Here is a 144,179-nt window from a genome sequence, read left to right as displayed (position 1 = left end):
CAACAGCCAGAGTATTGGCAGTACATTGGCTTTCTACCGACTTTTGCGTTGAAGTCCCCCAGGATGATTATGAGGTCATGCGGCACGCATCTATGCTTCTAGCGAGGCGGCCGTAAAACAGATCCTTCTCCCCTTCCTCTTTCTCTACGGTAGGGCCGTGAACGTTTGCGAGGCTTATATTATAGAATTTGCCTCGCATCTTTTTTTTTATAATCAATAATATTATGTTGGGATTGCACTACGGTCTTCAACCGTATTTGCATTCTTCTCGATTTAAAACCAAACACGCATTCTCTTTTCCTAGTCAGATTCGGGATTTTACCGAACTCATCTTTTGCCTTTCTTTCATTAAAAGCTGCGCGCTACGGCTTTTCCAGACTCGCGCTTTTCCGTCATCTCTTATCTGCACGTTTTACGCACCGCCAACAAAAAAATCGTACCGGCTGCGCCAATTGCAGAATTCTTGTTCGGTGTTATATTATTCGCCCTTCTTCGGCGGTGGTTCAATAACAATTGCCAACCTATTCTCCCTACTTGTATATGCTTGTCCCTCTCTGTCACTGCTATTGCACTCTACATGCGAATGTTATAAAAATCCTTCGTGGAAGAATCTGTGTCGAAGAAAAATGAGTACAAATAGTACGAGCCGAGGCCCAAGAAGTCGCGCCAAAGCCGGTCGTAAATCAAGGCGATGCTGACGGATTCATTGATTACCGTGGGGTGGTTCACAAGTAATTTCTTTCGAATGGCCAAACGATGAACAAAGAGTACTATCTAAGCGCAACGCGGCGTTTGCGGTCCTCCATCCGGTGAAAGCGGCCGGATTTGTGGAAAACGACAGCTGGTTTTTGCACAACGATTATGCGCGCTCCCAAACGGTCATCATTTTGAGTTTTTCGCAACAACTGGCACCGATATTGTTCCGCAACCGTCATATTCGCCAGATTTGGCATCAGACAACTTCTGGCTGTTCAACAAACTAAAACGGCCGCTTCGGGGACATTATTTTTACACTAACGAGGAGATAGAAGCCGCAGCGACGGCAGAACTAAAGGACAACCCAGCATCCGCGTTTTCCTCTTGATTCGAGGAGTGGGAGAAGAGGTGGAAGAGGTGCATTGCATCGGAAGGGGATTCCTTCAACCTTCATTTTGCCTTACAAAAAAAAATTAAGTAAAAACGCAAGTCACTTTTTTTCGGACACAGTAGTATATGATACCAATTTAAGCTTGATCGACTCGAAACAGCCGACGGAAAAGTTTTTTTCTACAAGCATGGTTCTCCTTAAACCAATCAATTAATTACTTCTGGAATATTTTTTGAATCAATAACGATGGATTTAACAATTGTCTTTTATCCAAAATAAAGTTAAAAAATATCACTAGACACTAGATAGCTGCACAGCAAATGTTTTTGCTAACCTTACCATCACAGAAAATGTTCGCCACGATTGATCAACTGTCAAATTCATGCGCACGGTTAAGCCGGCGTCCCCGGATAATCGACGTTCTAGTGTACAACCCGTAGCCGGTCTCATGGTACAGTCGTCAACTCGTACGACTTAACAACATGCCCGTCATGGGTTCAAGCCCCAAATAGACCGTGCCGCCATACGTAGGACTGACTATCCTGCTATGGGGGGAAATCAATAAGTCACTGAAAGCCAACCCCACAAGTGTGTTGGCAGGCCTTGACCGGCATCGGTTGTTGAGCCAAAGAAGAAGAAGAAGTGTACAACACTTTAAAAACGTACACTTGGGCTGCGCATCAGCCGCACCGAGCGCCCCTGCCAAGAGCTCCTGCTCGATCGGCCTTCATGCACACTCTGCTCGGCGCTCGGCACATACTAAGCCTTACGTGTTTAGTGTGTTCGACAGATTGCGTGTACTCACTGTCGTCCCCGTGGACGTTTAACCGGAGGCAGCACAACTGCCACGGCAACCCCAGGAGTTGGCACGCACGGCTGCCTACAACACAAATGAAAGCAAAATAAATGTTCGAGTGAATTTTCTTTAATGCCGAACGCAATATGATAGGCCTGACTAGTGATGCGCGTTGCGTTCCGAACCTGACAGGTGCGATCCGTTCCAGCATGCAGGCATCCGGACCGCGATCCTTATTTAAATCAAGCAGGTTCAAACTGAACCTGGTCCTCCCACCGTTCTTTGCGATCCGCATGCGGCCCTCGAACAATCCTTTTGTTGGTATATTTTTCGAAACTAACATAAATGTACCCATAACATCTCATAAACTTATTCTATACAATTGCACAGAACAATCGAGACCCTTAACAAACATTGAATCGAATGCAAAACATAGATTTGTGTCAACTGTCTACAAACGAAAAAGGAATGAAAATAACTTGATACACACACTACCAAACTTTGCAACAACTAGTGATGGATTGTCAGAATTCATCCACGGCTCAAAACCGTTTCCGATCTTAGCTATTCCGACTCCGGCCAAATCAAACCAACAGTTCTGTTCGGTGCCGTCCGAAGCCTATAGAGCCGTTTAAATCCATTCGGAACCGTTGGAGTCTTCGGTTGTCGCACAGAGCGGCTAATCTGCAGTGAGAAATCGATTCATTCGGCTCCGAATTTCTCTGAACGGATTTGCACGGCTCCGACCTTAGAATGTTACATCTTTGATGTTCGATTGGAGCCACATCTGTTTTTTTCATAATCATACCACCATAAATGTTAATAAAAATTATTGTAGCCAAGTTGTAATTAATTGTACCCCACATTCTGCAAGACGAATTAATGTACTTTCCAACCTCCCCGTAAATCAAAACCAAAATGATATGATTACACTGAAGCCTAAAGGATTTAGATTAAGGATTAAAATAACCGAAATGCCGAAGCCTTGCAATACAAAACTTATTAATAGATTAGCTCACAAGGTCCATGCTTCAATTCGCGAATCATCTCCCTTCAAGTGTCAATAAAAGGTTTGCCGATCACACCACGAATCTTCGTCAGACAAAATTATCGTAATTTAAACAAAAATATTCGTAAAATACGGGTTCTTGTTATAAAAAATGCATATACCACCAGAACACTTGGAACTTGGAATAATGTTTAAACACGTTTTATTACAATTTTTCTCTTGATCTGTCAAAAAATTGCGAAAAAATATTTTTGTTATTCATCCAGCGATGGATAGCTCGGATTGCTTGAAAAAGATTCGCAACAGGCTGCTAGATTCCCCCTACCTCAGTGAAACAGTGGGGTTGAGCGATATTTTCTAAGAGAACTGCCGTGTGAGAACGCGACTAATAAAAAATATCCTATTTTAATAATAAGGATAAAAGAAATTGCATGTGATTTTAAAAGTATCTTAAACTTTTTTTAAGATAAAAGAGCACAATGAATCGCAAATAATGTTTTTAAACAATATTTTATAAAAATATTTAGGTATATTTTTTATTCTTAAATTTGCGGCCCGCGAATCATTGAAAATCTGTATATGCGGCTCTATAATGAAATGAGTTTGACACAGCTGCTGTAAACAAATCATCCAGGTTCAATTTAAACTTGTTTCTCTCAGCGTTCTTTTCGATCCGGTCTGGAACGCTCGATGATCTGCTCTCTTTCATACGATGGGCCGATTTGGTACACACAAACGAAGCAAGTGAAATCTGAAACTGTTTCTCTCAGCGTTCTTTCCGTTCCGGTAAAGAACGGCGTTCTCTTCTCTTTTGCTTCTTTCTGGTATGGACACACACACACACACATTCTGTATGTGTGAGTGATAACAGCGCAAGCTATACTCTCTCAATCAAAGAGATAACGGTACAACACCTGAACCATGAAGCCAGGAAAGGATAGAGATTTGTGATTGGTAGGAAGCTAACCGCCAAAATTTAAATAGACAATCCTGCACTAGCGGTAAGCGCTATGAATGAAATGTTTCTCTTTTGCCATATGGATGCTATCAGTATAGGTGCGTTAATTCGACTGGATTGTGGTAGTCAATGAATTGCTATGTGTTGGGTGCTAAGCTGCTTCGTTGCGCATGCATCTCCAATGATTTCGTTTGAATTTTTACCTGCGACCTTCTTTGTGCAACTAAATATTTAGGGTGCACGACACGTTTAGCCTTCCGCAATAATTTATTTAACGCCGTTTATCGCCCCGTGAAACAGCGCTATTCTTATGGACAATTAAAGCCAACGGAAACAACTTAACAGTCTATGTATTTTATATAAACCAATGTTATTCGATGCTAATTGCTTCTATTCACACATACTAACTCAATCAATGTAGTGTAATTTAATCCATACGAAATTTAAAAAGAAGATTAAACTTGTAAGCTTTTTGAATTTATCTGTTCTATTTTATTTATTTTATTTTATTTTTAAAACATCCTGCTCCCGTAACTTCATACCTCTTTACTCATTGTTAGAAATGCATGTGTTGTATTTAATCTTTTCTTTTGATTATTTTATTTATTTCTTTTAATTAATTTAGTATCAGTACCCCTTCATACAACAAAATCAGTAAATAGCACGATCATGAATAATAATAATATAATAATAATAATAATGGCGCAACTGGAACAGTGATTCAAAGTAGAACTAGCGATGTGGTTGGTAACATCAAGGATGAAGCATGAGCATGAATTGGAACATGGGGGGAGGGAGTAAATCCGAATGTTAATTTATATTTTTAGCTCTTTTTTGCATGGGTTCATCCTTCACGTGTGTTCTCTATCGCAGAAAATGGTCTGTATATAGTTATTGAGGCCCTTTCTTACCAACGATCGATGATGATCGATAGTTTGCAATGAAATTAATGATTAAAAATGAACTTCAGTTATATGAAGAACACGACCCAGGAAACAAAAATTTCATGAAATTAATAAAAAAAATGAACCAAAATGAAGTCCTTATACTCTGAAATGAGCAAAAATGAATTTCTACGGTCCCCCAGTGGGCAAAATTTTGGCTAAAAATGAACCAAAAACCTGTTCATCGAAGATATCATTGCACAGAATGAACTATCGGTCGTCATCGATCGGTCGTTGGGAACCGCCTCATTGTTTTCTGGAATAATTCGTTAACGAGCTTGGGGATAGAGCGACAATTTGTCGCGCGCGATGTTGTCGTTCAATGTCTATTTGAACAGTTATTTTTACCCAATTTTCCCAAGAAACAAAGCAAAGATGGATCTTTTTACTTTTTTGTGAATTACAAAGTTTTCCGAAACAGCTAGTAAAATAAAAGTTTTATTAATTGTAAACCAAAATAATTATGAAATAAACTTATAGGTCAACAATGCAGACTAAAATGATATGGTTAACAAAATAAAATACAGTAGAACGTCGATTATCCGGGCAGCTCGGGACCGGACGGCTGCCGGTTGATCGATTGGCACAGATAATGGTACGAGAAATGTCCAATTCATACAAAAATTATAAAATTCACTAGTTTTACGGCCCGTTGAAGATTAATAAATAAATAATAATTCATTATGAATCAATCCATTAATAGTTCTTCTTCTTCTTCATTGGCACAACAACCGCTGTCGGTCAAGGCCTGCCAGTACCTACTAGTGAAGTGAGCTTGGCTTTCAGTGACTTATTGTTACCATAGCAGGATAGTCAATCCTACGTATGGGGGCACGGTCTATTCGGGACTTGAACCCATGACGGGCATGTTGTTACGTCGTACGAGTTGACGACTGTACCACCAGACCGGCCATTAATCGTTATTAGAATATTATTTTAATCATATAGGTTTAACAACTGTTCATGAACAAAACTGAATTTCGAAAATACCACTAGACACTACAGTTGCACAACAAACTGGTTGCCCATTTGACTATCGCTGCAAATGTTCGTCGTACGTTTGAACAGCTGTCAAATTTATGCGCACGGTTAAGCCGCCCGCAAGTTAATCCGCCCCCGGATAATCGACGTTCTACTGTATGATTTATAAGCAAGCGTTATCAGATGTCTTGGTTGTTATCTTACTCAAAAAAATAAACAACGTTTGCTGGGCTAGTTTTACCATGCTTCTAAGCATTAGTGGTATTTAATTGATTATAATTACATACAATTGAAATTCTTATGATGCGTCATACTACATACCATATTGTAGTTATTTCTTGCTATTTCATGACATCCAGATACATCGCTGAATCATACACACAGTTATATTTCTCGTTATTGTCATCAGTTTCATTTCAGCATTCTGTCTGCTTCTAGCATACTCTTCACTTTTCTTAGGAAACAATATGTAGTTGAAGGCTTTGTACGAGACATTAAAACATATGTTAAAATATCAATATTAATGAGAGTACAACCATACATATTTTTATGCAACTCTTTAAAAATTTGCCGTTGTTATAAATTGTAGCCATATTATGTTATTGATCAATGCCTCAGAATACATGCATTCAAAAACTCTATGGTTTACTCAAATGATAGTACTAAATTGATTTAACCAAAGAGGTGTCAAAGTTATTTTTTGTGAGGCTGACGGAAATCGTGCTTCTTTTTACAGTTAGTTTCATGTATCAAATCCTTTAACCATTAAATCATTCATTGGATGTTAGTACTCGTTACTCTGGAATCCGCTAAGATAAGATTTATACAACCACATTATATGTAGAAAATATTATCAATCCGACAAAATGCATGTTTCTAATACTTTTGGTTCATGTAAATGAAAGCAAATACCCACATAAAGAATCCAAATCATGAGATTGTATATTGAACACATTCATAAGCTTTTACGAAACTTTACTGCTCTTTTCTAATATTTGATCCCCTCCTTCTCTCCTCCTGGCTTTCCATAGGCATTGAATTTGCAAATAGTTATCTTACAGCTTTTCTGAATTTGCTTGTTAAGCTGGATATGCACATGTCAAACCCCAACAACAACATTAGTCATTCGTACGAACAACGCTGTCCAAACATATAATATACGTTATTACATAGTTTCTCATGCCCACTGCAAAACAGAAGTCATACGCAAACAATTTTAAGATAAAAAATCTACCAAAGTTAATGCTATACAACAAAATCGAGTAAATAATTATACAATGAAAACAAACTCATTTAAAAACACAATTCAAAATACATGTGGGAATATTGAAACGGACACAGAAACATTATTCGGTATTAATCGGCTTGAGAATAGTGTCGTTGTGAGGCATTCAATGATCTGACTCTGGGATATTAACAAAAACTTTGAGTATTGCATCTAGTTGAAACAAACTGATGCACAGCAAAAAAAAATACACGACGTTAGAAACAGCTTTACTTATTACCAGATTTAACGCCAAGTAAGGCTTCGGCAACACCTAGGAAATATACCATTTGCGCTATACCAAACAGAGGTGCAATGACAATCATACGACACAATCCTCCTTTGAAGAATGCAGTCACACCTTCGTACTTTAGAGTTTTTCTGTAAAAATATAAAAAATTTTAGATGAGAACAACATTTCCGACCTAAAATTAGAATACATTTTCAATCAACTTACCCAATACAATCGGCAACACCATTGAATTGCATTTCGCCTTCAACCTTTTTTAAAGCTTGTAGACGCGTTTTCACAACATCAAATGGATTTACAGCTAGAGCTGCCATCGAACCAGCGGCACAGCCGCTCAAAAATGAACACCTGCAATTAAGAATTTAATTGATCATCATTGATTAAGATTATTACCATGCACCTACCAGAAAACAGCTTCATTACTGCCGTCATCCCGACGCGGACCGAGTGAGTTAAGAGTGGCAAATAATGGAAAATACACAATTGAAAATGAAACGTCGCGTAGCATTGTTGCACCAGTTCCTTTATATAATCCTGTTATTCCTTTCGTACGGATCAGTTCCATCGCTATGGAAGTAGCAGATACCTTCGGAATAGTTTTACCTATAGCTTTGGCCTGGAAAATGTAACCATAGACGAATTAGAATTAACTCCTTTACACATTGTTACAACCACGTCTAAACTCCAAGCAATAAAAGTTACGTTAGTTTAACTAACCTGTGCTGCCACACGACCGGCATCTTGCATTTGAATTTTCAGGAGTTCCATAGGAGTTGTTATTACAATTTGACACAATCCAGCTAACCCACCTGCAGCCATCTGGCGAGTAATTGGCAGGGTGCTAAGGAATATGTATCACAAATAATAATTTCTATCAACAGGGTCTATTACAGGGTTTCCGATAGAACTCAAGACCGCAAGACACTTTGATGAATCTGCTGGAGTCAATCGCAAGACTGCAAAACGATACGTGAAAACGTTGACGATACCGGGATCTGCGGATTTGTATCGTAAGACTGTGGCACACTTTTTCGAGTACATTATCGCCTCGCAGGGACATATTTTTTCAATTTCAAATTTTGGGGCGCCCACACAAGGTGGATTAAAAATATCAGGATATTTGTTAGGGATATTAGAAAAGGATATTTGCGGGGTCGCCATAGTTGAGGGACTTTACGTCATTTTTAACCGTTAACCATTAGTTTCCTCACTCAAAGCATGGCAAATAGAAAAGATTTCTTTGTTACTATGTGCATTTCTGTATGTCTATTGATTTTATCGAAAAAAAAATAGATATATTAACACAAGATTTGATGATTTGTTTAGTTGCGAAATTTAAAATCATGTGTCCATTTGTCTCGTAGATATTTTGTTTTATAAATTTTTAATAATTCAATACTTTTGATCCACCTTGCATCCACACGTTTTGGAAAATCAAACTGCATTGGATTTTTATTCGTTTGCAAGCGAATTAATTAGTGATTTACACTCTGGAAATATTTATTCTCATCGTTGGTCAGAGTAAAAACGCATGTTCGCTCTAAAAAATTTCAAAACATTGGATCATATAATCCGAATCCTAGGTTGCAAACGGAAGGGATTGGTACAGCCATGCCATTTGTTTTCAAAAAATACTTTTTTTACAGGCTTTTATTGTTGGGGTACGATGAATAAAATATATTTCATGTTTTAAGAAGTGGCACAAGTAATTGATTTGCTTAAAAACAAATTAAAAGCCAATACAGGGGCCCTTCACGATTCTAGTCAGTTTTTTGAATGGAGTTTGACAGTTGAAGGCTGAAATCATGTAAACACTCCATACAAAATTTCACATAAAACTAGCCTGCAATTTTCAGTCTAGATTATTCTAGCCTCAAAGCTAGAATTAGATTCGAGTACCTGCTCGAAAACAGGGCAAAACAAGGTAGTGTTTACATTTATCTCCAGGTGCATTAAAGAATTCAGTTTTTTTTTATTATTTCTCGTAAGGACGGCCTGGTTGGCCGTATCATTTAAAGAATTCAGGTTATGGAATCCAGAATCAAAGTGTATGTAGTTCAGGTGGTCTCATAGTTTTTTTTTAAATTAAAAAAATTTTTTTTAAAGATTTGAATATCACTTTTTGACAGGATGGGTTAAAACTTTTATTCAAACAAGCTTTCTGGAGGCTTGACGAATACTCAAAATCTTCATTCAGAAGCAGAAGCGATAAAAATCAGTCTACTAAATTCATACACCTTGGGATAAGTCCACCTGTATATTATACGCACTTAGATAGCTGCCCGAAAACTGCTATACAATGCAAACAACTGACAGGCGTAAATTTCAGCCTACGAACTTAAAACGGAAAGGGCCCCACAGTTTGACTTTCCAAAACTCTAACAGTGGGCCAAAACTTTGAAATTAAAAAATCCTTGCTGTCAGATTATTTGTCCCTGTGAGGCGATAATGAGCCCGAAAAGGTGCCGCCCAAAGCGAAATTTTTAGGGGATAATGAACACAAAATCATGACATCTCTTTCTATTCATCAACCCTACTCTCTCACACGCATCGATAAACGTTTGCATCTATGCACACATCTCTTTGTTCATTGTGCTATATTTTAAGGGTTTAAAACGGAAAGATAACGATTTTTTTGTAACTTCAGACCTCTTTACTCATTGTTAGAAATGCGTGTTTTATAGTCAATCTTTTCTTTTAATTGATTTATTTATTTCTTTTAATTAATTTAGTATCAGTATCATTTCATAGAACAAAACCAGGAAATAGCACGATCATGAATAATAATAATGTGGTGGCACAACTGGCCAAGTGGTTCTAAGTAGAACTAACGATGTGGTTGGATGAAGCATGAGCATGAATTGAAACCTAGGGGGAGGGAGTGAATCAGAATGTTCATTTCTATTTTTAGCTTTTCTTGCATGGGTTCATCCTACACGTATGTTCACTATCCCCGAAAATGGCCTGTATCGCACACCATTTCGATTGCGATCGACATCGATATCCGATGAACAAAAGTTCATTTTGAATGAACAAAATTCACTATGACATCGCATACGGATTGTTAATTCGATCGTAATCGACATCGAAAAGTCAGTTTCGACCAGTAGACAAATCCTATGTAAAACATCGAGCAGTCGACAATTTTGTCGACAATTGGTATCGCATACCCGTTGCGCAAATTCGAGCAGTTTCCAGCGCAGGAAATGTAGCGGAATTTGGGGCAAGTGTGCCATACGGGGCAAGAAAGCCACCAAGCATTTTTCCTTAAAAACTTTAGTTTAATGATCAATTGTGTATACAGTTTGTTGCTTTCCAATGACTAGGTATTCTGAGCCTAATTTCATATAGACCAATCGATATTTCCCATTGTTTTAAACTGATTTATATTGAGTTTCAAAATTGAGCAGAATATTATAATCTTTTAATCCAACCAAATAAACTCTCAAAAATCATGCGAACAATCAACCGAGAAAATATTTACACCACCGTATAGCTGAGAAAACGTGAAATTTTTTGTGGGGTTAGTTGAAAAAAACTTTCTTTATGTCACTGAAAAATTGCATTTCAAAAAAGTTACTACTTTTGGGGCAAAAGAGCCATCTCTATTTGGGGCAAGTGTGCCACTATCTTTCATAGGCACGAGCTGTCAAAAATGTAAACATTGTTGTAGCGTGCTGCGGAATGGTGCGCTATTGTGAGCGGATTCCACGCCAGAAAAACAGAACAGTAACAAACCATATTGTGGTGCAGTTGGTGGTCAAAAAGGGTTCATTGGTGACTAAATACATGTAGGAATACATACACTAGTGGTACAAACGTAATAATTTCCAATTATCTAAAAAATACGGTTATTTTAACCAGGTGGCCGTCTTGCCCCATACGAGTGGCCCTCTTGCCCCATAGCCCAAAAAACAACGTCTTTTTGGACCCTTTTTAAAACGCTTCAAAAACTGTTTTGTTTGCACTTTTTTCAAGCGAAACTCATTTATAAGTGAGGAAATAGATGTAAAATGGTTATGAGATTTAAATCGGCTTTTGAAAAACACGTTTTAGTGAGTTATGACTTGAAATGCTTAAGGTGGCACACTTGCCCCAAGTTCCGCTACCAAAATCTGCGCTGGTCAGCGCAGATTTTAGCTGGTCTCCCGCGCGGGACTTCAGCGATTCCTACGCAGGCCTGCGCAGGGTTAGCGCCATCTGTTGGCGAAATGGACGTACTATTTATGGCGGCGGAGCAAACAAAACGGTCAAAAATTTAAAATTATTGGCGCCCATTTTTTCGTCCGCTTCTTCTCCCTCCCTCACCCTGCCTTGCCTTACTTGCACTTCTGCCCATGCCTTCCGCCGCCAGCTGATTGGGTGTTGTGGTGTATGCGTTGATTCTCATATGTACATTGCGGTTGTGTATTGTTATTGGTGGGTGTTAGCATTTATTAATTTGTGTGTGACCTTGGGACGATGCGGGAGAAGCTGGATTGGGATTCGAAGTGTTATCGCTGTATTTTATTTCGTGCCGCTGCTGATGAGACCATTCGATGCCCCTGTCAATCGAGGGTGAAGAAGCCTATTTAAAACAAGCGTAGAAGAACGTCTAACACTAATCTAATATATTTTTAATTTGAACATGTTAGATGCTTCAACTACCTTCTAAGCATCATGTAGCACAATGTGTGGTAACAATAAAATTTTTTTTTGAAATGTTCCGAAATCTATCTCGAGGTTTCGGGTCGCGACACACACACACACACAGCGCGGGGAAAGTGACCGTTCACTCTATCATGTCGCTTTCCCCCACCCCGCCCGGCGCTTTGGATGAGGATGCTATACAAGAAAGCTGAACCAGCTGTTCTACCGATACGGTAGCCGTAATCGATCATGCGGGGAGGGGGTGGTCTGGTGGGGGGATTCTGGATTTGTTTTTTACGGTGCGCGTATGGTGCTGCACCTGTCCGTCCAGAATCTGGTGGCTTGTTGGTTTGTAGTCGTTACCTTGACGCCGATTGCCGGCAATGCCTTGGAATGAGTTCGGATCGGTAGGTTCATGTGTTGGTCGATTGCATTCCGTTGATTTGTCGCGCCACAGCGGCAGACCCGGCAACAACAAAGTCAAGACAAACTCTTCCCCGGGTGTGGAATGTTATACTAAGTTCTTCGTATTTTGAATATTATTATTATTATTATTATATTATTATTATTATTATTATTATTATTATTATTATTATTATTATTATTATTATTATTATTATTATTATTATTATTATTATTGTTATTGTTATTGTTATTGTTATTATTATTATTATTATTATTATTATTATTATTATTATTATTATTATTGTTATTGTTATTGTTATTGGCTGGTATTATTGAATCCGTTCGTAGCGGCGGCGTACGTCCCGACACTCATTTTCCTAACGCACTAGATGGTTGCTACAGTTTTTCACCGCAGCGTTATAGGACCGGGCTCAATAAATGTGTTGCCATCTCTAGAATTTCATGTGAGCGTCGTACGTTGCCGCTACGAACGGATTCAATAATACCAGCCATTATTAGTATTATTATTATTAGTATTATTATTATTATTTTTATTATTATTATTATTATTATTATTATTATTTTTGTTTTTATTATTATTATTATTATTATTATTATAATTATTCTTTTCATTGTTATTATTATTATTTTTATTATTTTTATTATTATTATTATTATTATTATTATTATTATTATTATTATTATTATTATTATTATTATCATTATTATTATTATGCACTCTACAATAGAAAAAAACACCGGCCTGAACCAGCGGCGGATCTAACGGAAGGCGGACTAGGCGGTCGCCGAAGATCTCTAGTATGTAGTATGGCGTATGTTTACAAGTGGACAGAGTATTAGCGACAAAGGCCCGCGGAAAGGTGGTCGTTGGGGCCCCGTGGCTGGAGAATCATTTGCCCCCCCCCCTTCCCCATCATTCCGGCAATAATTGTAGGGCCTGTGACCGATGGTCGTAGGGGTCCCATGGCCACCCCCCCCCCCCCATCCGCCGGCTCAGCATATCTGTGTAACCTACACCATACGAAAGCAAAAGCTTAGTGTAACAAAGTTATGCTTAATGCTTTACACGTTCAGTTCGATGGCAGGCCCCAGGGACTGCCAGTGGACTTTCCAGTATGCCGGTTTCACAATCAGCTTGCGTTCTAGATGCCGGCGGAACAGAAAATGATGAAAATCAGCACCGGGATGTACGTGTTAATGTAAACTAGGGTTCTGCGCGTTGCACAGCAAAACCACCAGCGTCAGCTATCTATTCTTTAGTCAGTTTTACATTGCAGCGTTTGAACTCATTGCGCTTTTTTTGTTTGATTTGTGAAAATGCAACTTCATCGCCGCAATGTTTGTTAACGGCTTTTTTGAGCGCCACAACAGCTCGCGAGCATTGACCACATGATAAAATGAGGCATGATAAAATTCTCAGAACTCCATGATTTCTTCCGTCGCTTTGCGCAGCGGGTAATTTTAGCTTTGAGGCTAGAATAATCTAGACTGAAAATTGAAGGCTAGTTTTTAGTGTGGTATTGTATGGAGTGTTTACATGATTTCAGCCTCCTACTGTCAAACTCCATATAAAAAGCTGACTAGAATCGTGAAGGGCCCCACTGGTTGCTATTGCGAGATCTCATGCGAGCTCGCAGACTGCTTGAATTAGTTTTGACGGAGTGCTTTCTATCGACTAATAAGTCAATTATTGATGTAACCGTAGTATGAAGGCCTCATTACGAGAATCGAAAGTTTTAAAAGTTTTCTGTCCCAAGGAGGGGGGCTGAGCTTGCCGAAAATTGTACTTCAAAAATATTTCGGCTCCTGGAGCTGAAAGTTTATTCCGAATCTTTTTAACAGGAGCCTGCAAACTGAAAATACTATAATGCGGTGGAATGTGAAAAGGAAAAAGAAGGGCATTTTCACAACCTAACAATTGTTTTCACGCGAATAACCCGGTGGTTGCCGAATAGCCCCCCCCCCCCCCCCCTTGTCGCTCATGAAAAGAGGATTTATTTTCATTTGATGAAATTTATGAATTTGTTAAGTTTTTGCTTGCTTCAAATGACGGCGAATTTGTGCACTTGGTGGTGCCCCAAACGCGGCTACACGAAATCTTTTTTACGTAAATGTTAGAGATTTTTGAGTTTCAGCTTCGAGTTTTTGGGTCGTGTACCAAGTCTTTGATAGTCAGTCTTACGTATGGGGGCACGGTCCATTTGAGGTTTGAACCCATGACGGGCATTTTGGAAATCCATTCCAGTTGAATACTGTATCGTAGATTATGTTACTTAGCCCAATTAATAGCTGGCATCGCGAAAGAAATGGTTTAAAATTAACAGTCTTAAAAATTAACCAGAGTCGTTAAAAATTGCTAGAATTTGGCATCGCGAACGCATTGAGTTCATTTGTTAATTTTAACGACTGGTCCTATGCCGCCGTTAAACAAACGACTGTCAAGAGCGTATGCGATACAAATTAACAGTCGTTTAATTATACTGCTCGATTTTTTCCCCGTGTTTGCCTATATGCGATATCGAGCAGTCGTTAACTGTTTTGACGATCGTTTATTTTAACAGGAATGAACAACAAATGACCTCAGTTAAACCAAAATGAACTTTAAACGACTGTTAAAATGTGTTCATTTATTCGCGATGTAGGCTAATGTTAGAGTTGAGTTTTAGTTTAGAACTCATCGGAGTAACATTTAATCTTTTTGAATAAAAAGCCGCATAATAAATGTACACCGCATAATTATATATAGTCAGTCCTACGTATGGGGGCACGGTATATTTGGGGCTTGAACCCATGACGGGCATGTTGTTAAGTCGTTCGAGTTGACGAATGTACCACCAGACCGACCCAATATATATATACCCACCTGCGATATGCGATATCGAGCAGTCGTTAACTGTTTTGACGATCGTTTATTTTAACAGGAATGAACAACAAATGAACTCAGTTAAACCAAAATGAACTTTAAACGACTGTTAAAAAGAGTTCATTTATTCGCGATGCCGGCTAATGTTTTCGGGGATGATTCGTTAACGTGAGCGCCCCATTTGTGAACGGACGCTCGCTGCTCTTCATTCTATAAAATATGATTCGCTTGCTCGCATTAAATAATCAAGAAAGCTCGTTTGAAACTAGTTACCCCGAGAAAAAAAGTCCAAATCTATAACACTGTCGGGCTTATACGGAATGTAAGCAGCTGCGTGAAAAAACAGCAAATATTTGTATTGTGGTCTAGTAAAACTAAAATAAAATTAACGTTTTTTATAAAAAAAAAATCACTTCCGTCGATACACACTGCCTATTCAAAAAACACGTATAAAATATCGTTAAGCGCGAGCGCAACGTATGTGCAAAACATATACAGTCTGTTCCCGAGTTACACGGTTCACGACTTACGCAAATTCTGAGATACGCGGTTTTCTAAATTTTACAGATTAAGTGTCGAATCAGTACAATTTGCTTCAAGTTCGGTATAAATTGTATTTATGCTAACAAATTGAAACCGCTTAACACCAAGAAATATTAGAATTCTCTGCACAAATCATATCAAATAAATGAGAAAGTGTTTAATAGTACTAAATTAAATCAAAAACTCTGGGTAATCAATAGTATTTTAGTCAAAAAACGTGAAATTCGACATACGCGGATATTCGAGTTACGCGGATTTGTCGGGAACGCAGAAACCGCGTAACTCGGGAACAGACTGTAGAGAAAAACAGCCTTACTTGCAAGCGCATTGCTTGTACAAAATACGTAGCGAGAAGATCAGGGTAGCTCACGAACGACCTGTGGATCCAAAATCCATTCAGAAAAAACAGCCTAGTTTGCGAGCGCCAACATGCATGAGGAGTGCGGATCATGTTGGATCTATGAGACGATCATGCTAGCTCGCGAGCGCGCTGCCTGGACAAAACACGTAGTAAGAAAAAAAGAAGCGCTCGCGAGCTACGTATTTTTGATAGACAGTGCGCTCGCGAGCTAGGTTGTAGAGCCACTGATAAAAATTTAGTTTTTAAAAAGCAAGGTATATTTTTTATCGCTATTTCGATGCAGAAAACCATTTCATCATTTCGTCAAAGAATATCGGCTGTTTTGCAATAGAAAAAAATGTATTTCAATTGCCTCACGCTATGTTTTTTTTTTATATATACAGGAGGACGGCTTTGCCATATTGCTTAAAGACTCATTATTATAATGGTTTGTGAACATTCGTTCACAGAGTGACATTTTATTTTTTTCTTCCTGCGTGATTATTGCTACTGTCTAAAAAAGATCATTATTTCATTAATGAACGGATGCCACGGATGCAAGAAACGGGGAGCACTATTAATGAAATGAAAACTCATTAGTAATTGTTTTGCTACTTATTCCCATCTAAGATGTAAAAAAGAGGGTTTGTGTGAATTAATTTTTCTCACTGTTACCTCTAAACTCTATTATTTGAGAACACTCTTCATTAATTAACCAATACCGCACGAAAGATATCACCTATATATCCTGTCCAAATAAAGGTATGGTTGCGCGAGCGGACAAATCACCGCTCGCTCCTGATTCGCAGTAAGCAAAAGAACCAGCTCGCTCGAATCGGCACAAAGAATCATTTTGACCATGTCTAGTTCCGCAGTCTTGCGATTGACTCCCGCAAATTCGTCAAAGTGTCCTGCGGTTTTGAGTTCTATAGGAAAACCCAGTATCGCATACTACTGGAGAGTAAAGATTAATAAAAATGGTTCTAAAACATTCTTTTGTTGTGAACTGACGACTTTTTTAAAAACACTTATTATTATTCTATTATTATTGTCAGCACAACAACAGCTACTTACCCATTGGATGTAGTTAAATGGTGTCGGAAGAAGTCGTTTGCTGCTAATTTTATTGCTTTTTCAGGAGTAATTAGCAATATATTTACTGCTGAACCACGGTACATACCGAAATATCCCTCAGCACGATAGGTTTTCTTAAAACAGTCAAGCCTATAATTCGACAAACAGTTTAATTCTCGCATTTTAAAACTTTTTTATTTCATGTAAGGTAATTATCACCTAGACTACAAAAAAAAAATCGTGAAACTATACCATCAGTTTCACTGAATCGAACTGAAAGGGTTTCAAATAATGAAAATATTTAAGTATAAAAAAATAAAATACAACGGTTGTTAACATAAGAACATAAAAAACAAAACACAACACAACACAAAAACAAACATGCTACATTGATGCATTATAATATATGATATAATGTTATTCATACGTTCAAACTGTTTACATGTTGAAAACAGTTTCATTATTGTACATCTAATATGAGCATAACAATCATCAATTGTGGCTTATGCACTATATGAATCAATTAGACGAATTGAACAGCTACTTGCGATTGTGCACATCACTAATAAATAATCACTAAATAAATGATCGGATCAGATAACACAAAAAAGACGAAAATAATTCGATATAATTTACATCGCTGATTTACTTTTCCATTGACCTGTTTTCTATGTTGCGATTGAATAATACAAGATAATTGAAAAATAAAGAGAGCAGCAATCATACCCTTTTGTTAAAAATATAAACTGCTTTTTATAAAAATAAGGCGCAGTTTTACTCACATACACCAAAGAAGAGTATAATAAATAATAATACAAACAAATTAACATTACAATCGAATATTTTTCTTCCAAACTTGTTCTTGAAAATTATTAACTTACATAGAATTGTACATTTTCTCTCCATTAGGTCCAACTTGTTGATTTTGTAGGCGAGTCTTCACAAGATCCAAGGGAAAAACGCACGATACACCAATTATGCCGGCAATACCACCATTAATGATTTTTGGTAACAGGCTGAAAAGAAAAAGTGCTGATTATCGTGAAAAATGCTTCTTCTTCTTCTTCTTTGGCTCAACAACCGATGCCGGTCAAGGCCTACCAACCCACTTGTGGGGTTGGCTTTCAGTGACTTATTGATTTCCCCCCATAGCAGGATAGTCAGTCCTACGTATGGCGGCACGGTCAATTTGGGGCTTGAACCCATGACGGGCATGTTATTAAGTCGTACGAGTTGACGACTGTACCATGAGACCGGCTCCGTGAAAAATGCTAAGCGTAGATTAAAACCGTGAAAATTCAGAAACAGTTAACAAAACTGACACTTATTTATCCTAAATGTTTAAAACATCGGTCAAGCGGTATACGAACACGTTATGTGTAAAAAATAATATTCGACGCTTTACAAAAAAAAAGTTTTCAATTAGTTTTCAAAATCTTCTTTTTTTTCTAAACGGCATTTAAAAGTAAATCATATCATATCATAATCATACATGAGAAAAGCACAGCCAACATAACATATTTTATTCAATGAACGTTAAATGAAAATTGTGGTAGCTTGCTGTTGAAAGCAAGTGATTTAAAAAAAAAACACACACACACACACACACACACACACACACACACACACACACACACACACACAGCACCATGGAAGTAGTCCAGATAAACCTAAACCATTGTGAAGAGGCACAGGCACTACTGAGCCAGGTGATGGTGGAAGAGATAGGAGATATTGCCATAGTCTCTGAGCCATACAGCGCTCCAACAGACTCTAGTAGCTGGGTGGCAGATAAGACTGGGAACGCTGCAATATGGGTGACAGGCAGGTACCCAATACAACGGGTAGTATCAAACACCTTCGAGGGTTTCTGCATAGCTGAAGTAAATGGAGTGTTTTTCTGCAGCTGTTATGCTCCCCCAAGTTGGGAGCTAGAGAGGTTCCATGTTATGTTAGACAACCTCATAGCAGAGCTGGATGGGCATAGACCACTTGTAATTGCCGGTGATTTCAATGCCTGGGCTGTTGAATGGGGGAGCAAGCGAACTAATAGCAGAGGTGATGCTGTTCTCGAAAGCTTCGCCCGGCTGGGAGTAACGCTGGGAAATACCGGCACAACCCCCACGTTCAACAGAAACGAGAGGACATCAATCGTTGATATTACGCTCTGCAGTCCCACCTTCTCGGAGAGATTAAACTGGCGAGTTAGTGATGCACTCACACTCAGCGACCATAATGTTGTCAGATACGCCATCATCCAAGGGCATAGGCTAACATCATCATCAGCGCATGGGTCCCGAGTTGGTGGTAGAGGCTGGAAAACCGAATCCTTCAATGAGGATTTATTTAAGGAGCTCTTAGCTTTCGGAGATTTCGGCGAAGCCGTCAGCGCCTCCCAAATTATGATAGCCCTTACCAAAGCCTGTGATGGCGCTATGCCAAGAAGAAAATCTCCTAACGGACGACGACCACCTGTGTACTGGTGGAACGCGTCGATTAAAAGACAACGGGCTGAATGCGTAGCAGCACGGCGCAAAATGCAGCGAGAAAGATGCCCTGAAGTCAAACAGCAACTCAGGATCGTATACATTGCGGCTAGGTCAGATCTTAAAAGAGCGATTAAAGCCAGTAAAAGGCAACACTTCCTCAAGCTATGCGACGAAATCGCTCGGAAGCCCTGGGGACTTGCCTTCAATACACTCATGAACAAGGTAAAGTCTTCGGAACCTGTAGAACAGTGTCCTGTAAAGCTGAAGAGCATTATTGAAATCCTGTTTCCAACACATGCACCACCGAACCTCAGTCCTACGATCAACACGCCAGAGACTGACCCTGTGCCTGTAACGAGACAGGAGATGATTAACCTGGCTAATCGATTAAAATGTGGCAAAGCTCCTGGGATAGATGGCATCCCCAATATGGCGATCAAGGCTGCTATGTTGGCATACCCTGATGTGTTCAGAAACGTGCTAATGAACACCCTGACTACCGGCCAGTTTCCGTCTATGTGGAAAAGACAGAAATTAGTCTTGATACCAAAGCCAGGTAAGCCGCCTGGCCACCCTTCAGCTTTGAGGCCCTTGGGGCTTGTGGATAACCTGGCCAAAGTGCAAGAGATGGTGATTTTGGACCGCCTTACAAAATACACTGAGGGACCACACGGTCTGTCTGACCGTCAATTTGGCTTCCGGAAAAAACGATCTACAGTGGACGCGATACTGGCGGTGCTGGAAAAAGGTAATGCGGCGTTTCAACGGAAGCGATGTGGAGCCCGATACTGTGCGCTCATCACCATCGACGTGAAGAATGCCTTCAACAGTGCTAGTTGGGAGGCAATCGCGGCAGCGGTAGAGCGCATGAAGATTCCCCCGCACTTGTGCAGGCTGTTGAGGAATTATCTTGACGGTCGCGTGTTGCAGTATGATACGGCGGAAGGAGTGAAAACAAAAACCATCACCGCAGGCGTACCCCAGGGATCAGTGCTTGGTCCCACCCTGTGGAACGTCATGTATGATGGAGTACTGACCCTCGCCCTCCCTCCTGGTGTCGAAATCACTGGTTTTGCAGACGACATCGCTATTACTGTCTCAGCCGTGTCTATTGAGGAGGTAGAGATGCTTGCCACCGACGCAGTCGGTCGGATTGACCGGTGGATGCGGGATGCAAAGCTAGAGATTGCGCATGCGAAGACTGAGTTCATCGTCATCAGCAGTCACAAGGTGCCCCAAAAAGCATCGATAATGGCAGGAACTGTACAAGTCGAGTCTACCAGATCGCTGAAGTATCTTGGGGTAGTCATTGATGACCGACTGAAATTTAAGAGCCACCTCGAGGAAGCCTGCAAGAAGGCCATGAAAGCAATAAATGCACTAGCGGCATTCACTCCAAACATTGGCGGACCGAGTAGCAGCATTAGGCGCCTTCATGCTAACTGCGCCATCTCGGTGTTGAGGTACGGAGCGCCGGTTTGGGCGCATATACTACAGGAGAAGCAGCACCAGAACACCGTGAATAAGGTGCACAGGAAGTTGGCCATGCGTGTTGCTAGCGCGTACCGTACCATTTCGTACGAAGCGGTATGCGTTATTGCGAGCATGATGCCTCTTCGCATCACCCTCGAGGAGGACTCGAAGAACTTCCGGAAATCGCGTGCGGGGGAATCTTTCACCGAGACTGCCAAGAAAGCCTCAAGGCAAGCATCGATGCGGCAATGGCAGAACGAGTGGAGTAACTCGTTGAACGGAAGATGGACCTACTTGCTGATCCCCGACGTTGCAGCATGGCTAGACAGGAAACATGGTGATGTGGACTACTTTGTCACCCAGGTTCTTTCCGGCCACGGCTGTTTTAGAAGCTATCTGCACAGGTTCAATCGCGCCTCTTCATCTCGGTGCCCTGTGTGCAAGGATGAGGATGAGACGGTGGACCACGTCATGTTCCACTGCCCCCGATTCGCCGAGGAACGCCTGCAGTTGAACGAGAGTTGCAGAGTAGAGGTGGGCCGTTCTAACCTGGTACAAGCCATGCTGCAGCACACCGACTCATGGGAGGCAGCGGCAACAACAATGCGTCTGATTCTGACCAAGCTGCACCAAAAATGGAAGCAAGACCAGCAGCTCGGCGATATTTAAATTCGTATGTGTTAGTGAACACGTGAGTGCGCGGCGGAAAAAGTGACGTTTAGTGCCTGGTGTTTCGCGTCGTCGTCATGACCGTTTTGTGTTCGCGTGATAACTGTCGAATCTGTCTCGCGAACTTTGGCTCATCGTGCAGTAGCGAGGATGAAATGCTAATGCATAAGCCCTTCCCCAAGAAGCATACCGAAAGGTGAACCCATGGGGAAGGGTATATGGCCCAAGGAGGGGGTTTACTGGGTAAGAATCCCATGTCAACACCCGTGCGACAACGGGAGTCTTTCGAAGATTCCCCCTCCTTGTAAAACAAAAAAAAAAAAACACACACACACACACAAATACCTAACATGATGGAGTTATTCTGCTTTATAATGGAATAAACCATTTTTCAAACCTAAAAAGTAATTTGCTAAAAAGAAGCGAACCCGTGGTACAGTCGTCAATTCGTACAATTGAATAACATGATGGTCATGGATTCAAGCCTCCTGTGGACCGTTCCAAGGATAGATAGCCTATAGATAGGCAGCGTGGTACTGAATAAGCCTCGAAAGCCTGTATATAGGAATGCTGTCCGCGTAGGACGTTATGCCAAGCAAAAGAAGAATTAGAAGGAATTTGTAATAAATTTAGAGATATTCTTAGGCCAGAACAGGCGAGAATAAAAAATCGGGGTTTCTCGCATTAAAGAAGGCAAATAAGAGGATTTTCTATAGTTCAATTACAAGATACAATTATACACATATTAATGAATGACACATGTTAAAAATGTACCAAACACGTATCTACCTGTATTGGTAAATCAACGAGTTGTTGCCAAGGCACTCGTATTTCCAAATAGCTAACTTTAACGAGCTCGTTTATCTGTCGCCTACATTTTATGTTTATGAGATACTGCTTTCTTCAATAGTAATCTACCTCTTGTTATCAGCCTCATTGATGCTACTATCAATTATAGACTACATTGAATAGTACATATCATGCATCCTTTTGTAATACACATTTGATACAGATAATGTAAATCACTTACGCAAACTGTTTTGTTCCATTGACCATAGAAGATTTTGAGTTACTACCACTGCTAGCCATTGTGGAAACTGCTGAAAACAAGAAAAACAACTTCTATAATATGTATTACACTGCTTTTCTGTTCAACATGTGCGACGGATTCATGGCTTTTCATATTTTAACAGAAATACAATGGAGTCCATTAACAATGATGGACTAAATTTCATGGATTGATATTAATGGAATATGTCAATAAGCACATCAATATTGGCTCATTTACGATCGATAACGTAAATGTTTATATGCAATCATTCTGTTGCTAACCACGCACCAGAAAGGCAACAACATACACAATCACTGTACAATTACTGGTCACTTAACATAAACGATAGACTTTCAAATAATTCGAAAGGTTGTGGTTCGACATATTCAACAATGGTACGCGTTTGGGCAGAATCCGGCTTTCTTACATAACACTTATCCAGTTGGCGAATCTATCCAATGAATTTGAAGCATAAACTAAACCACGTTGCTTAAGAGCTTATATGGAAAGAAATCGATTCAATGACGATTTTTTTCGTCTCCTGCAAAATATTTACAGCAATGTTTTTGTATACACGACTAGCTCTAGTTTTTGCATATACAACAAACTAATTTGTCATCTTACTTTGTTTGCAAAGCCTTCACACAACTCTCCCTTATTATCAAACACCACTCAACAGCAATAGTTGCAATCAGGTACGATTAATCCTGTGCTCACTCCACCAAAACTGAGTGCGGATTGAGTTGCTTTATAGCTAAGTATTTATATACACTGCCGCAAGAACCCTAAATGTGTCAGGACCGTCAAACGTATCACATGGACTAGTCAGATCGTGTAGATATTATTTTAATGTTCAATCAATGTTTATATCTGTTTTAACGTACGTATGTTATTGATCAACGATTCTATGAAAAGGATATGCAGTTGGTGAGAGGTTAAATTTGTGAGAAAAATGCACATTTGCTATGAATTTCTCTTTGCTATGAAGATTCCGGATCTTTCATGTTTTGACATTTCTGTGTTTTTAACCAAGAATCATTCCGGTTAGCAAACTTCCAGTTAAAAAAATTCCTGTGCAACTCATATAGTTCGCGGTCACATACTGTAGTTTACTCGCCAACCTTCAAATATTCCTCTATTTGTTTAGTATGAAGCGGTGCTACAACACTGGGCTATCTGATAAAGATCTGTTATTATTTTTCTCTCAGCTGATGTTGTACCAAGGTGGATTAAGAATATCAGGTGGTGGAATCTAGAGCATTTTGACAATTCGTCACTTGACGTAAGGGCGGTGGCAACGCTGATCGGATGAGATTTTAACGGACGAGATCAAGGACCGTAAAAATATCAGGTCAAGTTATAAGCCCGTTTTGACAGCTAGGTGTAAAAAGAATCAAAGAAGAAAACTGACAGTTCGTTTTCCGCGTTTGGCGAACGCTTCTAGTTTTCGAAGAAAAATTTCCATTTTAAATCACGGGCTGTGTTCTAATAAACTAAAATATTCACCCAAATTGATCTCCACCAAATATTGACCATGCAAAACGTAAACAATCCATCAATACATATACAAGCGGAAAACCATCTGTCAAAATCGGAGCCCAGGGGGGGGATCGCCAAAAGCGCTATAACTACACCTCATTATACATTCCACCTTGATACATAGGCAACAATTATTAAGGGCGGTGGCAACGCTCATCGGATGCGATTTTATCGGACGTGATTTATATGGGATTTGACAGATAACGTCGGACGTGCGATTTCGTCGTCCGACGTTATCTGTCAAATCCCATATAAATCTCGTCCGATAAAATCGCATCCGATTAGCGTTGCCACCGCCCTAAATCCTATCTGCCAGCACAAGGTGGATTTAAAAATATCAGGTGGTGGACTATAGTGCATTTTGACAATTCGTCACTTGACGTAAGGTCCCCAGCCCACAGTGCAAGTGACAGCGATTTGCGAGGGCGCGCGAGGGCTCGCACGCCATACAAGTTCACTGCTCCAGAGCCCTCGCAATAAAGAGCTTGCGAGCCTTGGAAGTGTCATATGAGCGAGACAGCTGTATGTCAAGTGTATGGCTATCTCTTTCGGGCAAGAAAAAAGCCCCGAAATGCAACGGTGTTGGTGGACAAAATTTAAATGGCCAAAAATTTTGACCACACACACTCTCTCTCCCGGTGCCTTCCCCTGTCCTCTCTTCCTTCAGGCCCCTTCCTCTTATTTGCACGCGCCGCTCGCTTGTGTGCTATAGCTCATCAGCTGGTACTGGTATATGGTAGGGTTGTAGTTGTATCTTGAATTGGCGATTGGTACATATATATGTAGTGTATTTGGTTTTACCTGTGACCTTGACGATGCGAGAGCTGATCAATTCTGGGGTTGAAGCATTATTTGCGCTTTGCTGCTGGTTGCCGTTCCGTGCCGTTTCTGATGTGGCCATTTGATCGCCATGGCGATCAACGGTTATGAAGCCAATTTCAAACGAGCGAAGATGAAGGATTGGTTGCGTACCGGAAATTTGATTTTTTATCACATGTGATACTCCAATGTTGATTTCGACCCGATGTAAGTTGGGTTTAACGGCCATATGAGATAATGTATTCATGTGTTAAAAAATGTTGCATTTTTTTCTTTACTTATTTTCCCGAAAATTGACCCACAATTCAATACGATTTGACTATTTTAATTGATTCCTCATACAATGCATGGAAAGAGGTAAACTGGCTTCGCTAATTCTTTTATCTCCGCTCCCAACCATTCATCACCCGAACCACCCATAACCTCATCATTCCATACACATGCAACGACATTTCCCTCTTCTTTAGCAGCAAAGTTCTCATCCGAAGCTTCTACTAACTGCTTCTTTTCATTATCCTTTTTTTTTCTTCTTGTATTTGTCGTACCCATCTACCTGGTCATGCCAGCCAATGCAAGCTTTTGCGTCTTTTTAGTACCACACATCCGGCTGACCAGTCCTTACTACGAGGGGACCGTCTAAATGAAGCTTGAACCTATGACGGGCATGATATTATCATCCTCATCCAGTGGCGGATCTAAGGCGGACTAGGCGGTCGCCTGGGGCCCCGCCGATTAAGGGACCCCGTAGATCGCCATTCTATAGTATGCCGTATGGACAGAGTACTAGCGACAAGGGCCCTCGGAAGGATGGACGTTGGGGCCCCGAGGCTGGCGAATCAATTTTAGAGCCTGTGACTGATGATCGTAGGGCACCCCGACGGCGTTCAAACTCCCAACAGCCAGTTTAATGCCGCTAACACCCCCCCCCCCTCCTCCCGGCCCACCATTTACCATTTCAGGGGGCCTCAATTCGTCTTACCGGCTAGGGCCCCCGATACCATTAATCCACCACTGTATGTATCCTTTATTTACAACCCTTACATCTGAAATGCATCCAGTTCATTTTTCTTTCCGTGTCCGCATAAAAATAACACAAAATGTGCGACAAAACAACGCATAAACGTCGTTCAACAGCTCTTTGATTTATTTCTTTTAAAACATGATTATAAAGCCACCTACATAAGGAAGAAGAAGAAGAAAGCCACATACAAAAACACATGCGGGGGGGGGGGGGGTTGGAGGGGGAGAATGGCCACTCTCGGTTCCGTGTCAAGATCCTCATTGAGGACATCACACGCTGACAGCGCCTTTTTCAACGGTGAGCCCTCAGGATCGGGCCATGATCTGCGCACATCCATTTGAACGTGTCACCAACTGATAATAAAACTGATAATAATAAAACTGACCAACTGATAATAAATTAGAAACGGACTCTCTCACCCGCAGGTACCCATATTCTACCATCTGTTACACATTATTTGACACACCATGCACAGCTTCCTTTTGTCTGTCTTTGAGAACGACTATGGGCTGGATCGTTCAGTACCAGGAGTAGGACATGGCCTACCCATCGCGGACAGGCGAGTATGGTGCGCTACAAGCTACCGGATCCACCAGGTTAATCCAATGATAAACTAGCAGCATCCTTGCTATTGGGGTTTGTAAAACACAAGACGAGGCAAAGCGACATGGGCAATCGAAACGCAGTCCGCAAAAATCCAGACAAAATCAACTAGTGAACGTGCATACGAACCTTCTAACAAACTAAATATATGTCATCATGCTTATTCCCTCTTTAAAAATGCGTAGTGATTTATGAGAATATAAACTAGATTTATTTATCTTAAATGTTATGTAAAAACCGCACATACGAGTGGAGGCCCTAAGCAGTCACACAAATTGTTTGGTTGAAGCAGGGAAATGTTTTAAACTAGAGAAGGATTGGGTAGCAATTTTACTTACGAGCGGGGGTGGGTTCCATTTTTTGAAGCCCCTAAAGACCACGGGGCCCCACGCGGCCGCTTAGTTTGGTTAGCGGCTATCCCGCCCCTTCAGACACACGCGCATTTTGCATTTTTTTATGTCGTAAAGCGTACTTAAGTGTTATCTTAATCCACTTGCGCACATCTACACGACATCACCATAATAGTGTTATCTTGTTAATTAAAATTTTTAACACTTTGACGGTCGCGCACACCACTGAACACTAAGAACATCTTAGGCCGCTGGGGATGAATGTTTGTCGCCTTTTCGGGGTCCGTCATTAGCCTGTTCGATACACCTGAGGAAAGATAAAACATTTGGTTTAGAGACAACAGATTTAGATGTAGCGATAGTGCATCTAGAAGGAACTCACTTGTGGGATTTTTTTCTCCTGCCAGGAAATTTGACTGCAATCAGTTGTGCGGTCGGTTCGGTCCTGTTGCTGCTGCAGCTATTGTGAGGCAGAGGATAATGATCCGAAAGGTTGAATTCCTGCCCCGAACGTTGTGAACGAGCGCGCTCGACACCGTCCGGCGGCGCAATCGGGGCACCCGGTGCCAGTTGGGCTTCTAGCGTGTTGTGTTGGTAGAGCTCGCCTCGTCGTCGTACAGCTTCCGGAGGATGTTCTTAGATGGTTTCTCGAAACCCACGTTCCAGGATAGAGGAAAATTGGCTGCAAAAAAAAGGATTAAATACCATGATTAGCACCCTAGTCGCTAGCTTCGCCAAACAATGTTCTTCTTCTTTCACGGTCCGCTTACATACCGAACATACCGAATCATATACAATGCAACGTACAATGGAAAACAGCTGCGGCAGGCCCATATCGTTTCTGCATTACATCTGCAAGTTAAAAGAGGCCATAAGCTATAAAAAATGTGTTTTTTTTATCACGATTGTCGAAGAATAACACTTACCCGCTGCCGTATGCTGTGTTGTTCATCACATCACCTTCCTACGCTGGTACATGCGTGTACCGCTTTTGATGGATCCAGCACGCATTGGGGAGGACTTCTACCACTTACTTTAGCTAAAATGGCACTTACTTACGTAAAATTAAGAACTTAATTATTAAAAAACTTACCAAAATTGATCAGCCAACAGCACTGTTTACGTTTTTTTTTACTAACACACCCTGACCCTGACACACCCTTTTTACTTCTACAGTGACAGCAGCCGCATAGCACCAACACAACGAAAGGTGTCAGGCGAGACGTCGAACGATCTTAGGCGAGGGGTAGGAAGGAGATCGGTGGTGAGGGACGTGAAAGCTCAGCTCGACGGAATCGCTATAGGAGGAAACGAGGCAACTAGACTAGACTAGAGAAATTAGAGCGAGAGGTACCTCACCAACCCTCGCATTGTTTGCCGGGAGGGTTCAAACTTTGTTTACATTTATTAAATATATTCATAAAATTTAACTACCTCATTTTTTCGAATGAATATTCTTAAAAAATATATTTTAAACTCGTAAATTCTTATTAAACATTAAAACACGGATTAAAGTGTATTATTTTGTGTTATTCCATGAATTTATTCAATAATTCATAGTGTTATCGACATTTTTGATCATAAAAACTAAAAAATCATTGTTTTTAATTTTCACATAAATTTCTCATTATCTACGAGTCGCATGGACAATTTACGTGAGATTAGAACTCTTACTCATGTGGTTTTAAATTTCGTTCAAAAACAAATCATCAAATCTTTTGTGAATATATGTCATTTTTTCGATAAAATCAATCGACACACAAAAATACACATAATAACAAATAAATCTGTTCTATATGCTAAGCTTTGTGAGCGGAAACGAATGATTAACGGTTTTAAAATGACGTAAAGTCCCTCAACTATGGCGACCACCCAAAGGCCCTTATCCACCACCTGATATTTTTAATCCACCTTGCTGCCAGCAAGCAAGGAGCAGGGTACCAACCGAACCAAATATGAGTTTATACTAAAAGCGAGGAATTTATCTGAGTACCTGCGCATATATCCTTTAGTCCTGTTCAACAGACCACCGATTGATCTCAGATATCGAATAAAATTGTGAAAATTTTTGATAGAGTTAGGAGTGAGTCCATAGAAAAATCATCAAAGCATCCAGTTTGTTATGAATCTAACTGTCAAACCAGGTATTTTTCCTATTTTCGTTTTTAGACGTCAAATTGCACCGGATAAGCCCACCTGATATATCAACTCACTTTGATTAAAACCAAACCGTATAAGCCTTTAAGTTGGCAACCGGATACCCGGGTATTTTTTTCAACTTCGAACTGCAATAACTTTTGATTCATTGCTTTTATTGACCTGAAATTTTCCGTAGCCTCCCAACTTTTAATTTATGATTTTTTGGTGCATAAGTTGTAATTTTAAACAGCCTGTAAGTATTTTATTTTGATTTTTTTTAAACTTTACCACGTAAGTTGGCAACCAGCATACCCGGGTATTTCATACATTTTGTATGGAGAATGACGTTTCTCTTCTTCCTCTTTTCGTATTGTGCTTATTTTCGAGTCAAAATCAAGCGATTCCAAATTTCAATTTGACCGTTATTTTTATCAAAAAAATGAAAAAACTTAATGGATAAATGAAATAGAAGAGAATATATGGTCGGCATTACTTGCTTACAGCATTAAAATATAGAAAGCATTGTTTACCTATGAAAATCGTGAATTTTTTGCATCAAAACGTGTGGAAAACCCGGCTATACCGGTTGCCAACTTACGTGTGTAACCGTAGCAATAGACGATGCGCAATCTCAGATTGCGCATATATTTATCTGTCAAACGGGTCGGTTTGATATATTTATCTGTCAAAAAAAAATTATATATCTCGGACATATAATCTTGAAAATTTATGCGCAATCTTGGCGCAATCTGAAATTGTATGGAAATGACGTTTATAGCTCAGAGTTGGCTACGCGAAATGACATATATTTTGATAAAACGAATATATGCGCAATCTGAGATTGCGCATCGTGTATTAATACGGTACGGTACGAATTGGCTTACAAATATTTATTTTTCTCTTAAGTTAGTGCATTGTTTGTCTTAAAATTGGTGATATTTGGTACAAGAAAGGTCATATTATGTGTCGATATACGCATTGTAGTGTTCTGATCAATTTTTAAAGAAATATTCAGCCAAATCCAAGGTGTGTTATTGTTCCGAGTTTCGGCAGGAGCCCACAACATTGAACTGTCAAAAAAAAAAAAACATTTACTGTGTACCTATTTTCGGCAGCTTTTAAAGTGAAAAATAACTTGTTTATCGTGATTTTAAAATTCGGAACAAGTTAGAATAAATTAAATAAGCATAAAATCTTTAATATACACCACTTTTTCATTGTTTTACTGTTCTGATTAATCACAAAACCTGCCGAACCATTGGCTGACAGCAAAGCTGCCGAAAAAAAGCACAATTTATTTGATATTTTGAAAAATACGTAATGAAATGGTGTGAAACTTCGTATGTGAATATCAAATAATTACACTTTCACTACAAAATTGTGTTTTGTAAAATTTTTACCACATTTGTGCAGAATTTCACGTTTTTAGCTATCCTGCCGAAAATAGGTACACTGCCGAAAACTGGTACAGTTACCCTATTTGCTTTTATTAAAACACTTTTAACCGTAGAGTTGGCAACCAGATTTACACACGTAAGTTGGCAACCGGCATACCCGGGTATTCCACACGTTTTGATGTGAAAAATTCACGATTTTCATAGGTAAACAATGCTTTCTATATTTTAATGCTGTAAGCAAGTAATGCCGACCATATATTCTCTTCTATTTCATTTATTCATTAAGTTTTTTCATTTTTTTGATAAAAATAACGGTCAAATTGAAATTTGGAATCGCTTGATTTTGACTCGAAAATAAGCACAATACGAAAAGAGGAAGAAGAGAAACGTCATTCTCCATACAAAATGTATGAAATACCCGGGTATGCTGGTTGCCAACTTACGTGGTAAAGTAAAAAAAAAATCAAAATAAAATACTTACAGGCTGTTTAAAATTACAACTTATGCACCAAAAAATTATACATTAAAAGTTGGGAGGCTACGGAAAATTTCAGGTCAATAAAAGCAATGAATCAAAAGTTATTGCAGTTCGAAGCTGAAAAAAATACCCGGGTATCCGGTTGCCAACTTAAAGGTTAAACGAACAATAATAAATAAAAGACACAATGAACAAACAATTAAAACGTATACTGTACGGTGGCCGCGCACCAGCCGCACCGAGCGCCCCTGCCGAGAGCTCCTGCTCAATCGGCTCGCTAACACACTCTGATCGTGCGGCGCTCGGCACACACTAAGTCTTGCGGTGCTTAGTGTGTGCGACAGTGTGCGTGACACACTGTCGTCCTCCTGGACATTGACCGGTGGCAGCGTAACTGCCACGGCAAGTCCAGGGGTCGGCACGGCTGCCCATAACACTATGCATTATGTGCGGAAACCAATGGTTAACCGTTTTAAAAATACGTAAAGTCCCTCAACTATGGCGACCCCCAAAGGCCCTTATCCACCACTTAATATTTTTAATCCACTTTGATACGGACCAGAATTTGGCGGCCGCGGAATTCCGGCTGCTGTCAAACCCATGCACAAACTGTCAACGGAAACTTTTCCGAACAGTCATATTCATATAATTTTCAGCAAGCGGAATTCCGTGGCCGCGACATTCCGCCTGCTGTCAATCCCATATACAAAGTGTCTACGGCAACTTTCCCGAACTGTCATAGCCATACATTTTTCAGCAAGCGTAATTCCGGAGCCGCGAAATTCCAGTACGTGTATTTTCGGCCTAAAATCCCTTTTCAATTAAAATTTTAATTGTGATAAAAATAATAAATCAGTCTGATGATCACAAGAAAATTGTAAATTGGTTATTGAATGTTTCGCCAAATGTATCGATGTCTCTTTTAATAATGGGGCCCGTTGTAAGTTCGTAGGCTGAAATTTCAGCCTGTCAGCTGTTTGCATTGTATAGCAGTTTTCGGGCAGCTATCTAAGTGAGTATAATATACAGGTGGACTTGTCCCAAGGTGTATGAATTAAGTAGACTAATTTTTATCGCTTCTGCTTCTGAATGAAGATTTTAAGAGTATTTTGAGTATTCGTCAAGCCTCCAGAAAGCTTGTTTGAATAAACGTTTTAACCCATCCTGTCAAAAAGTGATATTCAAATTTGGATTTAAAAAAAACTATGAGACCACCTGAACTACATACACTTTGATTCTGGATTCCATAACCTGAATTCTTTAAATGATACGGCCAACCAGGCCTTACGAGAAATAAAAAAAACCTGAATTCTTTAATTTAGCCGGTCTCGTAGTACAGTCGTCAACTCGTACGACTTAACAACATGCCCGTCATGGGTTCAAGCCCCTAATGGACCGTGCCGCCATACGTAGGACTGACTATCCCCTACTAGCAATGAGAATGAAAAAGTGTGTGACTTTCAGGCGAGGGGCATGTAGAAGCATGGGGAGACGGTTGGAAATACGCGGAATTACGCGGAGGCGCGAGCGTGTTTTGGTTTCTACACAGTTTTTGCACTCACACAATTACACATGTGTGAATGTGTGCGTTCACTTTCAGCCAGCGCGCTCAGTTTGGTTTTCTCGCAGCGGCATGCGGCTATCGGAGTCTCGCTCCCACTAGTGCAGCGAGTGTTCCTCTGTGCGCTCCCTTTCTTGCCACCACACGAAATCGTCAGTTCAGCTCAAGCGTTCGCCGTGAAAGGCCGCGCGCGTGTTAGCCTAATTCCCGGGCGATCGAAGATTCGCTAAGTGTTGAAGTGTTGTGCACATTGAAATGAAGCTGCGCTTATTTTTCACCATTTATCTTAAATGTGTGATTTGCGCTGCTTTATTTCAATATTTGTTTACTGCATTGAACAGCAACAACGGTATTCATGCAGTTAGGCGACTATTTGAAATACGACGATTTTTTAAATATAAATAATGTGTGTGGTTTGAAGCAAGATTGTGTGGAGCTATGTATTTAAATGTTCTTTTATTCGCAATAAAAGTAATAAAATATAAACCGAGTTTAATGTGTTCAAGTTTTTGTTTTGATTCGGGTGCACCAAGTCCGTGTGAAGGAAAGCGCACAGCGCGCTACGAAAGAAACGAGCGGGAGGGGATGTCAGTCCAACGCAGCGCAATTCGCTGGAATAGGAGTTCAGCCCTGCGCAAGCCGAAAGAAACGGGAAGGAAGGGGTATGATGAAACAGCGCGAACGAGCGTTCTTTACAGCGAGAGCGCCTCGTGTATTTTAAAGGCAAGCAAGAGAGCGCATTCTCTCCGTGGTAGCGCTCCATCCGCCATTTTTAATTTCGAGCCCAAAACAACGGACTTCGGATCCGATCTTGGGTCGGGCCCCCACCGCGTGTTTCTACCTACCCCTCGCCTGAAAATTTCGTTCTCTTTGTCTGTCGGGTCCTGCTATGGGGGGATCAATAAGTCACTGAAAGCCAAACCCACAAGTAGTGTGGTACAGCCAGGCCTTGAACGGCAACGGTTGTTGAGCCAAAAGAAGAAGAATTCTTTAATGCACCTGGAGATAAATGTAAACACTACATTGTTTTGCCCTGTTTTCGAGCAGGTACTCGAATCTATTTCTAGCTTTGAGGCTAGAATAATCTAGACTGAAAATTGCAGGCTAGTTTTTTGTGTAGTTTTGTATGGAGTGTTTACATGATTTCAGCCTCCAACTGTCAAACTCCATACAAAAAACTGACTAGAATCGTGAAGGGCCCCAATAATGGTTTTAGGGGTTTGATGATTTTTCTTGGGCTCTCTGCTGCCAAAACGCAACCAAGATGGCCAATCCGATTTTGGATAATACTTGACTGTCGTGATCGATGGACATTTTTCTTTCACAATACACTTTATTTCACTTTTATCAAAACTGTTATTTTTATTTATTTCCTCGCTTTCAACCTCCCCACAACCTTACTACGATCGATCAACCACAAGACTGACGTCCGTCTTCTCCAACTTCCTTTACTTTCCGGTTTCGCCGGCCTGTCTTGCGCTTGACGCTCTTTCGCCCTTTCAAGCAAATTGCTTGATTAATTAATTAAATATTTTCTTGCAAGGGTAATTCGATTTTTGTTTTGAATATTATTATTAACCGTTCCTATCAGTATTAATCCTTCTCATTTAACTGATATATTTGTTTATCGCCTGCTTCCTTTTTTTATTATTATTATTTCGCAGTCCTATCTCAATCCTTACATTGACCTCGTTCCTACACAGTCCTTGATTCAAACGTTGTTTACATTTATTTAATTTGTTCATACAGGGTTTTCAATGGTATTATTGACATGTTCAGCGAGTTGTTGATTCGTTCGGGCATATGATTGACACTTTCAGCGAGATATTGAATTGTTCGGAAGCAGGCGTTGACAAGTTCGGCGATACTATAGAGCTATCACTTTCGTACCCCTTGGACTGCAGCTTGGATCATTCTCATCAGAAGGTAAACAAACGGTTTTCGTAAAAATATGTTTGTTTTAACTAATTCATGTATTAAACAGCTTGGGGAATGATTATTAGATACTTTTAGGACTTTTGAGAATGAAAAATTGAACCCTGCGGCACAGTGTGTAAACAAAACAAATGACAGCACTCAGAATCGCTGAACATGTCAACGCCTGCTTCCGTACAATTAAATATCTCGCTGAAAGAGTCAATTATATGCTCGAACGAATCAACAACTCGCAGAACATGTCAATAATATCATTGAAAACCCTGTAATAGCTTTATTCCAACTGACTATTCTATATGGTTATTCATGTATACTACGATCGTACAATAACTATTCTATATGGTTGTACATGTGTACTGTGATATCCAACATCTCCCCCCTTATGGATTCGGCATCCAGTAAGATTTGAACCGTTCTGGTAATTTGATAACTCTTTGACCTCTTTCCAAAATTGATGATTGCTGCTCTTGCTGTTGAACAACTGGTTCTTCTCCCTCGGATTCTACTGCGTTGTCATTTTCGGAACTAATGTTACCCAATTCAGAATGATCTGGAGTTGAACAGAGTGTCTGAGATGCTAGTTAAGTATCGCTTGATTTTGTTACAGGTTCATCACAGGAAACAAACTGTGACGACGTTGATTGTTGGTCTGACGGTAAAGGTGTTTTCAAACCAAAATCATCAAGCAGTACAGATAGTGGTGTTGAAAATTATGCCACGTTTTGCCCGTTTGCCATTCGAGATTTCAGCTGGTTGGTATGTCATCGTACTAACTGCTGTTTTTCTTTAAGGAAAACGTTATAATTAGCCTTGCCGATTTTCTCGATTACGGTTGCTGCTTCCCACTGCCAGCAGTTTCTACGATTTATCTTGACATAAACAGCATCGCCCTGTTGATAACATCGTTTCACTGCCCCGTGCTTTTTGTTGAAAAATTCGGCTTCCTTCATTCTGTTCCTCGGCTCAACATCTCAGTGCTCGCTTGGTTTGAGGAGCGACGATATAGTTCGTAATGGTCTAGAGAACATAATGTCAGCAGGAGCTTTTCCATTCAAATCTCCAGATGGTGTGGTTCAATATACTTGAAGGAAAGTGGTTAGTGCATCTTCGAGAGATTCCCCTCCCTAGCGAATTTTTTGAATACTTCGTTTCAGTGCATCCACAAATCGTTCAGCTAACCCGTTGGATTGCGGATGATATGGAGCAATGCGCAAGTGTTTGATGCCTTGACTAACATAACACTCCTTAAACTCGTGACTGGTAAATTGAGTACCGTTATTAGACGCGAGAACTTCTGGCACTTCGAAAGTTGCGAAAATTTGTTTCAAAATTCTTATTGTTGTTCTCGCAGTTATTGATCTGGTAGCGTAAACTTCCGGCTATTTCGAGTGCGGATCCACGATTACAAGGAAGTAGAATCCATCTACTGAGCCTGCATAGTCAATGTGTACTCTGGACCATGGTTTTGATGGTATGGGCCAAGATTCCAAAGTTGTCTTTGTCGGTGTTTTCGCTGTAGTTGCACACGGACTACAAGATTTAACAAAATCCTCGATTTTTTTTATCAATACCAGGCCAGTAAACAAAGCTTCGAGCGATTGACTTCTGTGATGTATTTAATTCTTTTTACAGGGTTTACCAGCATAATAAACAACTGTTCACTTGTTTATAACAATAGTCGTTTTGAATAGACACCGCTGTGTACCACTTGCTCACACGTCAGATAGTGTAAGCTACTCTGTCCAATTCAATAACACAATTTTCGCCTTCGATAAGCAACTGTTAGATTCGGCACAGTTTGTTTTGTTGGGACAAATTTTTCAAAAACCAAACATTTTCAAACATTGTTCTTTTATTCAAGCAATATGCAGTATAAACCATATATTTCAATAAATCAAAACATTATTTTTGTTAATTATACAATGACCACAAGAAACCGTGCCGAATCCGACCGTTGTGCAATCGAAGGCGAAAATTGTGTTATTGAATTGGACAGAGTAGCTTACACCATCTGACGTGTGAGCAAGTGGTAGACAGCGGTGTCTATTCAAAACGACTCTTGTTATAAACAAGTGGACAGTTGTTTATTATGCTGGTAAACCCTGTATTAGGCAGAAAAGTTCACATGAGGTTTGTTTAAGGAGTTGATGCAAAAAGTAACAAACGAATTCAATAAGGTGCAAAGAAGGAATGACATTTAACAACCAACGAAAGGTAGGGTCAACCTTTCAGGCGTTATGACACAACTTTCAAATACCAGGGTTCATATATAACACTCCTCCCTTCTTAGAAATGGACTACGGCGAGTATCCCAACGGCGGGTTTCGCAGTCTTGTAGAACGGCGGACGAAGGGCGGGATGTCACTTGCTCGGATCGGGCTTCCTGTCGGTCTGTCATACGATGAATCGGACGAAGTAGATGAGTCTGATGACACGGTGACTGTCCGAGATGAAACGGGGACACTCGATGTTTGTGGAGAGTCGGTTGACCCGTAGTAGTGCCTGCGGTGATGGTGTACCTCCGGAGTCTGAGTTGGTACAGGTACACTTCGCGGCTGTTCTGTTCTGTTGTCGTCTAGGGCTGGTCGCATCTGATCCACGTGGCGTTTCATCTGGTTACCATTGCAGTTGATGGAGTAGTGTAGATCGCGTAGTCGGGATACCACTGTACCTCGGATCCACTTATCCATTCTCGAACTTTCCTAGAGACAGTAGACGAGTTGTCCGGGCAAGAATGTTCGGTACGATGGTTCAAAAGCGACTCGTTGTTTCTCTGCTGTTCTTGTCTGGACGGATTGTGGTCGAACCAGGTCGAGACGTGAACGGATGTTTCGCCCTAGGAAAAGCTTTGCTGGTGCTTCACCGGTTTCACTGTGTGGGACTTTGCGGTACTGGAGCAGGAACTCGTTCAGGTTAGCTTGAAGTGTAGTGCTGGACGAATTCATAGCCTTCAAAGCTCGCTTAACTGTCTGAACGTATCTCTCTGCTTGCCCTTTGGTTGCCGGATGATATGGAGCGGAGCGTTTGTGGAACTTGACACCGTTTCGTTGAAGAAATGTGGTGAACTCTGCTGCAGTGAATTGTGTTCCGTTGTCTGGTACAACAGTTAGGGGGGCTCCATAGGATGCAAATAGCTCGTCGAGGTTTTTTATGATTGCCTCGGTAGTGGTTGAGTGAGTCACTTTTACCTCAACCCACTTGCTGTACGCATCCACAATGATCAGTAGCATCGCCCCAGCAACGGGTCCCGCATAGTCAACATGTACACGCTCCCAAGGGTTAGATGGATACTCCCAATGGTGTTGATTGAACTTAGGAGGTGCTGAGACCGTTTGAGCGCATTCGTGGCATGCTTTGGCTAGCTGCTCGATGTCTTTGTCTATGCCCGGCCAGTAGACATATGAACGGGCCAAAGACTTCATTCTCACCACACCAATATGTGCTGCGTGCAAATCTTGCAGAATTGCAGGACGGAAGATGTCGGGAATCACGACATAGTGTTCAAACAGCAAACAATTGGCGACCATGGTGTATTTGGCTTCTGGTGCTTTATAGCCGATTTGTGATAGGTTTCGTCCCATTTCGAGGCCTTTCAAGATTCTACCCAAGTGCTCATCTTTTCGCGTTTCGAGTGCGATTTGATCGGCTTTAATGGGCAGCTGCCGGATTTGGTTAAGCACAAAATCTTCAAAATCGTCTTGATCCTCATTTCCTCCTTTACGAAGAGAAAGGCTGTTGACACTGGATTGTGTCGAGGGACTTGGAATGCGTGAACAATAATCGGTATTCTTATTTTCGTTAGTCGATCGGTACATTACATCGTAATTAAAGAGCGCTAAGTAGTCAGCGTAGTTTGCCATGCGACTTATACAAAGTGTAGGCAGTGACTTCTCGGGATGCAAGATCTGCGTCAACGGTTTGTGGTCCGTGACGAGTGTGAACTTCCGTGCATATAAATAGTTGAAAAACTGCTTGACTGCCCAAACGATAGCGAGAGCTTCTTTGTCGATAACCGGATAGCGATGTTCCGTCGCCGACATTGTACAGCTTGCATAAGCTGGGAGAGCACTGCTCCGAGACCCGTCTTGCTCGCGTCTGTAGCTAATATCAATGGTAGTGTTGGGTCATACTGAGTAAGGACTTGTGGTGAAATTAAAATGTTTTTGATATCGCGGTAGGTTTCTTCGGCTTCAGCCGTACACTCAAAACGATCTGCTGATAATATCTCACGCAATACCTTGGCTCTTGTTGACAAATCTGGTATGAACGCTGAATAGTATGTGGCTTTACCCAAAAATAGCTGTCATTGTTCGGGAGAAGACGGTCATGGTGCGTATCGGAGCGTTTCAATGTGTTTCGTCGACTTGTGAACACCTTCGCGATCGATTCGGTGAGCTAAGCACTCGAGTGATGTTGTGGCAAAGACACATTTAGATCGGTTAAGTTTCAGACCACTTTCCTTGATTCTGCTTAGGATACTTGTTAAGGCTTGTAAAAGCTCTTCCAAATCTTTCGCGAACACGATAATGTCGTCATAGAAGCTAACGACATTTGTAAGGCTTAAGAGAACTTCTTCCATTCGGCGTTGCCAGATTGCGGGTTTGTTGGCGGCACCGTATACTGCTCTGGTTGGTCGAATGAGCCCATGAGTTGTGGTGTTAAGGGTTAGGACATGACGAAACTGTTCGTCTATGGGAAGATGCGTATATGCGTCGGTAACATCCAAATGGCAAAATAGAGTAGCACCTTTCATTCGGTTGAAAATACTCTCAATTCGAGGAATAGGATGTTCGTTTATTATCATTGAAGGGTTTACAGTAGGTTTGTAATTACCTGTTATCCTCAGCTTACCGTTTTTCTTAACGACCACGTGTGTAGGAGATGCCCACTCCGAATATTCGACCTTTTCGTAAAAACCGGAATTTTTTTACTGTCGATTTCTCTGGCATACTGTTATGTATTTAATTCTCATTTATTAGGCAGAAAAGTTCATTGAGGTTTGTTTAAGGAGTTGTAGCAAAAAGTAACCAAACGAATTCAATAATGTGTAAAGAAGGAATGACATTTAACAACAAACGAAAGGTAGGGTCAACCTTTCAGGCGTTATGACACAACTGTCAAATACCAGGGTTCATATATAACACTCCTCCCTTCTTAGAAATGGACTACGGCGAGTATCGCAACGGCGGGTTTCGCAGTCTTGTAGAACGGCGGACGAAGGGCGGGGCGTCACTGGCTCGGATCGGGCTTCCTGTCGGTGTGTCAAACAATGAATCGGACGAAGTAGATGAGTCTGATGACACGGAGACTGTCCGAGATGAAACGGGGACACTCGATGTTTGTGGAGAGTCGGTTGACCCGTAGTAGTGCCTGCGGTGATGGTGTACCTCCGGAGTTTGAGTTGGTACAGGTACACTTGGCGGCTGTTCTGTCCTGTTGTCGTCTAGGGTTGGTCGCATCTGATCCACGTGGCGTTTCATCTGGTTACCATTGCAGTTGATGGAGTAGTGTAGATCACCTAGTCGGGATACCACTGTACCTCGGATCCACTTATCCATTCTCGTACTTCCCGAGAGACAGTAGACGAGTTGTCCGGGCAAGAATGTTCGGTACGATGGTTCAAAAGCGACTCGTTGTTTCTCTGCTGTTCTTGTCTGGACGGATTGTGGTCGAACCAGGTCGAGACGTGAACGGATGTTTCGCCCTAGGAAAAGCTTTGCTGGTGCTTCACCGGTTTCACTGTGCGGGACTTTGCGGTATTGGAGCAGGAACTCGTTCAGGTTAGCTTGAAGTGTAGTGCTGGACGAATTCATAGCCTTCAAAGCTCGCTTAACTGTCTGAACGTATCTCTCTGCTTGCCCATTGGTTGCCGGATGATATGGAGCGGAGCGTTTGTGGAACTTGACACCGCTTCGTTGAAGAAATGTGGTGAACTCTGCTGCAGTGAATTGTGTTCCGTTGTCTGTTACAACAGTTAGGGGGGCTCCATAGGATGCAAATAGCTCGTCGAGGATTTTAATGGTTGCCTCGGTAGTGGTTGAGTGAGTCACTTTTACCTCAACCCACTTGCTGTACGCATCCACGATGATCAGTAGCATCGCGCCAGCAACGGGTCCCGCATAGTCAACATGCACACGCTCCCAAGGGTTAGATGGATACTCCCAATGGTGTTGATTGAACTTAGGAGGTGCTGAGACCGTTTGAGCGCATTCGTAGACATATGAACGGGCCAAAGACTTCATTCTCACCACACCAATATGTGCTGCGTGCAAATCTTGCAGAATTGCAGGACGAAGGATGTCGGGAATCACGACACGGTGCTCAAACAGCAAACAATTGGCAACCATGGTGTATTTGGCTTCTGGTGCTTTATAGCCGATTTGTGATAGGTTTCGTCCCATTTCGAGGACTTTCAACATTTTACCCAAGTGCTCATCTTTTCGCGTTTCGCGTGCGATTTGATCGGCTTTCATGGGCAGCTGCTGGATTTGGTTAAGCACAAATCTTCAAAATCGTCTTGATCCTCATTTCCTCCTCTACGAAGAGAAAGGCTGTTTACACTGGATTGTGTCGAGGGACTTGGAATGCGTGAACAATAATCGGCATTCTTATTTTCGTTAGTCTATCGGTACACTGCATCGAAATTGAAGTGAGCTAAGTAGTCAGCGTAGTTTGCCATGCGACTTATACAAAGTGTAGGCAGTGACTTCTCTGGATGCAGGATTTGCGTCAACGGTTTGTGGTCCGTGACGAGCGTGAACTTCCGTGCATATAAATAGTTGAAAAACTTCTTGACTGCCCAAACGATAGCGAGAGCTTCTTTGTCGATAACCGGATAGCGTTGTTCCGTCGCCGACATTGTACAGCTTGCATAAGCTATGGGTCTTTCTACCCCGTTACTGAGTCGATGGGAGAGCACTGCTCCGAGACCCGTCTTGCTTGCGTCAGTAGCTAATATCAATGGTAGTGTTGCGTCATACTGAGTAAGGACTTGTGGTGAAATTAAAATGTTTTTGATATCGCGGTAGGTTTCTTCGGCTTCAGCCGTCCACTCAAAACGATCTGCTGATAATATCTCACGCAATACCTTTGCTCTTGTTGACAAATCTGGTATGAACGCTGAATAGTATGTGGCTTTACCCAAAAATAGCTGTAATTGTTCGGGAGAAGACGGTCTTGGTGCGTCTCGGATCGCTTCAATGTGTTTCGTCGACTTGTGAAGACCTTCGCGATCAATTCGGTGACCTAAGCACTCGAGTGCTGGTGTGGCAAAGACACATTTAGATCGGTTAAGTTTCAGACCACTTTCCTTGATTCTGCTTAGGATACTTGTTAAGGCTTGTAAAAGCTCTTCAAAATCTTTCGCGAACACGATAATGTCGTCATAGAAGCTAACGACATTTGTAAGGCTTAAGAGAACTTCTTCCATTCGACGTTGCCAGATTGCGGGTATGTTGGCGGCACCGTATACTGCTCTGGTTGGTCGTATGAACCCATGAGTTGTGGTGTTAAGGGTTAAGACATGACGAAACTGTTCGTCTATGGGAAGATGCGTATACGCGTCGGTAACATCCAAATGGCAAAATAGAGTAGCACCTTTCATTCGGTTGAAAATACTCTCAATTCGAGGAATAGGATGTTCGTCTATTATCATTAAAGGGTTTACAGTAGGTTTGTAATTACCAGTTATCCTCAGCTTACCGTTTTTCTTAACGACCACGTGTGTAGGAGATGCCCACTCCGAATATTCGACCTTTTCGTAAAATCCGGAATTTATTTTACTATCAATTTCTTTGGCATACCTTTCTCGCAGCGCGAGGGGAACGTCGCGTGCTCTAGCAAACACTGGTGTTGCATTTTCTTTCAAGTGTACTTTTGCCGGGGGACCTGTCAATTTATCCGGAGACTCACTGAAAACATCAGCATAGCTGTCTAATAATCTTGTTAGCTACGTTTCGCAATTTGGAGATAATGTGCTATTTGATACTGTATGGATGGATGTACGCGAGGAGAACATGCGATTTAAATCGATCTGATCTGCAAAGTGAGAGATCCATTCGCGTCCCAGGAGTGAATCGTGTGCTCCGGACACTACATAGAGTTGCTCCTTTCGCGTTGTGGCTCCAATAGTTACATTGACATTCATCCTACCAATACAGCTGATGCGATGCCCAGTATAACTAGAAAATTGTCTGTCGCTTGTCTGCAAGGTGAAATGTGGTTTAATTGATTTGAGGGTTGCTTCTGATACGATTGCGCAAGGTGCACCGGTATCAAGCTCCATCTTCAACGATTTACCATTGGTCTTAACATCGATCATTTTTTTCTCACTCGACGGTATGTTATGAATACGGTTAAGCCGTTGCACTTGATCAATACTACCGGAGGGCGAAGAGATATCTTGTTGTGAAATGTGATGGTTGGACTTACCCGATTTGCAGACCTTAGCAATATGACCTTTCTTATGGCAATTGTTACATTTGGCGCTACGGAAACGACACTCGCTTCTGAGGTGTGGACCTCCACAGCCATTACAAGCTACTGGCTGGTTACCGTGTGTATTATTGAATGCGGTGTTCTCTGGCGAGTTTGTATGCTGCTTGTTTGTCGTGTTTCGACGCGTGTATGGTTTTTTTACATTTGGTTTTTCGTAACCTAGCTTGTTAGTAGCTTCGGAAGCTGGTTGCGACGTATTAATGTCTCGAGCAATATTGCGAGTTGCTTCTAACGCGAGGGCTGCATCGAGAGCGTCTTGAAATGTGGATGGATTCTTTGCAACTATCTCGTCACAGATGCCGCGCTCTGCCAATCCATGTAACATTTGCTCAATGAGCATTCGGTCTAAAAAATTGTCGTATTCGCAATTTGCTGAACCTTGCTTTAACCGGAGAACGTACTGTGCAATCGATTCGTCTCGTTGTTGCACGATGTTTCGAAATTTAATACTTTCTACGAATTTATTCTTTTTCTGGTCCCAATGAGCTACTAAAATTCTCCGCATTTCCGAATATGGCACTTCTTGTGGTTGTTTTGGTGCGACTAAAAATTTTAGCGACGTGTTTAGCTCGGCTCCCATATGCACACGAGCATAATCCGCGTACTGTATTTCCGGGATTTTACTTAGCTGAAGCGCCCACTCAAAGCGGTTAAAATAATCAGCGACCGATGTTCCCTCGTTGGCTCGGTATTCGTGCATAGCAAATGACGGAGCTTTCGGAAGCGGCGCTGGGATATTTTCACCTGTGTTGCGTAGTTCTGCACTTACTTGTTCAACGGCTGGTCCGATGGATGCCTTAAGTGCCTGCACAAGCATTCCGGAAAGAGCCTCCAGCAACTCACGGTTATCATTTGCCATCGTTTTCTGTTGTATTCAGCGTACAGCGAAAGAAACCTCCTTGTCGTAATGTTGTTCGCACGTGGTGATGCTAACCTCACTTTTCTGCTTGGGATGTGTGTGTGATGTATCGTTTGTTTAGCGGGCAACAAATCGCTTTTCCGCTGGCTCAGATGTATCCGACACGTATCCTGGACTATCCCACTTCTGACACCAAAATGTTATGTATTTAATTCTCATTTATTAGGCAGAAAAGTTCATTGAGGTTTGTTTAAGGAGTTGTAGCAAAAAGTAACCAAACGAATTCAATAATGTGTAAAGAAGGAATGGCATTTAACAAAAAACGAAAGGTAGGGTCAACCTGTCAGGCGTTATGACACAACTGTCAAATACCAGGGTTCATATATAACACATACCTTCCTCGCAGCGCGAGGGGAACGTCGCGTGCTCTAGCAAGCACTGGTGTTGCATTTTCTTTCAAGTGTACTTTTGCCGGGGGACCTGTCAGTTTACCCGGAGACTCACTGAAAACATCAGCATAGCTGTCTAACAATCTTGTTAGCTGCGTTTCGCAATTTGGAGATAATGTGCTACTTGACACTGTATGGATGGATGTACGCGAGGAGAACAAGCGATTTAAATCGATCTGATCTGCAAAGTGAGAGATCCATTCACGTCCCAGGAGTGAATCGTGTGCTCCGGACACTACATAGAGTTGCTCCTTTCGCGTTGTGGCTCCAATAGTTACATTGACATTCATCCTACCAATACAGCTGATGCGATGCTCAGTATAACTAGAAAATTATCTGTCGCTTGTCTGCAGGGTGAAATGTGGTTTAATTGATTTGAGGGTTGCTTCAGATACGATTGCGCAAGGTGCACCTGTATCCCTACCAGCATTAAACGGCTTTGAAGGCATTCAGAAGGCATTTAAGGCCTTAGTCGCCTTAGAAGGCGAATAAAGATTTCAACCGAAACTTTCACGGCTGTAACGGGTTCTCTTCGAAATCTTTCAACTTTTTGATTCAAGGAGAACAGATAGCTTACCGCCATCTTAGCTTGTTTATATACTGAATTTGCACCTGTACCAATGTAACTGCCAAATAGAGCAGTGACAACTCTTTTGGTTCCGAACCGAGAAAGCGTGTGTTCAAATCCAGATTTTTATGATCTTTTTTCTGCGTTTATTTCTTTTTAAATTATTTTTTTCTGACTATAATTACTTTAAACAAAATTTATGTGAAGCGAAATTAAAATAATACCTTTTTAAAAAAACATAATAATTACACTATGTTCACCGTTCATTATCAGGATGGGAGAAATATGTATCTCATTTTTCCTTTTATTTTAGGTATCGAAATGAGTTTGGTATATTATCACCTTTCAATTAGTTGGTCTTTAACAACCGAATAATGTAGACCATCTTTAATAAAGTGAAATAGCTCAGAGCTTAACGCAAGAGATCATAACACGTAAATCGTGCTATCGAATCTCACGCTCATATCTGGGAACACTACAACAGTGCAGTGCTGAAGACGCTTGTAAGGATTTCTTTTGACAGTTGCAATTTCAAATTTCAAATTAAAAGCGAAATTTTTCATTGACATATTTCAAAGGCATTTAATTACTGCTAAATGCACTGCTGATCGCCTTCAATTCGCCGGCGATTACAAGGCGATTAGAAGGCATTTAACGGAAATTTACGGGTAGGGATCAAGCTCCATCTTCAGCAATTCACCATCGATCAAAGCGGTTAAAATAATCAGCGATCGATGTTCCCTCGTTGGCACGGTATTCGGGCATAGCAAATGACGGTGCTTTCGGAAGCGGCGCTGGGATATTTTCACCTGTGTTGCGTAGTTCTGCACTTACTTGTTCGACGGCTGGTCCGATGGAGGCCTTAAGTGCCTGCACAAGCATTCCGGAAATTGCCTCCAGCAACTCACGGTTATCATTTGCCATCGTTTTCAGTTGTTTTCAGCGTACAGCGAAAGAAACCTCCTTGTCGTAGTGTTGTTCGCACGTGGTGATGCTAACCTCACTTTTCTACTTGGGATGTGTGTGTGATGTTTCGTTTGTTTAGCGGCCGACTAATCGCTTTTCCGCTGGTTCCTATGTATCCGACACGTATCCTGGACTATCCCACATCTGACACCAAAATGTTATGTATTTAATTCTTTTTATTAGGCAGAAAAGTTCACATGAGATTTGGTTAAGGAGTTGATGCAAAAAGTAACAAACGAATAAAATAAGGTGCAAAGAAGGAATGACATTTAACAACCAACGAAAGGTAGGGTCAACCTTTCAGGCGTTATGACACAACTGTCAAATATCTTACATTACAACTTCATTCGAACTCAAAGTGGGTAGAAAGGAGGTGTCGTCATACAGAACATTTGGCCATCAAGGCTTTGAAAAAAAAACACAAAACCAGGATCGACGGCAGTTGTCAAATGCGACGAATGTTGCTGGTATACGGGTATGATAAATGAATTGTTTTCGTTTAACAAATATTTATATAGCTTTAAAAACTTGTATTTTGCATCTAAACTTTATAAATCGGCATTTTCAACGTGATATTGCGGCTGCTGCCTGTATACAAATATCGACGGCTGTTGTCAAACTGAATCTCAAAATGGCAACATGCCAAACGCTAAGAAGACACCTCCTCTATATTCCACCTTGATTCGAACTATCCCTAGGTGTCCTCTATGAAATTGTTGTAGAATATTTTTTTGAAATATATTTGGTACAACAATTATGTCACCAAACATCACGCATCCTTGGACTATTGATAATGATTCGCGCCTCGCGTAGTAAGGTTGAATTGCAGTTAGAAGATTAGTGGAACAATTCGGCCAACCTTCACGAATGAATTTGCATACTGCTTGTAGTGTTGAGCTTGAAGCGGTTGCTTTACGGAGTGCTTGAAATGAAATCGGAACCTTCTGTGTTGTATCGGACAGAATGCTCGAAAGGTCATCTTCTAAAGTCAGTGTTGCAATTACGTACTCTTCTTCCGGCTGCTTGTTTCGGTCAACCAATCGTGATCAAAGATCTGCGCATCCGAAATCTTGTGTGGACACGTATTGAATTTCGAAATCGTAATTCAAAATGGTAAGTGCCCACCTTTGCAAACGGTTAGCGGTATGAAGTGGTATTCCTTTTTGTGGGGGATTGGAGGTTAGATGTGATATGCACTTTTAATTGTTCGAACACTGTATATGTTTGTAAGATGTTCCTATTTCACAAGTTTATTTCACTTAAGAACAGATTGATCAGAACGCTACTTTCTGTGTCAGAGGTCAAAACGCGACTTGTTAGTACGGGGATCAGAACGCTACTGTTTTATATGGGGATCAGAACGCTACTGATCGGGTCGGAGTTCAGAACGCGACTGATTAAGCTGATAATAATTCTCTCGGTCAGTGCGTAGCGTTCTCTCGTTGAGCAGCGCACGGCGACAACGATTAAGTTCCCTCTCTCTCTCCTTCTCTCTCTCGCGCGCACGTATGCTAAACGGAACACGGTTTCCTCAACGCTTTTTTTGAACCGAAATTTGAAAGTAATGGCTTGTGATCCGTGAGCAAAGTGAAAAGACGTCCAAGCAAGTATTTGTGAAACTTGCATACTGCGTAAACTAATGCGAGAGCTTCTTTTTCTGGTTGTCCATAGTTCTGTTCAGCGGGTGTAAGTGTTCGTGACGCGTGTTGAATTGCTTTAATTTTTCCATCAGTAAATTGATGAAAAATGACTGCACCAATTCCTGTGTTTGATGCGTCCGCAGCAACGATGATGTTTTGGATCATAGTGCGTTAGGAGCAAGTATGACTGAAGTGCTTCCTTTAACTTGATGAAAGCTTCCTGACACTCTGGTGTCCATTTCCATTTCGATTCCTTCTTAAGCAGCTGATCCATTGGGTAACGTAATTCGTGCAGGTTACGAACGAATCTTCCGTAAAAATTCACTGCTCCAAGATAAGATTGTAGCTCGGACACATTGCTTGGTGGTGGAATCGTAGCAATTGTCTTGATCTTTTCGGAATCTGGACGAATACCATGTTTATCTACAACGTGTCCCAAGTACACAAGTTGCGTCTTGCAAAAATGGCATTTTTCGGCTTTTACGTGAAATTCGTACTCCTTAAGGCTTGCGAACAAGGTGTTGAGTGAATCCTTGTGTGATTTCATATCCTTGCCGAAAACAATAACATCATCAATGAATGATCGCACCCCAGGAATACCAGCTATCATTCCATCAACGAGGCGTTGGAATGCTCCTGGTGCTGATTTTACCCCTGGTTCGAGACGGTTGAATCGGAATATTCCATGTGTATTGATGGTTAGTAAATGCTTTGAATCGTCGTCAACTTCGAGCTGAAGATAGGCATCGGACAGGTCTATGATGCTAAAGATAGTGCTGCCGTTAAGTTGCGAGAAAATTTCTTCTGGTGTTGGCAATGGATAATGGTTTGCCTCCAACGCAGCATTCAATCCTGTTGAATAATCGGCACATATTTGAACACGTCCATTCGGTTTCCTCACCGCCACAATTGGAGCTGCCCACTCGGAGAAATCGACAGTTTCAATTATGCCCAAGTTTTGCAATCGAGTAAGTTCGGCATCAACCAAAGGTATTGTATTAAAAGGTACAGGACGCTTTTGGCAGAAAACAGGCTTTGCGTTTGATTTGAGGTAAAGCTTAACCTTAGTTTTCTTGCAATGCCCCAATGTATCCTTAAAAACATCCGCATGCTTCGCTTGAATTTCTCACATCTGCTGGTCGATCGATTCTGTTGTTAGTTGATTACAAATCGTATCGATTGGAATGGACCAAAGCTCGAATAGTTCAATCCATTCTATCCCTAGCAAGTTTAGGTTAACTGCTGTAGTGACAAAACACCTGCCTTGTTAAGTCTGGCCGTTGATATTGACGGTGCACTGGAATTAGCCCGATAAATGGAGTGGCTTACCAGATGCATTGATGGCTTGAATCGTCACTGGTTGGATGTTCGGTGAGCCCAACTTTTGCCATGTTTGTTGTGAAATCACTGGAATATCACTTGCTATGTCGAGCTGCAGATTGATTGTAACGCCGTTGATGATTGCAGGAACAAATTTTCTTTTGTTGAAGTGTTGAGTGATGTGATTGACAATATAGACATCTCTGGCATTCAGTTTTCCTTGATCACTTGTTAATGGTTTCGTGTTTGTTTTCTCCTCCCCGGCAGGTTTTATTTTGAAATATATCCGCAGTAGCCTTCTTTGTGACCAACACGATTGCATTTTCTACACTGGTGTGTCGAGTATTGGCAATCTCGAACAAAGTGCATTTGACCGCACCGCCAGCATGAGCTGGCATCGCGAAAGAATTGGTTTAAAATTAACAGCCGTTGAAAATTAACCAAAGTCGTTAAAAATTGCTAGAATTTGGCATCGCGAACGCATTGAGTTCATTTGTTAATTTTAACGACTGGTCCTATGCCGCCGTTAAACAAACGACTGTCAAGAGCGTATGCGATACACATTAACAGTCGTTTAATTATACTGCTCGATTTTTTTCCCCGTGTTTGCCTATATGCGATATCGAGCAGTCGTTAACTGTTTTGACGATCGTTTATTTTAACAGGAATGAACAACAAATGAACTCGGTTAAACCAAAATGAACTTTAAACGACTGTTAAAATGTGTTCATTTATTCGCGATGCCGGCTATGGTCTACGAAGTTGCTCTGATATTTTTGATTCTTGATACCGCTGTCGATAGTGTTCGTGATAGTGATGTTCTTGTTGAAAGTAGGCAATTTCCTACTCCTCAAATATAACGCATATGTGAATTGTCGCTTGGGCAGGGAAACATTTCACCAACATTGTAAGGATTCATTGTGTAAGTGATTCATTCCGCCAATGTGTTTCGTACAATAAACACACACTTAAATACGACTGCGCAAGTGTCCTGCTATTCTCCCTTCCAACAGGTTATGGGCCGAGGGAAAGTTCCAAGAAAGTTTAAGTCGTGTGTGTAGAAGTTAATCTTCTGTTTTCTGGCGTGAATCGATAAAGGTCCAGTATGGCAGATGCCGGAAAGTTTTCGTTTGCCAGGTTGAATAATCAAAACTATCAGGGCTGGAAGTTTCGCATGGAAATGCTTATGATTCGCGAAGAGCTGTGGTACGTGATCGACGAACCAAAGGTTGAACCAGTGACGCCGCAATGGATCAAGGATAATAAAAGGGCCCGAGCAACTATTGGACTATGTGTTGAGAAAAACCAATTCAGCATAGTGTGAGGAACATTCCATACCGTCTAGACAGGTCTAATTTCGATACGCACACGCACTGCCCAGTACCGGAATAGCTAACGCCAAAACGGACTGCGGCTGCAGTGTGCAATAAGAGACGCGTGTCCGCGACTTTATCGAATGGTTCCCACATTTTGCCACCTTACAAAATAACAGGGAACCGATGACAATTTTGGTTCCCACAACAAAATGCAACTTTGGCAAAACGGCTCCAGGTATCTCGCCTGACGTGAAACTAATGAAATTAATAAATATAACGCATCGTGTCCGGAACGAGAACAGTGATGTATGAAGAAACAAACTAAAAGGTTCTATTCAGTGTTGACTATCCATAATATCACAATGGTGTTTCTAAGATATTACATGGCGACCGTGACAGGACATAACAAGGAAGTGAACAGTCATATGGAAGAGTGAAAATGTAAAAACAAAAGCAAGAACAATGTGATACGTACAACGGTATCGTAAAGCGTAAGTGTTGTATTATTACAACAGTAATAAAGTATTGCGACCATAACCGGCAATCGACGGAAAGTGAAAAAAGTGTCAAATGTGCGCAAATGACCCATAGGTAAAAAAAAACAATAACGATGAAAGAACATCTACAAGCAAGTTCAGTGCAGTGCAGAATGAAAAATTAAAAACATTTAGTGCAGTGTAAGTGCAAAATGAATGTTTTATTGATGAACAAACATTATCCGTACACAGTGTTGCGAGAACCTATCCCAATGTGTTAAAACGTATGAACGCTCTTGCGATCGATTTACCAACGTTGAAATGAGAAACGATGAAAGCTTAAAAAAAGCTAACTGTTCACAATAATCCACAGTACAGCACAGATTTATAAAATGGGTAACGACGCATCCAACCCTAAAGCTAATGTCAATGGTGATAATGATCTTACCATTATTCAAACACAAAATGTTCACTCAGAGCAGCATGAAACCCATGAGTTAAAACTGAACATCGTGCTGATACTTCTTGCTATCATACTCATGCAAAAAGTAATTAAAACCATTTTCAAAATATGAAAACTCTAGCAAAACGTGATACAATCAATAACATGCAACTGCCTATATAATTTAAATCATTTTGGTAATCTATACGATTCATGGAGCAAGTGATATGAAATAACAAACAGCAGTGCTAAACAAGTTGTGGTCAACGAGATGTGACTAGCATGATTGAATGGAACAACCGTTCCCAACGTGGAAGACTGAAATAAAAGGCGAAAAAAGGCCAATATGGATTGGTAGACGAGAATGGACAAGTGTCTCAACCCCGACAAGACATCGAGTGACGACTGATGACATCGCAAAACTTCACATCTAACATCGAGTATGTACCTAGCACCGATTTAACACCTAGCACCGGTAAAAATGCAGCGTAGCATCATCATCAGCAGCAGCAACAATAAATACAAGTTATGTATTTAAACAAGGTACCGTGATTTCAAAATTTTACTGATGAGGCTGCGTAAATTTGCAAAAGCAGCAAAAAAAAAACAGTTTAAGAATATACTCCCCTTGCATGACAGATACAAATAAGCTATCAAATTAATCCACATCAAACGTAAGACGCAAAAATGACAGAAACAAATTTTAACGTAAATTCGAAGACAAGCCAAGCACTAGAGCTTGCGATTCATAAGATATTCCTAAAAACAAAGAAACAAAAAAATAATAATAATAACAAATTTAAATATCATTACCTTTAAACAATTTACGAAGCGGCAAACGAATCTATTTTCAATACTGATTTTATCTTATATAATCCCACTAGATTGAGAAGAAGGTTTAATAACCCCTCCAGAAAACTATATTTGGCGTATAAATCCAGGACAAAGAGCAATAACATATGAATAAAAAAAATGTAAAACCATGTTAGAAATTAATGGAAAAAACATGTTAAAGTAAAATATCGATCAATTTAAGATTTAAAATCATTTAAATGAACTAAAACTAACAAAAATTACAAAAATGGCAAAATTTGATCTTGAAATAGCCATAGGTCTTGTACCAATGTACGATGGTTCTTCTGATACTTTTGACACATTTGAAGACGCATCAAAGTTTTTGTTTCAACTAAATCCCAACCATGAAGCGATGCTTATAAAATTCCTACGAACCAGACTGATTGGTAAAGCAAGAATAGGGCTACTCAGCAATATTACATCATTTACAGAGTTGATAAACGATATCAAAAGAAGATGCAAAGAAAAACTAACACCCGACAGGATTATAGTGGAACTGAAATCCATTACATCAAAGGATACACAAACAATTTGTAAGAAAGTAGAAATGCTTACAGAAAAACTCTATTTAATTTACCTAGAATTAGAATTCCCAGAAAAAATTGCAAACGATATGGCAATCAAACAAGGTATAGAAACTCTTAAACAAAAGATTTCAAATGAAGAAACTAAAATGATCTTGAAGATTGGTACTTTCTCAACGATAACAGATGCAACTCAAAAGGTATTGGAAAATGAATGCGAGGAAATAAATAAAAATAGTTATCAATTTAACACACATGGCTATAGTCTAAACGAAGAAAACCCGCAAAGAAACAACCAGCTTAATTACCAAATTTTTCCACATTTGAATCAATCAATAACTACTCAAACAACACCCAACAACTACAGTTATAGAAATAATAACTTCAGTTTCTATAAACAACACCATCAGTTAAACAATTGTAGTAGACAGAGTCAAGTTAACCAAGGATATAATAATCACGAATACAATTATAACAATAGTATTCAGAATAGATCCAATAATATGCAATGTTATTACATCAGAACAGAAGAGAACAGAAATTATGAACAGTTCAATAATAATAATCAACTACATAAGAATCATATTTACCACCAAAATGATGAAGATTATAGAAATACCAATCAAATAAAAGATCATGCAAAAAAAAAATATAATAAAAAGATTAACAGCAAGGCAAACTATTATGACAGAAAATATGAAGATAAATCAAAAAGAAGAAATGCATTAAATAACGAAACAATTAATGATATGAAAAGATCAAGAGACGACTTTGAAAGCATAATTAAAGAAAATGAGAACTTAACAAAAGAATATGAAAATGATCCTAACAATGATTATAAACATGAAAACAACCAACGTATACAAATGATTACAACTAGTAATGACAATGAGAAAAATATGGTTGAAGAACAATTAACAGAACGTTCATTACTGCTAGACAACATGGAAATAAATGATGAAATTTATTGCAACAACAATCATGCAACCGAGCTAAAACATATAAAAAGAAGAAAACGTAGCATCAAATCAAAAACGAAATATATAAATGAATCAAACTATGAATTATATTGCCAGGATAAAACGGCTAGAAAAATGAATTATTCCACATTGTGTGATGAAATCGTAAAAGAACCAAGAAGAACTTTTGCTTACGAAAAATATCTAAAAGAGCTCCTAGTAAAATTTCATAATGCTATCTCCATGCTAAAAGTCCTAAAATCTATAAAAGCAGAAAACTCCACAAACGAGCCTAACAAACAATTTATAGGAAGATCCAAATATTTTATAAGAAAATTAAACATTCCCAATTCTTTATCTCTTGATAATAGGTCTATTTATATAAAATATTACCCTCCTTAAGAGATAACAAATTATTTTATTAGTAAACAAAAAAAAACAACAACTCAGTTTAATTAAATGAAAAGAATAATAAAAATAAATGAAATAATAAATGAATAACAATATAATATAATATAATAATAACAATATAATGTACTCATATACTAAAGTATAAATTCCAGAAACAAGGAAAGGTATCTGAAGCCAAATTTTCAAAATTAAAAAAAAATGTCTTTAAAAAGGGGTGAGGTGTGAGGAACATTCCACACCGTCTAGACAGGTCTAATTTCGATACGCACACGCACTGCCCAGTACCGGAATAGCTAACGCCAAAACGGACTGCGGCTGCAGTGTGCAATAAGAGACGCGTGTCTGCGACTTTATCGAATGGTTCCCACATTTTGCCACCTTACAAAATAACAGGGAACCGATGACAATTTTGGTTCCCACAACAAAATGCAACTTTGGCAAAACGGCTCCAGGTATCTCGCCTGACGTAAAACTAATGAAATTAATAAATAGAACGCATCGTGTCCGGAACGAGAACAGTGATGTATGAAGAAACAAACTAAAAGGTTCTATTCAGTGTTGACTATCCATAATATCACAATGGTGTTTCTAAGATATTACAATAGTGAAAAAGGCTGATTCGGCGAAATAATTCTGGGAAAAGCTGCGTGAGTACCATGAAAAGACAACCGTTACCTTTAGGGTGTCGTTACCCGTATCGTTACGCTATTGAAAAAGCTGTGTAACCTGAACCTGAGCGAAAACGGTGATATGGACCGCCATCTTATGTAGGTTGATGAACTCTTCGATCGACTCACAATTGCAGGACAGGCAATGGAAGAATCGCTTAAGATCGCAATGATTCTGCGTAGCTTGCCAGAATTATACGGTGGCTTGGTTACGGCGTTAGAGAGTCGCCCAGATAGTGATTTAACCATGCATTTGGTAATGTCGAAACTACTAGACAAGTACGAGCGAAAAAAAGAGCGGTCATGTGGTACAGTGAGTGAAGAAAAGGCCATGAAAAGTTCCACCAGACAACCACCCTCAAACAAAAGAGTTTGCTTCAGCTGTGGTAAGCCGGGCCATCTTAAAAGAAACTGTCGTTCCCGTTCTGATTCACAACAAAGCGACAGAGTGAGAAGGCCGAGGGAATCGAAACAGAATGGCTACATGTGTTTTATGGTGGAAGAAGCACACCGTGATGTGTGGCTCATCGACAGCGGTGCTAGCTGCCACATGACGAACAACATGCGTTTCTTCAAGGAGCTGTACAACACAAAAGGACCGAGCGTAATTTTGGCGGATGGTAATGTCGCGGAAGCAAGCGGTTACGGTCATGGATTATGTTATTTTATGTCCGGTGTTGGGGTGATATAGGACGGAGGCCGATTAAAAACTCCGGACACAACGTTTAAACTTTACAAACATATATTACAAAACTGCTTAAAGCTAGCACGCTAAAAAGAACTGTCCGCGGCACGTCTGTGTTCCCTCGCTGCTGAACCCCGAAGAAGGCACGATCGGCTTTCGCGCACGATCGCAACCTCCCGATCGCTGACACCGAAACGTCTGACAGTTGTCGCACGGTCACGACAACCCAGAGTACCAATGTCGTGCGGCGCTGCTAGCGCCCGCAACATCTCCCCCTTTAGGATAGTTGATACGAGTCAAACCTTCGTGGAACTCTTCTAGGCCTAGAGGAACGGCGAGGTGGCGGTATCTTTTCTGCTGTACTCTGCTCTCGAGGGATGAAGTTGTCCTGGTGCTGATGACGAATCTCTACTGTCTGTTCTGGCATCGATGATGATGATGATGACTGTGCCGACAGCCAAGAAGCAGGCGAGGATGTAGATGACGAAGACGATGACTTAGGTGACGAAGACGATGACTTAGGTGACGAAGATGATGGTGGTACAGGCGATGATGTGGATAGACCCCAAGTATCCAACAGGACGTTTAATGGCATGCGACTCGCCAACGTGCCTACTGCTTGACGAGCACCAGCTATGACCCTTTTACACATCTGATTTACATGGCTTCTTAATACTCTTTGTTGCGTATTGGTTTTGACTAAATACATAACGTTTCCGCATCGTTTGATAATTACTGCTGTCCAACTCCACGAATTCCGCTTCTACACCTTTACATACACTGGATCGTTAATTGCAAATGCTCTTAGCTCTGTATCGAATGATCTGTACTGGGATTTTGTTGGTGGGCGCAACAGTTCGAAACTTGTTCTTAATCTTCTTCCAAATATTGCTTCTGCTGCGTTTGCATTCTTGTAATTGTGTGTTTGGTGTGGTTCTATAAGCCAGGGGTCTCCAAACTACGGCCCGCGGGCCGCATGCGGCCCGCGAGACCCTCCCGTGCGGCCCGCAAAGTTCAAACGTCGATTTCGATACGCCCAAGTCTGACACTCGGTCTTTCTATTCAGAACGGATGAGCATGAAAGAAAGAACGAGAACGACATGTGCTACGCCGCTCATCGCTTACTTCACTGGACTAAAAGTGAATTCTTAATGCATAAGTTTACTGCGTGAATGTGTGTATGCGCTTCTGCCAAGCCAACCGAGCCGTGTGTCGCCAAGTGTGTGCATGTGTGTATTTGCACCACTGAATTCTGAACGTCCACCGCATCGCATGAAACAACGTGTATCGCCAAGTGAGTGGCTGTATGTAGTATCACCGTGGACTGCAGAAAACTACCTGCACTAGAACAGAGCGCTGGTGTGGCCAAATGTGTCCATGTGTGCACTTGCTCCAGAGCCGGTATCGCACCAGATTTCGTGTGTCGCCAAGTGTGCACGTGTGTGCTATTGCCACAGCACACTCTTTCGTCTTTTTTTCTTCTTTCGCTTCGATTTCGTTCTTCGTCTGATTTTAACATACATGCAATACAGGGTTTGCAGTAGCTGTTTGGTATTTCGGTTTTAGTTTACCCACCATTTATTGTTTGCTCTATGTTTTTTTTCTATGCGTTCTACGATTTTATAGGATGGTGCCAAGAGTTTAGGAACAAATAATATATCAAATAAAGGCAAACACTCATTAAATTGTTAAACGAATCATAAAAAATCAGAGAGCATTTAAAACAGAAACAAATAACGATTGAGAACCCTGTAAATCCAATGATGTGAGCTTCTTCGATAGTTCTGAACTATTGTTTGGCTACGAATGAGAAAAGAGGGAGGGCTAGGAGGAAGATATGATGAGTTGAGGATTTCTTGATATTTTTTGTGATCACCGCAGTTGTCATATCGATTTTGAGGCCGCCACTTTCCAAAATCTTTCGAAGCAATCGACAGTAATCTGCTATCAGTCTTGACTCTTGACCGTACAGAAAATTTACATTTATTTCAATGACCGAGAGCAAGAAAAGAAAGATTGTTGACGAGTGTCGGCAATTTCACGAAGAATGGAACATAAAATATTTTTTTGCAAAACATGGTGACAAAGCGCTGTGCGTGATTTGTAACGAAACTGTGTCAGTAATGAAGGATTATAACCTGCATCGCCATTACCTAAGCAAACACGAGGATAAATATAGTCAGTTGCAGGGAAAAGAACGCAACGGAAAGTTTTCTAAGTTACACAACCAACTTTCATCGCAAAAGGCCCTGTTTTGCAAATTAGCCAATGAAAACGAATCTGTACCTAACGCCAGTTACAAAGTGGCATATATTTTGGCTAAAAGAGGTAAACCATTTACTGATGGTGAATTAGTGAAGGAGTGCATGTTGGAAGTGGTCCAAGAACTGTGCCCAGAAATGATTAAAAAATTTACAAATATATCACAAATACCATGGCTCGTCGTGTCGAAGATATTGGTGAAAATATTATGAATCAAGTTAAAACACATGCAACCAATTTTAGATATTTTTCAATTGCAATGGACGAATCGTTGGACATTTCATCAACATCCCAGCTTCTTGTGTTCATCAGAGGAGTGGATGAAAACATGAAAGTAACACAAGAATTGGCTGCCTTACATAGCATGTATGACACTGTTACCGGGGAAGATATTTTCAACAAACTGCTTAACACTTTTTCAGAGTACAATTTAGAATGGAGTAACCTTAGTTGTGTAACTGTTGATGGAGGAAGAAATATGAGTGGTACTAAGAAAGGTTTGGTAGGCCAAGTGAAAGAAGAGTGCAAAAAAAGAAAAATTCCGCAGCCTATGTTTGTGCATTGTATGATTCATCAAGATGCGTTATGTGCTAAATATTTAGATATTAGCTGCGTTCTTCTACCAGTGGTTAAAATAGTTAATTTTATTCGGTCACATGGTCTGAATCATCGACAATTTAGAAACATGTTGAAAGATAATGATGCAGATTATCAAGATCTACCTTATTACTCAGCAGTGAGATGGTTAAGCTGTGGAAAACTTTTGACCAGAATGCTCGAATTAAGAAAGGATGTAATTGAATTTTTAGATGTCAAGGGCAAACAAGAACCATTGCTACGTGATGAAAACTGGATATGGAAATTGGCATTCGCTGCGGACATTACAAATCATTTAAATGTATTGAATCTAAAACATCAAGGGCAAGATAATCTTATTTCTGACCTATACACGCATATAAAAGCTTTCAGATTAAAGCTCAGATTGTTTATAGAACAACTACAAATAAAGAAATTAACGCATTTTCCGGAGTGTCAGAAATTTCAAGAAGAAACAAACGTAGAGTTTCCAGTTGAATACGCTAGTTATCTTTTACGTGAACTACAAACCCAGTTTAATGATAGGTTTGCTGAAGTAGAAGAAAAAGCTTCAGAAATAAGAATTTTTCAAAATCCATTTGAAGCTGTTGCTGAGGATTGTCCCGATGAGTTGCAAATGGAAATTATAGAAATGCAAGCAAATGACTATTTGAAGGACAAGTTTAAAGAAGGTTTAATTGAATTTTATAATTTTTTACCAAAAACCGATTTCCCAAAGATGAAGGATTTTACCTGTCGATATATTTCGTTGTTTGGAACAACATATTTGTGCGAACAAACATTTTCACGTATGAAATATGTGAAAAATAGCTTAAGATCAAATATGACAGACAAACATATGGAATCAATATTATTAATAGGAACGTCAAATCTGAAACCTGAATTGACAGCGATAACAGGATCCAAGAAGCAATTCCATCGCTCGCATTGATATACTCATTAGTAGAGTGGTATAAACTTACATCAACATATAAAAATGAAAATAATATGAAAGATAAAATATAAAGTGAATTCGGATTTGGATTGCCCATCAAACATAAAAAGATGTGTTATTTTTTTTTCTCATGCCAACACCCCCCCCCCCCCCCCCGACACAATTCATATTTTTTCTAAAGATTAACTACGATTGGCCCTCACCCACGATGTTTGCCCCCTATGTGGCCCGCTCACCAAAAAGTTTGGAGACCCCTGCTATAAGCCAATAAGAATATATCAATTGCTTCTTGCAGAGACGTGTCTCCGTTCCTGATTTTCACTAGTGCTCTCTTGAATGTATCGACAACACGCTTGACCGTTCGATTGCGGATGAAAAGGTGCTGTTCTTATATGATGTACTCCATGCGCTGCGCAAAAATCATGAAATACTTCGCTTGTAAATTGTGTTCCGTTATCTGTGACTAATGTAGTTGGCATTCCAAACCTAGCGAATAAACCTCTTAGTATAGCTACCGTTGCTGCAGTTGTGATACTATTTGTTTTAGCTATCTCAGGCCATTTTGTGTGAGCATCCACAACAATTAGAAAATGATCCCCGTCAATGGGACCTGCGTAGTCCACATGGACTCTCTGTCATGGTACTATTGTTTTCTCCCAAGGCAATGGAACCTCGTGTGGAGGTGACTTGGCTGCAGCTGCACAAGTTGAGCACGTACCCACACATTCAGCAATGTCTTTATCTAAGGCGGGCCAATATACATAAATGCATGCCAACGCCTTCATTCGGTGCACTCCCGGATGCCCTTGGTGAAACTGCTCTAAACATCTCTTTTGCAGATTCTGTGGAATAACAAGCCTTTCACCAAATAAAATACGTCCATCCACTATGGAGTGTGCATCTTTTCTGCTGTAATATCGAGCAAACTCCAACCCAAAAGTATTATTTTCTGGCCAACCGTGCTGAATATACTGATATACTTTTCGTAATAATTTGTCTGTTTGAGTGGCGTTTGCAACATCTCTGAAGTTTAACGGAAGCGTACATGACGAGCTCACGGCAACTGATCGTATATCTTTTTCCAACTCAATACTTGCTACTATATACTCCTCCTCCGGCTGAGTTCGCTTTTTGATTAATCTTGATAATAAATCAGCATCTCCAAAATGATCAGTGCGAACGTAATCAATATCGAAACCATATAGTTGTAATGTAAGGGCAAATCTTTGTAATCTGTTTGCTTTGTACACTGGGATTACCTTCTTTGAACCAAAAATTTTGAGTAATGGTCTATGATCTGTTTGTAGCTTGAAATGACGCCCATATATCATTTTGAGAAACTTTGTCACTGCAAATACTATCGCTAGTCCTTCGCGATCTATCTGACTGTACTTCTTTTCTGTCTCTGTCAGTGCACTTGATGCATGCTGAACGACTTTGACGCTGCCGTCTTGAAACTTGTGGCTTAATGTGGCGCCTAGACCAACTGATGACGCGTCGGCTGAGACTATGATGTCTGCCTTAGGATCATAATGCGTGAGTAATAAGTCTGAAGAGAGAGAGTGCATGAAAACTTTCCTCACATTGTTTTGACCATTGAAAATGCTCACCATGCTTGAGTAGACTGTCTAAAGGGTAGCGGAGGTCTTTCATTTTTGGCACAAATTTACCGTAATAATTAATAGCTCCAATAAACGAACGAAGCCCTGATATATCTGTTGGGGGTGGTAGGTTTAAAATTGCTTCGATCTTTGCCGGGTCTGGACGAATACCTTTTCCATCTATAATGTGCACAGATATCGGATTTGTTTCATGCCAAATACACATTTATCCGCTCGGATTGTGAATCCGTATTCCTTAATGCGGCTTAAAACTTCTTTCACATTCGTGTCGTGTTCTTCTTGTGTCACACCTGCAACTATCAAATCATCCATTTACCCGCATACCTTTACCATGCCTGCTACCATTGTATCTATAAGCTGTTGGAATATTGCAGGGGCTACTTTTATTCCTGGTGGATGGCGGTTGTATTGGTATAAGCCACGATGTGTATTTATGCTCAGTACTGGCCTATATTGTTCTTCTACTGAGACTTGTGCATAAGCATCAGAAAGGTCTATGGTTGTAAAAATATTGCATTGTGCCAGTTTGGTAAAAATTTCCTCTGGAATTGGAAGGGAATACTCGTGTGCTTGAAGTGCCTGATTTAAACCTGTCGAGTAATCACCGCATATACGTATCTTTCCGTTAGATTTGCGCACAACCACAACAGGTTCTGCCCAGTCTGAATAGTTAATGGGAGTAATCACACCGTTTTGCTCAAGTCTATCTAATTACTTTTCGACTACTTCTCTCATAGCATAGGCCACTGGCCTTTTGGGTCGAAAAACAGGGGTAATATCATCTCGAAGCTTTAATTGCACCTGCACTTTTTTACATACTCCTGTTCCATTGAAAACTTCTGGAAACTGCCTTTGGAGACTTATCATCGTCATCTTTGCTGAATTATTACTGATATTGTTGCAAAATACATTCATTGGCACGGACCACAACTCGAAAAGTTCGATAACATCTGCACCTAACAGCTTTACGTCTGCTTTTTCCACCCGAATTACTGCAAAACGTTCAACACCATGAATTATGATATTCGTCGAGAACTCTCCGATTGATTCAAAATTCGTGCCGGCTGCTGTTAGTGCCTTCACTGTTGGCCTATTCAATTGCGGTTCGCCTATCTGTCTCCAGGACTGCTGTCCTATTACCGTTATATCAGAAGCAGTATCCAATTGTAACTGTAACGACCTTCCGTTCACGCACACTGTCACGTATTTTCTTTGCTTCGTTATGCAACACGCATTCACACGCACCACCCTTACGTGTGCATTAGAATAAATTGTTTTCTGAGGGCTCTTTCGATTTCTGCAAAATCCTTCCTTGAGACCTACTGTTCCGCATTGCTTGCACTTGTGATACTTGAATGTACAATCACGCACCCAGTGCTGTATACCACAATACCAGCATGGGGTTTTTGGTTTGATGCCTGATGGACCTCCTCCATTTTGCAAACGTTGCTGACTACCATTTTGAAAACGTTGCTGAGTACCATTTTGGAAACGTTGCTGACTACCATTCTGAAATCGTTGCTGATTGCCATTTACTTTTGGCAGAAATTTCGAGCTTGCTGACGGCCATTTTTTTATCGCGGCTACCTTTCTATTTGCACTATCTTCAATCATTGCGCTATCTGCGTGCAAATTAATTATGCCTTGACATTCGGTAGATAATTGTTCCAGGGAAATTTCTGCGTGCTTTTCGATCATATTGAATAACCGCGTTCGGTACTCCAAATCATTTTCGTTCTTAAGACCACACACGAATACTAATGCCTTTAGTTGATTTTCCGTCATAGCTTTCAATTCAAAATCTTCACACGCACGGTTAACCCTACATGCATACGACATAAAGTCTTCCGCTTGAGTTTTCACTATTTTCAGACATTTGTAACGCTCGCTTAAAATTGTCTCTTTCGTACTAAATAACGCTTTCAGTTTGGTCACTGTTTCCGCAAACGAAAAATCTCCGGGATGCTTGGGTAGCACAAAGTTCATGTAACGCTCGTGTTCACTTGTACTAAGCCTCCTCAGAAGCACCCTAACCTTAGCTGCATCCTCTATGTGTAAAGCATCTTTCTCAAAAAGCTCCTCATAACGTGCGTACCACGCGGTAAACGTTCTGTTTTCTTCGGGTTCATATTTGTACTCACTGATTTGTCGCGCAATGAAATCCAGCGTTGTTTCTACTGGTGATTCACTGCTTAGGCCGGGTGTGGAGCGCTGCGTAAGCCTGGTTAGCAGCTCCTGCTGATGAGCCATTTGCTGCTGCATCAGTTTCATCATCTGCATGATGCTTGCATTTGTGTCGCTTGGGCCGGCCGTGGCACTGTTTGGCTGAAAAACAGTTCCAATGCTGTGATTAGTTAAATTTTGCCTTGGTTGGGAGAGAGGCCTGAGATTCTCTTCCACTTCGAACTCCATTGCGTTCGGCTCCATTTTTGAGATGGATAAACCGCGCTACTGATAGCGGTTTCTGCTGCAAGGCGGTGAGTGTTTTGCGCGATGGCGCTTTACTTCACGATGCTGTGTGAAGCTTCCTTCTGCTGCGATGGCGGTTTCCTTCACGATGCTGTATGGGTCTTCCTTCTGTTGCCTTTTCTCGTCGCCAGTTGTTACGTCCGGTGTTGGGGTGATATAGGACGGAGGCCGATTAAAAACTCTGGACACAATGTTTAAACTTTACAAACATATATTACAAAACTGCTTAAAGCTAACACGCTAAAAAGAACTGTCCGCGGCACGTCTGTGTTCTCTCGCTGCTGAACCCCGAAGAAGGCACGATCGGCTTTCGCGCACGATCGCAACCTTCCGATCGCTGACACCGAAACGTCTGACAGTTGTCGCACGGTCACGACAACCCAGACCCAAGTAGCAGAGCCAAAGTTGTTCAGAGATTTTTCTGTGTGCCAAAGCGAGATGCCCTGTCTTTCTCTCTCTAGATTTTGGACAGCAAACCGCCGCGCGTGTAGAGGTGTGTGCGTGTGACGAAAAACGATGGACGAAAAACGCGAGGAGCGGGGTCTGAAGTCTTTCGTTGGTCACACATACATGCATTTACCAGCGGATTGCGCTACACCGTACCTACCCATCTTTTTCGATCTACCATGATTTTTTCTGCTATCGCACTCATCCGGGTGTTAGGCATTCTCAGTCTGTCCAGAACTTTCGTTGTGGAAGGATGTGCGGGAGTGATGTGCGATTTCTTGTGTCCCCTACTTTCCTTGTTTACGTTTTGCGCAGTGTTGCTTCTTATTCCATTGTGGAATGATTTATCCTAGCTAACTTGTTGAGGTAAGTTTCTAGTTCTCATATGTGCTTCAATGTACTAATTCAACTAATGCTTATCGGCTTCAAAGTTACAGGTGCATGCGCCATTCATCAACGCCTACCTGTTGGCATCATGAACAATCTTCAAAGTTTTGACGGAAAGAAATTGTTTTCCAGTTTTAAAATATTGAGGTAAGTGCTACTCTCATCATATACGAAAAACTATCCAAAGTAATACGTACTACATACATTAATTATTGGTTCATTTTTATTGACAGCGTTCAGCACAACTCAGCCACAAAACAACGCACTGGATTACGCTAAGAACCTGTCAAAACGCGCGCAGCCCCCGGGCGCGGTAGGAGAAAGGAAGAACGAGAGGAGGAAATACTAAAGCCAGCGCGCAGCTCTGATGGTACCCCGGACGCGGTAAGGAGAAAAAAGACCGAGAGGAGGAAGAACGGTAAATTTGGAAGAGGGAGACCGTTCTGCCGTCTACACAGTGTGAGTATGCCAAAGCACGTGTTGGAACGGAGAGAAAATGTGTGGAATAAACTGCATGCGAATGTGTGCATACACCAAATGTAAACATGTGTGCCTCATCATTTCTATAAGCAATCCGAAAAGAGGGTGGAGCAAACGCATTGGTATGCGTGAGGTGCAGAAAAAATCAGAGCGTGATAGTATGTGTGAACGCGATCGTTCGGGTGGAAGGTGTCTATGTGTGCGTGAAACCACATTTCCACTTCTACTGCAAGTGGGTACGTAAGTGGGTACATATGAGTACAGGACGATCCCATACAAAACTTCGGCTTTTTGCGGACTGGGGAGTACCAATGTCGTGCGGCGCTGCTAGCGCCCGCAACAGATTACTGCGCTGTGCAAACGGAAATGGCGGCGTGGTGGAAATAACACTGCAAAATGTGTTATACGTTCCGTCGTTAAAAACGGGACTCATTTCAGTAGACAAAATTACCGCCAACGGATTTTCAGCGGTGTTTAAAGCAGATAGTTGCGATGTTCGCAATGCGGATGGAAAATTGATGACCGTGGGGACGCGTTCCGGTTGTTTATACCAGCTACAATTAGCTGAAGCATCGAGCATGGTTAAGGAAAAGAAACATAACAGCAATTGCTTGCATTCGTGGCATCGGCGACTTGGACATCGAGACCCAAATATGATCCTAAAGATGGTAAACGAGGATTTGGGCACAGGAATGAAGTTCGTCGACTGCGGTATTCACCAATCCTGCGAAACGTGTATGGAGGGTAAGTCAACCCTTTTCCTACACCAACTGAGAAGAGATCGACGAAGATTTTGGACCTGGTTTACACTGATTTATGCGGTCCAATGCGTACGGCTACACCCGGGGAAAGAGATACCTGATGACGATGATAGACGACTTCAGCCGGTATACCTTCGTGTATTTGTTAGAGAGGAAATCTGAAGCAGCTGAAAAGATAAAGGAGTATGTTCGTTACGTGGAGAATCTCTTTGCACGCAAGCCTCGAAAAATAAGATCTGATGGTGGTGGTCAGTACGTTAATGAATACCTACGTATTTTCTTTGGAGAAGAAGGCATTAAGGCACATTACACGACAGCCTACTCACCACAACAAAATGGCGTAGCAGAGAGGAAAAATCGATCTATAGAGGAGATGACACCAACGATGCTCCTGGAAGCCGGATTGGATAAGCGATACTGGGGTGAGGCAGCTCTAACGGCTGTATACCTGCAAAACAGATTACCATCACAATCTGTAAGTACTACTTCCTATGAGCTGTGGTTTGGTCGGAAGCCGGAAATAGGTCACCTTACAGTGTATGGTTGTCCAGCATACGTACACATTCCTAACGTCAATAGAGGAAAGTTTGACAGTAAGGCTTGAAAACTAATTTTCAAAGGGTACTCGCCAGATCATAAAGGTTACCGTTTCGCTATCACTGAGACCAACAAGATCACGATTAGCCGGGACGTAATATTTTTGGAAGATAGTATGATGTCTACCCATTGTAATAGTCCCGTAAAGAAGCAGAGTAAAGTAACAGAACTGTCGCAAGAACAGGAATGGAATGATGATTCCAAAGAAAACGATGTAGAATATTTCATGTCGAGTCCATCAAAGGGTAACAATACGGAAGATAGTCCACTCGTATTTGCTGATGACAAAAGCGAAAATGTCGAGTTTTTCGATGTCGATAATAACGAGGTTCCACTCGTATTTTCACATGAAGACAGAGATGATCAGATGCTGGAAGCTACAGATACAGTTAAACGGACTGGTAGAGTGAATCGTGGTAAACCTCCTAGTAGGTTGGACGACTACGTAGTGGGGGTTGTGATCGAAAGGGCAGGAGAGCCTTCTAGCTACAAGGAAGCGATTTCGAGCGTAGATCGAACATCTTGGAAGCAAGCGATGGAGAGTGAGATGCAGTCTCACATGCAAAACCAGAGTTGGGAATAGGTTCCACTTCCGTAGGGAAAACGTGCATTTGGTAGCAAGTGGGTCTTCAAACAAAAGCGGAAAGAGTCAGACGAGATCGTTAGATATAAAGCACGGATCGTAGCACAAGGCTATAATCAACGATACGGTGAAGACTACGACGAGGTTTATGCTTCGGTCACAAAATACAGTACTCTTCGAACACTGTTGGCCCTGGCGGGAAAGAAGAATTTATTTCTTCAACACTTCGACGTACGTACTGCCTATCTCTACGGTGATATCGATGAGGAGATCTACATGCGTCAGCCACAAGGGTACGAGGTTCCAGGAAAGGAGGAGTTGGTGTGTCGCCTGCGGAAGAGCATTTACGGACTGAAACAATCGACTCGGTGTTGGAACGAGAAGCTGTCGAAGGTGCTTGGAAAGCTGGGGTTCATAGCGAGTTCGGCCGATCCATGCTTGTATACGGCGAACAGGAGTGGTGAGACGGTGTATCTCATCGTCTACGTCGATGACATTCTCGTGGGTTGTAAGAGCGAGAAAATCATAGCTGGCGTTTATTAACATTTACGAAGGCATTTCGAGATAGCTAATCTTTTGTCATGTAAAATTCGTTTTAGGATTGGAAATTCGAAAAGAAGATGGTGTATACAGCATCGGGCTAAACAACTACATTAACAAGCTAGTTAACACCGTGGGGCTTGTTGAGGCGAAGACATCAAAGACACCAATGGACCAGGGTTTCCTGAAGGACACAGCTGACACCAAGCTGTTGGAAGACAACACCAAGTATTGATCCGTTGTTGGAGCAATACTCTACATAGCTGTTTGTGCGCGACCCGACATAATGGCAACGGCTACTGTACTAGGTAGAAAGGTTAGTGCCCCAACGGAAAAGGACTGGACGGCAGCCAAGCGTGCGGTAAGGTATCTCAAGGATACTAAAGATTGGAAGCTGAAGATGGGTGGAGAGCATGGTGTAACCGACTGCGGTGACTTGATCGCGTTTTCCGATGCGGTTTGGGCAGGCGACTCTTCATCACGGAAATCAACAATCGGTTACGTGGTGTACTTCTCAGGAGGAGCAGTGTCCTGGGCTAGCCGTAAGCAGAGCAACGTTACGTTTCTACGATGGAGGCTGAGTACGTTGCGTTGGACGAGACCTGCCAGGAGGTACTGTGGTTGCGTAGACTCCTTAGCGATTTGGGGGAAGTTCAGCATAGCGCAACAATAGTGAATGGAGACAATCAGGCTTGTCTTTCATTTGCTCAGTCGGAGAAATCCAGCAAGCGTTCCAAACATATCGAGACAAAACGTCATTTCATACGGGATCTTTGCCAGCGAGGCGATATTAAGTTGAGATACAGCATGACAGCATTAATTGGCTTTCATTCAAAGTGAGAGTCCCGGCTATCCTTCGAGATGCGGCACTCACACCATCCACTTGGCCCGTCGGTATCGGTGTACGTGAGTTTTTTTCCATCCCGTCAACACGACCACCAAACCTCATCTCCTATAGCCACCCGAAACCGCTTTACAACACGCACACCAGCTACTAGTACTGATCACCGCTACACCACACGCACACCAACAACGACTCACCGTTTAGCAGCACGCACGTCTACTCCACCTGGTCCTGAAACAACATCATCACAACAGTGTCACCCCCCGGTGAATGATACCTTGGAAGCACCCAACTCAACACTTGTTTCTGGACCGCCGCAAAACCACCGCGCTTCATCTCCGCACCTGCACCAGTCTACAATCGATCGCTTTTTTCTCAACTAGACGAAGTTCCGCTCATTGCACGCAACAAACACGCCAAGCCTCATACTCTGACAACGCAGCTCAATTGACTTACCGTATACCCGCTTTATCCAACCACCACAATGACAACGCTACCGCTGAGTATTTAAGCTGCTATTATCAAAATGTTAGAGGTTTGCGTACTAAAACAAAAGAATTTCACCTAGCTGTATCGGAGGCTGACTTCGACCTCATCGCCCTCACGGAAACTTGGCTTGTTGACAACATTCCATCTGCTCTTCTCTTCAACAACAACTTTTTTGTTTACCGCTGTGATCGCTCTCTCAGCGGCTCTAGCTCTCGCGGTGGTGGTGTTTTGCTAGCCGTTTCTAACGCATACGAGTCGATAGAATTACCTTCCCGTGATCGTTCTCTCGAGTATATTTGTGTGCGCGTCACCTGCAATAACGCACATCTGTACGTCATGGTAGTATACATTCCACCGCAGCTTAGCTCCGATATATCGACTCTTCGCTCTCTACATGATTGTATCAGCGGCTTCACTCTCACACTGAAGCCTTCGGATCTGATGTTTGTTATTGGCGATTTCAATCAGCCTAGCATAAGCTGGTCCACGGCTGATCCTTCGTCCTCGCCAGCATACTCATCAATCACGCACTATGAACCAACTGCGCGCACGCTGGCCAACAACACCTTTGTGGATGGATTTAAATTTAACGGATTAGTGCAACTTAATCACATCAATAATTCGCACGGACGCATGCTTGACCTGCTCTACGCTAACAATGCTGCAGCTAAATTGTGTACGCCTGTCTTTCCAAGTGTTGTTCCGCTTGTACCTCTTGACTCCTACCATCCGGCGTTTGACTTCAATATACGTATTAACTCGTCGACCCGACGCAATTCGACGACTCGACACAACTCGACGACAACCGCATTTTATCGTTATAACTTTGCTAAAGCTGACTACGTGAAACTGAACGACATGATATCAATGTTTAACAATAGCTTTCATTGTTCCAATTTTGTTTCACTTGACGAAGCAGTATGTTCATTCTCGTCCTTCATGCTGCAAGCCTTTGTTGTATGCGTCCCAGTTCAGCGTCCTATCCTAACCCCCCCTGGGCGGACCGCACACTCAAACGACTCAAACGTGTAAAAGGAGCTGCTTATCGTCACTACCAAACGCGCCGCTGCCAAAGATCTCGCTCGGTCTACTTTGACACGCACTATTTATACTGCAGCTATAACAGGTTTCGATGTGGCAGATGTTTGAGTAAAATTCAACGTAACCTCTGCAGGTGGCCTGACTCGTTTTGGCGCTTCTACAACAGCAAAACAAAATCCACGCATACACCGAAATCCATTACGTACAAAGGAGCAACAAGTGCCACCACTAATGAAATGCGCAATCTCTTCGCGGATCGCTTCGCAGATTGCTTTTCACCGGCCATGAATGATACCGATACCATTGATGCTGCTCTCGTCAACACTCCGGCTGGCGCAGTTAACATGAGCACTCCTTTCATCGACAGTGAGATCGTTTTATCAGCCCTAATGCAACTAAAGCCTTCCTTCGCTCATGGACCCGACGGAATTCCTTATACCGTGCTGAAACGCTGTCAAACGACAGTAGCACCTATCCTTGCAAAATTGTTCAATGCATCGCTAGCCAATGGCTACTTTCCCAAAACATGGAAGAAATCTTGGATGGTTCCTTTTTACAAAAAGGGCGACAGGACAGATGCCATCAACTACCGGGGTATTACATCTTTGAGTGCCATTGCCAAGGTTTTCGAACTAGTGATATACAAAAATCTGCTACATGCATGCCGCAGCTACCTAAGCCCATATCAACATGAATTCGTGCCAAAAAAGTCGACTACCACGAACCTAGTTGAATTTGTAGCCTATTGCACTAGTCAAATTGATGCCGGAGCTCAAGTCGATGCAATTTATAGAGATCTGAAAGCAGCATTCGACTCTCTTCCGCACGCAATTCTTCTCGCTGAACTCGATAAGCTAGGAGTTTCCAGCTCGCTCGTACAGTGGCTTAAGTCTTACCTAATTAATCGCACATACATCGTGAAAATTGATAAGCACATGTCCAAAGAAATAGTCAGCAGCTCGGGTGTGCCGCAAGGAAGCAATATTGGCCCGCTTCTCTTCATATTGTTTATCAACGATATTACCCTCGCTTTATCTCCCGACAGTATCAGTCTGTTTGCCGACGACGCAAAAAATTTTGCGCCTATTCACAACACAAGTGATTGTACATTCCTGCAAGTCTGCATCGAAATTTTCTGTTCGTGGTGCAAGCGTAATGGACTGACTATCTGCATCGAGAAATGCTACTGTGTGTCTTTTAGTCGATGCAGGAGCCCAGTGACTGGGACCTACTTCATGGACGGCTCTGCAGTTAATCGACAGAATCATGCCAAAGACCTGGGCGTTCTGCTTGACTCTAGTTTGAACTTTAAACAGCATATCATTGACGTTGTAGCCAGAGGAAATCAATTACTTGGCGTGGTTATCCGGACAACTAATGAATTCCGCAACCCCATGTGCATCAAAGCTGTCTACAGCTGTATCGTTCGTTTGGTTCTGGAATATTCGTGCGTAGTCTGGAGCCCAACTACCGCTTCTTCAATTGCTCGACTTGAGGCGATTCAACGTAAGCTCACGCGATATGCCTTACGCCTACTTCCCTGGCAGGATCGCAACAATCTTCCTCCGTATGCTGCGCGGTGCCGTCTTCTAGGCCTTGAACCTTTTTTGGTTAGAAGACGCAATGCACAGTGCTCTTTCATCGCTGGATTGCTAAATGGCTCTATCGACTCATCGCCTTTGTTGCATCGAGTCGATATCTATGCACCCTCCCGAACACTTAGGTCTAGAGAAACTCTACGGCTCGCTCAACCCCTACGGCTGGTCGGTCTAACCCTATGTTCCGCATGTCGACTGTCTTCAACACTGTCTCGGATTGCTTCGACTTCGACATCTCAACTCAGTGCTTCAAGGAACGTCTCCGGCTTTTGCCGTGGCCGCAGTGAATTGCGACGCAAATCTTGTTTTTGCTATGTATTTTTTTATTGGACTGTTACATCTTAATTGGGCCATACGGCCCGTTGAAGATTAAATAAATAATAATAATAATACTGCCCTACTGATAGCATGAATGCGGATGTACTAACTAAGCCATTAGGAACGGTAAAGCACAACATGTTCGCGATTCGTTTAGGATTGATGAGAGGTAATTTGAGGGCTATTAATTGAGGAGGAGTGTTGAAAGTAGGCAATTTCCTACCCCTCAAATATAACGCATATGTGAATTGTCGCTTGGGCAGGGAAACATTTCACCAACATTGTAAATATGTGTAAGTGATTCATTCCGCCAATGTGTTTCGTACAATAAACAAACACTTAAATACGACTGCGCAAGTGTCCTGCTATTCTCCCTTCCAACAGTTCTGTCTTCTCATGTAGAGCGTTTACCGTTGTAGATGAGCTTGGCTGTTGCTCAACTATGGAGGTATATGCTTTCAAATTGACGAGTTTTTGGAAGTCATTAACCAAATTTTGCAGTGTAATGGGCGCATCTGCAGTTTCGGCATCAATGCGAGAGAGTAGTCTGGCTCGTATGTCTGCGTAGGTTTGACCTTTCAATCCACAAATAAATACTAAACACTTGAAATCGTCAGCCTTCATGTTGTGGAATTCTGAATCTTCACAAGCCCGGTTCACTTTCGCCGCGTAACTAATAATGTCATCTGCTTCGGTTTTGACGAACTGAAAATAACGGTAATGTCTGCTAAAAGTGAACTCTGCGAACCGAAAATGTTCGATAATGTTTGCACAGTTTCCTTGAAAGTTAGCTCCTTCGGAAGTTACGGGAGGATGTAATTGGTGTACTGGTTGTGTGCTTGTGCATCCAACTTCCTCAGTAAAAGCCTGACTTTAGCGACATCTTCGAGATCTTTGGCATCCGACTCGAACAAATCTTCATAACGTCGAAACCATCTTTGAAAAGTTCCTCCGTTCTCTGGATCGAAGGTAAACTCGGTCATGTTCATTGCCACGAATCGTTCCGTATTATTTGTACCCATTCATGTTTCTGATAGTGTTGTGGATAGACGTGCCGAGCCCTGGATTCGCCGTAGCAGTTGCGCTGCTGCTGGTCGACATCCAGGAATCGACACTGCGCTCACGCACACTAATACGCCGCACTTAGCGATGCGCGCTAAGTGTGTGCAGAGCGCACCTAACGCAGGAGTGTGTAACAGGCTACCGGTCGAGCAAGGCTCCCGGTAGGGCTCACGGTGCGGCTTGTGCGCGCGGCCCCATACATCATTGTATTGTGTTTTGTATCATTTAATATGTGTAATAAAGGTGTAAATAGTTCAAACATAAAAGTGGCGACGAGGATGGGATCCTCTTGCGCAAGGAGGATCCTACAGAACCCGCGGCAGCCATCGCGTTTCGTCTGGCCTTTCTGCAGCGTCAGTGCAGCGGCCATCGCGATGGCACGGTTCCCTGTGCCTTTGGATACCGCGGAACATCGGGCCGCCGCCACCGCAGACACCGTGGCCCCGGCTGCTGTCCCATCACTGGCGACCACTGCAATGGGCAGCCGGCTACACACCACCCACTGCAGCCGCATATCAAGGGCGACGGCACATTCCGCCCCGGCTCGAGCCCTGCAGCACGTCATCGGCGAAGCAGCTATCCCGCCGCAGCTCGAGCCCAGCAACACCAACAGCAACGCGCAAGTTGCTTCGGCTGCAGCACCGCAGCACGTCATCGGCGAGGTCGCATTCCCGCCGCGGCTCGAGCCCTGCAGCACGTCATCGGTGAAGCAGCAATCCCGCCGCAGCTCGAGCCCCGCATCACCAACAGCAACGCGCAAGTTGCTTCGGCTGCCGCACCTCAGCACATCATCGGCGAGGTCGCAATCCCGCCAAGGCTCGAGTCCGCCTCATCATCGGCAACCCGCAGGTTGCCTTGACTGCAGCACGGCAGCACGTCATCGGCGAGGTCGCATTCCCGCCGCGGCTCGAGCCCCGCATCACCAACGGCGACACGTAAGTCGCCTCGGCTGCAACGCAGCAGCCTCGCATCATAGGCGACGACACATTCCGCCTCACCTGCAGCAAACCCAGCACGTCCAGCCAGAGACGCCATCGCTGTGGCCGGCCATTGCTGTCGCCGGTCATGGCCCTGCCGGTGCAAGGTTTCATCGCGGCACCACCCTCACCTCCCGGCAGGCGTAGCAGCGACGCTACAATCCGAGGACGCGAACGCGGCATCATCGCCGCCGCCCGGGACAACGGTGCACCATAGCAGACGCTCCCGAGGAAAGCGAACGCGGCATCATCGCCGCCGCCCCGGGACAACAGGTCATCATCGCAGACGCGACCCGAGGACAGCGAACGCGGCTTCATCGCCGCCGCTCCAGAACAACAGCCGCAACCCGAGGAACGCGAACGCGGCATCATCGCCGCCGCCCGGGAACATGAGCGCAGCAGCATCACGGGCCCCACTACGTACCATCGGTCGAAGGGTGTCACCACGCTGGTATTCCGTTGTGGAATATCACCCGCGTCGGTTCGACCCTTCGGTTATTAAAAGGGGGAGATGTTGTGGATAGACGTGCCGAGCCCTGGATTCGCCGTAGCAGTTGCGCTGCTGCTGGTCGACATCCAGGAATCGACACTGCGCTCACGCACACTAATACGCCGCACTTAGCGATGCGCGCTAAGTGTGTGCAGAGCGCACCTAACGCAGGAGTGTGTAACAGGCTACCGGTCGAGCAAGGCTCCCGGTAGGGCTCACGGTGCGGCTTGTGCGCGCGGCCCCATACATCATTGTATTGTGTTTTGTATCATTTAATATGTGTAATAAAGGTGTAAATAGTTCAAACATAAAAGATAGCTTCTGCAGAGCCTTTAAAATCTCTAATTGAATGTTCTGATTTTCGAGAGACATTCTTGCTTTTAGTTTCAACTATCCTCGTCGCCAATTGTTATATATTTAGTAACCAGACTGCGATGTGTTCAGATTAATATCTTTATTCCAATAGTCAGTTATAGGCGGTCCCCGAGATACACGGTACCTCTTATACGCGGATTCGGAGATACGCGGTTTCCCAAATTTGATAGTTCTTTGAGCAAATTGTACTGATTTGACACATCCATTGGGAAATACCAAGGTGGATTTAAAGATATCAGGTGGTGGACTCTAGTGCATTTTGACAATTCGCCACTTAACGTAAAGTCCTGAGGATTCAAACTTTGTTTCAATTTATTAAATTTGTTCATATAGTTTATCTACCCCATTTTTTCGATTAAATATTCTTTAAAAAAATATTTTGGACTTTGCAAGTTCTTATTTAACATTAAAACATCGATTAATATGTGTTATTTAGTGTTCTCCGCGAATTTATTCTATAATTCAATGTGTTTTTCGACATTTTTTTATGATAAAAACTAAGAAGTCATTTTTTTTTAATTTTCACATTAATCCCTCATTAACTACGAACCGCATGGACAATTTACGTGAGATTAGAACTCTTACTTACATGATTTTAAATTTCGTGCATAAACAAATCATCAAATCTTTTGTTAATATATCTCATTTTTTCGATAAAATCAATAGACACACAAAAATGCACATAATAACAAAGAAATCTGTTCTATTTGCTAAGCTTTGTGTGCGGAAACCAATGGTTACGGGTTTTAAAATGACGTAAAGTCCCTCAACTATGGCGACCCCCCAAAGACCCTTATCCACTACCTGATATTTTTAATCCACCTTGGTGAAATACCAAATAATTTCCGTATTGAACGAATGTAAAATACTATTTAAAAATGTTTAAAATTGTTCAATTCAGTAGAAACATATCAAATGATTAATTTGGTGGCAAAAACCACTCCCTACTTGCAAAATTGCACGAAAATTAGTGATATTTTGGCTGGAAATCACGAGATTCGACTTACGCGGAAATTCGAGATACGCGGTATTTTGCGGTCGTTTTCGGTCCCCATTTACCGTGTATCTCGGGGACACGGATGTAGGGATTGAGATAGGACAGGGAAGTAATAATAATAAAAAAAAAAATAAAAATAAAAAAAAAATAATAATAAAAAAAAAGGAAGCAGGCGATGAACTAATAAATCAGTTGAATGAGAAGGAGTAATACTGATAGGAACGGTTAATAATAATATTCAAAACAAAAAAATTGAATTACCCTTGCAAGAAAATATTTAATCAAGCAATTTGCTTGAAAGGGCGAAAGAGCTTCAAGCGCAAGACAGGCCGGGCGAAACGGGAAAGTAAAGGAAGTCGGGGAAGACGGACGTCAGTCTTGTGGTTGATCAATTGAAGTAAGGTTGTGGGGAGGTTTAAAGCGAAGAAATAAAGAAAAAGTTGATAAAAGTAAAAAAAAAAATTGATAAAATTTAAGAAAAATGTCCATCGATCACGACAATGGCGCAAGTCGGTGAGTTGTGAGTAAAGAAGGTCTCGACAAGAATGTAGCGCGTTGAATTCAAGTGAAGATCGTCATAAAAAATACGACGCACGCGACACAGAAAATGGCGGTGCCCTGTCAAGCGGATAAAATATTGTACAGTTTTCATCCACAATACTTTTTTTATATAAAGACCCCGTACGATTTTAGTTAACACTTTAAAATTCTTTAATGATCATAAATAAGATATTACGGATTAAAAATATACTCGTGTGTGAGCGTCGATATATACGATATACGACGATATTATATACATATACATGTATGTACAAGTACGTCTTTGCCGAAGTAAAGGCGGAAAGAAAGTGTTACAATATGGCGACGTGTAGTTTCCAGTGCAGAGAAATAATAAGTCGCGATTTTTCTTTTCGAAAATTGCGCAACTGTTTTCTATTATTTTTTAGAGAAGGAACTGTAATTTCGAAGACATACTTATAGAATTATAACATAGTACGAAGCCCGCGCGTGTGTGTCTGTGCGTGTGCACGTGTGTATGTATATGTGTGTCCCGGTAAAAAAAAAAAAAAAAAAAAAAAAACCACACGATCACGTAAATAAAATGGAGGGTTCAAATTTTAAAACAGAAAAAGTTGTACAACGTAACATCTTCTTTATAATAGACGTTTTTTTTCACATTGTCTTACTATTAGTTATTTACATCGGTTTTTTTAAACAAAAATATATTAATTTTAATAGCTTAAAGTAATACATATGATAACTGTGTAATATATACGCGCGTACCTGTGCGCACCGGGCACTTGTGTGCATGTACATACTCATGTGCATATGCAAGCAATAATACGCTTATCAAAAAAAAAAAACAATACCTAGACTAGCAAATCCTGAGTGATTTGGCAATATCGAAATTCAAGAATACAGCCAGCTCCCTGAGAGGACGGTACTTCCCTGAGAGGAATTTCTTGAAAAATTAACCATGTATCCCTGAGAGGACACTGTTTCCCTGAGAGGAATTTCCAGAAAAATCAACCATGTATCCCTGAGAGGACACTGTTTCCCTGAGAGGAATTTTCCGAAAAATATATATTAAAAAAAAAAAACAAACAAAATGCATGACATAGACACATCTTGTTTCCGAGACACGTGAACCCGAGATAAATAGTATAATTTTAAATCAAATTACAAACAACAAATAGTTTTATCTCTTTTCACGGATATGTACCCAAAAATAATTTAAGTTTAAAAAAAATAATAATAATAAAAAATACTTTATGCATCACAAATTACCCCCATTTAAATATCATACTTAATACTCAACCGTACGTCTCGGGAACGCGTAAACTCGCACCTTACGAACAGGCTGTGTACTTCTAGTATTAACTTCTGACGCGAACGATACGGTCTCAGCACCTCTATCAGCATTCCATAATACTTAACAGAACTATATTTTGGTTTGTCTTCATAGTTAATTTATTTATGGCGGTATTATTTTCGCGTTTTGTTAATATTTTATCATAGCATGACACAGGCCAACATTGATGCATTAACGGAGGCTTTATTAGCAGAAAAAAACAAGAATGCCCTCTTGGAGAAAGAACTTAAGGAAACTCGTAAAAAGATCCGGCATAACACCTGGATAGAAGAACCTTCGGAAAATCAACCGTTTGACCCCGAACCATACGGGTCCTCGACAATGATCCAAACACCAGTACAGTCTACTAACGAACTTTCGATGCTTACGTCGATGTCATTCGCCTCGTTACAAGTTTCCACTTGTACTCCCAAGGAAGGAGAGGAAGTGGATAAAAAATCCTTCGAACGATGGAAGGAACAGCTCGAAGCAGCAATGAAATTCGCAGGCATTTTTAACGAAAACATGAAAATGAATGCTTTCAAAATGAAAGCAGGTTATTCCTTATTAGATACTCTGGAAGCTACATCACCGAATGATTCATCGAGCGATGCAAATTTATTCCCGTATACTAATGCAATGGAAAGGTTGCATAAATACTATAGCTCACACGATTACGTTTTCCTACAGCGACAAAAATTACGCTCTATGAATCAGAATGACGGCGAGTCCGATTTAACATACGTAAAGAAAATAATTGACCTAGCAAAGCTCTGCAATTACAAAGAAAACCAATTGATAGAAACAGTAGTCGACGTGATCCAAGCACATGCTACTAATCCAAGAGTCCGTAAGACAGGAATAAAAGTTCTAAGGAAACGTGGATCAATAACAGATCTTTTGGACAAAGTGCGAGAATGCGAAATGGAACAAATGAACGATATAAATTTCGCAAGGACCCACCAGCAAAACTCACAAGTCCAAACATCAGCACTAGTGGCCGCCGTGTCCAACAGCTCTTACCATAACAATGGGCCTCGTATGGGAGGATTCCATCGCGGTAACTCACTGTACCATCAGAAATATGGGGCATGCAAAGCGGAAGAGGAACATCTAGACTAACACCATCGCGGTTTTCATCAAATAGACCTTCCGGAGGTCGTCGCGAACAATGTGGAAGATGCACTAGCAACTATCATTCTTCTGAGAACTGCCACGCCATCAGCAAAAGATGTCGCAACTGCCACACCGTAGGGCACATCGAACGTGCATGCCGTCAGGGGATTCAGGATAAAACCAAACGTCGCGCAGAGGAAGAAGAAGCAGGATCACCAGCAATTAAGACCCGGAAGATCGCGGCAATTATGGACAGCAATAACACGCCCGAAACAACCAGTGATAAAGAGATCGTAAGTGATATACAATCATCTGATCTTATCTGACCGCTCGATCAAATTATATATTCCTATACTGAATTCTATGATTTTTCTATTCACTCACATTCTAAAATTTATTCACGCTTCTAAATTGTTCACAAAAGAGAATTCCAAGAATTAACGCCTTAAAATTTTTTTATGGTTTGCAACTGACGAATTAGGTAAAAAAAAAAAATAAATAAATAAAAATAAAATAAATAATATTAATACAGCGATAGTACTTACAGTTTCTTGTTAAAATATATTCCACAAGCTACAACTATATTTAACATGTTACACCTAACTTACCTATTATTAGTCCGGGACGAGATACCGGAATGGAACGATACTAAATTAGAGTACGGATAGTTATTATATTCTATTTGCAGGAATATTTTATACAGGTACATGCGTATGTACGGACATGGGTATGGGTATACGGCGTACACGTATATATGTGCGGGTGGGCGCTTATATGTACACACGTATATACATAAACCAGACATACTGAATTTTAATGTACTTCCAGGATATGATGAAAGTGGCGAGTAAAGACAGCTATTTACAGTTAACAAAGTCCCCTGAACAGACAACCGCTATAAATAATGACCAGTTGTGCTCAGTCGAGAAGGGAATCGACAACGAAGGCTTTATTGTCGGATATGTCGCAGGCGTCCCTGTGAATTTCATGATTGACTCCGGAGCGGACGTGAACACAGTAGCTGAGGATATTTATGAAGAGTTAAGAGCAAGTGACCCTAGAACGAACCCGATATACAATATAAAAGATGGAACCGATCGGACATTGAAAGCTTACGGGGTACAGAAGGAAATTCCTGTGTTGCTTCCTTCATAGCCGAGCTCTACATATCTGAAGAACGCCCAAGATCTTTAGAAAAATTCTATGTTATTGCAAAAGCAAAGCCTTTACTTAGTAGAAGTACAGCAATTAGATATAGCGTGCTGCAATTGGGCTTGAACGTGCCAGTAAAATGTTGCGCATCAGAAATCTATAATCGGTTGTTACCGGGAGAAATACTGACGATATCAATGTCGGGAGAGTTTCCAAAATTCAACGTTGCTCCTGTAGTTCTCTCATACGATCGAAGTTTACCACCATCTCGAAACGTTTTTACCAATATACCATCGCTTTCAGAAACGAAACAGAAAAGCGTTTAGAGGATCTCTTATCCTCCGGGATTATAGAACGCGTAAATGAACAAATGGACAAGTCTTTTTGCTCGTCACTCCTGGTAGTACCGAAGGGTAAAAACGACATCCGACTAGTCGTTGATCTTCGAGGACCAAATAAATGTATCGTAAGATCGCCGTTCAGAATGCCAACGTTGGAAGCGATACTATCAAAACTAAACGGGCATCATGGTTTTCGACCATAGATTTGACTAGTGCCTTTTTCCACGTTGAGCTCCACGAATCTTGTCGTCATCTAACGAATTTCTTCGCTGGTAACGGTACTTACCGTTTCAAAAGATTGCCGTTTGGATTATGCAACTCACCAGATATCTTCCAGGAACTTTTACAAACCGTCGTCCTGGCTGACTGCCCAGGAGTCCTTAATTACTTAGACGACATTCTAGTGTTTGGCTCTACTAAGAAAGAACACGATCGACACTTAGATTCAGCCCTTTTAAGATTGCGCGAACATAATGTCCGTTTAAACGACAACAAATGTATATTTGGTGCAAGGTCCGTTAAATTTCTGGGATTCAACTTATCTGGTGACGGATGGAGAGTAGAGGACGACAAGAGAAAAGCCATCGAGAACTTTCGTAGACCGGAATGCTTATCCGAAGTCAAAAGTTTCTTAGGGCTAATGAATTTTGCAGAACGTTTCATCCCTAAAAGAGCCGAAAAAACAGAGAGACTAAGAACTCTTGCCAGATCAGAGACTTTTTACTGGACGAGGGAAGAAGAAAATGAATTTCAATTTCTGACTAGGGAAGCTCTTAACGCAATTAATAGACTTGGATATTTTGATGAAAAGGATACCACAGAACTTTATGTTGACGCGTCCCCAACAGGACTCGGCGCAGTACTCGTACAATTTAACGACGCAAAAACACCACGTATAATAGCTTGCGCTTCCAAATCACTCACATCATCAGAAAAAAGATACCCTCATACGCAGAAAGAAGCTTTGGCAATAGTATGGAGTGTAGAAAGGTTTACCTATTACTTGATAAACAAATTCTTCACAATTAGAACAGACTCTGAGGCTAATGAGTTTATATTCGGCAGCTGCCAACGTACGGGTAAAAGAGCGATTACAAGGGCAGAAGCATGGGCTCTTCGTCTTCTTCCATATCAATTTAATGTAGCTAGAATACCCGGAGATTTGAACGTTGCCGACGCACTTTCACGATTGATCGGTAAGTCTCAAACAGACGACGCGTTCGATGAAGATAACGAAAAACATTTGCTATATGCACTGGACGCTGGCGATATGAATATCTCATGGACAGATATACAAACATCATCCGAATCAGACGAAGAACTGCTAGCTGTTAGAACGGCAATTCAAAACGGGAAGTGGATAAAATCCCTCCGGCGATATGAGGCAGAAAGCAAAAACCTCGAAACATTAGGACCTATCGTTTTCAAGGGCGACCTTATAGTACTACCTACAAATCTTCGTGCTAGAGCACTAGAAGCGGCCCATCGAGGTCACGTCGGTTGTGGGGCTACAAAGAAGATACTGCGAGAATTCTTTTGGTGGCCGAATATGTCGAGGGAGCAGCGGATTACGTGAGTAATTGCGAGACCTGTATCGTAGTCTCGAAAAGGAACCCACCTATACCCTTATCATGTAGAGAATTACCTAACGGACCGTGGGAGATTTTACAGATCGATTTCCTATCCCTACAGGGTTTTGGATCGGGGGAGTTTCTGCTGATCGTAGATACGTATTCTCGTTATTTGCACGTGTCAGAAATGAGACTGACAAATGCTAAGAGTACCAACGCAGCCCTATCTAAAGTCTTTTCAATATGGGGGTTGCCTTTAATTGTCCAAAGCGATAATGGGCCTCCTTTTCAGAGTTCGGAATTTATTCAATATTGGGAAGCTAAAGGGGTTAGGGTTAGAAAATCAATACCCCTAAGCGCACAGTCGAACGGAGCGGTAGAACGACAGAACCAAGGTGTCATTAAGGCGGTAGCAGCAGCAAAAGCAGAAGGAAGGAACTGGAGAATAGCATTGGACGAGTACGTCCATACTCATAACACACGAAAACATCACTCGCGTTTGGGAATAACACCCTTTGAACTGCTAGTGGGATGGCGGTATCGAGGCACCTTCCCTTGCTTGTGGAGGTCCAAGTACGAACCGGATAGAGACGAGGTACGGGAAAATGACAACTTATCAAAACTAATAAGTAAACAGTACGCAGACAAACATCGAGGAGCAAAAGAAAATGACATCGCAACCGGCGACATAGTTTTAACAGTTACTTCTCAAGAACAAAAACCGATCCTACCTTATCCAACGAAAGGTACACGGTATTAACGAGAGAAGGCGCCAAGGTTGTTATCGTAGACGGGTCCGGAATAAGCTAACTAGAAATGTCCGAGATGTCAAGCGCGTTCCAAATATTAGTGATAACTCTTCAGTCGAGGATCAGGGAGTAACAGAGGAAGATTGTTTTACAACGCTACCAATGTCTGTTTCACAACAAGTTACCGATAATAGAAACAAGGTAGAATCTAGACCTAAGAGAGACATTCGCATACCGGAAAGATTCAAAAATACACTAATGTACCATATTTGTTGATTAAGAGTAGAGGTGACGTAGGATGTAGGGATTGAGATAGGACAGGGAAGTAATAATAATAAAAAAAAATAAAAATAAAAAAAAAATAATAATAATAAAAAAAGGAAGCAGGCGATGAACTAATAAATCAGTTGAATGAGAAGGAGTAATACTGATAGGAACGGTTAATAATAATATTCAAAACAAAAAAATTGAATTACCCTTGCAAGAAAATATTTAATCAAGCAATTTGCTTGAAAGGGCGAAAGAGCTTCAAGCGCAAGACAGGCCGGGCGAAACGGGAAAGTAAAGGAAGTCGGGGAAGACGGACGTGAGTCTTGTGGTTGATCAATTGAAGTAAGGTTGTGGGGAGGTTTAAAGCGAAGAAATAAAGAAAAAGTTGATAAAAGTAAAAAAAAAAAATTGATAAAATTTAAGAAAAATGTCCATCGATCACGACAACGGACAACGAGCGGAATATTTTATCATGGTGTGTGTAAAAACCTAGAGTTAAGCGGAGAATCGGTGTGAAATACACGGAGGCGAGAGCGCGTTTTGGTTTCGACACAGTTTTGGCACTAACACAGTTACACATGTGGAAATGTGTGCGTTCATTTTCGGCCAGCTCGCTCAGTTTGATCTGCTCAAAGCGCTGTGCTGATGTCGGTGTCTCGCTTGTACTGCTGCACCGAAAGTTCCTCTGTGTGCTCTCGTTCTTGCTACCACACTAAATCGTCAGTACAGCTCAAGGATCGGCAGCGAGCAGCCGCACGTGCGTCAGCCTAAGTCCTGGACGATTGATGTTATGATTTTGTAAAGTGTTCAAGTGTTCAAGTGTTGTGCGAATTGAAATGAAGCTGCGCGAATGATTCGTAATGCATGTTATGTACATCGCGCAGCTTCATTTCGTACCTTTTTTACAGTAATCAACGTGTACAAAAGGATCTACGCAGATATTCGGCCATTTTAACGTTTGCACCGATGGAGCGATCAATTTTATTTTAGTCAAATATTGTGTATCAACTTACGTAAATGTGTGAAATCGTGTAAAGTTAAAATGTAAATGTTTCAATAAAGTGATGAAAAAAAAATCTACGCGTGTTTACGTTTTTGTTTAGCTTTAGATAACAAAAAAATACGCAGCGAGTGTGAGCGATCGCTGAACGAAAGAAACGCACACAGCGCAACACGAAAGAAACTAACACAAGCACACGAAAGGATGCTCGCGAGCATTGAGAGAGCGCACCGTGTATTTTACATGGGAGCGGGAGAGAACCGTGGTACCCGTTCCCGCCCCCTTTTTTAAGCCTAGAAAATCTTCCATCGGCTTAACTCTAGGTTTTTACGCACACCATGATAAAAATTACCCGCTCTTTGTCCGTAGGGTCGCCTCTATTAATTCAGAGAGAGGAATGAAATAAAGGGGGAAGCGAAGAGCAACACATAAAGAGAGCGAGAATGCCATGGCTAGGAGTAACAAAGGATGAGGAAGAAATAGAAGAAAGTAAGAGGTGTTGCCAAAACGCGGATGAGAAGCTATGGAGGAAGCAAACAGCAACACATACGGAGAGCGAGGATGGTATAATGAGCGGTGACAAAGAAAGAGAAAGAGTGATATAACCCAAATAGCCAGAATTGCTTAAGCAGCTCAATTTGGCACGCTAAAGATCGCTGCTCTAATTCGCCTTTTTCAGTAGATAACAGCATCAAAGTTCTATGTGGGTCTTTCAAACAGCGCCTAAGCAGCTTCCTTATGCCACGATGCCAGGGATTATTTTTCTTTGTGTTTTATTTTCAAGCAAGCGTCATCGATGAAATAAACAACAAGATTTGTTTCGTTTAAACACATATGTATATTTTTAAAACTTTTGTATTGATGAATTACACAAAATTTTACACAATTTACAGATAATTCACAATCACTTCACTCAATATTCATTCTTCAATTAACGAATCTAACTTGTGCAGCAGCAATGAGATTATTGCCGGCGTCCGTCTTTGACACTTTGATAAGACCCACTGTAGCATATTACTTTATATATACACCTTTGGCGTTACATTGACCTTATGGAATTGTTAATTGGGTCGTCGAACCCCGAGACACACACACAGACCAGACGCACGAAGACACGACTGACAAGATGATTCATGTACGACGACCGACAGCAGCGGACACGCTACTACAATCTGGCGACGAGGATTTTGGAATTTAACGCAGAAAACAAGGAAAAAGGTGAGGAATATATAATTTTCTCCTAAAGTGAATAAAGTTAAGAGTTTTATACGTGAAATAGTGTATAATGAAGCTGTAATCGTAATGGACAAGTTTGGAACAATAAGCGGGAAAAAAGTGTGGTTATGTGAAGCGTCGTTTTCGCTGACACACAAAATGTCATCGAACCCATCGTGGAAAGGTTGGAATAATATGGATTATTCTATTGTGAAAAGTTAAATGAGCAGCATCATTAGGTAAAGCGTCATTTTTACCACATGAAGTGGCGAAAACTAATAGTTTTCCAGGAAATGTGCGAGAATTGAATTAGAATTCTCCAGGGTTGCTCAAAGGAGGTTGGCGGAAATCAATGGATTTCTCCACAAGTAGTGCGAGAATTGGTTCAGAATTCTCCATGTTTGTGCAAAGGAGGTTAGCGGAAATCATTGGATTTCTCCAGGACAAGAGCGAGAATTGTAAGAGAATTCTCCATGGTTTGAAAACGGAGGTTGGCGGAAATCAATGGATTTCTTTAGAAAAATGCGTGAATTGTAAGAGAATTCTCCATGAAAAAAGGAGGTTGTCAGAAATGAATGCATTTCTCCAGCATAGGTGCGAGAATTGTATAAGAATTCTCCATGTTGATTACAGGCGCAAGGAGCTAAAAAAAAAAAAAAAGCTATTCCCAGTGTTACAAATTGATAGTAAATTTCTCCATGCTACGGTAATTTCGGGAATGTTCGGGAAGTTTTCTCAGGAAATACAGAGACGATGGATAGAATCTTAGGAATATGTGGGTTATAGAATGATTAGAGTTGGTAGCACTCGAGAAGAGGAAAGATATTTGTGGTTGCAGATTAATTTAACAGATGATGTTAAGACTGATCTGGACACCAGTAACTAAGTTTCTGGTTGATGAACACAAGATTTATTTAATTTTGTGTTTTTATTTGTTTTTGTTCTTGTAGATGCAAGAAATGCGACCAGTACCAATGTTCCTGTGCGATAAAATCGAAACTGCTAAACTCGCAACAGAATGAAAAATTTGGAAGGAAGCGTTGGAATGCTACTTTGCAGCGTACAACGTAACGAACCAAACGGAGAAAAAAGCAAAACTACTACATCTCGGAGGACCGGCACTACAGAGAGTGTTTAAGAATTTAAAAGATCATGATCATGTGTCTTTGGTTATGTTGGAACCGCGCTGGTATGACCAGGCAGTTGAAAAACTGGATGAGTTTTTCGGACCGCAGTATCAAGCTACAACGGAGAGACGCAACCTGCGAATGATGAAACAAAAACCAGGTGAACGTTTTGCGGAATATTTGATTCGTTTAAAACAACAGGCATCTCAGTGTGGATTTGACAAGTACAGTAAAAAAGTAGCCTCAACACTGCGGGACATATACTTAACAGATGCAGTAGTTCAAGGATGTTCTTCCAATGAAGTCCGACGGAAAATTTTGCAGAAAAATATGAAGTTTTCGGAAATCGAAGACATGGGAGTTGCGCAAGAGAGCATAGATAATCAAATAGCTGAAATGGCAGCTGGACCATCATCTGAAAAAGTGTTTAAAATCGAGCACGGCGGAAGAAAAGGAAATCTCAGAGCGGAATACAAAGGATCCAGACAAGTTGAAAACAGGCGTAATGAAAAGGCTTGTTTCAATTGCGGACGTGTAGGACACTTTGCGGCATCTTTCAATTGCCCTGCTCGCGGGAAGGAATGTAGAAATTGTAAGAAACTTGGTCATTTTGAACAAATTTGCCGAAAGTTTATGGAGAAGGGTCCGACTAAACGTCAAATAAGAGCAATTGACGAATCATCAGAGACAAAACAACCGAAAACTGAGGAGGAAACACATAGTTCGAAAGTGTATTATGCATTCTATTCAGGGAATGAGTCAAACGTAATATATTGTATGCTTGGAGGAGTTTCTCTTGAAATGATGGTCGATTCAGGCGCTGATGCCAATTTAATTCCTAGTGAAATGTGGGAGGAATTAAAAAATCGGAACATAGCGGTAGTTTCATCAACGAAAGGAAGTTCGAAGATCTTGAGGGCATACGGAAGCAAAAAACCACTCACAATATTAGGCACTTTTGCGGAGGTTGCTGTAGGGGGCCAACGCATTCAAGCGGAGTTTTTTTGTGGTAGAAAAAGGACAACGTTGCTTACTGGGTGACAAGACGGCTAAGCAACTAGGTATTTTGAAAGTCGGGCTAGACATAAACAGAGTGCAAGTAGATCCGTTTCCAAAAATGAAGGGCATAACAGCAAAAATCAAGATGAATCCACAGATCATCTCGGTCTATCAGCCAATGCGACGAATTCCGATACCTTTGGAGGAGTCATTAGATCGGAAGTTAGATGGATTGTTAAAAAGGGATATAATCGAGATAAAGACAGGCCCGACGACATGGGTTTCGCCATTGGTCGTAGTGGGAAAGTCAAACGGAGAGCCTCGTTTGTGTCTTGACCTCAGAAGAGTCAATGAAGCGGTATTAAGGGAACATCATCCAATGCCGGTACCGGTGGACGATTTTTTGGCGAAATTAGGACGCGGACAGCTGAGGAGTAAACTTGATATTAAAGAAGCATTTCTTCAGATCGAATTAGACGAGGATTCGCGAGACAACTTTCATAACCCGACGAGGGTTGTACCGTTTCAAGCGGCTGCCGTTCGGTTTGGGGACTGCTCCAGAGTTATTTCAAAAGGCGATGGATGAGACTCTATCTGGTTGCGAAGGAACAATTTGGTAACTCGATGACGTGCTAATTGAAGGTCAAAATTTGCAGGAGCATGATGAACGGTTGAATAAGGTATTGGAATGTTTGAATTGAATTGAATGTAACAAATTTATTGAATAAATGGGTCTTTTCTATCATATGCAGGTTCTTAGTCGATTAAAAAACCGTGGAATAGAATTGAACTGGGAGAAATGCCAATTGCGAGTATCGGAGATAGAATTTTTAGGACACAGTCTTAATCAAGAGGGAATTATGCCATCAAGAAACAAAATTGAAACTATTCTATTGTTCCGTGAACCGCGATGTGAAACAGAAGTTCGTAGTTTTCTTGGGTTGGCAAATTACATGAATAAGTTCGTACCGATGCTAGCCACCCTCGATGAACCCTTACGGTGATTGCTACATAAGGACACCAGATTTGGATGGACAGAAGAACACGCAAAAGTATTCAATGCCATAAAGAAAGCAATGGGGAATATTGATAACTTGGGATTTTATAAAGTCGAGGACCGAACTGCCATAATGACCGACGCTAGTCCGCATGGATTGGGCGCTATCCTTATTCAGTTCGATAATAGTGACAAACATCGTGTTATCAGCTTCGCTTCCAAAGCATTAACGGACACAGAACATCGTTACTGCCAGACTGAAAAGGAAGCACTAGGTATTGTTTGGGGCGTTGAACGTTTCCAATATTATTTACTAGGAAAAGAATTTGACATATTCACGGATTGTAAGGCATTAAACTACCTCTTCTCGAAAAGATCAAAACCGTGTGCGCGCATAGAAAGATGGGTATTGCGTTTACAAGCATTCGACTATAGGATCGTGTTTATGTCAGGGAAAGATAATGTAGCTGATGCATTATCTCGGCTTCCAGTACAAAATGCGATACCATTCGATCCATCAGAAGAAATATTCGTAAGAGAAGTGGCTACTCATGCGGCAAATTCTTCAGCGTTGAACTGGCGTGATATAGAAACAGAAAGTAGACAAGACGTAGAAATTCAAGAAGTATTAACGTTATTGAACACGGGAAAAACACAAGAGCTACCTATCGAGTACCGTGTGATTGCCAATGAATTATGTGAACTAGGAGGAGTTCTTCTTAGAGGAGATCGGATTGTCGTACCATTAACTTTAAGGGATAATGTGCTGAAAACGGGCCATGAGGGACACGCAGGCATCACTATGATGAAAAATCATCTAAGATCTCATGTTTGGTGGCCAAAGATGGATGGACAGGTGGAACAATTTGTTAAGAATTGCCGAGGCTGTACACTTGTAGGGGCACCAGCACCTCCGGAACCCTTACAACGAAATAAATTATCTGTTTCTCCTTGGCACACAATTGCCTTAGATTTTCTCGGTCCTCTCCCAGAAGGATAACATCTCCTAGTAGTAATCAATTGCTACAGCCGATTCATGGAAGTGTGTGAAATGGAAACCACAACTACCAGCGATGTTATAAAAGAACTTTCAAGAATGTTTAGTCGGTACGGCATTCCAATTGCACTGAAAGCTGACAACGCGCCACAACTTAGCAAAGAATGTACGGAATGGAAGGAGTTTTGTGAGGCGAATGGTATTAAACTCATGAATACCATTCCCTATTGGCCTCAATCGAACGGAGAGGTCGAATGTCAAAATCGATCAATTCTAAAACGGTTGCGTATATCCCAAGAACTTGGACGAGACTGGCGTCGGGAACTATATCAGTACCTACTAACATACCATTCAACCAAGCATCCGACTACGGGAAAATCTCCGGGAGAAATCATGTTTGGTCGACGGATCAAGGGCAAATTACCGTTATTGTCATCTTTTCAGGAGGACCCGGAAGTAAGAGATAGAGACACGTTGATAACATCCTTGGTCCGAGTAGCAATTCGCCTAAGACGCTATCAGAGCCTGGTTCCTCCAAACGGGTGGTCCAACCTCCAGTAAGACATCGTGACTACATATCATATTAGCTTTTTTCACTATGATACATTTACCGTTATAAATGTTACACCTAAAGGACAAATAAAGGGCAATATGGAATTTCCACATTATGATTATACACAAATAAATATTTATAAAAAGGGGGGGATTGTAGCATATTACTTTATATATACACCTTTGGCGTTACATTGACCTTATGGAATTGTGAATTGGGTTGTCGAACCCCGAGACACACACACAGACGAGACGCACGAAGACACGACTGACAAGATGATTCATGTACGACGACCGACAGCAGCGGACACGCTACTACACCCACCTTGTACCGATGTCATGCATTAAAAAGCTATAAAGTTCCACCAAGTTCGATACACACTCTTAACAAGCCTTAAAGTTCTATCATGAACCCTACACATAGTGCTAATCAGCCGCAAAGTTCCAAAGAGTACCATGTGCCTGTTAAAAAGCTCCATAGTTCCGCAAAGTACCGTGTATCTCTTAATCAGCCACAAAGTACGACATCGGAACGATTTTTCGTTAAACAGCCCTAAATCAGCTATAAAGTACGAGCTGGCTATTTGGGAAAACATGGAGCGTGACTACACATGGAGAGAGTGTAGCTTAGGGGATAAGAGAAGAGCCACACATACGAAGAGCAAGAATATTTGCGCTTGCTATAGCTTGCTCAATTTTCATACATGCCGCTCTTATTAAAAAGCCGGTAGGTCTTCGCTGATGATCATTTGAATCAATCAAAAAACTTTTTGCGCAATGGTACCGTTTGTATTTACGGCCGTTTGTACGTAAAATCGGAAAGTTTGAATGACTACCTTAGCCCATCGACGCATTCGCCTGGAACCGTCCGAAGCCATCCGCAGCCGTCACGAGCTGTTTAGAATCGGCTTTGGATAGTTCCGACGAATACGACGGCTCAAGTTACCGACTAACGCAACCGGACAGTCCTGGTCGGCTACAACAGATGACACCAAACATTACCGAGATTGCATCTACCTTTCACAACTTGCGATTATTGTGGAGTAATTCGGCAGCGATTCCGGTGTTTTTCAAATTTATCCATCGCTAGTAGCTTGGCCCTAAACGGCCACACTTATGATTCTCAGATGGAGAAGAAAACAAAGACAAATTGACATGCGAGCGCGCTAGGGTTTTTCTTCTCGAGACCTTCTAGCGAACTCAAAGAATCCTTTCGATCTCCAAGACTCGCTCGGCCACTTATTTTGCGTAGAGCTTGATGGCAACAAACAAGAACGCAGTGAATAGTATTTTGTTCACTCATAGCGTAGGCAGGTACCCCATATAACAATGGGGAATTATTTCTATGGCAAACGGGGTGCGAGGTAGCGAGAAACAGGTTGCGACGAGCGAGAGGCTCTGTTAATTCAGAGAGAGGGGAATGAAATAAAGGGGGAAGCGAAGAGCAACACATAAGGAGAGCGAGAATGCCATGGCGAGAAGTAACAAATGATGAGGAAGAAATAGAAGAAGCTATGGAGGAAGCAAACAGCAACACATACGGAGAGCGAGGATGCTATAATGAGCGGTGACAAAGAAAGAGAAAGAGTGATATAAAACAAGGAGCGTGACAACACATGGAGAGAGTGTAGCTAAGGGGATAAGAGAAGAGCCACACATACGAAGAGCAAGAATATTTGCGCTTGCTATAGCTTGCTCAATTTTCATACATGCCGATCTTATCAAAAAGCCGGTAGGTCTTCGCTGATGATCGTTTGAATCAATCAAAAAACTTTTTGCGCAACGGTACCGTTTGTATTTACGGCAATTTGTACGTAAAATCGGAAAGTTTGAATGACTAGCTTTGCCCATCGACGCATTCGCCTGGAACCGTCCGAAGCCATCCGCAACCGTCACGAGCTGTTTGGAATCGGCTTCGGATGGATCCAACGAATACGACGGCTGAAGTTACCGACTAACGCAACCGGCCAGTCCTGGTCGGCTACAACAGATGACACCAAACATTACCGAGATTGCATCTACCTTTCACAACTTGCGATTATTGTGGAGTAATTCGGTAGCGATTGCGGTGTTTTTTCAAATTTATCCATCGCTAGTAGCTTGGCCCTAAATGGCCACATTCATGATTCTCAGATGGAGAAGAAAACAAAGACAAATTGACTTGCGAGCGCGCTAGGGTTTTTCTTCTCGAGACCTTCTGGCGAACTCAAAGAATCCTTTCGATCTCCAAGACTCGCTCGGCCACTTATTTTGCGTAGAGATTAATGGCAAGAAACAAGAACGCATTGAATAGTATTTTGTTCACTCATAGCGTAGGCAGGTACGTGCAACCAAGATAGCCGAAAACATTGACGATGGATCCAACACAACGCCGGTAAAGTATGAAAACCTAAATGATTACGCTCTTCCTCCAATATTCTCTTCAATCACAGCAAAGAAACGCAGCGAAAAAAAACGTGCGAGAGAAACGAAGATCCGCCCTCAGATTAAAAGCCACAACGCACCAAGAACAACTGTGCACAATACACACATAAAATACAAATACAGAGCGAACAGAGCGGATACAGGTACAAGCCACGCACGGCCGTGGCCCCACCCCCTTTTTTCGCAAACCGCCGTTTGCATATGACGTCATATTCACCAAACCTCTTGTTTTGCTGAAATCAAGAGGTTTTGAGGTGAATTTGTGGTGAAAATTGTTATATGGGACGTGCAACCAAGATAGCCGAAAACATTGACGGTGGATCCAACGCAACGCCGGTAAAGTATGAAAACCTAAATGATTACGCTCTTCCTCAAATTCTCTTCAATCACAGCAAAGAAACGCAGCGACAAAAAAAAGTGCGAGAGAAACGAAGATCCGCCCTCAGATTAAAAGCCACAACGCACCAAGAACAGCTGAGCACAATACACACATATATACAAATACAGAGCGAACAGAGCGGATACAGGTACAAGCCACACACGGCCGTGGCCCCACTCCCTTTTTTCGCAAACCGTTGTTTGCATATGACGTCATATTCACCAAACCTCTTGTTTTGCTGAAATCAAGAGGTTTTGAGGTGAATTTGTGGTGAAAATTGTTATATGGGATATACATGTATACTACCCAAGCGAAATTTTTCGGGGATAATGAACACAAACTCATGCCATCTCTTTCTATTCACCAGCCCTACTCTCTCACACGCATCGATAAACTTTTACACATCTCTTTGTTCATTGTACTATATTTGAAGGGTTTAATAGTGATAGATAACAATTCATGTTCATGAGGTAGTTATGGTCAAATGTTAATGGTGTAATGTTTGTACCATGGTTGATCTGAGTTCAATTCCATTTTTATTGTTTTTATTGATGATTTAAAGTTTTATTTAATTTTTATAGCATCCAGCTCCAATAACTTCAAACCCATTTACTCATAAATGCGTTAGAAATGCGTGTTTAGTAGTTAATCTGTTATTTTTATTGTTTTATTTATTTCTTTTAATTCACTTAGTATCAGTATCCCTTCATTCAACCAAACCAGTAAATAGCACGATAATGAATAATAATATGGTGGCGCAACTGGCAAAGTGATTCGAAGTAGAACTAGCGATGTGGTTGGTAGCATCAAGGATGAAGCATGAGCATGAATTGGAACATGAGCGGAGGGAGTGAATCCGAATGTTCATTTCTATTTTTAGCTTTTTTTTGCATGGGTTCATCTTTCACGTGTGTTCACTATCCCCGAAAATGATCTGTATTTCGTTGGTCTTATTTCGTTGGAAGACCAGCGAAAACCAGCGTGGTCCGGAGGTTGGGTACGATCGTACAATAACTATTCTATTTGGTTGTACATGTGTACTGTGATATCCAACAATAAGATATATTAACAAAAGATTTGATGATTTGTTTATGCACGAAATGTAAAATCATGTAAGTAATAGTACTTATCTCACGTAAATTTTCCATGCGGCTCGTAGATAATGAGGAATTAATGTGAAAATTAAAAAAAATGACTTCTTAGTTTTTATCATAAAAAATGTCGAAAACACAATGAATTATAGAATAAATTCGCGGAGAACACTAAATAACACACATTAATCGATGTTTTAATGTTAAATAAGAACTTGCAAAGTACAAAATATTTTTTTAAAGAATATTTAATCGAAAAAATGGGGTAGATAAACTATATGAACAAATTTAATAAATTGAAACAAAGTTTGAATCCTGGGGACCTAACCGCGAGGCTACATAAGGTGAAATATACAGCGAAATGAACTATTTGACAGGCGAAATATCTGACGAATAAAGCATCACAGCAACCAGCTGATGTGCAATGTAAATAAATAACGTGCACAAAATCGTAGCCAAATTCATTGAATAACTTCAATATCCAGTACTTCGTCAATTTTGAGTTAACAGTTCATAATTTCTTCCAATTAGTGAATGTTCTGCTTAAGAAGATATTATTTTTAAGTGAATTTCGAAAGCGGATGTTGTGTCTCCCCCAACCCTTTAGCTGTACCTGTCAGATATTTCGCCTGTCACCGTATTAATACACGATGCGCAATCTCAGATTGCGCATATATTTATCTGTCAAACGGGTCGGTTTGATATAATTATCTGTCAAAAAAAAATTTATATATCTCGGACATATAATCTTGAAAATTTATGCGCAATCTTGGCGCAATCTGAAATTGTATGGAAATGACGTTTATAGCTCAGGGTTGGCTACGCGAAATGACATATATTTTGATAAAACGAATATATGCGCAATCTGAGATTGCGCATCGTGTATTAATACGGTCATATAGCCGCGCGGTAACGTTAAGTGGCGAATTGTCAAAATGCATTAGAGTGCACCACCTGATATCTTTAAATCCACCTTGCTTGATACAAAGTTTGTATCGTGGAGACCGCACGTCAAGCAAGGTGTATGGATATTAGGAGGTGAAGTGCTTCAGAGCAAATTGACATTTCACGACTTGACATAGCAATACTGGGTGCTCTGGTATTAAAATCGGGTAGGGCTGGAGGGAAGGGTAGAAAATTGTATGTGATTTGACATAACAATACTCAATGATGGCGCCTGTCAAACGTGCTAATAATTTACCTGGTAAATAAACACACCTTGACGTCAAGTGACGAATCGTCAAAATGCTCTAGAATGCGCACCGTGTACGAAAGGCCCTTTTCCACCACCTGGTATTTTTAATTTACCTTGGGCCACACTGCTGATAGTTGCCATAAAAAAACCATCTGTCACTGAATATGACCAAATACATTCCTATGTGCTACACAAAACAACAAAACGCAGCGACGAAGAAGATTGTGAAAAACAAGTGGAAACAAATACGAATGGAACAATATCGCTCACACTTCCATATCATTATGGATCTATTTCGTTTACTTTTAAAGTAGTGTGTTGTTTACATTTTCTTCGGTTTTTCGTGCACAATTTCCTTCTGTCCTAACTGTCATCGTCTGAAGAAAGGCTCTGCTGATATCACAAAATATCTGGGCGTGGGCGACAAAGTTATATTATATCTTTTTGTGTTATGTGATGGCCACAGTTACTGCTGCTTCCAACACGATGGTTGCCGAGTTGTGGCGTGAATGTGCTGCTTGGCTCACGCGCTGCAATATAATTCCAAATGACCACCGTGCCAATCACCTAGACTCGGATATTAAAGTCCTCGCAACCATTCTCCGAGACGGAGTGCTGCTGTGTAATTTAGCAATTTTTTTCGATCCGTCGTCTTTTGATAGAAAAGATTTCAATCGCAAACCTCAAATGGCACACGTATGTATTCTAAAATGCGGTGATATGGCTGACACAATTTCCACTTGTATTTTGTTGAGTTTAAGTTATAAAACACAAACTAATAGTGTTTTTTCTTTAGTTTCTTTGCATACAAAACATTAAACTGTTTCTTGAAGCATGCAAAACCAACTTTGGCTTGAAGGAAGCGGATCTGTTCGAACCGACCATGTTGTACGACCTTACCAACTTTCATCGGGTGCTTCTAACTCTATCCAAATTATCAACATGCAGAAAAGTGCAAGCTGCAAATAATATACCGTAAGTTCACTTAAAATTAGAACCAATTCACCATTCAGCTTTTCTTAAATTCAACAACTAAATGTAAATGTACCAAGAGCAGCTCCACTGCCCTATCAGACAGGGTCTCACAGGACAGGTATATTACTTCAAGCTGTGGAGTGCGTTCAGTGCATCCAGGTATCCGACACAGATCGGCTGCAACGATCCTATACTTGCGTTTCTGAACCTTCCGGGATGAAGCTCGGGCTCTAGCCTCAATCCAACCAGCATTTCTGTTGGCGGGTCCATGCTTGTTGTCTCCATTTCAGGCAAACCGCAGCTATCCTGAATTGAAACATCTTAGAAGAAAAGAAACGATAAAAAGAGGAAAAACATTTAAAGAAAGGAAATGGAAGGGAAGCTGGGAATTGCAAGGAAGAGAAGGGGCTAGTTAAGTTAAAAGAATATGGTAATGTTTGTGGAGCCAGCTGTGGTTGGTCCAAAAAATTTGACGGACCTCCATTATCACCTTGTCGTTGGTGGATGCTCTAAATTCCTACTTTGCTGGGTGGAGATGATTGTCCTGTCAGAGGCGCCTACGGATTCCCAGGTGTCGCGGTTGGTGCACATCTTCGAGACGATGTAGTGGCTACTGCATCTCTTGTCGTGTCCTAGCGAATCGTGGTCAGTGAATCAGCACGTGTTCGATGACGGATGCCCGATGAAATACCACCACTACCTTTCTGTCTTGGCAGCGAATATCCCCCTACATCAAGAGGTCTAGCGGGATGGTAGTGGCGGCAATATAAGCGGCATCATACTAAACAGCGTCGTATTGGACGATACGTTGCTGGGAAGATTCTTACTGCTGCTCATAAAACCATGTATGTTTGGCATCCGGTTGGTCAAGCCGCTCGTATAACCAGGAGGCCACTCAACCGGGAAAACCGGGAAAACAAAAATTAGCAGGGAATTTTATTTTTCGTGGGAAAGCCGGAAAACGGGAATTTATCAATTAAAACCGAGCATTGATCACATTTTCAGAGCTGTTACCGCTAGCTCGGAATATGCGTTTTGGGCGGTTTTTACGCGTTTTTACTTTTTATTGGTGCGGGTTTTGCGACAAGAAAAAAAAAGCCTGTAAAATCGTCAAAATGTTTACTTCTGTGTCAAATATTCCAGAATCGAAATCGATAAACTTCTCGTTATAACAAGTCATTATCAAGTAGAACAAAACATTATCACTATCTGTACGATGGATTCAAATCATCTCCAGCTTTGTATCTGATGCTCTACGTCATACAGGGTGGCAGTCGAAGTATTTTATTTCATTTATTAATTCACAATATGTTTGTACCGCGGGAGTTGTACATAAGTTAAATCTAATAATTAATGAATTTATGGTAAAAATGAGCGAAATGAGAAAGCTGGTTTTGTTTGAATGCAATCCGATACAAAAAGTGATTAAAAAAAGAGTAGGGGAAAGCAGGGCAATATGGGCATGTGGTGCAAAATGGGCACCTTTTACTTATGCATTATTTCACTATAAAGATACTTTCCTATGCTCAAAATGAATTCATTAGAGTGTCCTATGAACACCATGTAAGCTTAATAACCCTTTTATTACAAACAACCAAGAAAAATGCAAATAAATTCTTCAGGATGCTCGGTCCCTGGCTGCAGCCTCCCATCCATGTAGACACCCGATCTCTGTCAGGTCTCGCTTCACCTGGTCTAGCCATCGAGCTCGCTGTGCTCGCCTTATGCCGAACTGGGGATCGTTGTCGAACACCTTCTTGGTGGGGCGTGAGTCCGGCATCCTCATGACATGCCCCAGCCATCGTATCCTGCCAGCCTTCGCCACCGTCAGGATGCTCGGTTCGTCGTACAGCTCAGCAAGCTCGTGGTCGTTTGCATCCTCCGCTCGGATTGTCCAGGACTCGTGTCCATAGAGGACCAGCGGGCGAATCAATGTGCGATATATCTCACATTTCGTGCGGGATCGAAGTCTTCTGGAACTCAACAGTCGGTGAAGCCCATAGTATGCACGATTCCCCTGCACAATGCGTCTCCGGATTTCGCTGCTGTTATCGTTGTCTGAAGTAATGACCGTCCCGAGATAGCAAAATTCCTTTACCCCCTCGAGACTGTCGCCGTCAACTAATACACTGCTTCCCAGATGGTCTGAGTGACCGGTAAGCAGGTACTTTGTCTTCGTCGCATTGATTCTCAATCCAATTCTTGCTGCTTCGCGTTTTAGTCGGGTGTATGCCTCACACACCTTCGCTGTTGTCCTGCCGATGATGTCGATGTCATCCGCAAAGCCAAGAAATTGAAGAGAGCGGTAGAGGATCGTGCCACGGATGTCTAGCCACGCGCTTCGAATGACACCTTCCAGGGCGATGTTAAACAGCAGACAGGAGATTCCGACGTCAAGTTCGATACTCTCACCTTGCACTGCACCCCGTTCATGGTGGTCTTTAACAGCCGGATGAACTTCCCAGGGAAGTGGTACCGTTGCATGATGCTCCATAGCTCCTTCCGGTCTATGGTGTCGTAGGCCGCCTTGAAGTCGATGAACAGGTGGTGCGTTGGGATCTGGTGCTCTTGGCACTTCTGGAGGATCTGCCGTAGAGTAAAAATTTGGTCGGTGGTGGATTTGCCACCAACAATCCCAGCTTGGTATCTGCCGATAAAATTTGTAGCAAGGGGCGCAAGTCTACAGAACAGGATCTGGGACAGGATCTTGTAAGCGGTATTCAGGACTGTGATGGCTCGGAAATTCGAACAATCCAGCCTGTCGCCCTTTTTGTAGTCTGGGTGAATAACACCCAGCTTCCATTCCAACGGTAGTTCCTCCTGTTCCCAGACTTTCACGATCAGCCGATGCATTTCGACGGTAAGCCTTTCCGGCCCCATCTTGAAGAGCTCGGCCGCCAGACCATCGCTGCCGGCAGACTTATTGTTCTTAAGCTGCTTGATGGCGCGGGCAATCTCATCCAGAGATGGCGGTGGCACCTCGTCGTCTGTATCGAAGCTGTCGCTGTTGTTACTGCTGTGCTGCTGCTGTGGATTGTCTTGTTCTGCCACTTGCGCCAGCCTCTCCTGCCTCTGCTCCATTCAGATGTCCTTCGTAGTAGCACTTCCACCTTTCGATCACCTCCCGCTCGTCCGTCAGGAGTTTTCGTTCCGCATCTCGGCACATTGCGGTTTTAGGAGCAAACTCGCTCCGTGTCTTCTTCAATCTCCTGTAGAACAAGCGGTTGTCCCCCGACTGAGAAAGCTGTGCCAGCAGTTCGTCTGACTCTTCAAAACGGCGCTGCTTGTCCTGGAAGAGCAGGGTTTGCTATTTCCTCAGTCGTCTGTAGACCTCTACGTTCTGACGGGTTTCATGCCGTAGCATGCGGGCGCGTGCTGCATTCTTCTCGGATAGTGCTCGCGTGCACTCTTCACCGAACCATTCCTTTTTCTCCCTACGTGGTAAGCGGCGGATCTTGTGTTCGGCTGCAGTGCTGATGGCTCATTCCACCATACGCTTGTGCTCTGCTAGGGGCATCGCGGTTATGTTATTGTCGGCCGCTAGCGCTTCCCCGAGCGCTGTCGGATACCCCTCCGCCACATCGAATGAGTATTTTTACTAATATGACAAAAAAAAAATATAATACAGCCGGTCTCGTAGTACAGTCGTCAACTCGTACGACTTAACAACATGCCCGTCATGGGTTCAATTCCCAAATAGACCGCGCCGCCATACGTAGGACTGACTATCCTGCTATGGGGGGAAATCAATAAGTCACTGAAAGCCAAGCCCACAAGTGGGGGTACAGGCAGGCCTTGACCGACATCGGTTGTTGAGCCAAAGAAGAAGAAGAAGAAGAACAAAAAATACAAAAATGCTTCAGTGGGGCAAAATGGGCAGTTACGCTTCGGGCAAAATAGGCAGGTGCTTTTGACGTATGGCGCTAGGTGAGGCTATGGTGTTGTATTTGTCCCCACAATAATGGTAACAGGCAAGGTGGAATATAGAGGAGGTGTCTTCTTAGCGTTTGGCATGTTTCCATTTTGAGATTCAGTTTAACAACAGCCGTCGATATTTGTTTACAAGCAGCAGCTACATTATAACGTGTAAAATGTCGATTTATGGAGTGTGGATGCAAAATACGAATTTTTAATGCTAAAAAAATGTGTATTAAACGAAAACAATTCATATATCATATCTAAATACCAGCAACATTCGTCGCATTTGACAACTGCCGTCGATCCTGGTTTTGTGCTTTTTTTTTCTAAAGCCTCGATGCCCAATTGTTCTACATGACGACACCTCCTTTCTACCCACTTTGGGTAACAGGTATCCCGCTTGGCAAAATGTCGCGCGACATGCATGCTTTGAAATCGATGCTTGTGAACATTTTACTTCAAGCATCGTGAGTGACCAAGCGGGAGCGCTGAGCGCTCCTCCCTTCATTCTCAATGCTGCGTTTTTGGTTAATCCTCACTCCCAACCTTTATTTCCTTCTCCTCAACGGACACACCATTCCCGCGAGCGTAGCCCGACCAAAAAATTCCAGGAAATTTTGACAGCAAGTGTGCAGTTTTTTATTCACAAAGCTGTTCGGGAATATTTTGATTCTTGATGGTGCGTGCTGGGCGAACAAATCATTAGCTGCTTGAACCACCGATGGCGCGTGCAGTTGGAAGAAAAACACTTGCTGTTTGATGCCTTTGGCTGAGGAATGAAAGATAAATCGAGCATTAGAATGGTGAACAAAACTAGTACTATTTAAAACTTACCGATCACGAAGATATTTTAAGTTAAACGGCGACTCTGTAAGCCCGATTTACCTGCTTTGATCTGTTATCAGGAGCTTTGGTAATGAAATAGCTAGGTGTGATGGAAAATAATAGAAGAATATACCAACATTAAAAGCAGTACGATTGTTAGAACACAAACACCATTTGGAAAATTATTTTTCTTATGCATGCACTTACCCGTAGATCAAGTAACAAAAAAAAAAAAAAAAAAAATACTGCATTTACGCCTGCGTTTACATCTGTCACGATTAACTTGACCACTTTTCTATTAACACTTAATGATTGTTTCTGCATCTTCCGGCACCAATCCTTCCCAAATGAACTTTGCATTCGTTCTGGCAATGAGTTTCGAACGTTCACAACACAGCGCGAAAGCGGAAAACACAAAGTAAATGACACTATGTTACAGTGATGGTCATATGGTCATAATAAAGTATAATGGAATTTATTTTACTTCAAATGAATTGATTTTATTCTGATTTAAATTTCAAATATTGTTATCAGCCTAGTTGTTAACGTTTAAAATTTTGATGATGTGAAAACATCATTACCAGATAAATGAAACGACAATCGACGCATTTTGACCATATCGAATTATGATCGTCTTTACACATACACATCTCTTGCGCTTCAGGGTCTCACCCTTAGAGCACAAATTCTCCCATCTTCGCAACGGTGGAAACGATCGGCTATGGAGGGCTGGAGGAGTGCGAGTGTGTGTCTCATGCACACAGAGAAATTTTGACCAACACCTCGATGGTGGGAGCGTTTGACCATGGGATGGGGTAGTGGAGTGCGAGTGTGTCGCATGATTCCTTTAAAACAAGGCCTGGGGTAGTGAATGGCATCAAAATGAGTTTCTCTTTGCCAAGCGGGATAGATTCAAAAGATTCGATTTTGTAGATTGGAACGTGTAAAAACTCTCTAAATTTTGATAGCATATTTTTGGAAGAATTTTAAGGGCTTTCCTGAACAGCAAAACAAAAGATAGGACGAGAATATATTTTACGAAACTTGCGCAAAAGCATAGATCATTACCTAAGCGCAGTTGTTGTGGTCCATATTGCCCCAGTGTTTTGACGTTTCACGTTTTTTTTACATATGTCCATTTTGCCCGGCGTGTCAAATTAGTATCTTTAAAAAGCAACAACTTTTATTTAACATGTTTTTCATGTGTTTATGTTATTTTCAGGCTAAGTGGCAATTTTTATTCACAGATAAATGGTAGAGGCTTGTAATAATTTAAGAATAATTTGTGTGTTGTGCAATATTCAAAGGAATATTCATTAAACTGCTTAACATACCCTTTTTGCCTCGCTTTCCCTTATTCAAAATCTGACGAAGCTGATGTTCTTACTGAAATCTGAAATCTTGGTTAAACGCGTAAGCTGTCATTGGGGCCCTTCACGATTCTAGTCAGCTTTTTGTATAGAGTTTGACAGTAGGAGGCTGAAATCATGTAAACAATCCATACAAAACCACACATAAAACTAGCCTGTAATTTTCAGTCTAGATTATTCTAGCCTCAAAGCTAGAATTAGATTCGAGTACCTGCTCGAAAAAATGGCAAAACAATGTGCTTTTTTCCTTTTGTCCCAAGGTGTATTAAAGAAATCAGGTGATAGAAACTAGAATCAAAGAGTATGCAGTCCAATATGTCTCATAGCATGTTTTTTTTTATAACCAAATGTGAACGCCACTTTTTGACATCACAGGTGAAAACTTTTGTTTAACCTTTAAGTTGGCAACCGGATACCCGGGTATTTTTTTCAATTTCGATCTTCAATAACTTTTGATTCATTGCTATTATTGACCTGAAATTTTCCGTAGCCTCCCAACTTTTAATTTATGATTTTTTGGTGCATAAGTTGTAATTTTAAGCAGCCTGTAAGTATTTTATTTTGATTTTTTTTAACTTTACCACGTAAGTTGGCAACCAGCATACCCGGGTATTCCATACAATTTGTATGGAGAATGACGTTTCTCTTCTTCCTCTTTTCGTATTGTGCTTATTTTCGAGTCAAATTCAAGCGATTCCAAATTTCAATTTGACCGTTATTTTTATAATAAAATGAAAAAACTTAACGAATAAATGAAATAGAAGAGAATATATGGTCGGCATTACTTGCTTACAGCATTAAAATATAGAAAGCATTGTTTACCTATGAAAATCGTTAATTTTTTGCATCAAAACGTGTGGAATACCCGGGTATGCCGGTTGCCAACTTACGTGTGTAAATCTGGTTGCCAACTCTACGGTTAAACAAGCTTTCTGGAGTCTTGACGAATAAACAAAACACTCTTAAAATCTTCATTCAGAAACAGAAGCGATAAAATTCAGCCTTCTAAATTCATACAACTTGGGATAAGCCCACCTGTATATTACAGGGTTTACCTAGCCAATCGGGCGTCGTCAAAACGTTATCGGTCGCCGTAAATACTTTTTCGGGCGACGTAAACCCTCAATTGGGCACTGTCATTTCTATTCGAGCCTTGTGAAGTATGAATCCGGCAAAGTACAGAATGAATTAGGCCTACTTTATATTTTGTTGCTTTCTAGCTGTAAAACAATACTTTTTTGCGAGTAGTTTAACTGATATGTAAGAAAATTCTCTATTTTTAAGTTTAGTTACATAAAAAATTATTCAAATTCCTTTTTTAAAATTTTTAGTTCAAACCCGTACAATGCAATTTGGTTTTATTTTTTTAAATATGATATATTTGGTGATTTAATTAGGTAAACATTTTAAAATAATACATAATAAGTTAAATAACTTGCAAAATACGTATTTTTAAACAACTTGATGGATCAAACACACTGGAGCGTCCGATTTGACACCTTCAAGAGTAGGACGCTTTCATTCTGTACTTTGCCCGATTCATACTTCACAAGGCTCGAATAAAAATGACAGTGCCCAATTGAGGGTTTACGTCGCCCGAAAAAGTATGTACGGCGACCGATAATGCTTTGACGATACCGCATTGGCTAGGTAAACCCTGTATACCGACTTAGATAGTTGCTCTAAAATTGCTTTACAATGCAAACAGCTGACAGGCTGAAATTTCAGCCTACGATCTTAAAACGGAAAGGGCCCCATATTTACCAGTTTTTTGTCCATAGTTTTTTACCAGGCTATATCACCAAAAAAAAATTTTTTTTAAATAAGAACTAAAATTAAAATAATTATCAGTCTCGTGATACAGTCGTCAACTCATATGACTGAACAACATACCCGTGATGGGTTCAAGCCTCGAATGGACCGTGTTCCCATACGTAGGACTGATGATCCTGCTACTGGCAATCAATAATTCACAAATACCCAAGCCTATCAGTGGTAAAGGAGGGCTTTGAGCGACAATGGTTGTTGCGTCAAAAAAGGAGAAAAAGTTTAAAATAATGCTGGGTAGTAAACGCGTGCTTGATATGACGTTTAATAATGATATTATCGAAAAGGAATTGAAAAAAAGGAATTCCTGATCCGCTGAGACGTGGTACAGTTCACTGGGCACAGTTTAAACCCATCTAAATTTGGTATAGTCTGTTTCCGAGTTGCGCGGTTCTCGACTTACGTGGATTAGGAGATACAGTCTGAACTCATCGGTTGAACTTCGATTCCCTGCCAACTATTGAATAAGTGCTTTTTAGTTGGCACGTATTTCCATACAAAAATTTTCTGAATTTTTTCTCGGCAGGCCATGAGATTTTTGTGAAATTTTCAAAAGCGGGTTTTCCCATACAAACGCATGCTTTTTAATTGAACTATCAGCCAAATATCGAGCGTTCAACTAAAATGCATGCCAACTAAAAAGGGTTCAACTATTGAATTCTGACTGTAAGTGGTTTTCTAAATTAGACAGATAAAAACGTCAAATTCATATAATTTACTTAAAGAACTGTCCAATGGAGTATGAATTTCATTTTTGCTAGAAAATTTAATCCACTTAAAAGCCAAAATTATCAGAATGTTCGACACGAATCTTATCAAATAAGTGATGAAGTGTATAAAAGTACTAAATTAATAAAAATTACCGAGTTATCAATTGTATTTTGGCCGACAACCGCGAAATTCGACTTACGCTGTTATTCGAGTTACGCGGATTTCTCGGGAACGCACAAACCGCGTAACTCGGGAGCAGACTGTATCTGATATGGTGTCACCGTTAACCGTAGAGTTGGCTACCAGATTTACACACGTAAGTTGGCAACCGGCATACCCGGGTATTCCACACGTTTTGATGCAAAAAAATTAACGATTTTTATAGGTGTTGGGATGAATTTTCGCTAACCGCCTTTGAAACGGTTCTGAAACTATATTTCATACATATTATAACTCGATCACATTTGATTTCACCTTTTCACTTACTTTTCTCGTCCCTTCACTAATCTGAGTTTTAACGCTTACTTAATATTAATTAATTAATATCCGTGTTACGCTTATGGCTTGGTATTTGCTCCTTACTCCTCGCTGGTTGGATTGCTTCTCCCGTTTCGCTGCGATTCTCTTGACGTTCGCCCTGTATGACTTTCGTCTCGTCAGGGGTGTTCAAACGCCAAGGGTGTCGAACGGTTTCGTCGCAACATACCCCCTCCCGTGAACTCTCCCTACTGGTGCGAAGGAGCTTTTATTGATTGGGTTCACCTACTGCAAGACGTCCAAAACAGCAAGCCTGCTCGCTGATCGTCGTTGTAGACCGTTCGACGTGCGTACTAAAGCCTCTCTAACTCTCCCATCTTTCCCTGGTGTGACCTTTTCTATTTTCCCCCTGGTCCATTGGTCTTTTGGTGTAGTTCCTATTATGATCACAAGATCTCCTATCTTCAAGTCTTCGACTTCTTTGAACCATTTACTTCTTCTTGTAATGACCGGGAGATATTCTTTAAGCCACCTTTGCCAAAACTGTTCGGTAATATACCTCGCTAGTTTCCAGCTACTCCTGAGTGTTGCTTTCTGCTCTACTTCGGGTGAAAGTATTTGTTTTGTTCCGTTTGAGTTGCCTAACAGGAAGTGATTTGGTGTTAACGCCTCTTCGTCGGCTGATTCAAGCGGAATATACGTTAAGGGTCTGGCGTTTATCATTGCTTCAGCTTCTAACAATATTGTTTCTAACGTTTCATCATCTGGCTTCCGCGGTGAGTCTATTACTGTACTGATTGCCGTTTTGACTGACCTAACTAGTCTTTCCCAAGCGCCACCCATGTGTGGTGTTGCAGGTGGTATAAATTTCCAGTTAGTTATTTGGCTTATAAATGTAACTGCAAGTGCGCTACTGATCTCTTCTTTAATTTCATTGCTAGTTCCTTGAAAGCAAGTCGCGTTGTCAGACCAAAACTCTATGGGCGTGCCTCTTCTAGCAATGAATCGCTTTACTGCCATAATACAAGATTCTGTGCTCAGAGAATAAACTACTTCTAAGTGCACGGCCCTCACTGTTAAGCACGTGAAGAGTGCTATCCAACGTTTTGCATTAGCTCGACCTACACGCACTAGTACTGGACCGAGATAATCCACTCCGGTGTAGGTAAACGGCTTGGTGAAGGCTGCCAGGCGCATTTTTGGGAGGGAAGCCATCGGTGGCGGCCTCGGATACCTTCTCATCACTCGACAGTACGGGCATGCATCGGCCACCTTCTTTACTAATGCTCGTAGATTGGGGATGTCAAAGCATTGGCGTATTTCGTTCACTACTGTCTCTCTGTTTGCATGTCGATACTGGTAGTGGTACCAACCGACAATAAGGAACGTAAGGTGATTATTTTTGGGAAGTAAAACTGGGTACTTAGCTGCAAAGGTAGCGTAGATTGATGCACCGATCCGTCCTCTCATCCTTAGTACACCTTCTTCGTCCATGAAGGGCCACTTTTTATAGATAGGACTGGATTTGCGGACATTCCCGTGCCGTTCGTCCGGGCCTCCAAGTGTCTTGCTCAGTTTCGTCACCTCTTCTGGGAAGGCTTCGTGTTGCGCAAACTTCCATAGCGCCAATTCTGCTTTACGCAGCTCGTTCTGCTTGAGTATTCCAACCTCCAAAGGTGTATCGGACACTTTGCGCCGCAAATTTTCTATGTACCGAATAGCGTAAGCAACAGATCTAAGAAGTTTCCTCCAGTAGTTGAACCGCGCTAGATCGATTGGTGGGTTCACTGGTCGAATATGTAGATGTGTCGCTCGTACTTCTTCATCGGTATCGGAGACTGATTGTTTTGCCGGCCATCGTGCCTCAGATTCGTGTAGGAAGGAGGGGCCACGTAACCACGGATTGTCCATCGTCAACTCGGGCCCGTTATTCCACTTAGTCGCTAAGTCGGCCACATTTTGTTTCGAGGGCACCCACCTCCAGTCTCGTGGTTCGGTTGATGTCAGAATTTCCCCCAGCCGTACCGAAACGAACTGTTGATACCGTCGAGGATTTGCTGATTGTATCCACGCCAAGCACACGCTCGCATCAGTCCAAAGTATATGGCGTTTTATAGGGAAGGAATGATTATCTCTTATAACGTTTAACATTCGAACTCCTAGGACTGCCGCCTTCAGCTCGAGCCTTGGGATAGAGATGGTTTTTATAGGGGCTACTTTAGTTTTTCCACCTATAAGCCCAACATGAATCATTCCATCAATCTCTATCCGAAAATAGGCAACGGAACAGTACGCGGTTTCACTTGCGTCTACGAACACATGCAGTTGCAGATCATGAAGGTTTTCGGGGTATGGGGAACGAAAATAGCATCTCGGTATGCGTAATTTTTCTAAGTGTGGTAGTAGTTTTATCCACTCCCCCCATCGTTGACACAAGTCGGTTGGTATTTGGTCGTCCCATTCAATACCCTTTACCCACATATCCTGAATAAGAGTTTTTCCATGTACGAGGAAAAACGATATTAGTCCCATGGGATCAAACAGACTCATTACCACCCTCAGAACCTCTCGTTTTGTGGGAATGTGATGTTCGCGGAGAATATGTCGTATATTTTCGTTTGAGGAGAAGGAGAATGTGAAGACATCTTCTTTTATCTTCCATTTCATTCCTAGGACCGATCCGGTGTTTTCTCCTCTTTCCAACATCAGATCTTTAGAGGTCTCTTCGGCGGGGTCTCCAATACTGTTCAGCACTTCTGCGGAGTTAGATAGGAATCGCCGAAGCGTAAATCCTCCCTTCGAATGTACGTGCTTTACTTCTTTCGTTACCTCTATAGCTTCTGCTACCGTGGTGAAACTCTGCAGATAATCATCTACGTAGTGGTTATCAATTATCGCCTTTGCGGCTCGGGGAAACTTTTCTATGTATTCTTGTGCGTTCAAATTTTTTACGTATTGTGCCGAGGCAGGCGAACACGTTGAGCCGAATGTCGCTACATCCATAACGTATACTTGCATATGGTCTGACGGTCTGTTTCTGTACACAAAACGTTGCGATTGGCGATCGGGGTGTCGAATTTTTATTTGATGGAACATTTCCATTATGTCGCCTGATACCGCTACGGGAAACTGTCTAAATTGGCTTAGTACTTGTGGCAGCGGGGTCAATAGGTCTGGACCTTTCAGCATTTTTGAGTTAAACGATACTCCTGAGACCTTGGCTGCTGCATCCCATATCAGTCTAATCTTACCCGGCTTCTTCAGGTTCTGTACAATTCCCAACGGTAAGTACCATACTTTTCCTACCTCCACTGCGGAGAGTTCTGTAAGACTGGCTTTGTGTGCGTAGCCTTTTGTTTCGTACTCACTAATAGTCTGTCGTACTTTTTCTTCTAATGCTGGATTTTGAACGAATCTTCTTTCTAACGCTTCCATTCGTCTAACGGCCATAGGATAACTGTCGGGAAAGTTTGGGCAATCGGTGTTCCATAATAAGCCTGTTTCGAAGCAGTTACCTGAATCTACTCGTTTTGTGGTTTCTCTCAACAAGAGGTTTGAACGCTTTTCTTCTTCTGAGTCCAAAATTCCACTTGCCGTTTTCGTGCCATAGTCCTCTATCGTAAAGTAGTCTCGCAGTTGATCGTTTACTTCTCTGTCACTATCTATTGGCGGTGCGGCGTGAAAATTTACAAGCGCTGTCGGTACCCCTTTTGGGACTCTTCCTCCATAGATCGACCAACCTAGTCGACACATGGCAGCAATGGGATCGGACGGTTGTCCTTCACGGAGCTTGATCGGTACCCCGACTCGAATGTTGTCCAACCCGATCAGGAGCTGTGGCTGCACGTGTGTGTAGCTCTGTATCGGCAGCCCTCTAAGGTGTATATGTCTTTGTTGCAGTGCTTCGTAATTTAGTGTCTGTGTTGGGAGCATTAGCCGGCCGACCGTTCTGACGTTCTCTAATCTGTACCTCGTGTTTCTATCTTTTCCGGAAATATGAAGGTTTATTACTTCGGAGTTGGGCTCTTTCCTCGTTACATGTCCTGTCCATTGCAGCGTTATTGGTGTTTTTTGACCGTGTACACCCAACTCTGTTGCTATTGATTCGTCGATTAGTGAGTATGTCGATCCTTCATCTACGAAAGCGTATATTGTTAGAGAGTTGTTGTTATGGTACAGGGTAACGGGTAGGATTCGGAATAAAGGACTAATAGAATTTACCTCATTTGCATGTGTTGCGCACGCACTTACGGCATCTTCGGTTGTCGACGGGGAATGTAACAGCTTGTGGTGGCGTAAGCGGCATCCATCCACCCCACAGCCATGCCATGACTTGCAAGGCCATTTGCCGTGGTTGTTGAGGCATGTTCTACATAGGGATTTCGTGTTCACAAATTTCCAGCGATCACTCACATCTGCAGCTTTAAATTGCTCACACTCGTAGACACGATGCCCCTCACGCTGACATACCGCACAGGTTTTCTTATGTGGCGTACTAGATGGTCGAGATAGAGATGCTGCTCTCTCATTTCTCTGCGACGCTTCGAAATTTGTTGTAGCATGCGTATTCAAGACGGCCGTATTTTTTCTTCTAGTTTCTCCTATTCTGCTTATCTCTCTCAGATCGTTTGTCACCGCACAAGCGCGCCTTGCCAGGTTGTTTACATAGGTACTAAACCCTTCCAACCCGTCCGCTGCTTTCTCTTCCTGAAATGCAGCCCAGTTCAGCCTCATCTCCCCGCTCAGCTTCTCTTCCAACTCTTCTAACAGCATTGGATTGTTCAGGTGCGCGTTCAGTTTAGCTGCCTTCATCTGGTTTGTTAGTGCTTTCACTGCTAACCCGAACTCTATAACGGTTCTCATTTTATCCGGTCTCGGGGGTGGCAAGTTACGAATTTTGTTTAAAAGTGAACGAATCAGTAGGCTCGGTTTTCCGTAAACCATCTTTAACGATTCTATCACATCTGGTACGTTCTCTTTTATCGTCAGTTGACCCTTCACCAGTTCAAGCGCATTGCCCTTAAGGCATCTTTGCAATCTTATTAGATTCTCAGCACTACTAAATCCACACGTTTTGGCCGCTTCCTCGAAAGTACTAAGAAACAGCGGCCACTCTTCCGGATCCCCACTAAATATCGACACTTCTTTGCCAAGGACGTGACGCGCAGCGATTTGCCTTCCAGACAAGCCTTCTTTCCCTTCCCTTTCGCTTTCATCTTTCTTTTCTTCGCTCGCTTGTCCCTCGACACTTGACGTCGCTAGAGGTTTTATATTAGATACTCCGGGTTTGGAGAGAGTGTCTTCACGAGGTGATATTTCTTCATCAGTCGATCCTTGGCCAGTTTTTAGCCAGCACACTATTTTCTCGCTATAACTGACCTCTGAGCCCGCTCGGCTGGCTTGAGATAGTTCTCTCATGATTTCGCGCTTTCTCTCCAGGGACTCACGACGTATACTCTGTTCTTGAGCCTTCATCTCAGCTTCGGCTTTGAGTGATTTCTCCCGAAGAATACTCTCCTCTTCGGCAAGCTTTTTCTTCTCTTCTAACTGACGTATCAGCTCTGCGTTCTCACGACATGCGATCTCTCGCTTTTCTGCGATCTCCCTCTCTCGCATCCGTTGTTCCTCTTCCACTAGCTTAAGCTTCTCTTCCACGTTTAGTGAGAGGATAGTTGATGTAACACTTACTGGTGCAATCTTCTCGCTTCGCTTAGTGGAGGCCGTTGACCCCTTCCTCGATCGCGTAGCGGGTTTCAAGCTGGCTGTGTCCCAATCGTCACGGAATTTGGCAGCCGTGGACTCCTGCTTCATTCTGCACGCGGAGCATACATACCTTGATGCTGGATCTTTGACGGTAACGGTCAGTCCCGCACACGTGGCATGTTCCCATTTTGCGCACAAGCAGCACTTCTCCATCGTGGCTTTCTCATCCTGTGGTTGGCTACACAGCTGGCACTTCGGTGTAGTGTCCATCCTTCTATCTCTTTCTCTTACGTGAGAGAAAATTTCAGAATTTGTTGGGATGAATTTTCGCTAACCGCCTTTGAAATGGTTCTGAAACTATATTTCAAACATATTATAACACGATCACATTTGATTTCACCTTTTCACTTACTTCTCTCGTCCCTTCACTAATCTGAGTTTTAACGCTTACTTAATATTAATTAATTAATATCCGTGTTACGCTTATGGCTTTGTATTTGCTCCTTACTCCTCGCTGGTTGGATTGCTTCTCCCGTTTCGCTGCGATTCTCTTGACGTTCGCCCTGTATGACTTTCGTCTCGTCAGGGGTGTTCAAACGCCAAGGGTGTCGAACGGTTTCGTCGCAACATACTCCCTCCCGTGAACTCTCCCTACTGGTGCGAAGGAGCTTTTATTGATTGGGTTCACCTACTGCAAGACGTCCAAAACAGCAAGCCTGCTCGCTGATCGTCGTTGTAGACCGTTCGACGTGCGTACTAAAGCCTCTCTAACTCTCCCATCTTTCCCTGGTGTGACCTTTTCTATTTTCCCCCTGGTCCATTGGTCTTTTGGTGTAGTTCCTATTATGATCACAAGAATAGGTAAACGATGTTCTCTATATTTTAATGCTGTAAGTAAGTAATGCCGACCATATATTTTCTTCTATTTCATTTATTCAATAAGTTTTTTCATTTTATTATAAAAATAACGGTCAAATTTAAATTTGGAATTGCTTGAATTTGACTCGATAATAAGCACAATACGAAAAGAGGATGAAGAGAAACGTCATTCTCCATACAAAATGTATGGAATACCCGGGTATGCTGGTTGCCAACTTACGTGGTAAAGTTAAAAAAAATCAAATTAAAATACTTACAGGCTGTTGAAAATTACAACTTATGCACCAAAAAATCATAAATTAAATGTTGGGAGGCTACGGAAAATTTCAGGTCAATAAAAGCAATGAATCAAAAGTTATTGCAGTTCGAAGTTGAACAAAATACCCGGGTATCCGGTTGCCAACTTAAAGGTTAAACCAATAACCAATGCGCAATCTCGGTTTGCGCATATATACGTTTTGTCAAAAAAATATCATATCGCATAGCCTACCCTGGCCTATAAATGTCATTTCCATAAATTTTCAGATTGAAATCAAATTTATTATAAAATATTAATTTTTACTCATTTTTCAACATCGCGAGACTGAGAACGGTTATACACCCTCGAATTAATAATGCGTAGCCCCGTAACATGGATAATTTAACTAGTTTGTAACAAATTCTCGTTATCTCAGCAAAAAAAAACAATAACAATAACAAATAACCGACCAGATATACTTTACTTCTGTTGTTATGTTAACTTAAATATTTTTTTTCTGTTTTATAGTGGCTTCATAACTCATTCTGTACAGACAGAGAGGACTAGTTTAGACGATGATATCTACAAAGATCTGCATGCAAGGTGAGTGGAAAATGATAATGTGCCTACAAATTATTGAACATGTTTTCTGATTTCCCAACTTGTAGAATAGAAATAGAAAACAATAAAGCAATATGTATGCCATAGATTTATTCAGCCAATAATTATTCACAGTATAAATTGACGATTTTAGATGAAATCAACTGTTTACAACTGCTAGAGGATTTCGGAAAGGAATTCATTTTCTAAATAAATCAATTCTACTAATTCGTCTTGTATATATTTTCATGCAATCATTTCATAGCCAAAGTTTATTGGATTCGGAATTAAGGTGTGATAACAAAGAAATCGTGTTAATTAATGATTCGCTTCCTTGCCGTCATCAAGGTTAGAATAGCTATGTGTGTGAATAATTTATGTATTTTTTCGGCTATATCAATAATTACGTGTACATTTTCTTTTCTAACAAATACCCATATATGAACTGATGTCCTTAACACTGTAGAAACTTCCTTTTACGGTCAGTGCAACGAACTATCAAGTTTTCCGGACTGTAATGGGCGCGAAGAGGAAAAGATTTATGAAGATCTCTGCTATGTAACATTCTCATCAACTTTGCCTCAGGTTAGCAAAGAAAGAATTAATCTTGTGATAAGCTTTTGCGTGTTTTTCATCGTAATATTAATATGCAGCGATACGGTTAGTCCACAAAAAAATCACAGTCATAATAATGAATGTTTTAATGTTTGGAGAGTCAAATACAGTGGAACCACTCAAACCGAGTTTAATCTGTTCCAATGACTATTTCGTTATACAAAAAACTCTTTATGTTGATGAGGTTTATCCATATAATTTGTGCAGAACAATTATGTAGTCATGTTAAGGTTATCCAAGCGGCAATCAGGTAATTATCAGGGGCAAATCTCGCCTTCGTGAGCAAATAGATCGAGAAAAAACGCGTAGAACACTTGTCAATACATAGGGGAAAGTGAGGCAAAATGGACCTGTTAAAGATATTAGTCTGTATTGGTTAACCGTCATATGTACGACCGCCTATCCGGGTAAGTTTCGCATCTTTATTGCAAAATAACTTTAGATTAGGGAGTCGTATCGACTTCATATTTTTAAAATGCCTCAGAAAAGATGTTTACTTATCATGTGTAAAAAGTATAAAATACCAAAAATGTTTTTTTTTAAATTATTTAAGTTTATATACCCTTCACATGCACAACCGCCTACCTGGACAGGTAGGACATACTTAGACATACTTTTTGTATGGACGAATGACATTTTTCGTGATTAAATCGTATATCTTTTGAATTCCTTGTTAGATTTGAATGAAAAATGTCTTATAATGTTTTATAACACATCGTAGTAAAATAAGAATTTTTAAAATCCTTAAAAATAAAAAAAAATTCTCTAAAAAGTGCTGTAACTCCAACACCCCTACCGGACAGGACGCAAGTTTTGCGTGGATGCCTATGTCTTTTTCTTTTCATTCAATCGTTGTGGTGCAGTTAAATTTTATTGCTCATTGGGTAACAATATACTGAAAATAACACTGAAATCATCTTGTTTAAAATGATAGCAACCATTACAAGTAAACGAAATAGAATTAGCTGGCCGACAATTAACACACATATTTAATCTTTTGTTATAGTGTTACTGCCGAATAGTGATGGGCGTTTCGGAGCGCATCAATGGTTCCGAAGCCGGCTCCGCACCAGGCAACGAAGCCAGATCCGCACCAACGGCTCCGCACCAACAGCTCCGGAACCGGCGACGAATCAACGGCTCCGGACCAACGACTAACGTTTCAAAAGAGACGGCATTGTATGATAGCGTACAAAACGAATCTATCTTCTCGCAAGTGTAGAAACTAACACTCGATGTGATTGTGTGGTTGTTGAACTATGTTCAAAACTTATCGATTTTTTTTATAAATGCTTTTACAACATGATTTACTAAGCTATTTACGGACCTTCCCGATTGAAACTTTATTGAAAAGGCTTTTTTTAGCAATCTGTTAAAACCGGCATCGGAGCCGTGTGTGCGGAATCGTTGGTGCGGAGCCGGCTGCGGAGCCGCTGGAGCGGAGTCAGCTTCGGAGCCGTGGGTGGGGAGCCATGGGTGCGGAGCTGGATCTGTTGGGTTGGAGCAGAGACGACTCCGGAGTCGACTCCGAAATGGCCTGGAGTCGGTCGGAGTCGATTTAAAAAAAAATATAATAAGCATATCTTGTAGATCGTCAGTATATATTTTTATACAACAAACAAAACAACTGAAAAATGTATATAACTTTTGAAAGAAACGTAACTAAAACTTAGAAAAAGGCATAAGAATCCACTCAAAACATGACGCCTGGCCGGTTATGGTGTTGGAGTTACAACATATTTTTGATTGAAAAAAAATCTTGATAAGATTTTTAAAATTCTAATTTTACTACGATATGTTTTAAAACATTATTATGAACCTATAAGACAGTTTTCATCAAATCTAACAAGTAATTCAAAAGATATATGATTTTAACCACGAAAAATATCATTCTTCCTTACAAAATGTATTGCCTACACGGGTAGGCGGTTGTACGGTTACGTAGAGTTTTTTGGTCGTACACAAGAAGGTTAACCGTCATGTGTACAACCGCCTACCCGGGTAAGTTTCGCATCTTTATTCCAAAATAACTTTTAATTCAAGAATCGTATCGACTTCAAATTTTTAAAATGCCCCAGAAAAGATGTTTTCTACCCATGTGCAAAAAATAAAAAATATCAAAAATGTTAAGATATTTTTTTTATTTTTTTAGTTTATCTACCCTTCACATGTACAACCGCCTACACGGGTAGGCCATACATTTTGTATGGAAGTATGATGTTTTTCGTGGTTAAAAGCGTATATCTTTTGAATTACTCGTTAGGCTTGAATAAAAACTGTCTTGTAGGATCATAATAATGTTTTATAACATATCGTAGTAAAATTAGAATTTTAAAAATCCTGTCAATATTTTTTTTAATCAAAAATGTGCTGTAACTCCAACACCCCAACCGGCCTTGCCGCATGTTTAAAGAGGATGCTTACAGGGTTTCGAATCATATAAGGGAATAGTTCAATCACTTAGGGGAATGTTGCAAATCGGTAGGGGAATGTTGCAAGCAAGCTGTGGATGTTTGCAATCACTTAGGGGAGTTTTGCAATCGATTAGGGGAATGTTGCAATCGTACTGTGGAGCTGTCATCAGACTGTGGGTGCCGGTGTAAAAAACTACGAATTGGTACCAATGATGTTTTTTTAAAACATCGTTTGGAGTTGTTTTCGTGTGGGATTCTGCTGTACACATGATAAACTAAATAAATCCTGCTGCGGAGCCATAATTAAACATGATAAGTTAGTAAGATTGACGAAAACATTTTAAGGTATTTACAGCGGCACCCACAGTCTGATGACAGCTCCACAGTACGCTTGCAACATTCCCCTAATCGATTGCAAAACTCCCCTAAGTGATTGTAAACATCCACAGCTTGCATGCAATATTCCCCTACCGATTTGCAACATTCCCCTAAGTGATTGAACTATTCCCTTATATGATTCGAAACCCTGTATGTCTTTTTCTTTTCTTTCAAATGTTGTATTACAGTTGTGTACAGTTAAATTTTATTGCTTGTTGTGTAACAATATACAGACATTAACTCTGAAATCACCTCTTTTAAAATGATACCAACCACTACAAGCAAATGAAATAGAATTGGCTGAAAGTTTACTGTGTTACTGCCGAATAGGGATGGGTGTTTTGGAGCGCACCAATGGCTCCGAAGCCGGCTCTGCTGTTTTTCGGCTCCAGAGCCGGATCCACACCAACAGCTCCGGAGCCGGCTCCGCATCAACAGTCCCGGAGCCGGCGACGAATCAGTGGCTCCGGAGCTGGCGGTGAATCAACGGCTCCGGACCAACGGCTCTGGAATAACGTTTCAAGAGAGACGGCATTCTATGATAGCGTAAAAAACAAATCTATCATCTCGCAAGTGTAGAAGCTAATACCCAATGTGATGGTGTGATTGTTGAACAATGTTTAAAACTTATCGATTTTTTTTATAGATTCCTTTCAACATGATTTACTCAGCTAATTATGGATCTTCCTGATAAAAAATATTGAAAATTAGTTTTTTTAGCAATCTGTAAAAACCGGCTCCGGGTAAGCGTGGAGTCGTTGGTGCGGAGCCGGCTCCAGAGCAGCTGGAGCGGAGTCAGGTTCAGAGTCGTGAGTGCGGAGCCGGCTCCGTTGGGTTGGAGTGGAGGTTCCGAAATTGTCTGGAGCCTGTCGTAGCCGGTTTTTCATAAAGCATGATAAGTATATTTTATAGATCGTCAACATATATTTTTATACAATAATTTTATAAACAATTGAAAAATGTTTATAACTTTTGAAACAAACGTAAGTAAAACTTAGAAAAAACTAATCATCCACTTAAAACATGCGGTCTGGCCAGTACAGGGTTTTCCAATTGAGTTTAGACTAGCAGCATACTTTTTTTGAATAGTCGCAATAGATTCTTGACTAGCATCCTCTATTTTTGATTGCGAGCAATGGATTTTTGACTAGGAGCAATTGATTTCAGCAGGTCCCTGCATGACAGCCTAAGAGCGACGCGTTTATAACATCCGGTGTGACAGATCGACTTGAATAATAATCTGTGGATAATATTTAATTTCATCCGCTCATTTGTTTAAATCATTTGTTTTACTGTTATATATCATTCACAAAGAAAGATATATTTTATCTGATAGGTTTTCGATGCTATTGTTTTGATTTTATGAATGCACAATACAACACAAAAGCACTTAACGGCTGAATTGAAATATGCAGTAGTGGACCCACAGGCATAACCTAACCAAAAGCTAGATTGCAAGTTTTTCAGAGTAACCATATGTAGTTCTATCGATTTTCGATCGAATATCGGTTTACAATTGAGCACACTAAAACTCAATTTTTCGGACCGAAAATCAAATATTTTTCTAAGTATTCACCGTTCAACAATAAAATTGGAATTTAATAAATTTTGTGAGTGAATAAAAAGTTGTTTTTACCGAAAATTACCGAATTTGCTTCAAATTTCCTACCGATAACCTCTAAAAACAATCTGGTCACTCCGCGCCAGCAACCGGCCTGCTGAAATCAATTGCTCCTAGTCAAAAATCCATTGATCGTAATCCAAAATAGAGGATGCTAGTCAAGAATCTATTGCGACTATTCAAAAAAAGTATGCTGCTAGTCTAAACTCAATTGGAAAATCCTGTAATGGTGGTGGAGTAAGAACATATTTTTGATTAAAAAAATATTGACAGGATTTTTAAAATTCTAATTTTACTACGATGTGTTATAAAACATTATTATGAACCTTTAAGACAGTTTTCATTCAAATCTTACAAGAAATTCAAAAGATATACTCTTTTAACCACGAAAAACATCATTGTTCCATACAAAATGTTAGGCCTACCCGGGTAGGCGGTTGTACGATAACGCAAAGTTTTTTGGTCGTACACCAGACGGGTAAACCACTTTACTTTGTTATTTAGACGGCAATCGATACTTCAATGTCTTAGGCGTCGCTCTGGAACCAATCGAAAGAGACAAACAAACACGACTCTGTTCGATAGGTGCTCCGTCAGCCGTTCGATGTCTTACAGACCTGTCATATTGCACTGCAATACGCCTATCTTTTCATCTCGAAAATGAACCATTATCATAGTTTGAATGAATATCCATCTGCAGGGGGGAAGATTCAACAAATAATTTACTAGTTATTCACATCAATAATAACATAAAAATCATTCAAATTTAATATTGAAAAATGTAAACAAACGTCCATGCCAAAACACATACAGTGCATACACATGCATTGTGTACACCAAGGTGGATTAAAAATATCAGGTGGTGGATAAGGGCCTTTGGGGGGTCGCCATAGTTGAGGGACTTTACGTCATTTTAAAACCGTTAACCATTGGTTTCCGCACACAAAGCTTAGCAAATAGAACAGATTTCTTTGTTATTATGTGTATTTTTGTGTGTCGATTGATTTTATCGAAAAAATGAGATATATGAACAAAAGATTTGATGATTTTTTATGCACGAAATTTAAAATCATGTGAGTAAGAGTTCTAATCTCACGTAAATTGTCCATGCGGCTTGTAGATAATGAAGAATTAATGTGAAAATTACAAAAAACATGATTTCTTAGATTTATCATCAAAAATGTTGAAAACACAATGAATTATAAAATAAATTCACGGAATAACACAAAATAACACACTTTAAACCGTGTTTTAATGTTAAATAAGAACTCGCAAAGTCTATAATATATTTTTAAAGAATATTTAATCGAAAAAATGGGTTAGATAAACTATATTAACAAATTTAATAAATGTAAATAAAGTTTGAATTCTGGGGACCTTACGTCAAGTGACGAATTGTCAAAATGCACTAGAGTCCGCCACCTGATATTTGTAAATCCACCTTGGTGTACACTTAATAGTTTTTTACGTTTCAAACTTGTATATTGGATGTTATAATTGATTGTGAAGCATTGCAAATATTATTGCTAGCTATTTTAAATGTTTTGCACGCAATTATAAGATGAAAAAGAGGCAAACCACGTAATTAAACTTGAAAATGTCCCGAATTGAATTCTATCTACTGTAGCTGTGAAGCGTTTGACAGCCAAGGTACTCACAGCACAGGTGGGCATCGAACATCACAGACAGAATAAACTGACCCGGCGCTCTAGCACCAATCGAACACGACATCGAACATGAAAAATGTATGGGATTTGACATGTTTGTCTTGTTTGTTTGTTCGTGTCTGACAGTGCACCTCCATATGATTATCCGTAGAGTTGGCAACCAGATTTACACACGTAAGTTGGCAACCGGCATACCCGGGTATTCCACACGTTTTGATGCAAAAAATTAACGAATTTCATAGGTAAACAATGCTTTCTATATTTTAATGCTGTAAGCAAGTAATGCAGACCATATATTCTCTTCTATTTCATTTATTCATTAAGTTTTTTTTCATTTTATTATAAAAATAACGGTCAAATTTAAATTTGGAATCGCTTGAATTTGACTCAAAAATAAGCAAAATACGAAAAGAGGAAGAAGAGAAACGTCATTCTCCATACAAAATGTATGGAATACCCGGGTATGCTGGTTGCCAACTTACGTGGTAAAGTTAAAAAAAATCAAAATAAAATACTTACAGGCTGTTTAAAATTACAACTTATGCACCAAAAAATCATAAATTAAATGTTGGGAGGCTACGGAAAATTTCAGGTCAATAAAAGCAATGAATCAAAAGTTATTGCAGTTCGAAGCTGAAAAAATACCCGGGTATCCGGTTGCCAACTTAAAGGTTATATGGGTTTGTTCGTGTCGGATGTCGTGTTCGATTGCTGTTAGAGCGCCGCCTTATTCATGAAACAGAAGTTTACTTATTAGTAACAAATGTTAAAAGTTGTGAAAATGTATTGTGCGGGGTAAAATGGTCTTGCTATGGGGTATGTATATTACATATATTACACGACATGTCAAAACACATCAAAATAATGGAGCATAATGGACCACAAATTTGGACTTTAGGCTTTGGTTTAAGCTCTTGCATCTTGGTAGAGAAGTGAGATTATAAATTAAAGTTTTGTATTTATGTATTTCGTTGAATAATTTAGTAAAATGCTGGATTATTTCAATAATTCACGTGTTGTAAGTAATTTTTCTTGTAGATAGAGTATACATACAGCATAGCTTTATTTATGTAAAGCTAATATATTGTGGCGACCTATGCTTACATCACAGCCGCTTCATGCTGCTCCTGTCAAAACATACCGATCATTTTATCCCAATCTGGATCTGGTCCATTTGCCATGAGTGAATCATTTTACTAACTTTTACTTTAAAAACTTTACCTTAAAGTAAAATAGTTGCTGTATTCACGTAAGTCATATATAAATATCATGTGCTCGAATATATATCCATTTCCATTTTAACTCTAATTATGTGTTACGATAGCTTATTTTCGAGACGGTGAAAATTATATCGTTTTGAGCAAACTTTTTATCCTTTTTAACATGTTTTAAAAATTGCCAATAAAGCAGGTCACCATTTCGCCCTACCTAACCATTATTTCCCAGGTTCCCCTACACATAACATACTTGTGCCGCACAAAATTATATGCAACTTTTCCTCGAGGGAATAGTTTTTTGTTAAACGAATGCTTAGTATGAAAGTACTTTTTATATGAACGATAATCAAAATTAAAAAAAAAAAATGATCAACGATTACCGATTGTGATTTTGATTTCCCATAGGCACCGAAAAACGCACCAGGAACACAAATTATGTTATTCGTTGTGCGAGATTTTGCTCTTTACAGAGATGTAATGATTGAGCATTTAGATTTGCTCGTTATGCGAATTATGCTCATTTTATTAAGGATACTCATTATGAGGAGTTCCAGTGTATATGCCGGGTTTCATTGATCGTACTCGCTAGTGTAATTTAGATTTTCACTAGCGCATCTGGCGACGACTGTCCGAAGCATTTTGTCAAACAATTTGGATCCACTTAAGAAAATATTGTAATTTTCCATGTTTTTTACTTAAACTGGACTGGAAAGGCTTTTTTATTGATTTTTGTCGTTTCTCATGCAAACATGGTTGAAATATTTTCAGAACATATTTGTCTACAAATTACAAAGCTTTTGCAGTCCAGTTTAAGTAAAAAACATGGGAAAATAACATTTTCAGAAGCGGCTCCAAATTGTTTGGGAAAATGCTTTGATCATCTGCCGCCAGATGTGCTAGTGAAATTCGAAATTACAATAGCGAGTACGGACAATGTACTCAGGTTTTTATATACATTGTTTTTTTAAATATGATACATGTTCATTCATAAAAATATATTCTAATTATGCCTTGTTTGTTCGTCAGACATTTGGCATGGTGTATCGCTGCATATATTGTTATTTGTTTTTTTTTCTTTTTTTCTTTATGATCATGTGTGTTTTTATCCAACGTCATTTATTATTATATTTGCTAAATACATAATAGTTTAGATTATGGCTAAACAGCTAAGAATACTCTTTTAGCGGGTTAGTTCGTTCAATATTTTAAATTTCAAGTCAATGAAAACGATTTCTACGGCACAATCACTGCTTTCACATTGAATAAATTGAATACATGAATAAATTGAAATAGAGGAAAAAAGCGATTTTAATTAAAAAAACTGAATTTTCGTTATGTGAGTCTTTGAAAAAGCTAGGCTTTTGTAGGCGTGGCTTTTTTTTTTTAGTGTAGTATTAGATTGAAAAACTCGTAAAAATTTGTAAAAGTTTTACACTTTGTCAAAATTGCTTGTCAACTGCAAAAAAGAGCTTTTCTCGTGGCCGCACCAAAAATATACACAAGAACGACAAAAAGCTCCAACATCTGAATATCATCGATATTTTGTTTAAGAAGTACTAAATAGGTGTAAACATCAATTCGAATTATGAATTTTAGCATTTATATCCTAGCAATGGGTCACAACTGCGCCAAATAGCTTTTTGTTAACGCTTTTTCGCGAACGTAAAATGTTGTCACTTTTTGTAAGCTTTTGTCAACTTTATTTCCGTTTTTTGCTCATTTGTTATTCGAAAAAAAACCAACATTTTATTTTGCGTTACTTAACAAAAGTTAAACTCCCCCTCTCCCCCATGTAATAAATCGTAACGTTTGACGACACCCTCCCCCCTCACTCCCCCTATCAGCGTTACATAGTTAATTAATGACGCCTTAGTGCATTTGGCGGCGGCTGACCGAAGCATTTTGTCAAACAGTTTGGAGCCGCTTCAGCAAATATGTTATTTGTCCATGTTTTTAACTTAAACTGGACTGAAAAAGCTTTGTGATAGATAAATATGTTGTGCAAGTATTTCATCCATTTTCGCTTTCAAAAACGGTCAAAAAAGCTTCTTAATGAGGGATCCATTGATTGAAGCATTGATGGTCAGCGCCAGCCACCGCCAGATGCACTAGTGAAAATCAAAATTACACTAGCAAGTACGGACAATACGCACCGGCCTTTGCGTTTTATAACAATTATTTTCAGCCCAAACTTAGTGCTCATAAATAAAACATTTTTGAAGCTTGGAAATTTTGTTTTGTTTTCTTTTTTCCGTATGTTTTTGCCCATTGTACTGTGCGTTGCATTCCGCATCGAAATTCTATAGTACATCAAATCCAGTAGAATATTGCAGTCACGATGAGCATGATATGAAAGTAGAAGAAGTCTATCAGGATTTATGCTCGATACAGAATGCTTCGCGTAACCAGGTATGATTTCTATTATTATTGTTTATTTTAATCGATTATTTAACAGTTTGTTTTAATGTTTAATTCAAAATAGTAATAATAATTTAAACGATTTAATTTTTGACGTTCATAGCAGTGTGCATAATTTTAAACGAAATAATGTTTCTTATATGTGCCTTCTAACCCTTGTTTATCGCCAAACAGTTAGCTTCATCATCCAACAACTTAGAACAGCGAGACTTTGTAATTAAGGAACTGCTCGATACGGAGAAAAACTATCTCGAAGCTTTGAATGCATTGAAATACATCTTTATGCAACCTCTCGAAAAGCTTCTACCCAAAGAAGAGATACGAGCCATTTTCCCTTGCATTAGAGAACTTGTCGAAATTCATAATAAATTTTTGGATCGATTGCATGAGGCCGTTTGTCCAGGATCCAAGCTGAAGCTCAGTACCACCTTTCTGGAATTCAGAGAACCATTTCTAATTTATGGCGAATACTGTTCCAGCATGACAAGCGCAGTTGAAACTTTGAGAGAGGCGTGCAAAAAATCAAACACAGTCGAGCAGACCGTCTTGGTAAGTAGCTATCTTTTATGATAAAATTAAAACATTTGGTTGATAATTCCAAGAACGATGCTGTACAAAATGTTTCATTGCATGATGTGATTGTATTTTTTTTTATAAATTACTAGTTGGCGCGGTAAACCTAGTTATTCTCAAATAACTAAAATAATTCATCTCTGTTTTGTTACTTGGGATATGTGATAGAGCATCGTAAACCGGTGTGAACTTTTTTCTTCTTTGGCACAACAACCGCGGTCGGTCAAGGCCTGCCAGTACCCACTAGTGAAGTGGAGCTTGGCTTTCAGTGACTTATTGTAACCATAGCAGGATATTCAGTCCTACGTATGGGGGCACGGTCTATTCGGGACTTGGACCCATGACGGGCATGTTGTTACGTCGTACGAGTTGATGGCTGTACCACCAGACCGCCCCAAACTTTACATCTACTCCCGGTGGGAACTTTACATCTACTATAAAACGCTAGGCACCTTATACCGAGTGTCAAATTGGTGTATACAACAACAATCTTGCTTCTTGTATGGGAAAAATTACTAATTAGAAGAAAAGGTGTAACATCTGAAAAAGTTGTAGAGTAACTGTACCAGTTTTCGGCCTTGTATCTGTTTTCGGCAGAGTAACTAAAACCGTGAAATCAAGCAAAAACATGTTGAAAATTGACTCAACGTATATTTTTTGAATAGAAATATGGTCATTTGTTATTCATATACAAACTTTCACATCATTTCCTTGTATATCTATCTATCTATCCTATAACAAATTTTACAAAAAAGTTCTCATTTTCAATCTCGCTATAGAGCGTTACTATTTCACTCCATAGTGAGACGATGTTGGCTAGTGAGATGATGTTAGGTGCGGATAGCTTGGATGATTATTGTACCGTTTTGGTTTTTTTGCACACTTTGCACAGACATAGCAATTTATCGATGTAGGCGTTGGACGAAAAACGACAAACCATAAACAAACATACGCATAACGTCTATTCGTATATGAAGTTGTGTATGGCCGCAAATATACGACGCGCGTTTCCGCGGGCACGTTCAAACGCGTATAACAGTTTCGCAGAGATATCCAGCATGAGCATGTCTGCGTTTCGGCGGTAGTGCGTTTGAATGAAATTTCATTTCTATGGCTGGATCGTTACACGCGTTTCTGCGGGCGCGGGCTTCGAAAAAAATTGTCGAAGGGAATGTCCCACAATCCTCTGTTATTGTAGGACGCAAACGTGAACTACTTTTGTCGCCAACAAATCACGATCAGTAAAACATCGAAGAATCCGAACAGAATTGGCTACTGCAAGCTGTTGAGAACCTCAAAGCGCTACAACTCTTTAATCAGTACCTGTGTGAAAAGACGCCACGGAAGGCGCTGACGATATTTCTGAGTATGCCACATTTAGCCAACTGTGTGCAGATACAGCCAGACCTGCTACAATGCGCCGTATCCGCTGCCGAAATATTTTCCCTGGTGGACGTGGAGCACTCTTATGCTTTCGATGTGCTGGACAACATATTAGTAAACATATTAGTAAAGTGAACCGATTGAACAACGAACAACGAACTGTGTACGATGTAATTACCGCAGCAGTGAACAGCTACGGTTTGACAGAACAATCCAGCCGAGAGGAGACACACAATGGACAGATATATTTCCTTGATGGACCTGGTGACACTGGGAAGCCATTTGGGCTCGAAACTATACTAGGTTGTCACCAATCAAAAATGGAAATCGCAGTGGCTTCGAGTGGAATTACTGCTAGTGACCGGGGGACGTGCGCTACACTCTACATTCAAGCTACAGGCATCACTGGTTTTATAGAACGAGAGATCCATAACCAGCCATTATGCTTTAGAACAAGGGTCTCCAAACATTTCAGTTCGCGGGCCGCATTGCCTCACATATAATGGTGTTGAGGGCCATTTTTTCGTTGCATGTATCTAATGCGGACGTTTAAATTTCGTCTTTATGAGAAAATACTAACATAATATACAAAACTTCCATAGCTGTTTATTTTTTATGCTTGGTCTACGTCTCTAAAAAGCAATTATTAAGTTTTCTTTAAAAATAGGCACAATAATTCACTACTTATTTTGACCTTCACAAAGATGCCACGGGCCGCGTTTAGGGTATTGCGTTTGCGGGAAGAAATGCGTGTGTAGACAGCCCAGACTATTCAAGATGCTGAAGAGCAGGAAGAGTTCGTAGAATTTCTGCTCTGCATCGGCGAGCATCATAGGACATACGGCATACGACATTTCCCGGATTCGGTAGGGGGTATACCAAGATACCACGTGATTTGATATTGCCTGGAACATCTGATCTAAATGTAAAGTAAATATATCGCAAACAGTGAATTTTAATACATAAATTATTTATTTCAAAAGGTACACCATGCACAATTTAATTTATGAAATATTAAAAGAATAAAATTAAGCAATCATAAATTTATATGCTGCAATGTATGTTATATATAATGTAAGCACACACAAACATATTTTACAAACGATCCAAAAACAAAATGGTTGATTGAAGCGCAATTCTTATATGCCTCTCAATAAACGCTGCTTACCCCCGTAACCGGGCTATTTTAACTAGTCTATAATACACATTATAGCAACGACTAACGGTGCGTTATTGCCGTTAATTTCGCTTGAAAAGTAACGACTGTTGCAGCGTGTGCACACTATAAAACAAAAGAGAGTAGCTCCTAACCAGACTACTTTGATGAGACTACTTTATCTCTCTTTTTTCATTGAACATTTTTGCACACTTTTTCTCTCGCTTTACTTATCCTATTGCTCTCTTACTATTTTATTCATTATTCTTCATCGTTTTCCGTTTTTTATCAAATCAAAGAAACGCCAAAGAAATCAAGCAATAATTCTTTGTGTAATTTTTGGAGTGCAATAATGATCAAAGAAGAGCAGGTTAAAGAAACATAGTCCAATCATGAATAGTTCTTTTTATATAATCTGAGTTAAGGATAATAAGTTGTCGTATGATGTAAATAAGAACTGTAAGGAAGCTTTTTAGTCCAAAGAAGTACGAACAGTGAAAGAGTATGAGTAAATACTCTACACCAAAATCAAATATCATACGCCATGGTTTTTCCAAAACTGCCTTCATAAATTCGATTGCAAAACTCTGTAATCGGGCTAAATTAACTTGTATTTTTCAAAAGATCAAGTAAAATGTGCAGTAATGATGGGGAAAACAAAGATTTCGTCGGAATCGATTCCGGCTAGCTCCGAAATTTTCTGGAATCGATTCCGGATAGTAGGTTTGGAATCAGTTTCCAGAATCGATTCTGGAACCAATTTCAGAATCGGCTCCGGAACCAACTCTGGAATCGGCTCCCGAACTGGTTCCGGAAATGGCTCCGAAATTGGTTCCGGAATTAGTTACGGAATCGGCTCCGGAATCGGCTCCGGAATCAGAATTGGCTCCGGAATCAGAATCAGATCCGGGATCGGAATCGCTTCCGGAATTGGCTCGGGAATCAAAATCGGTTCCGTCATCGGAATTGACTCCGAAATCAGAATTGGCTTCGAAACGGAGTCCGTTTGGGCATCTTCATAGGAATAGGCGTTTGGGTTCAATGATGCTATGTGTTGATAGCGACAAATAATCAAAATTTACTCGTAAATGATCTATTCACATGGAGATTCGCGGACTTTTTTCGCTTCCCACACTTCTTATTTCAATTCAAACCATTCCATTTCTGGAGTCAAGTTCTGATTCCGGAGCCGATTCCGATCCTGGAATCGATTCCGGAGTCAACTCCGAAGCCGATTCCGATCCTGGAATCTATTCGGCAACTCCGGAATCGGCTCCGAAACCAACTCCGGAATCGGCTCCGGAATCGACTCCAGAATCGGAATCGATTCCAGCATCGGAATCGGCCCCGGAATTGATTCCGAACACGGAATCGGAATCGGGTAGGTCCGATTCCGAGCTCCCACCACTAATGTGCAGAGTTAAAAAAATATCGGCAGATTTGCTGTCAGCCAATAGTTTGGCAGGTTTCGTTACTAAGAGAACCAGAGCAGTAAAACTATGAAAGTGTGGTTTTTATGAAAGATTCTTTGGTTACATAATTTATTCTAGCCCGCTTGGAATTTTAAAATCATAGAAATCAAGTAATTATTATCTTCAAACACAGACAAACCGACGTGACACTTCGAACAAAATGAGCTTCAAAAGTTGTCTACTTATTTCAAATGAAAATACGTTACACACTAGCGCCATCTCTATAATGATTCTCTTACTACACTGACACAGACAAGAAACTACTGAACTTCCTTTTTGTTTTTTTCAAATTCTAGTGCGCATTGTTTTATCCACTTCTCGCATCTTTTATTTTGATTTGGAAACTTATAAAATGATTTTTCTAGGTGTTTTGTCCAATAATTCTCACAAAATCTTGCCTCACTCTTCATTTGCAATTTGTGTTTAGAAAAGTGGTTTACATCTAAGATGCCGTGAACAGAGCTTACTTTGGGAGAAGTGATCGCCTCACTAGCAAATGACAAATGACTTTCGTGTGGGACACTTTTGTAACGCAAGTGTCACGTCGGTTTGTCGGTGCTTAAAATGCTGCCGAAAATAGGTACTCGGTAAATGTTGTTTTTTGACAGACCAATGTTGTGGGCTCCTGCCAACATTTGTTGTATCAAATATAATCAATTTCACGATAAATAATCCAATAACTTTACCGCAGGACTCCATACAGCATAACACGGAGCGCAACATAACAACTGACAGCTGCCAAACGCTTCAAAAAACGCTTTATTACTGGTACCATGTTTTGAATATCCTTAGTAGGCCGCTCATTGTTCGTAGAAAAGCTACCCCGCTGCGCAAAGCGATCGAAAACTCAGCGTCTCGCTCAATGTAGCTAGAGAACAAAAACCAATAATGATAAAGCGTGGTGAAAAAGAAAAGAGGCGAGAAAGAGAACGTGGGTGTGAACTATTTTTCGGCCATTATCATTTTTGCGCCAACACGGTCGCGTACCGGAGCTTTTTTGTCAAAAAGAGACATACACATACAGCGCGGTCTCTCGAAATACCGTAAACGCTTCAACCGATCAAGGGCTTCGTTCGGTTCTTCGGACGTTTTTGCTCGCTTTCTCGATCGGTTTCGGCGGAAAGCGAGCTAGAAAGCGAGCTCAAAAACTGCTCGATTTTGTTGTGCGGGTACCAACCTACTCCGATAACCGAAAGTTGATGAAACGCTTTACCTCCTTCCCCAAGCGTTTTCTGAAGCGTTGGGCAGCTGTCAGTTGTTATGTTGCGCTCCGCAGCTGTGTGGAGTCCTGCGGTGAGAAAACGCTTGGGAAAGGAGGTAAAGCGTTTTATTAACTGTTGGTCATCCCCGCTGCGCAAATTCGAGCAGTTTCCAGCGCAGGAAATGTACCAAAATCTGCGCTGGCCAGCGCAGATTCCCGCTGCGCAAAGCAACGGAAGAAATCAAGGCGTTCGGAGAATTTTATGATGCCTTCCTTTTCTCTCCAACGGAAAATTTGTCAAGCAGCCAGTCGAGCTACCCGACCCTGGCTCTACCTCATACCCCTCGCCTGACCACGTTGTCGAAAGTTTGGATGTGTTGGTGCGCCAGACGGCCAATCGCTGTCAGCCGTCGTCCGTGCTTTTTCCCTCCATAGCGCTATCTCTTTCTGGCGTGTGGACAATGCTCATGAGTTGCTGTGGCGCTTAAACAAGCCGTTAACAAACATTGCGGCGAAGAAGTTTTATATTTTCCGCACCGAGTCTGAACTCGTTGGGAAGCGCCAAGACAGGAGGATTTTACCGTCCGACTTGGCTTGGAACAGACAAACAACTTAGTCTTTGAGTTCTTGTGCTTGAAAGTCGATTTATTCATGCTTATTCCTAACTTATATACTAATTTTCTGCTGATCGATCGCGATCAGCAGTTTTTATTTGGTCGATATTGTTTACATTAGATTTGCTTACAATTGTTTTCGTTCGGTCGGTCAGTTCCCAGGCCGTGATGACCTAATTATGCGGCGCTGTCATCAACATCCTGACCCCCGTAATTCCTCGTAGAGGGGTTACTATTTGGTGACGGTTTAAACGGCGGGGGGCGTAAAGTGTACATTTTAGCTCGTACTTGTTTGATAATAAATGCTATGGTTATTCCTAATATTAAAGTGGCGACGCAGGCTATTGTACTTGTAATTATTATGCGGTAGAGCTGATCCCTATTTGTTTCTTCTTTTTGCTCTGCGCTTAAATTCAGTATTTTGGCCAGCGGCTTGAAATACATTTTTGTTTCTACAGCTTCAATTTTCATGGTTGGCTGGATTTCTATGTTCTTGGTCTGTATTTTACAGTCTTGGCTAAGTGTTATTACCCCAGCTTGATACGCGGGATGTGTCAGTGTTTTGTTACATTTGAGGTATATTTCGTTAGGATGAGAAGAGTAGTATAGGATTTTGTTCGGCTGGGAGAGTTTTACAAATTTGGTTATTGAGTTTTTAATTGGTTTTATACCACACAAGCATTCTGATTTTATATGTCTGAAAGATGAGGATATACAATCCAAATCTCTTCTAACGGCTACATCGGAGGACACGTGATGAGTGCTATTGTATCGCGTAATATCTGTAGGGTATATATAGTGCATATCGTTTATAGCTATTACATTTTCATCTAAGTCCAGAGTTGTAAAGTTTTTTAGGTTTGGTATTACAGTGATATGGAATATTTCGAATCTCTCTTGCGAAACGATGACGTTTTCAATATGTAATATTATTTCTCCCCTAAATAACTCTTTGCTTGAAATTCGGGGGTGGTCTAGAATTATATACCCATCGGGTAACCTTGATTGTATCTTCTCGGAAATTTTCGTCGAGTCGAATATGCTAAGGGGCTGGATTTCTAACTCTAGATACCTTGTCGTAATGTATTGTACTATGTCTTCAGCTAGCATGATTGTTTCTGTGACATGCTTTATAAGTACGTTTTTTTGTTTTCATTGAAGCTTTTATTAAGACTCTTAATACCTTCGTTTATGTGGTCTATTTTCATATTGAGTTCGTTTCTAAGTCTGTCACCCTGCTTGATTTTATGAGTCATGTCTTCCGATATATGTTTCAATTTCTGGTCTTCAGAAGCTCTAAAGAGGGCTAACTGTTCGTCAATATCGTCTTCTCCAAAAAGAATACCTTTCAAAAATCCAAATATGCCGCTAGATCGTTTGGTTCGCCTTTTTACTGCAGTCTGTGAGAGTTGAAGTGCGTGTCGAATGTTTTGTTGTAATGTCAATTTCAAATTTAGAAGATTTGTGTCCATGTCGCTCAGTGCCTTGAATACTGTGGTCACCTCTTTCTCCATTGTCAGTAAAGTCTCTGTGTCATTTTCGGGGTGTATTTTCGTGTGGAAGGTTGTTTCCCACACACCCCTTTTCAAGAGAAGCGTTCCTTCGTGGTCGAAGAATATACCAGCTTCTTCAACTGGTTTAACTGAAAGATTGTCTGTTAATTTCCATGCGGCTAACAGGCTTATAATGAATAGATACCGGGCCATTATAAGGTTTTACGAGATGCTTCCTCCTTTTTGCAGGAGGAGTTTTTAATTGTTCAGCTAATTTCTTGACGTAGGCGATGTTGACCGGTCTTTTAACTCCCCACGAAGGTACGTCTGCAATTTTCTTGCCCTTTACTTCTAGTACTGATAAGTTGATAACAGGGCGTTTGTATTCGCCGTTTTCAACTTTAATCTTTGCGGATCTAACTTGCCCGTCTTTAGCGGGATAAACTTCTACTACCCGGCCCTTTAACCACCTACCCACGCGTTGTTCGTCTGGGAAGACGACTATGTCATCAGGTTGTATTGGGTCTGAGCGTTCTATCCACTTTTCTCGTTTGGCTAATGTTGGGAGGTACTCCTTCAACCAACGATCCCAATAGTTTTGGGTGATAACTTGTGCCTTCTTCCAGTTGTTTCTGCTAGCTTCAGCTGCTGAAATCCCGGCTGGCGTAGGTTCGGCCTCTCCGGAACACCCTATCAAGAAGTGAAACGGTGTGAGAGGTTCGTCGTCTTCAGTTTCGAGGGGGATGTGAGTAAGAGGTCTATTATTGAGAATAAATTCGATCTCGATAAAGGCCGATCTTAATACTTCTTCTGGCATATTATCATTATTTGGCAGCAAACTCTTGACCTCTCGGACCATTCTCTCCCATACACCCCCATAGTGAGGCGCGGCCGGGGGATTGAAGTGCCATTTGATACCGTTGGTTGCACATCTTTCGATGAGTTCCGTTATTTGCCTGTTTGCCCCAACGAAGTTTGTACCATTGTCACTGTATATGTGACAAATCTTTCCACGCCTATGCTGCACATTTTTTAGGCACATTATGAAGGAATTTGTACTTAAGTCTTTAGCGATTTCTAAATGTATAGCGCGCGTTGTCATACACGTGAATATCGCTCCCCATCTTTTTTCTACCCTTCTTCCGATTGACACTGTCATGGGTCCAAAGTAATCCACACCTGTATGGGTGAAGGGTTTTTTGAACACAGCGGCTCGGCTTTCTGGAAGGGGGGCCATCATCGGGGCAATGGGACGTGCGCGTTCATTTTTGCAACGCTGGCATTTGCTGATCACGCTTCTTACCACGGCCCTAAGGTCGATTACCCAAAACCTTTGCCGGATTGCCGCAATAACTGTTTCCATCTTTTTATGCATGTAGCGTTCATGATAATGCTGTATGATCAATTCTGTCACGTGATGCCTCTTGGGTAATATTATGGGTTGTTTCACGTCATCGGAGAGGTAGCATATATTTGCTAATCGTCCCCTTGCTCGTAGTAGTCCTTCTATTACTTGTGGATTGAGATTCTTTATTGTGCTGTTTTTAGAGACTTGTCCATTGAGTGAAAGCTGAACTAAATCATCTTCGTATATCTCCCATTGTGCCTTTTGCAATAGGAGGTTTTCTGCTTTATCCAGGTTTTCCTTTTCTACTATCGGGGAAAATGCTAATCGCTTGACCTTGCTTTTCAAAAATTCTATATATTTTAAATTGATTGCCAGTAATCTCTTCAGTCTTAGCCAATTTGAACACCATTCGGTTTTTATAAAGTTGAATGTTCTCTTCTCTATGGTTTTAATCATAAGATTTGGACGGATTTCTTCATGAGTAATGATTAGCTTGGGGTCCCTATATTCAATTTCCCTTTGTTTAAGAAATACTGGGCCATTCAGCCATATAGATTTTCTTGTAACTACCTTGGTTGCTTCGTCTGCAGGATTACTTTCGGAGGAGACCCACTTCCATTGACTAGCATTGGTAGTATCTAAAATCTCTCCAATTCTTACCGCCACAAATTGTTTGTACTTTTGTGGATCGGCATTGATCCATCCTAGGACGGTTTTGGAATCTGACCAATAATAGTCCCTATCAGTGGTAATTCTTAATTCCTCCTTAACAGTCTCGGCGAGTCTGACTCCGAGTACTGCTGCTTGAAGTTCCAGCTTAGGAATTGAGAGTGGTTTTATTGGTGCCACTCTCGTTTTTGCCGCCACTATGTTTACGTCAATCCCCTTTTCTGTTAATGTTCTTAAGTACACTACTGCTGCGAACGCTTTCTCCGAAGCGTCAACGAAAGTGTGTAACTCAGTTACTTCGATATTGCTAGCCACCGAGTAGCATCTAGGTATTTGTATGTGTTCTAGTTCCTTATTCTTTCCTTCCATCTTTGCCATTGTTCCATTATGCGTTCTGGTACTGGGCTATCCCAATCCAGTTCTGTTTTCCAAATTTCTTGGATGATGACCTTCGCTTGCGTAGTATAGTTTGCCGCTAGCCCCAATGGATCATATATTTTCATCAAGTAGGCTAGCATTTCTCTTTTTGAAATTATGGAACACGGGGTATGCTTAAGTTTATACCTTAACACATCGTTTGTTTTGTCCCAGTATTGCCCCAAAATTTTCTCAAAATTCATATCTTTATTAGAGATGTGCAGCAGCTCTTGTTGTGAGGATCTATCATCTGGGATGCTTCTTATTACCTCCTGACAGTTAGAAACGAAATTTCTCATAAAGAAATGCGCTCTATCATGTATGAGGCAAACCTCGTTAATAGTCTTGATTGCATCATTGATAGTCCGAAAACTATCAAGATAATCATCAACATAGTGGTTTTTTACTATTGCTTCCACTGCAGTGGGGTATTTGTCTTTATATTTTAAGGCGTTTTCATTTTTAACGAACTGGGCACAAGCAGGAGAGCATGTGGCACCGAAGGTCATGACGTTCATAACGTATACTTGGGGTTCGTTGCGTGGATTATCCCTGAACAAAAATCGTTGAGCCACTTGATGTTCTTTGCGGATCCGTATCTGATGGAACATCTCCTTGATGTCCCCTGAACAGGCGATAGGGTATTCGCGAAAGCGGATTAATACTCCAAAAATTGACGTAGTGGCGTCTGGTCCGGACAAGAGAGTAGAGTTAAGTGAAATCCCTTCGTTCTTTGCAGCTGCATCGAAAACCAGTCTTGGTTTTGGAGTTGGCTTATTTGGATTGATGACCATAAAATGGGGAATGTAATTGATCTTTGGATCTCTATTCAGCAATTCAAATGGTGTTAGTTTACGAGCGTAACCTTTCTGAACATAATCAGTAATTTGATTTTTATACCAGGTTTTCATCTCGTCATTACCTTTCATTTTCCGTTCTTGACCTTCGAGCCTTCTTAGCGCCTGTGCGTAGCTGCTTGGTAAGGATACATTGGGATTTTTCCAAAGTAGGCCAATCTCATACTGATTATTTGTATATTTCAGTGTGTCATTCATTACATTTAGGGCTCTTTCATGGTCCTTTGATTTTGGGGTGAATTTGGTTTCCCTTACGCCAAATTCTTCTGTTGAAAAAAACCTTTTCATCAGGTCCCTCATTGACTTTTCTTCCTCCTCTTTCTTATCCTGTATTGTGAAAAGATGTTGATTTTCTTTTGCATCACCATCTCTGCACTTTCCAAATACGACCCAACCAATGCGTGTTTTGTGTGCCACTGGTTCATTGGGCGCTCCTGATTTGGACACCACAGCTTGCGTGTAATAGGCATGTGGAAGTCCTAACAGAATGGTGGGTTTAGCATTTTTGTAGCTTGAAATATTTACCGTCTTTAAGTGGGAAAATTTTCTCTTCAACACGTTTGCATTGATGCTTTGAGTGGGTAGGTCCAGTTCATTTACTGTCCTAATGTCCTTGACATAAAGCAGCCTGCCGTTTGGACCTCTGAGTTTCAGAGATACCGACGTGCTTGTATCTTCTACCTGGTTGCATCCATTTGTCCACGAAAGTGTTAACGGCTTCCTTGGGCCATGCAGATTTAGTTTCTGTCATAGGCTTTCTGTCATGAGGCTCGTTGAGGATCCTGGGTCTATCAATGCAAATGTTTCGATGGAGTTGTTTTCGTTATAGACAGTTATTGGCAGAACTTGAAATAGGTATTGTTCCGAGTTTTGATGAAAATTTAAATGTGCTTTTGACGCCGCGCCCATTGAGTTGAATTTTTCTTCATGCAATATGGTGTTGTGTAGTCGTCCACAACCATCCACTGTACACTGCGGCCTTGAGCGACAGTTAATGGCCGCATGGTTAGAGAATTTGCAGCAGTTAGTGCAAACGTTTTTCTCCTTCAGCATTTTCCATCTTTCGTTTACTGAGGCATTCTTTAGCTTGTAACAAGATATGGTTTCATGAGGACGGCTGCAAATTAGACAGCTTTTATTTGAAATTTGATGGCTGGCTGAATAGTGAGTATTCAGCCTCGCCGGTCTGTCTCTTTGACCACCTTCCATAGCAAGAAGTGTGATCGCCACGTCTTCTGTTGGTTTCAACCATTTGCTGAAATCTTTCAAGGTTTTGATTTTGTCACCTTCCTCGTTAAGTGAATCTCTGAGCCACCTGGTTTTAAGGTCCGGAGAGAGTTTTGCGACCAGATCTGTAAGGAGCCTTTGGTCCATCAAGTACTCCGTTTGGTTCAACATGGTCTGACTCCGAGTACTGCTGCTTGAAGTTCCAGCTTAGGAATTGAGAGTGGTTTTATTGGTGCCACTCTCGTTTTTGCCGCCACTATGTTTACGTCAATCCCCTTTTCTGTTAATGTTCTTAAGTACACTACTGCTGCGAACGCTTTCTCCGAAGCGTCAACGAAAGTGTGTAACTCAGTTACTTCGATATTGCTAGCCACCGAGTAGCATCTAGGTATTTGTATGTGTTCTAGTTCCTTTATTCTTTCCTTCCATCTTTGCCATTGTTCCATTATGCGTTCTGGTACTGGGCTATCCCAATCCAGTTCTGTTTTCCAAATTTCTTGGATGATGACCTTCGCTTGCGTAGTATAGTTTGCCGCTAGCCCCAATGGATCATATATTTTCATCAAGTAGGCTAGCATTTCTCTTTTTGAAATTATGGAACACGGGGTATGCTTAAGTTTATACCTTAACACATCGTTTGTTTTGTCCCAGTATTGCCCCAAAATTTTCTCAAAATTCATATCTTTATTAGAGATGTGCAGCAGCTCTTGTTGTGAGGATCTATCATCTGGGATGCTTCTTATTACCTCCTGACAGTTAGAAACGAAATTTCTCATAAAGAAATGCGCTCTATCATGTATGAGGCAAACCTCGTTAATAGTCTTGATTGCATCATTGATAGTCCGAAAACTATCAAGATAATCATCAACATAGTGGTTTTTTACTATTGCTTCCACTGCAGTGGGGTATTTGTCTTTATATTTTAAGGCGTTTTCATTTTTAACGAACTGGGCACAAGCAGGAGAGCATGTGGCACCGAAGGTCATGACGTTCATAACGTATACTTGGGGTTCGTTGCGTGGATTATCCCTGAACAAAAATCGTTGAGCCACTTGATGTTCTTTGCGGATCCGTATCTGATGGAACATCTCCTTGATGTCCCCTGAACAGGCGATAGGGTATTCGCGAAAGCGGATTAATACTCCAAAATTGACGTAGTGGCGTCTGGTCCGGACAAGAGAGTAGAGTTAAGTGAAATCCCTTCGTTCTTTGCAGCTGCATCGAAAACCAGTCTTGGTTTTGGAGTTGGCTTATTTGGATTGATGACCATAAAATGGGGAATGTAATTGATCTTTGGATCTCTATTCAGCAATTCAAATGGTGTTAGTTTACGAGCGTAACCTTTCTGAACATAATCAGTAATTTGATTTTTATACCAGGTTTTCATCTCGTCATTACCTTTCATTTTCCGTTCTTGACCTTCGAGCCTTCTTAGCGCCTGTGCGTAGCTGCTTGGTAAGGATACATTGGGATTTTTCCAAAGTAGGCCAATCTCATACTGATTATTTGTATATTTCAGTGTGTCATTCATTACATTTAGGGCTCTTTCATGGTCCTTTGATTTTGGGGTGAATTTGGTTTCCCTTACGCCAAATTCTTCTGTTGAAAAAAACCTTTTCATCAGGTCCCTCATTGACTTTTCTTCCTCCTCTTTCTTATCCTGTATTGTGAAAAGATGTTGATTTTCTTTTGCATCACCATCTCTGCACTTTCCAAATGCGTGTTTTGTGTGCCACTGGTTCATTGGGCGCTCCTGATTTGGACACCACAGCTTGCGTGTAATAGGCATGTGGAAGTCCTAACAGAATGGTGGGTTTAGCATTTTTGTAGCTTGAAATATTTACCGTCTTTAAGTGGGAAAATTTTCTCTTCAACACGTTTGCATTGATGCTTTGAGTGGGTAGGTCCAGTTCATTTACTGTCCTAATGTCCTTGACATAAAGCAGCCTGCCGTTTGGACCTCTGAGTTTCAGAGATACCGACGTGCTTGTATCTTCTACCTGGTTGCATCCATTTGTCCACGAAAGTGTTAACGGCTTCCTTGGGCCATGCAGATTTAGTTTCTGTCATAGGCTTTCTGTCATGAGGCTCGTTGAGGATCCTGGGTCTATCAATGCAAATGTTTCGATGGAGTTGTTTTCGTTATAGACAGTTATTGGCAGAACTTGAAATAGGTATTGTTCCGAGTTTTGATGAAAATTTAAATGTGCTTTTGACGCCGCGCCCATTGAGTTGAATTTTTCTTCATGCAATATGGTGTTGTGTAGTCGTCCACAACCATCCACTGTACACTGCGGCCTTGAGCGACAGTTAATGGCCGCATGGTTAGAGAATTTGCAGCAGTTAGTGCAAACGTTTTTCTCCTTCAGCATTTTCCATCTTTCGTTTACTGAGGCATTCTTTAGCTTGTAACAAGATATGGTTTCATGAGGACGGCTGCAAATTAGACAGCTTTTATTTGAAATTTGATGGCTGGCTGAATAGTGAGTATTCAGCCTCGCCGGTCTGTCTCTTTGACCACCTTCCATAGCAAGAAGTGTGATCGCCACGTCTTCTGTTGGTTTCAACCATTTGCTGAAATCTTTCAAGGTTTTGATTTTGTCACCTTCCTCGTTAAGTGAATCTCTGAGCCACCTGGTTTTAAGGTCCGGAGAGAGTTTTGCGACCAGATCTGTAAGGAGCCTTTGGTCCATCAAGTACTCCGTTTGGTTCAACATGGTCATATTTTCCACCATGTTATTCAGTGCGTTACAGAACTCAATAATCGAAGATGGATTTTCCAAAGATGCCCGTTTAACCACCATAAGGTCTTTTAGTAAGGCGTTAAAAATGCTAACTGGGTTGCCATATAACCTCCCCAATCTTTCCAAGATTGCATCCACGTTACTTGGGTTCAACATCAACCCGCTAACGGATCGCAATGCATCTCCCTTAAGGTGAATTTGGAGCCGTGTAAGGTTTTCCAAATTCGTAAATTTTTCTGTTCGAGTGGTTTCTTCGAATAGTAGTTTAAAACGAGGCCATGTTCTATAATTGCCATAGAAATCCGGAAGTTTTAAAGCTGTCTTCTTGCGTGGAGCAAAACCCAAGTTTGCCATTTTATTTACGTTTGTTGTAAGTGTCTGTAGGTCGTCTTGTAGGTGAGTTGTGTCGGATTGGTTATGTACTTCTTCATTTCTTAATATGTCTTCTAGTCTTTCGATTTCCTTCTCACACTTTTCGTTTTCTTCTCTAGTTCTTTTTTCCGCTTCAGTTTTTCCTTTTAGTAGCCTCTCTGTTTGCATTAAGGCCTCCCTATTTCCCTTGCGTTCCTCAGCTATTGTGTAGCATTTTGGACACACATATTTTTTAACGGGACCTTCTAGCTTCAGACATTTGAGATGTAACCATCTGTCACACTCGATACAATTAACTTGTGTGTCCCACTCATCGGGGTTCTTGCATAGCTTGCAATTGCCTTTCGGGTTGCTTTTAAATATGATATCCATACTACTCACTTTGCGTAACCGGTGGATAAAGTAACTGGGCTGTCGCTGCCGATCTGGATGGGTGTCGTCGTGTCGTTGCTGCTCTTACAACGCCCCTGCTTGTCCTGCTCGAGGTCGTCTTCAGGTGATCCCCCGCGATGTCGTCAGTACCCCTGTCTTCTGGTCGCCTTCAGATCCGCTGCTTGGGTAGTATTGCCGCCACGCTTTTTCGTTGGATAATCGGGTCTTCCGGGGCGATGACCATTGGCTACCGATCACCGTATCAACACACGTCAATAAGCTGGACACGTACCACTCCACTAGTTCGCACTCTTATCAACACCTTTATGTTTGTGGTTTCCCGGAAATGCTAAAGCCGGATACGGTTTAGCTCGAAGATTTCTTTTTTGTATGCACTTCCGTATCGTTACACTCCCCAACTGTTGATCTTTTCTTGATCCGCACATTTACTTGTGTTGTTGTAATTGGAGTACACTGCCGGTGCTTTACGGGAACGTCCGTAAACCGCGGTCGTTAGCGTCTTGTGAGTTTTACTACGTTCTCAACGCGAATGTGTGCCACACGCATAATTGTTTACACTGCACTTTGTTACTAGTACGCTACGTAATGATTTTCGATCAGATGTTCTCAGGTCGTCCGTTTTTAAACGCCCTTTCTGAGGTTGCGTTTCACTGCACACACACACCCTTTTGTTTTGTTTTCAAACCTGTGGTACGACCGAAACGATATAGCGAACGTCGTTTTTTACCACCGGTGTCTTTATTCAATCACAATATATCGGTGATCGTACGGCGCCTTACTGAATTCTGTCTCTGTACCTTGGACTTCTTAAGCACTGTTTCAGGCGTTTTTTTTTGCACTCGTTTGGTTTGTTGCACTTTAAGTTTTTGGCTACTATTATACATTCGCGATGTTTTCCGCTTTTACGAACCTTCCTCCGTTGGAGCGCCGGTTGTTTTTCTCTATCGGTCAGGAACACGTTCGTCAAGATCGGAAGCTAACCTCCGACTTGTATGTTCCTGCCGACTCTGGGTTTCAAGATCGGAAGTTAACCTCCGACTTGTACGTTGCGAGGTCTCTACTATTCCTCTCTGGAGCCACCATATATTTTCCGCACCGAGTCTGAACTCGTTGGGAAGCGCCAAGACAGGAGGATTTTACCGTCCGACTTGGCTTGGAACAGACAAACAACTTAGTCTTTGAGTTCTTGTGCTTGAAAGTCGATTTATTCATGCTTATTCCTAACTTATATACTAATTTTCTGCTGATAGATCGCGATCAGCAGTTTTTATTTGGTCGATATTGTTTACATTAGATTTGCTTACAATTTTTTCGTTTCGGTCGGTCAGTTCCAGGCCGTGATGACCTAATTATGCGGCGCTGTCATCAACAAGTTTAATTTTCACAAATCAAACCAACAGAGCGCAATGAGTTCAATCGCTGTAATGTAAAAATGACTACGGAATCGCTGCTCACGCTGGAGGGTTTGCTGTGCAACGCACAGAACCCCAATTTACAATAACATGTTCAGCCCGGCGCTGATTTTCATCAACTTTCCGTTTCTGCCTGCATCTAGAATAGGCATGGGACAATTGTGCGAGACCTATGCCGCACACTCAGTTCATTATAGTGTGCGGTTGATCGCCGCACGCGAAAAAGTGAACGGGTAGGTCTTCCGCACGCATACAGAACTAACTGAAATGTGCTCTGAAAGAGATGCAAGATAACTGTCGGTGTCATAGACTGAACGAAAAAAAAAACATTCGTTTTGGGTCGGCAGAATTTGTCACACACAACAACGACACAAGAAGATCGATCGCACTTTGCGCAAGAAAGAATGCACATATTGCTAGCGTGGTCAGATTGATCAATCGCACACAGCCGCACAAAAAGAACTCCTGCCGCACACAGACCCCATTCTGAGTGAGAAAGAACACTCATAGCCGATGGGTCATTCGCACACAGCCGCACGCGTGTTCAGTTGGGTCTGTCGCACACTACCGCACAAAAAGAACTCTTGTCGCACACTGCCGCACGCGCGTTCTGTTAGTTCGGTCGCTCACTGCTGCACGCGTATTCAGTGGGGTCAGTCGCACACTACCGCACGAAAAGAGCTCTTATCGCACACTGCCGCACGCGCGTTCAGTTAGTTCAGTCGCACACTGCCGCACTCGTATTCAGTGGGGTCAGTCGCACACTACCGCACAAAAAGAGCTCTTGTCGCACACTGTCGCACGCGCGTTCAGTTAGTTCAGTCGCACACAAAAGAACTCTTGCCGCACACTGCCGCACGCGCGTTCAGTTAGTTCAGTCGCACAAAAAGAACTCGTTAAGCGCACAGCAACATAAAAAAGAAAGCTTGTAGATTTTACTCATTTATATTAGCTTTTGTTACAAATCAACTTAAGTATATACAGTTTGTTCTCGAGCTACGTTTTCTAAGTTCTTGTGTGCAATTAGTATAATTGGCTCAAAGGATTCTCAAATGCAAGATAAATTACTGTTTTACCAAAAATTTTAGAGCCTCTTAAAAACCAGAAATTTTCAAATTTTCTGCATGAATTGTGATACATAAATGGTTTAATGTAAAAACCTAGTTACCTAGTTATGTATGAACCGCGTATCTCGGACTGACGGTATTTATAATTAAAAATGCAGCCTTAAAAGCAATAACTTTTTGTTCTTGCATTAAAATCTCGATAAAATTAAACATAATATTTAAAAAAATGGTACTTAGCTACAATTGAGCGACTGACCTACCGCACGCGTTCAGTTCATCATACTGAACGAACTACATCGCACGCGTTCACTGAAAAGAATCAAATTGCCCAAGCCTAATCTAGAAAGCAAGCTGATTGTGAAACCGGCATACTGGAAAGTTCACTGGCACCGCGCTGGGGCCTGCCATCGAACTGAACGTGTTAAGCATTAAGCATAACTTTGTTACACTGCGCATCGGTGTTAGTGTGTGTGCAACACTTTCGCCAAATGTGTTTTCTTCCGTGTTATGATCTATCGGAAAGGAAGGTGTTCATGAAAGGCTGAAAGACGAGTTGAAGCCCCTGTAAATGGTAACTGATGACCGGGGAGGGGGTACTGGCACACAGCTGTTGGGAGATTTAACAGTATATCTAAATTGCCAGCGGAGGGAGGGAGGGGGCTTAGGCCATGGGACCTTTACGATCATCGGTCACAGGCCCTACAATTATTGCCGGCATGAGGGGCGAGGGGGGGGGGGCAAATGGTTCTCCCGCCACAGGGCCCCAACAACCATCTTTCCGCGGGCCCTTGTCGCTAATACTCTGTCCACTTGTAAACATACGCCATACTACATACTAGAGATCTTCGGCGTCCGCCTAGTCCGTCTACCGTTAGATCCACCGCTGGTTCATGACGGTGTTTTTTGTTGAGGAGGTGCATCCTTCCTCCTGCCTGCTCCGTATGCACCGAACAGGAGGCAGTGTGGCAGTATGCAAGTTGCACGTTGGATAGGAGCGGTCCCGCAGCACCGCCGTCATTCCTCACATCTGCATGCTCGTCGTGGGTTCTAAACGCGTATGAACTAGGCATGGGACAATTGTGCGAGACCTATGCCGCACACTCAGTTCATTATAGTGTGCGGTTGATCGCCGCACGCGAAAAAGTGAACGGGTAGGTCTTCCGCACGCATACAGAACTAACTGAAATGTGCTCTGAAAGAGATGCAAGATAACTGTCGGTGTCATAGACTGAACGAAAAAAAAACATTCGTTTTGGGTCGGCAGAATTTGTCACACACAACGACACAAGAAGATCGATCGCACTTTGCGCAAGAAAGAATGCACATATTGCTAGCGTGGTCAGATTGATCAATCGCACACAGCCGCACAAAAAGAACTCCTGCCGCACACAGACCCCATTCTGAGTGAGAAAGACACTCATAGCCGATGGGTCATTCGCACACAGCCGCACGCGTGTTCAGTTGGTCTGTCGCACACTACCGCACAAAAAGAACTCTTGTCGCACACTGCCGCACGCGCGTTCTGTTAGTTCGGTCGCTCACTGCTGCACGCGTATTCAGTGGGGTCAGTCGCACACTACCGCACGAAAAGAGCTCTTATCGCACACTGCCGCACGCGCGTTCAGTTAGTTCAGTCGCACACTGCCGCACTCGTATTCAGTGGGGTCAGTCGCACACTACCGCACAAAAAGAGCTCTTGTCGCACACTGTCGCACGCGCGTTCAGTTAGTTCAGTCGCACAAAAAGAACTCTTGCCGCACACTGCCGCACGCGCGTTCAGTTAGTTCAGTCGCACAAAAAGAACTCGTTAAGCGCACAGCAACATAAAAAAGAAAGCTTGTAGATTTTACTCATTTATATTAGCTTTTGTTACAAATCAACTTAAGTATATACAGTTTGTTCTCGAGCTACGTTTTCTAAGTTCTTGTGTGCAATTAGTATAATTGGCTCAAAGGATTCTCAAATGCAAGATAAATTACTGTTTTACCAAAAATTTTAGAGCCTCTTAAAAACCAGAAATTTTCAAATTTTCTGCATGAATTGTGATACATAAATGGTTTAATGTAAAAACCTAGTTACCTAGTTATGTATGAACCGCGTATCTCGGACTGACGGTATTTATAATTAAAAATGCAGCCTTAAAAGCAATAACTTTTTGTTCTTGCATTAAAATCTCGATAAAATTAAACATAATATTTAAAAAAATGGTACTTAGCTACAATTGAGCGACTGACCTACCGCACGCGTTCAGTTCATCATACTGAACGAACTACATCGCACGCGTTCACTGAAAAGAATCAAATTGCCCAAGCCTAGTATGAACCGTCCGCCGTAGCAAGAACTAACTATCCGGCTACGTGTACGTCAAGTCCTGAAAAGGCCAACATGATCGCGTAGGCCGTAATGACAAGAATAATAATAAGAAAAAGAACTTTGAAGCGCCATCCGTACCGGGAAAGAGTTTGTTATGACTTTGTTGCTGCCGGGTCTACCGCCGTGGCGCGACAAATGCACGGAATACACTTGAACAAAGGACATGAACCTACCGAGCCTTACCCATTCCAAGGCAGTGCCGGTCCCACGGCGTCACGATACCGACTCCAAGCCAACAAGCCGCCAGACTCTGGACGGACAGGTGCAGCACCATACGCTCACCGTAATACAAAAATCAGAATCCTCTTTAGTATGAATTCAATTCATAATGTTGTTTCCACTTGCATCCGCTAGCTGAATTGGAAAGAAACGTGCTACATATCACACGCACGTTTGCTTCGATCGTGTGTCTTTTTAATACCCCCAACAGCAGAGCCGGTCGCAAAAATGGTAGTGTCAATCCAATGGTTGTGTTGTCTCTCAGGACACACATACACACACGTACGCACGCACGCATACATGCATGAACGCACACACACACACGCACGCACTCACGCACACACACACGCACGCACGCACGCACACATGCACACATGCACGTACGCGCGCACGCGAGCACTCACGCACGAAAGCGCGCACGCCAGCACGCACCCACAAAAGCGCACACGCGAGCACGCACCCTCCACCCTTCACCAACCCTCCCCCCTCCCGCACGAGCGAGTACGGCTACCTTATCGGAAGAAAGGCTGGTTCAGCTATCATGTAGCGCATCCTCATGCAAAGGGCCGGGCGGGGAGGGGAGATCGCGGCATGGTAGAGTGGACGTTCACTTTCCCCGTGCTGTGTGTGTGCGTGTGTGTGACGACCCAAAAACTCAAGACAGATTTCTGCACATTTAAAAAAAGTTATTTTATTGCCACTATACACTATGCTACATGATGCTTAGAAGGTCGTTGAAGCGTCAAACATGTTCAAATTAAAAAAAAACATTAGATTAGTGTTAGACGTTCTCCTACGCTTGTTTGAAATAGGCTTCTTCACTCTCGATGGGCACGGGCATCGAATGGTCTTATCAGCAGCGACACGAAATAAAATAAACCATCAATACACCGATAACACTTTGAATCCCAATCCAGCTTCTCCCGCATCGTCTCAAGGACACACACAAATTAATAAATGCTAACACCCACAATAACAATACACAACCGCAATGCACATACATGAATCAACGCATACACCACAACACCCAATCAGCGGAAGGCACGGGCAGAAGCGCAAGTAAGGCAAGGCAGGTTGAGGGAGGGAGAAGAAGCGGACGAAAAAAATGGACTCCAAT

The 144,179-nt window shown here is 41.3% G+C and overlaps 4 protein-coding genes and 2 long non-coding RNA genes across 14 annotated transcripts; 3 read left to right on the top strand and 3 right to left on the bottom strand.

The window, feature by feature from the left end:
• Positions 1-6,692: 6,692 nt before the first annotated feature.
• On the bottom strand, positions 6,693-24,048 carry LOC121601034 (mitochondrial glutamate carrier 1-like). Of its 7 annotated transcripts, XM_041929823.1 has the most exons (9): positions 23,471-23,622; positions 23,274-23,387; positions 22,826-22,892; positions 18,046-18,180; positions 17,165-17,314; positions 8,007-8,130; positions 7,694-7,905; positions 7,497-7,637; positions 6,693-7,420 (listed from the first exon to the last, which is right to left on the bottom strand). In XM_041929823.1, exons 3-9 carry the CDS (start codon positions 22,882-22,884, stop codon positions 7,270-7,272), a joined length of 972 nt encoding a protein of 323 aa, XP_041785757.1. In that variant the 5' UTR covers positions 22,885-22,892; positions 23,274-23,387; positions 23,471-23,622; the 3' UTR covers positions 6,693-7,269. The 7 variants fall into 7 exon arrangements, with proteins under 7 accessions (XP_041785757.1, XP_041785759.1, XP_041785758.1 ...); XM_041929825.1 differs by lacking the exons at positions 23,274-23,387; positions 23,471-23,622 and adding an exon at positions 23,968-24,048; XM_041929824.1 differs by lacking the exons at positions 23,274-23,387; positions 23,471-23,622 and adding an exon at positions 23,950-24,030.
• Positions 24,049-27,026: 2,978 nt separating this feature from the next.
• LOC121601035 lies at positions 27,027-28,371 on the bottom strand. The gene is made up of 4 exons (XR_006005969.1): positions 28,105-28,371; positions 27,953-28,030; positions 27,561-27,860; positions 27,027-27,485 (listed from the first exon to the last, which is right to left on the bottom strand). It is a non-coding gene; the product is annotated as an uncharacterized LOC121601035 (long non-coding RNA).
• A 35,519-nt stretch (positions 28,372-63,890) lies between these two features.
• LOC121601041 lies at positions 63,891-64,746 on the top strand. The gene is made up of 3 exons (XR_006005971.1): positions 63,891-64,019; positions 64,085-64,187; positions 64,274-64,746. It is a non-coding gene; the product is annotated as an uncharacterized LOC121601041 (long non-coding RNA).
• A 10,688-nt stretch (positions 64,747-75,434) lies between these two features.
• Positions 75,435-78,166, top strand: LOC121601042. The gene is made up of 2 exons (XM_041929834.1): positions 75,435-75,705; positions 77,212-78,166. Exons 1-2 carry the CDS (start codon positions 75,674-75,676, stop codon positions 78,164-78,166), a joined length of 987 nt encoding a protein of 328 aa, XP_041785768.1. The 5' UTR covers positions 75,435-75,673.
• A 16,199-nt stretch (positions 78,167-94,365) lies between these two features.
• Positions 94,366-122,657, top strand: LOC121601037 (protein vav-like). 3 transcript variants are annotated; one of them, XR_006005970.1, is made up of 7 exons: positions 94,366-94,915; positions 95,016-95,194; positions 111,671-111,745; positions 112,008-112,090; positions 112,209-112,327; positions 121,961-122,063; positions 122,247-122,338. XR_006005970.1 is itself a non-coding variant. In XM_041929830.1 (6 exons), the coding sequence occupies exons 1-6, from the start codon at positions 94,676-94,678 to the stop codon at positions 122,640-122,642; spliced, it is 1,092 nt and encodes a 363-aa protein (XP_041785764.1). In that variant the 5' UTR covers positions 94,367-94,675; the 3' UTR covers positions 122,643-122,657. The 3 variants fall into 3 exon arrangements, 2 of the variants coding, with proteins under 2 accessions (XP_041785764.1, XP_041785765.1); XM_041929830.1 differs by lacking the exon at positions 121,961-122,063 and having other exon boundaries at positions 94,367-94,915; positions 122,247-122,657; XM_041929831.1 differs by lacking the exons at positions 112,008-112,090; positions 112,209-112,327 and having other exon boundaries at positions 94,373-94,915; positions 122,247-122,657.
• LOC121601036 lies at positions 105,381-107,490 on the bottom strand. The gene is made up of 2 exons (XM_041929829.1): positions 105,595-107,490; positions 105,381-105,556 (listed from the first exon to the last, which is right to left on the bottom strand). Exons 1-2 carry the CDS (start codon positions 107,422-107,424, stop codon positions 105,434-105,436), a joined length of 1,953 nt encoding a protein of 650 aa, XP_041785763.1. The 5' UTR covers positions 107,425-107,490; the 3' UTR covers positions 105,381-105,433.
• Positions 122,658-144,179: the final 21,522 nt, after the last annotated feature.

The sequence above is a fragment of the Anopheles merus genome, unplaced genomic scaffold, assembly GCF_017562075.2.
Source record: "Anopheles merus strain MAF unplaced genomic scaffold, AmerM5.1 LNR4000020, whole genome shotgun sequence".
NCBI classification, from domain to species: Eukaryota; Metazoa; Arthropoda; class Insecta; order Diptera; family Culicidae; genus Anopheles; species Anopheles merus.
The sequence above is the reverse complement of the archived record's forward strand: the minus strand, read 5'-3'. Positions and strand labels throughout refer to the sequence as shown.

Excerpts from the sequence above, each read along its gene's own strand:
- LOC121601034 (XM_041929825.1), bottom strand. The coding sequence starts at position 22,884 with ATGGCTAGCAGTGGTAGTAACTCAAAATCTTCTATGGTCAATGGAACA. Across the intron at positions 17,315-18,045 it reads GAGAAAATGTACAATTCTAT|GCTTGACTGTTTTAAGAAAA; the intron begins GTAAGTTAATAA and ends GTCGAATTATAG. Across the intron at positions 7,906-8,006 it reads CCGGTCGTGTGGCAGCACAG|GCCAAAGCTATAGGTAAAAC; the intron begins GTTAGTTAAACT and ends TACATTTTCCAG.
- LOC121601042 (XM_041929834.1), top strand. The coding sequence starts at position 75,674 with ATGTCCATCGATCACGACAATGGCGCAAGTCG. Across the intron at positions 75,706-77,211 it reads CACGACAATGGCGCAAGTCG|CATGACACAGGCCAACATTG; the intron begins GTGAGTTGTGAG and ends ATTTTATCATAG.
- LOC121601037 (XM_041929830.1), top strand. The coding sequence starts at position 94,676 with ATGGCCACAGTTACTGCTGCTTCCAACACGATGGTTGCCGAGTTGTGG. Across the intron at positions 94,916-95,015 it reads GCAAACCTCAAATGGCACAC|TTTCTTTGCATACAAAACAT; the intron begins GTATGTATTCTA and ends TTTTTTCTTTAG. Across the intron at positions 95,195-111,670 it reads CAAGCTGCAAATAATATACC|TGGCTTCATAACTCATTCTG; the intron begins GTAAGTTCACTT and ends TCTGTTTTATAG.
- LOC121601036 (XM_041929829.1), bottom strand. The coding sequence starts at position 107,424 with ATGGAAATGTTCCATCAAATAAAAATTCGACACCCCGATCGCCAATCG. Across the intron at positions 105,557-105,594 it reads TACGAGCATTAGTAAAGAAG|GTATCCGAGGCCGCCACCGA; the intron begins GTGGCCGATGCA and ends AGTGATGAGAAG.